Source organism: Ursus arctos, unplaced genomic scaffold (assembly GCF_023065955.2).
Source record: "Ursus arctos isolate Adak ecotype North America unplaced genomic scaffold, UrsArc2.0 scaffold_2, whole genome shotgun sequence".
In the NCBI taxonomy this organism is placed as follows: domain Eukaryota; kingdom Metazoa; phylum Chordata; class Mammalia; order Carnivora; family Ursidae; genus Ursus; species Ursus arctos.
Window position 1 is genome coordinate 29,963,557 of NW_026622874.1, and position 131,876 is coordinate 30,095,432.

At 47.8% G+C, this 131,876-nt stretch overlaps 2 protein-coding genes across 4 annotated transcripts; one reads left to right on the forward strand and one right to left on the reverse strand.

Annotated features, from left to right (window-relative positions):
- Window positions 1-42,442: 42,442 nt before the first annotated feature.
- On the forward strand, window positions 42,443-44,792 carry RD3 (RD3 regulator of GUCY2D). The gene is made up of 2 exons (XM_026509027.2): window positions 42,443-42,738; window positions 44,495-44,792. The coding sequence occupies exons 1-2, from the start codon at window positions 42,443-42,445 to the stop codon at window positions 44,790-44,792; spliced, it is 594 nt and encodes a 197-aa protein (XP_026364812.1).
- Window positions 44,793-77,282: 32,490 nt separating this feature from the next.
- TRAF5 (TNF receptor associated factor 5) lies at window positions 77,283-121,494 on the reverse strand. 3 transcript variants are annotated; one of them, XM_057315358.1, is made up of 12 exons: window positions 121,354-121,472; window positions 117,079-117,224; window positions 96,604-96,822; window positions 95,434-95,491; window positions 92,685-92,786; window positions 90,258-90,422; window positions 89,561-89,638; window positions 89,156-89,230; window positions 86,189-86,281; window positions 82,019-82,159; window positions 80,323-80,491; window positions 77,283-79,672 (listed from the first exon to the last, which is right to left on the reverse strand). In XM_057315358.1, the coding sequence occupies exons 3-12, from the start codon at window positions 96,819-96,821 to the stop codon at window positions 79,095-79,097; spliced, it is 1,677 nt and encodes a 558-aa protein (XP_057171341.1). In that variant the 5' UTR covers window position 96,822; window positions 117,079-117,224; window positions 121,354-121,472; the 3' UTR covers window positions 77,283-79,094. The 3 variants fall into 3 exon arrangements, with proteins under 3 accessions (XP_057171341.1, XP_026364879.1, XP_057171342.1); XM_026509094.4 differs by lacking the exon at window positions 117,079-117,224 and having other exon boundaries at window positions 121,354-121,494; XM_057315359.1 differs by lacking the exons at window positions 117,079-117,224; window positions 121,354-121,472 and adding an exon at window positions 121,098-121,200.
- Between the last annotated feature and the right edge of the window lie 10,382 nt (window positions 121,495-131,876).

A 131,876-nucleotide genomic window follows, 5' to 3' on the forward strand; every position in this document is an offset into this window, starting at 1 on the left:
CAGCCACGTGTAAGACCAAGGGGGGACGGGGCCGCTGCTGCAGTCCAGAGCCCCTGGCGCCCCAGCTCCAAGCCATTGGCAGCAGCAGCTGGTGGCCCCCAGTGGGGTGCGCTGGGGAGGCAGAAACCCTGGTGGGGGCATCTGGGGGTGGGGCCAGTCAATAAGGGGGGTGCTTGAAGAGTCGGCAGAGGTCTGAGGCCTTGTAAAAAGGAAGCAGGAGAAAGCTAGAAGCCGGAGACGTTGTGCTGCAGTCGGCGCGCACAGAGCGTGCAGGGACCGGGGGGGACGCAGGTGCACGCGGTAGGAGCAATTCAACATGATCCACGGTTTTCACTAGACTAACCTGTCCTGAGAGCGTGTGTGTCCTGCCAGACCCTGGGGTCACCAGCATGAACTCAACTCCGGCCTACCCGGCCCTGGGAATGCGTCCTCCGGGGAGTGGGATGAGCATCAATGCCGTCACCGAACCTTCTCGGGCTGCATCTGATAATGACGATAAAAGCAGCAGCGCGGTGAGGACCCGCAGTCCCACACGTCCCAGGCCCTGTCGGAGGCATTCTCCACATACTCGTGCAGGGGCTGAGGTGCGGGTGAGGCACGGGAGGCAGCCAGAGAGGAGCCCTTGCGGCGGCCCGGCGCCCAAGGGCAGAAGTTCATCGCCCTCACTCTTCACCTCAATCCTGAGGAGAGGCTTCTCCTGAGGAGAGAGCGGTATTTTCCGCAGGGTTCTAGCAGAGGTCAAGGAGGGCATCTGAACTCCCAGCAGCGGTCACTCCCACCGCCACCTGGGCCTGCGGCTCTCCCTCGTTTGGGGCTGGCTGCATCAGACTTGTCTAGACCAGAACACCCATTACCCGATCTCTCCAACTCATCTCTTCCACGGACACCCTCAGGGCCTCCTGGAGAAAGCAGACCTTGGGAGGACAGGGGAGGTCACAGGGAGAGAGGGCAATCGAGGTTGAGGGTAGGGATGGAGGGGCTGGGGGGTGGTGTCCAAGGCTGGGAGGCTGGAGGCTCCCCAGGTGGAGAGAGGCCCAGCCAGCCAGCTCCCTCTTGGCCCACTCAGAGCAGTCCTTCTGGGGAATGCAGGGCTGGCAACTCAGAGGTGGGTGGGGACAGCAGAGATAAGTGGGAGGCCCTGGTATTTACAGGGCTCCGCGTAGGAGAACAAATGTATTCCCAGACGGTGGCCCACCCACATTTTCTTCCCATTTCTGGTTCCATCCTGTATCTTGGGGGGGGAGGGGGCACCAGTGTCACCAGTGCCTGTGTAGACACTCCCTCCCGCACATGGACACATCCCCAAACAGCAATCCCTAGCCACTCCTTGTGCCCAGGGAAGGGTTGTAATGTTTGGGACACCCTTACCTAAAACATGATTCCTTGTGTATCTGAAATTCAAATGCAGCTAGGCTCCCTATATTTTATCAGGCAGTCCTAACCAGGGGTGTGCCCACCAGCCATAAGGCTGGCCCTCAGTAGGCCCACGGTAGAAACCCTCACAGCCCTGCAAGCTGGCTTAAGGCCCACTGGGCAGGGACTCTCAGGGTCCCAGTACTAGAGTGCAGTTGGGAGACATAGGCTCTGGGTGGGCGTTTCTTGGCCCTGTACACTTTCCTGGCCTCTGGATCAGGATCTGGATCTCCTAAACTCAGGAGCTAGAATAGGGGTCCCTTGCCTGCTTACTGGCTGTATGGGGTGAGCCCCAGCCCACCTTCAAGTGAGAGCTCACCTCAGGCAAGACGTGTCCCAGGACCTTTATTGGCCTCCTTGGAGCCTTTGCCTCTAGAGTTCCTCCACCATCCCGGGGAGGCAGTGGCCTCCGACGCTGGGAGACGTGGTGGAGCGGCTGAAAGCCAGGGCTGCGAGAGCAAATGTAGGATGCTAGTTACCTTGGAATGGCACGTGAGCAGCGTAATCATTTTTTACTATAAATACGTCCCATGCAATATTTGGGGCAGATTTATACTAAAAAATGATTTCTTGATTATCTGAAATTCAAATTTAACCCAGTGTTCTGGTGCTGATTTTGTTTTTGTTTGGTGCCGGTACATCGGACAGCCCTATCGACAGCTGGGACATGGGAGCCCTGCTGCTAGGTTCCGGCCCTGGCTTCCCCACTTGTCGTCATGTGAGGCTTCCAAAGTTCACTTTCCTTGTCTGCTCCCCCCACCCCGGGCTGGTGGAAGGATGGAATGATGAAGTGTCTGGCTGGGGTAAGTGACAACTGTTATTGTTGTCCCTGGCTGAGGTCCCACAGCTAGAGGCCCCGGGGCTGGGATTCACCCTCCAGCCTCTAGGCTCAGGCCCTCCGTCTTCTCCAGACACTCGCAGCCCAGTGCACACTCCTTGCACCTGAGACCACCCAGCCTGCAAGCATCCCGGGCAAGGGTGCCAAGGCCATAGAAAGGTTTGAGAAGGAAGCACGCTCTGGTCTGGATATCTTGAGTTCCCTGATGACTGGAGAGGAGTCCTGTGGGTTATAAGGGGGAAGGGAGGAGCTAACATGTATTCTGGGCCTAGTGTATGCCTGGCATTTTGTTTCCTAATTTAATCCTTGCAGGCTTGCTCGTTTCTCTTTTGCAACTAAAGATGCCTTCCTAACAACATGGGAGGAGGCCCCTGAGGCTACTCCGTATGGACCCTGGTTCCTCCGCCCAGGGCCCACCATCATGGCTCATTCTCACCTCCTGCAGGCCTGGGCTCCCCTCCCCCTTCCCAGTGGGCGTGTCCCTGACCACCCTGCTCACAAAGGGAGCCCTCCACACCGGCTTAGAAATTCCTTATTCCCCCTTTCTGCTGTCTTTTCTTTCCCCAAAGCACCCTCATCAAATATATTAAATAAGGTTCTTATTTGGTTTGTTGTCCCTCTCCCCTTCCAGAATGTAAGTTCCAAGACAGCAGGTTTCCCCAGTCCATTGTGTTTACCGACAGGCTCCCTGTGCCTGAAACAGCCTTGTACATACCGGTCGAATGAATCAAAGGTAATAATGACAGTAACAACCAACATTTATTTGGTACCTCCTTTGCCCCGGAACTAAGTACTTTACATGTGTTCATTTACATAGCCTCATCCTCCCAATACCTCTATGAGGCACAGAGAAGATAAGTAACTTGCCCAAGGTCACACAGCTAGTGGGCAGGATGCGGTCTGGTTGGCCTGAGTTCCTGGTTAGCAATCTCTTACGCACCCCACAGGTGTCCGTGACCCTGGCCTCTGACCCTCTTGTGTGCATCATGGCCCCTTGGTGGCACCCCTCCGGCTCCTCCAGCTTGCCAGATGACAAATGTTTCTGCTTGTTAACTGCTGACTTCGTCTCTTTGCGAGCAGGGACCAGTCTCCTTCATTTTTGCGCCCTCGGTGTTCTGAACAGTGGCCAGCCCCTCCCAGGGCCTCCTCTCTGTGTTCCTGGTTGGTTTGTACGACAACCCTGGGAGGTGGGAAGCACGAGGTAGGATCACTCCACCAGCCCCATTTTACCAGCGAAGAAACAGGCTCAGAGAAATGAAGTGATTTGTTGCAGCAGGAAGAGTAACCAGACCCCAGGCAGCGTGGCCACAGCCCCCGGGGTGGGGATCCACACTCTAGAGCCCCACGGGTTCTGGCTGCTGCCCAAGCTTTGGTGGGCACCTGTCTAACCACATGTCAGAACTGGGCAAAAGCGAAATATCGGTGTGGGGTGTGTGTGTGTGGGGGGTGCGGACCGGGGGGATCCAGCGAGCCTCTTCCATGGGGCCCCGTGGGGGCTGCTGCTTGGCGCTGGAGTGGGTGAACGGCGAAGTACGATTCCAAGGCTGTGATGCGTGTCTGCCAGGTGCGCGGTAGAGCAAACAGAATGCAAAGCGGGGTATATTTAGCCCGTGGCTGCTGCCGTGGCACTTGCCTGCTGCCCAGTCCCCCCTGCTGGGGAAAACCCTCTGGAAGCTGTTCTTCTGGGTGAGGAATGTGTTCTAGTGTTGGTGGCAGGAGCGTGTGTGTGCATGTGGGGCAGGGGGTGGGAATGTACGGAAAACCCAAAGACTCATGGCTCAACCAGGAAAAGGCAACAAGCCCCCAGGAAGAAATATACCTCAGGGGGAAGCAGACGGTCTTTCGTCTGTCCTTTCCCTCGGTGCCTGAGGGTGCGCTGCGGACAGATTCATGCTGGGACCAGGGAATGGTGGAGAGAGGCTACATTTATTCATTCGTTCACTCATTCATTCGTTCAGCAAGCGCTTATTGCACTTCCGTTATGCACCAAGCACTGAGCTAAGTGCTGAGAACGTACTAGGGAAAATAATGTGCCTGTTCTCATCGAACTTTCAATTTCAAAGGAAACGACCATTAAAGGAGTCTTGCTGGTACTTAGTCATTCTTAGCCATCAGCGCTCTGAAGGAAAATTACCAGATGCCTTGAGAGGTAAAATAAGGAATTTCAGTCCAGCAGTCAAGGAAGGCTTCCTGGAGGAAGTGGTGCTTAAGCTGAATCCTGGAGGGTACCTAAGAGTTCATTTGGCCACTTGCTGAGAGTTGAGGGGCAGAGAGGGGCAGAGCAGCAAGCCTTCCAGGCCCTGGCAGTGGCACATGCTAAGACCTTGAGGCGGAATGGAACGTTACCTCTGCAGGCCGCACATCAGGGACTCCATTGCGGCTGGCGTCGGGATCCGCACCTGATAGGGAGACACGGCCCCTGCCCACAGGCATCGCCTTGTCTGATGGGCAAACGAGGGAGTTCAACCACGAGAACAGCTTTCCACTGGTGCAGAGATGTGGAGGTCTGAAGCGGGCTTTTGCCACGAAGGAACGAGTCCGTTTGGGAAGCCTAGCTGAAGACGGCACGTCTCTGGTTTGGAAGGTGGGAAGTATCCTGATTTGGCAGAGGGTGTAGGAGGTTGAGGAGCTGTGTACAGGGCTGAGGCGTGGGAACAGGCGTACTTCAGGTGGGAGCAGGAGGTGGGTGAACGATTCGGTTTGGATGGGTGTGTTCTGTCTCTCCAGTTAACTGGAGTAGCTACTACGAATTTCCCGATCGTGCGTGTCAAAAAAGCGCGGATCTAGCTCGTTTGATCCATGCAAATAGCCCTTGGAGGCAGCTACCGCCATCCTGTTCTACAGGCGAGGAAAAAGAGGCTCAGAGGACTCAGTGGCCTGCCCACGGTGACCCAGGGGAGAGGCGATAGGACCAGGAATGAAACAGAATCTGTCTGCTCTGCGGATCACGAGCCTTTCATTGCACTTGCCTTCCTAACGACCTGACATCCTAGGGATTGTCCCTGCCTGCCCTGGGAGTCGTTTGTACCTTAAGAGTGGGCTGAAACCGTGGTTAGCATTTGCAAGCATTGACTGGTGACATGACTGTGGTCATCTGACCCGCCGGCACACATCCCATCCCCTCTGCAGCCCACAGAGGAGCCGCTTGGAGTTCTTTATTGCAAAAGGCAAAGCCCGGGAGGAGGTAAGGCCTGCCCCAGATCCCAGAGCAAGCTGGAAAGAATTCGAAAATGGTCTTTCCTCCATCCTATAATCCACAAGTCTTGACTGGTATCATGAGAACTGGGGTTGTGGTCTGTTTATCGCTATATCCCAGGGCCCCAGAAGAGAGGATGGCACCCAGTACGCATGCAAAAATTTTGTTGCAACCCATCTCTGGGGACGGTGCAGTGTTAAGGGGAATTTGACACATACAGTCCCTGCCCTCTGGCAGTTCGTCGTCTAACTGAACATAATGTAACAGACACACACGCGTGTGCACACACACACACACGCATGCACACACATGCACACACGCTCACAGGAAGCCAGTCTCTGACTTATTCTCTACCCGGCCATACACGATGAAATAGCTTTCATCCATAATAAGGCGGACGTAAGTTACACGCGAGCCAGCCAGCTGATTTTTCCCACCGGTGAAATTACTCAGAAACCAAAACCAAAGTCAACCAATACAATAGCATCTAATATTTTTGTCATCTTCTTTTGGAGGTTTTTTTCCGAGGGAGGTGGGTGGTGGATATAACTTACATGATAAAGTTTGCAAGTCTCGAGTGTCCAGCCAGATGGATTTTTACGTCTCCAATGTGCGTATACACTTGTGAAACCTCAACCTGGATAAACACAGAGCATTTCCAGCACCCTGGAGCTTTCTCACGCACTCTCCCAGAATCCACCCTTCCCCTGGGCAGACGCTTCTGCTATATTTTACTTTGCCTCTTCTTGACCTTCACCGAAATGGAATTATATGGTAAGGACTCTTTCGTGTCTGGCTGCTTTTGCTCAACAGAACGTCTGTGAGGTTCGTGCTTGATTCTGTGTGTAGTGGTTTCCTCTTTTTAATTGCTGTACAGCCTATGTAATGCTGTGTAGCAAATGTTATATATATATGTCATATATGTAACATAATACAAGTAATATAAAACAAATATATAAAATTATATATATTGACTATATATGTGCATAATCAATCCATTTATCCATTTTCCTTTTGATGGGTGTTTGGGTTATTTCCACTTTGGATCTATTGTGAATGGAATCACAATGAACACTTCTGCACGTGTCCTTTGATGAGCTGAAGCACTGAATTCAATTGCTAATATCCAAGAAGCAGTGTTGCTCCGTAGGCTTACGCTTACCTTTAGTAGATTTCTCAAAGCGCTTCCCAGGTTGTAACCATTTATACTTCCACCAGCAGTAGAAAGAGATGGGAGACTTTTTAAGGTCAGGAATGTGATCCCCCCTCTAAGTCTCCTGCCGTTCCCCACAAGACTGGACTAAAATATTGGGTAGAGTATTAGAACCAGGATCTCCATGTGCTCTCCCCAGACCTTAGGGGAGCAAGGATTCCTTGCGGCGCCAGGGAGTCTGGGGGTGGGAGGCTGGGGATGGCCGGTGGGCTGGGTGGGGATCTGCTGGGGAGGGTTTCTCCATAGTTGGCCCAGGAGACAGTCCAGGTGCTCCGAGAGCTGTTCTGTGATGTCCCAGTGGATTGTGCTGGTGTCGGGGTGACTTGGTCAGTGGGACATCTCCAATCTGCCCACAAATAAAAGGTAAGTGGTACTATTTATTCTGGAATGAATTTATGGCTGGAGTGCCACCTACCACAGGAGAATACAGTCTCGTTCCCTCTCCCCCCATTCTCCACGCAGCTCCCTACTTCCTCCCTCTGCCAGAATGAATAGTGGCATCGACATTGAGGAGATGGGTCAAGCACTCTGGTCCCAGGGAGATGGGAGAGTGGGCAAGATATTCACTGCTCTCTGTTGCCCCATCGAAGAGGCCGCAGGACTAAAACTCTCGGTTTCCTGTGAGAGGAAGAAGTACCTAGACAGGGAAGGATTGTGGAGAGGGCTGAACGGAAGAGGGGCTTGCCCCAATTAACTTGAAGAGGTGTCTTCCGGGGACACTTCCCCTATTGTTGCCGCTGATGGGACGCGATGTTACCCATAACGTGTCCACAGGCAAAAAAGGAAAAGCTCAGTGTAGTCCTCACTCGGTGGGCTCATTTCTGCCGCTGTGACCTGGGAGCACGTGGGAGAATGGCGTAAAAGGTCCTTAAGGAGTCAGTCAAACCTGCATTCCAGTCCTGGTTCTGTCCTTTACTAACTGCAAGGCTTTGAGCAAGGTATGGGAGCTTTCCAGGCCTTAGTTTCCTTGTCTGTAGTGTGGCTGGTCTACTGATTAAACGGGGCAGGCACAGACAACATCAGCAAAGGGCACAGGTGGGCGCTCACAGGCGCTCCTTCTCAGGGAGGGAGGAGAAGTTGGGCGTGGGGAGGAAGCCAGTTTCTCTGGGAGCCCCTGCCTGGGCTGATCCAGGAGGCGGCCAATGTGGGCCAGGGGAGACCATCTGCCTGATTTTATCAAGATGCCTTTCAGACTCAGCATTCTCTTTCCTGAAAACAGACAGATAAAGGGACTGGGAGGTCAGCCGAGAGGACCAGAGTTAGACATAAATTGGAGGGTGGGCGTCAAACCAAGCTGCAAGGTCTTTGCAAGAAAGAGAGAATTTCATTCCTGGCATTTGGGGATAGAGTTCTATTTGTTGCCACAGAAATGACATACTGAGGGGAGGGTCACTTAGAGGCCTTGGTCTCCCGGCCCTGGAGGCCAGGCCACGAAGAAGGTGTGGCTGGTGTGGAAGCCACAGGTCCAGCCATCTGTAAGTGCTGGATTCAGGGGCAGATCTGAACCTGCCCAAACCTCCAGGCCTGCCTTTCTTATTTATTCCACCCTCTAGAAGGCCTTGGCCTACCCTGGGGACCCACTTCAAGTGGCTTCCTTCCCTTGGCTACAAAGCCTTTGAAACTGGCTGAGGCATTTCCTGTCCCCAGCCGAGTCAGGCTAACAGGGGGCCAGGTTTCCTCCCCAGCCTGCTGCTGGGTCGGGCCTGGTTTGAGCCTGGGCCAAGCTTGGGAAGGCAGTAGGTGTGGGGGCCTTCCTTCCAGCTCAGGGAAGGGGCTGGGGAGGAGGCAGGCCCTGGCCGAGCATGTAGCACTGGGGTCAGGCTCAGATTGGGGATCAGAGGCACGCAGCCCGGTACTTTGAGAACAGGGCACAGAGCTCCATAGCTTTCCCCCTAAGGCAGCCCGAGATAGCTCCCTGCGGGCCCAGGAGCCACGGCGGCTTGGCAGCTCACTGAATGAAGCCGGGTAGGTAGCTTTAAGCAATCGCTTTACGTTTAACTCTCCAAAGGCTAAGTTCCAAATTTAGCTATCAGCTCAGGGCTGATAACCCACTCTGCTGCCACTTCCCGTCTTGCTTTGTTTTGTTTTTGACAAATAACAGTTGTAAATATTGAAGGTGTACAGTGTGATGTTTGGATAGGGTATGCATTGTGAAATGGGGTCACGAGCAGCCTCCACTCTGCTTCTTTATCCTGAGTCCCACTCTCCGGCCTCCGGGGGCTCCTGCCCTCAGGATAAAGTAGCGATGGCAGTAGTAATCATAGTAACAGGGGTTCGGCCAGGTGATCCCACCGGAAGCAGAGAACACCCTGCCCCTCCCTGTCTGGACGGTCTAAGCCACAGGGGTCTAAGGCAGGGGGTGGCTTCCCAGGTGAGGGGTCTCCTCTTTCCTGCCTCCCCGTGCCTGTTTCAAGGTCTGAACCCACAGAGAGGCCCCTCTTGAAGATGCTGCAGCCAAGGTCACCACCCAATGTCAGGAGTGCACCTGCGGGGCAGGGTGAGGATGCGGGAGGATGGGCTGAGGGCCGGGGGAGAGAAAACAGAAGAAAGGTTGCCGAGGCTGTGAGGTGGGGAGAAGAAGCCAGGCTCCCCCTTCATAGCCTAAAGGATCATGGGACGCTGGGGTGGGGGTGGCGGGACAGAGGATGACTCGGTGGAAGATGTGCTCATTTGCATGCTATTTTTGCACACCATTTGCATGCTTTTCATGGACTGTCTCGAGTACAGCCCAGGGAGGTGCCCCCCAGCCCCATTCTCTCCCCTCCGTCCCTCTCTGAGGTGCTGGGGTCTGCAAGCCCCAGAGGGGAAGCTGTGGACGGGCTCCCCCTGCACCACAGCCCTGTCTGCGCAGGGGCTGCAGGGGTGGGGAGCGTGTCATGAGCCCCGTGGTAGGGAAGCCAGGGCTAGGAGAGAGCCTGGGGCAGGGGGAGCACCCCTACTAGGAGGAGAGGGGTGCAGGGATGAAGGGGGTCTGAGGATGAGGAGCTTTCCAACTCCAGGCTTTTTCCTAGACAAGGGCCCCAGAGGAAGGAAGCCAGATCGGGCGTCTCCTCCTGAATTCTTGTGAAGTTTTGTTTCTCTCAGCAAAGCCGGCTTTGACATCAAACGCCTTTCTTTCCCAGGGGTCCTGCTTCAGCCTCAGCCCTAGACCATCTCTGTAGTCAAGCCTGGGGGGGGGGGGGTGGCAAGAAGGAGGGACCATCAGGGACAGGGCTCTGTGCCTTCACAGGAGCTGGCTGGGCCCATGATCAAACAGGAACATGGGTCCTGAGCTGGCTTTTGGGTGGACCTGGGGTACCTGAGCCCTGGCTGGCTTCTGACTGGTCAAGGGTGGCTAATCCCAGAGTGCCCTGGGGCAGGACTCTGGGTGACCTGGGAGGGATTCTTCCCCACCCCCGGCTGTGAGGATCCGACCTCTTTGCGCTTTTTCTTTCTGTCTCTCAGTTTTCTTTGCTCACTCTCGCCATCTATGTGATTTTTAAGTCATGAACATAGAATTATGACCCTGTAGCCCTGTTGGCCTTCCCAGGGCATTTCCCCACTGCTAATCCCAGCCTCTCCCAATGCTGCTGACAGGCTCACTCTGTTCGGGGTGGGGAGGGGGACATCTACTTTCTAGCTTACACTGTTGGAAGCATGGCTCCACTGTCTGAGGAGCCGACAGCAGGCGTCTGGGCAGCTGGAGGGCAGCAGGAGAAGGCACTTCGGTTGGGGAGGGCTTGACACACTGGTGAGGCCTCCACGGGCCCCAGAAAGCAGGGATGGCCCAGCCAAGCCTGGGAAGAGCATCTTAAAAGCTGTTGGTTCAACTCCCAGGGAACAGGTTGAGTTCATCTCTTCTGAGGGGAGAAGCACCTAGAAGAGGCAGGAGACGATTTATTCCACAAAACAAACAACCTAGCTGCCTGGCCCGCCCGCGGGTTTGGCAGACCCAGGAGCTGTTTGCACACGCACAGTCTGGAACGCTCACAGGCTAGGTGCACACTCACCGGCGCTGGAAGGCATGTGTGGGATCTGTGCGCACTCGCGGAGGCTCTGTGTGTGTCCAGTTCAGAAACACCCACAGACTCTAGCTAAGTTATGCTCCAGGGTCATTTGTCTTCAGGTGAGGTTCCATCTTGTCCTAATTCATGCAATTACGCGACCCCTATGCTCTAGCGCCCCGTGCAGTTCAGGTGGCCCACCCCTCTTCCATTTACAACTGAGAAAAGAGAGCAAGTGGGATCAAGTGATTTATCTAAGACCACACAGCTGATAAGCAAATTTGCTTTGGGGTTTTCAGAGTTTAGAGTCTGGAGGTGACAGAGATTTTGGGGGTGACTTAAATCCGGGGAGGCTTTTCTGAGCTCACGTCCAGATCGGCCTCTTTTTAAAAGTGTGTCCTTTGACAAGTTACTAAACCTCTCTGAGCTCCAGCTCCCTTTGCTTTAAAATAGGAGTCATCAAACCTACCCTGCAAGGTTGTCACCAGGCTTGCGAACCATATACATTTGAAACCTGGTGCATAGTAGGTACTCATAGAAGGGGTTCTGCAACTATTTGATAAGGTGGTAAAGCAATCGACCACAATGCGACTTCATGACATCGAGCATGGGCCGGGCTCTATGCTTGTTGCTGGGGAGGCTAGGGCAGCTGGGGGTGTCTGGGTAGGTAGCACGTGGGGTAAAGACGAGGAAAACTGGTGTGTCCTGTGACCAATGTCATAGGGAATGTGGAAGAGAGGCACTGACCGCAGATGGTGCATGTGGGGGTCCGGATGGGGCAATGAAGATTTCCTGGAAATGGAAGGATGAATAAAACTTACCCAGGCAAGAAGAAAGGGAAAGGAGATTCGATTCCATTGAGGAACCGTAAGGACAAAGACCCGGGGCCATGGTGAGTCAGACGGGTGGATATGGCTGAAGGGGCCCAGAGGGGCCCCAGGGAGAGGATTGGTGTGGACAAAGAAGTGTGGCTTTGGCCTGAAGGGCCAGGGAGTCTTTGAAAATAGACATAGGCCAACCCCAAAAGTTCTCAGCAGAAAAGCAAATTTAGAAAATAATGAACTTTGCTTCAGTTGACTCTTTTTTTCTCAAAGTGTTGCTTCATCAAATGCTAAAAAACCTTTTGCCTTTAATAAAGGTCACTGGCCAATGAAAGTTGGCACAGCGCTAGGCTCCTCGGAAGAAATTCAAGCACACCTGAGAAATGCAAGTACCTACCCATTTCCTGATGGCTTAATAAACTATTATCGCTTGGGGCCTTCGACCTGCGGGGCCCGCAAGCCCCCCCGCTGAGACTTACCCCCGTTGCGTCATCAGTGTATCGAACACACCGTGGTGGATGGTTGCCAAAGCCACGCTTGAGGATGGTGAGTGGGGAAGGGGGTTTTCAAAGTGTTTCACTCATTCCAATTGATTCAACAAATATTAGCCAGGCACCATTCCAGGAGTTTGGGGATGACTTTGGAAATAAGACAAGGCTCCTGTGCTCCTCAGGCCTAGTCGGATTACACTGGCACTTTGTGGCTGCTACCAAGTGCTCCGGTGACAATCACTCAACCATCCCGACGATGGCGGCGGAGCGCTGGGAGTCGGGCCTTTCCAAGTCAGACCACATCTGGGCTCAAATTCCTGCTAGTGGAACTCAGGCCAGTGAGTCATCAGGAGTAAAGTGGGAGACACAGACTGCTGTTTTCCAGGATGAAATGGGATAAAGAAAGTGCCGAGAGTTGGGTGGCAGACAGTTCCAGGAAGATACTATTCCACGGGGTTATTCTGGCCAAGAAAGGTCAACAGAACCTGGGACATCTTCAGGAACTGGGTCATTTGTGAAATTAGCAAACACGTGGAAACCCAGCAACACATTTCTGGAAAGAGTACAGAGAACAGAAAGTTCAGGAGAGACCAGTCTGGGGGCAGGGAAGGAGAGGAAAACTTTGGGGGAAGTGCCCTGGAGGGTCTTGTTCCACAGTTCATGCCTTTGACCTTAACCTTCATCAGAGAATCTGTCTCACTGCATACCAGCAGCTTACATAGAACACTCTTACATTCAAACAAGAATGAGGGGCCTGGGTTTCCCACTCAAGAAGAGGAATCTACGATGCTCAGGATGGTCTTGGATCTGACCAGGGAAGGGACAGCCAAGGTCACAGTGAGAACTTCCCAATGGCCAGTCTACCAGTCTAAGAGAGCCAGAAACACTCGCCAAATTGGGACACTTCTTTCCCTGGTTTTGTTTGGTGGCGGGGGTGGGGTGGGGTGGGGGGTGGGAGGGAGTGCGGGGAAGGATGATTCAGGGAGGTTTGGGCAATGCTTCATCCTCATAGGCTCACGGATTCAGAGACTCTTGTAGTTGGACGGAGCTTTGGTCTACCCCCAGTCGAATGCTGAGGACAGAGTCCCAGGGGCAGGCCGTGATTTGATCAGTGAAGCTGGGACCAGAACTCACACCAGCTGGTCGCTGGTCGTGGGTCAGTGCACACAAGTTGTAAATGACTCACACGTATTATCTCCGAACTCCTGACTAAGACATCCAGCTGCCTACCTGACATCTCTTCTTGAATGTCTTAAAGGGTCCTCCAACTCAGTGTGTCTAAGACTGAACACTTCATCTTCCCCTCATACTGGTTGCAGTCTCCGTGTGTGGACCTCCACCTACCCAGCCGAGCGAGCCAGCAAGAAACGCACACACACTCTTTCTCATACCCTCTGTACCCCATTGGTTCCTGAGTTCTGCTGATTTTATCTCTTAAATTCTTCTTTAGTCCCCCCCCCACCCCTTTCCTCCACTTCCTACATCATTACCCTGATGCAAGGTACCCTGACCTTTCACCTCGGACCTAGTGCAATCGCCATCTACCTGCTAGGGGCGCCTGAGCGCATTCTGGACCATTCCTCACAATGCAGTCACATGACCTTGACAGAGCCCAGACCTAGTCATTGTCACACGCACACACACCAGCTTGGGAAAACCTCAGTGTCTTCCCTTCATCTTTAGGATAAAGACAAAGCTTATTAACGTGACTTCCAAAGCCCTACATCACCTGGCTCCTACTTGGCTCGGCCACCTGCTCTCATATCATACGACACATGCTCTTCCTGTCCCCACACCAGCCACACTGACCAGACAGTCCCACACCGTAGCCGTTCAAGGTTATCCAGCTCTTCCTCCCTTCCTCCCTTGGCCTCGGTAACACCTTTTCATCCTTTCGATTCCAGCGCATACTCCATTTTCGCAGGAAACCCTTCCTGAGTGGGTCAAACCCTCCTGTGTTATGTTCTTGAAGCACCTGTCACGGCTCACGGTTTACATGGGTTTGGTGAGTGTTTGGCGAATGGCGCTTCCTCACGTCCTATAAGCTCCACGAGAGGAGAGACCAGGTCTGGTCATGCCCTAGGTGCATCGTTAAGTGCCTGGCGCTTGGGAGGCCCCGAAACATTTGCTCACTGAGCAAGTGAACTAACGAATGCTCCATTTCTCCTATTTTCTCCAAATATGACACAATGAAGAAAAATCACCACTTTTTGTCCACAGATGGCCTCCTGTGCCTCTTTCTGAAACAAGATGGGAGGTTAGATCGCGAGACGCATGTGAATTCGTTTGTACCACGAACCTTACATCCTAATAGTTTCCTTTCTACATTCCTGAGGAAGATCGCCATGTTCTGGTAAGCAGAAAGAAAAACAGACCGAAGTGATATGTACAGTATGACTCTACTGTCATTTTTAAACTCACTGAAAACGAAGAGCAGCAAATAGTGGGATATGAGTGACCTTCCTTCCTTTTTTCTTTTTTGGTAAATTCTCCATTATGTATTACTCGGTAGAGAAGTAAAAAGTATAAGAACTTTTCTGAACATATTCACACACACACACACACACACACACACACACACTGGTTTAAAAAATGGAAGGTCATGTGTTCACATACCCAAGAATGGAAACCATATTTCCCCTCAGCCTGGGGCCTTTCTGAAAGTAGAAACCACTTCACTTCCCCTCTGTATTTCTCTCCGCACCATCCTCTCCCCACTTCAGCCAGCACTCTTAGTTCCAAGTGCCAGAAAACCAACTCAGATTAATTTAGGCAAAAGGGAAAGGTAGATGCTTCCATAGCCAGACAGTTCCAGGCATGGTAGCTCTCAGAGCTCAAGGGATTGGTCTTTCTCTGTGTCTTGCCTTGGCTTTCCTCCCAACGGTGGCAAGAGGCCCACCAGCAGTCCCGGATTCCTATGTGCTACCAGCAGAGAGCACCCCTCACCCTGGCAAGTGTCTTGATGCTGATCCCTGCACCGGTAGCTGTGGCCAGGGTGCGGGTGGGGCCAAATCTCTTACTGGCCAGGCCTGGGCCAGGTGCTAACTTCTGGCCGTGGGACCTACAGGAATCTGACAGATTAGAGGTGAGTGGTTCGGAACTGGAATGCCTTTGCCAGAATGAGGGGCAAGGCGCTATGTGCAGGCAAAACAGAAGGTTACCAGCGCACACGGAGCACCCGGGCTCTGCCCGCAGCACTGCCTGGCTGGCCTCGTGCTGGAACCATCTGGGGAGGGAGGCAAGTGGAGAGTCGGGCAGCAGGACCTTTCCACATCAGCTGCTGAACCTCCATCTACTTCCATCTGTGCCAACAGTCTCAGCTGAACATTCAGAGGGAGGGATTCGGAGTCTATGCACGTCCCAGAAAGTGGGGAGGAGGAGGAGAGCGATGTTTGCCAAGTCGCATGGAAAATTGCCCTTGAGCTTCTCCAAACACCGTATGCCAGGAGGCCCAGCTTGATAACCGGTAGAACTGGGGCCCTGACTGGCTAAGCAGGCCACTCAGGATGGCTGGGAGGACCTGGTGGCCTGGCTTCCCTCCCAGGAGCTGGGCCCATGGGCTGGTGAGGGCTCCGTGAGTGCAGATCAGGCTCTGAGGGATAACCCTCTCAGGCAACCCTCTGCTGGTGAGGGTGTAAGATGAAGAGGAAACATGACTGATGGGTTCGGGAAGTTCCCAGCCCGACCAGAGAGAAGTAACAAGCCAAGATCGAGGCTGTACTTTGGGGCATTGGGCTTGATGCGCCGGTCCCTGGTCCCTGTCGGAGAGACAGCATGCCAGCCCCCTCTATGCGGGGGATTAAGTTTGTCCCACGCTGTCTTTACTTGTCTTGTCCACTCGATTATTTCTGCCCTTGGAGTCCCAGCCCATTCTGACCACAAAGCCTGCGGCACGACCCACTGCACCTAGGAGCCCCAGCACGGCGCCTGCCCCGACAAGAGAACCGTCCCTTCTCACTCTGGCCCAGCCCCTCATCTGCCTGGAAGGCCCCCCAGGCAAGGCTGGTACAGGCTCTCTTGGTGGAATCTCTGCTGGAGGGAAAGGTCCCAGGGAAGCCTGAGCCCAAAATGAGGAGTAAGGTTGGTTCCCGCAGGGGCCTCCTGGGGGGAATCTTCTGCAGGCGTCACCATTTCCAAATACTCATCACCAAGGCTGGGAAAAGGCCAGTGCAGGAGAAAGTGGCAGAGAGCCGGGGGTGAGGAAGTGAGAGCAGATGGAGGCAAGAATGGGAGAAGACAGCGCTGAGCAGCCCCGAGCCAGCCAGCCCAGCGGATGTGGGGACACCAAGCCACACCCTGCTGGACGGTCCCCTGGCAGCTTGCAGGAGAACCTCGGCCCAGCACTGTCTGAACCAGCAGCCCACCAGCGAGCTCCTGGGGCTTGATGAGGCCATCGGATGAGCCAGCCTCCTCCTCGCCCCTCTTCCTCTGTCCCCCACCTTGCAGTGCACTTCTCCCTGCTCCCTCCTGTGTCATGCCTCCGCCTCCTCCCCTGAGCTGGCCTCCTCTCACACAGCTTAATGGTGCCGAGCCTGTTTGCGCAATGAACTGCCAGTGCTTGGTGTTTAAGACCGGCAGGCACTCCCACAGGGGTCCTTCTTGATCTTTCTGCTGCTACTGAGAAGACGGATTGTCCTGGCAAGTTCTTAATAAACATTTAATGAATGAACGGATTAACGAATGAACACCTGCTATCTGATTTGAACCCCAGCAACCCTTTAAGGCAGCCCAGAGAGTTACCATTAGTGCCATCTACGGCTGGGGGAAACTGAGACCCAGAGAAATTATATGCTACACATAGGTAGGCAATGGCCAACTGGGGTCAGAATCCTGTTCTCCCAGTACCCGCGACTGCACTACCCTGGACCCACAGCCTATCCCTTTCACCCCCCTGCACCCTCTCAGCCACCCCTTGGGGTTCAGAGAGCCAGACTGGAGGAAAGCACATGGATCATGTGGGCCGATTTGCACCCCGCTGGCTCTGGGCTGGGGGGACAGGTGGTCTGGGTGGCTCTCTCTGCTTGCTGTGATGGCCTCCTCCCTGGGTCCCCAGCATTCCGCAGCTCCTCTCCCCTGGGGTCTGCCTGCCCAGCACAGTCACGTCAGAGCCTCCACTGCATTACGGTGAAACCTGGCTGCACATGGCAGTGACCTTTGACCTGCTGGCAGGAAGGGACCAGATTAAATGTTCAGTGACCTCCTTGACTTCGGGACTGTGGGGGAATAGGAGAAAGCAGGATTCCCAGGGAGTTGGAGGTGGGAGACACTAGCATACTTTCCAATCTCCACTGGTGGTCGTGTGGCCGCCACTGGAGGAGCTCTTCTGGCACCCAGAAGACTTTAACCTCAGGGGTGGACTTCACAGAGGACAGCCTCGAGGTGCTGGGGACACTCCTGCCCCTCCAAACCCCACTACCATTCCTGTGCACCAGTTTCTTTGCCATGAGGCCCCGAACCTGGTGGAGGACGGATAAAGGCCTTAATTACGTGCTTCTCATTGTCAACCAATTTATCTGATCTTTTCCAGGACAACTGCGGGAGGGGGGGAGTGTAGCTGATAAAGGAGTGATAGTCCGACTAAAGCTACTAGCCACAAGTGGCAATTTAAATTCAAATTCATAAAATGAAATAAAAAATTCCTCAGTTGCACATTTTGAACAGCCAGAGTGCTCAGTAGCTACTGGATTTGACAGCACAGATACAGGACGTTTCCATAACTGCAGAAAGTTCCATAGGACAGGGCTGGGCCAGAGACTGACCTTGGCTCCCTGATAACCTAGCAGACCCCTTTTGGAAACTGGGCATGTCCAGGGTGGGGGGTGGGGGGTTGGGTATTGGGGGATAGGGCTCCGCCGGCCCAGTCATCGCAGTGGGGAGGGTTCAGGCTTTGAGGGAAGGCACCACCTCCCACACTGCTCCGGGCCCGGGCCCGGGCCCCGCGGGCGCCCCCTGCCGGCTGGGAGCTGCTGGGCGCCGGAGGCGCGGCTCCGCGGGTGAGGGGACTCAGCAGAGGGTGCGGGCGGGGTGAGCGCGCGGAGCCGGGTCCCCGGGGAGGTCGGCGCCGCGGGGAGCTGGCTGAGGCCGAGCAAGAGCGACGGGACACCTGCGGAGAGCGGCCTGCGCCCCTCTTTCCCCCGGAGCAGGGAGCTCCCTGCTCTCTCCGCGCCCCAGCCGTCGCCGTTAACCTGGCGGTTAATTATTAATTTCTCTGCTCTGCTAGAAGCGAAAGTTCCGCCGGACTCAGACGGGGAGGGAGCCTCGGAAGCGCTCCCAGCCGCTCGTTTTGCCGCGGGAAGCAGAGGCCAGGGCAGGGCGAAGTCACCTGCACCGGGCTGCGGCCTTGGCAGGGGGGGGGGGCGAGGGGGGAAGGGGGGGGCGGTGGCAGGGGTGGGGGTTGGGGGGAATGGAATGGTAACGTTCTTTCCTCTCCTCGGCCCCTTCCTCCCCCGCCACCCCGCTTCGGGGACTCCACTCACTGGCCTCCTCTTACCGATTGTCCATCCCATGCCTGCTCCTTGTGCCAAACTCCGCAGGGCGCCTCAGCCTCGGTGGCTGATTCCGTCGTCCCCCTCTGCTGGATGAGCAATCTCAGAATGCTGCGGCGAGGCCCCCGACGTGGCACAACTCAGGGGCAGAGCGCAGAACCGAACCCAGGTCTGGCGGACACGGGCCCAGCGTCGCTTTCTGTCCCCACAGCTGCCCAGCCCCGGAGATGCCTGCACCCCAGTCTACCCAGTGAACAACTACAGGAGTAGAGGAAACAGGGGCGGCACTGCCCAGGCCTCCAGCCTCCCTTCCCCACTCGCTCACAAGCCCTTACTATTACTACAACCTTAATCAGTCCGAAAATCCTGCCAAGGATTCATGTCAGGCTACATTATAAAATGCTCCTTTGGGCTGAAAGCAATTGTTAAGTGAGACACTCCGTCCAAGAAGTCCCTTTCCTGACTGCAGCCACCCCATCTGTGGCCGAGACTTCAAGGTTTTGGTTCACAGGTGGCAAGGCCAGGGAAGGAACTCATTCAAAAAATGGGGATAAAAGTATTCTGAAATGAAGCTGGACGTCCCAGGAAGCAAGATTAGGTCTCCCAGGCCCTTGGGTACAATGAGGCACGCAGGCGGCCGCACACTCCGAGGCAAGGACTGGGCCTATTAGAATCTATCTGGGAGGTGCGGCCCTGACCCAGCATCCATCCTGGACCGGTGGGCACCGCGGGGGCTGAGTTTCGCAGGGAACCCAAGGTTCGTCCCCCTCCTCGCCACGAGATGTCGCTGCTGCTCACAGTTGGAGGGCACGGGGCGGGATCAACTCCCCAGCTGACTTCCGGCATTAGAAACTCTCCAGCCTTCTGTGTTTTTAACAGACCTTACAGGGGATTTTGATGCTCGCACAAGATTGAGAACCACTGATACAGGTCATCCTGTGGCCCCTGCAGTCTTGCTCCTCTGCAGGTAACTCAGCCTGTCACCCATCTGGAGTTCCCACCCTGCTCCCTAACATGAACCTACGTTCTCAGAGCTTCCATTTCCCCTATGGCAAAATGGGGGTGATAGTACCCACCAGACAGGGCTGTTATGAGGCCAAAATGAGACAGTGTCTGAAAATGGCTCTGCAGACCAGGGCACTGTGCTGTAAAGCTGTGTCATGGCACTTGCTGTTCTAGTTCCTTCATGACTAGCTCCCAACATTTGAAATGCCGCTTATTCTGAGGGTTCCATCGCCTCTCTTTTCTTCTCTCAACACCCCTATTTCTGTCCAGCGTACACCCCAATAAAAGCTCAATTCCACAGAGCACTCCCCATGTTCTAGACCCTGTTTTATGTATTTTATTTAATCCTTACACAGCCCTACGACGTCGGTACTATGAGGGACGATGATAAGGACACTAAGGTGCAGAGAGATTAAATAATTTCCCCCAGATCATGTAGTTAGCAAGTGGTGAGGCTGGATTTGAACTCAGGCAGCCCAACACAGTGCTTGTGTTTGCCAGGTCTACCCAAGGCTGCCCCTACAGCGTGGTTCCCGCGCCCTTGTATGGTGCGCAGCGGTGTGGAGTGGTGGAAAGAGCGCTGGGTTTGGATTCTTTCTAGCTCTGTGATTGCAGCTGAATCACTGAACCTCTTGGTACACCCCTCCTCAACACGGCTGGGCTCTTCATCACACCAGCACTGACTCAACATCGCCACCAGATCTGTAGACGACAGCAGTCTTCCATGGTTTCCTTGCTTTGTAATAGAGGAAGTTCCAGGTCTTATACGTTTCCTGCCCAGGTCTGCAATCAGCCTCTTCTCCAAGAAACCCTCATTAGTTTCAGAGATAAATGGCATTTCAAGGCCACAATCTAGGCCTTAGTATCCGTTTTTTAAAATTTAATTTGATCACGTATTGCGTGTATTTAAAAAATATGTAAGCAAATAATTTTATTAACCAGTGTATTGAATGCCTACTAGGCATCAGGCAGTTTCTGGTAGAAGGTGGATTATAAAGAAGCATAATTTATTATTACCACATTTCAGGACCCTAAGAGAAATGGAGGAGGCCATTCGAGGGCATTTGTGCAATGAGTCCCAGTAACTCCTTGGGGACAGAGCAGCAGTTCGTGGCATAAGTAGAATAACCTGGTCTCCCAGCTGGAGCCCAAAGCTTGAAGGTCTCAGCGCTGTTTGGCTGGTGAGGGAGAGATGTTTGAGTTCAGGATGAGGCCAGGTAATGAGGGCAGGTGACTCCTGTTGCCGTGTTTACCGGCTCGGGTGGCCCCGGGGACTGACTGAGGGCAGGCAGGAGGAGCACAGTGGAGCTTTCTGAGCAGTCTCTCTAAGGAGCCCCACAGGTGTGGTGCCTGATTCCCGCCTAAACAGGTAGAAGTCTCAGGGGCCAACAGAGAATTGTGAGCACTGTGACCCTGCTCCGCCCCCGTCCGTCAGACGAGGGAGCTGGGGGTGCTTGAGTTTGCCCCAGTGAACGAGGATTGAGGAAGAGGTATCGGATAGGAGATCGGGCACCCACAGGAGCCCTGGGGACTGCGCACTGGGCAGTGTTGTCTACCCTGGAGCTCTAGGTCAGGGTGCCTGGGAGTGAGGGGTGTGTGCCTAGGGTGAACTCCATTTCTCAAAAGCCATGGGAATAAGGCCCCAGCCACAGGGCCAGGCTCCATGAGAACCACGCTCCTTCCCTGTTCCATCAGCCTGAGGGGGCCTCTGACCCCGGGCAGCCATCACCAGCACCACAAGGGACAGCTCTGGCCTCTGGTGGGATGCAAAGGGCCTGGCCTTTCGGCTCTGAAACTTTCAACAATTACTGCCCGAGCCTCAGTTTTCTCATTATCAAAGGGAGACACTCAGAATACCATCATGGGGGCACCTGCGGGAGGGAGACGGGGTGATGTGACAGGGGCCTTGCAGAGGCCTGCCTATGGTAGACTGGGCCCTTTCTCCTGTCATGGCATTAGGGACACCGAGAACCTGTGCGACTGGCATGGGTGTCCATGCAGGGCCTAGAACCTCAAAGACCTCCAGGAGCCAGGCAAACACCCCACACTTGGAAGCAGCCACCGCGAGAAGACAAGGGAACCAAGTGGAGAGCGCGTGCCCAGCGGCATCCAAGGTATGGCTGCCAGTCCCCCCTGGTGTTGCCTTTACATTTGGACTTGCCCCAGCAAACAAGGACCAACGCGAGGGTCTCCCTGAGCTTCCAGAGAATGCTGAGGGTGAGTCTGAGCCTCCTCTGCCCCGAGTCTCACAGAGTGCCCCGCTTGGGCCCTGAAAACAGCCTCTCTCCAGCCAGGGAGCAAAGTCTGTCTCTGCATGCACTGGCAGGAGCCTCAGGGTTTGGTCTGGAGCTCGGTGAGAGGGGGTGATTCCTGGCAGGACAATGGGACCCTGGCTGGGCCACTCTCCACAGCCAGAAGCCTGCCCCGGGGACAGGTCTGGGTCTGCTCTGGAAGCACCTCCCTGTCCTGAGGGCTCCAGGAGAGTCTGGAATAAGGGGGACTGCGAGAGCCCCCTCACCACCCTCCTGCCTCTCACAGAGGTACGGTCTGCAGTATTGGGGTGTCTTTTGTTAGAGCCAAGGAGATGGGGGCCATGGGCTCTGCCCCTGAAAGTGCCAGTGCAATAACACAGAGAAACTGACTCTGGGGGTCCCCAAACCTGGAACTAGCTGCTGTTTATTGAGGGGGCTAACTCACTGGACATGTTACATCCATATCTCCTCTAATCCTTACAACTCTCCAAGGAAGGTATTCTGGCCCCCAATTATAGCTGAGGCTCAGAGAAGTTCCGACACAAAGCTGGGATCACACAGCAAACAAGTATTCAGTCTAGGTCTGAAACTAGAGAGATAGAGGCCTTTGAAGAGCCCCACTCCTCATCCATAAGGCCCCCTGCCTCTATGCCGAGCTCCCATGAGTTCAAGAATGGTTCTAGGAAACTTACCCCAGACACCGGAGAGCAAATGGTTTCTGAGACTTTCTGGACTCTGGGGATGGGCGCTGGCATTCTCCACAGCCCCAGCACCCAGAAATCTGTCCTGCCCTCCTCCTTGGGCTCTGGTGAAGGAGGACCCATGTGTGTTAATAAAATGAAACAAAGGAAGTGAACGTGTTTTGTACATGGTCAGGGGATATGCAAATACAAAATGGCCGCGCCTTACTTTCCCTCCTGGGCATGACTCGCCGGCGAATGAGGAGGCTGGGTTTCTGTGTGTAATCCTTCTTCAGTGAGGTCATATAGCAGATTCATCCAGCCCCGTGAGCACCGTCTGACACGACTCGTGTCCACACAGCACAGCGTGGACCAGTCAGATAGTTTGCGGTTACACATCCCCTAAGATGACCTTTTCCAACTCTAGATCCAAGCAGACGCTTTTGTTTTTACAGAGTGAGCTGTTACGTGCACATCGTTTTTAGCCTGTTCAGCAAACCCGGACGGGCAGGCGGCCTGAACTCGACTACCCTTGGAAGAAATGTGCAAGCTAAGAGAAGCTCTATGGTTCTCTCTGACCTTCACAGACACCCAGAAAATCAAGTGACCCTACTGCAAACAGAAAAGCTAGGACATAATGGCTAGGAAATAAATGAATAAACTTCCCTTCTCCTTCAAGAGTCCTTTTTTCAAGGGTGATGTAACCACAAGTCAAACACCTTGAAGAGAAGCCCAGCACACGTGCCATGCAGCCCTATTCTTCACTGAGGCTAATAAAGGAATTCCAGCACAACACCAGGGTTTTCTGGGGTGCGATTTACTTCTCCCCGCCTTTATCCACGTGTATACCCAGCACAGTGGGTCCTGCTCTTTCCACAGGATAGGAAGCTAGAAAGCGAATTTTGGCATAATTACTGTTGTGCGGCTGGATAAAGTCTGGGTTGTTGATGGGGCATAATTTGTAAGCAGCTGCTCCCTTGGCGGACAGCTAGACTGCTTCCAGCATGTGTCAGAACAGCTTTGGAATCTTGGTTTTTCAATTCCTGTTTCCAATTTCCTTCCCATGGGGTTTCTAGAGAGTCCAGGCAACTGGCAGCTCCCACCCAGAAGTGAAAGGGGCTTCTTGCCCCAGTGAGAAGCATGTTGGGGCCTCAACACGGCGCGTGGCCCTCTGCTTCTCTGTGGTCGATTAGACGGCTCTGCTCTTTTTCTTTCCTGACAGGTTGTTTAGCAGGAGGAGGTTAAAGTGCTTTTGTTTTATCTTCTGAGGAAAGAACCAAGGGCACAGGTCAAAGAAACCCTGGGGAGCCTGCTGCCACCTTCTGGCAATTTCCAGCAGCCAGTGGGGTCTTACACACGACAGGTGCTCAGCCTCAGCTGACATCCTGACTCTTTCACCAGCCCTTGATTTCAGATTCAATCCCTAATCCTCCTGTTCCTGGGTTCCCTCCTTAATCAGCCCACCAAGTATATCTATCTATTTGAAAGACTGCTGAAATACCTCCTTTTCCAAGCAGCCTTCCAGGATTATGAGAAGAGCAAGTAACATGGAATTCCGCCCAACACACACACACAGGCGCGCACACACACACACCACCTCCTTATCCCCTCCGGATAAGGCACTTGTAACACAGAGAAAACGAGAAAATGAGATGTATTTGGTGCTCATGACCAAAGCTTAGGGTGTACGTGCCCAGGGGCTTCTATCTGATTTGTGGATGCTAGTGAGACAGCAGGGCACAGGGGAGGTTTGGAAAAAAAGAGCGTAGGTTATTGTCCTGGCTTTGTTCCCCACCTGCTGTGCTGCGTGGGCAAGTTGCTTGCCCTTTCTGAGCTCATTATCTCAGCAGTGTGGGAGTAAAGGGCATCCAAGCCCCCTGCTTCTCCAGGATTCTCGGTTGAGCAACCCAGGGACGAGAGAGGGGTGTGTGTGTGGTACAGGAGAGAGAGTGGGAGCTGGGAAGCCAGGGGCTGCTGTCCAGGGGGGTCCCTGGATCTCTGCAGTGCCGTCAGCCCCCAGCACACAGCCTTGCTCCCCTTCTCTGGCCGGAAGCCCCTGAGGGCACAGACGAGGCTGGTGTCTCCACCTGCCCCTGCACACCAAGCCTGGGGGCCTGGGGCTGGCACAAAGTACGTGCTTAGTGAACCTCTGTAGGGGAGATGAATGGGGCCAGGACGTGCAGGGAGGCCGGATGTGGTGAATGAAAACAGGGCACTTGGAGTTCCCCAAGGGCTCGTGTAAGCTCTAGCCATTTACAAGTCTGTCATAAAGGACCCTGGGGGAAAGACTTCCAGAAAGGATTGTTCTTGGTCCTTCGCGTGCGACTGTAAAGCATCTGCTTGGACTAGTGGGGAAAGATTGCACTGGATCAGCCGGTCTGTTGCCCTGGTGTGCTCTCTGTAAAAAGCCACTGCGGGAAGAGGCACCCTGCCGACATGGGATCCCCAGAGACGACAGGGTCACTCAGACCTAAGGCCTCTCGCTGTGCCTTACCTTTCAGGGTCATTGAGCGAGTCTGGCCCTCAAGAAGGTGGCGGCGAGAGAGGCGGCCCGGCTACGTGGAGGACAGGTGTCCGGGAGCCAGCAGGGCAGAGGGCCCAGGAAGCAGACAGGGGTGCCTGGCGGTGGCTGAGAAGGGTAAGTGTCCAAAGGGTTTGCAGCGCAGGGTGTGATGAAAACCCCCTATTCACTTCCATAAACCCTTCAGTCAACTCTGGCTGAGGGAATGATTCTTTCTGGGGACCGAGGCTGAGCCCGGTGATAAGGGTCACACAGAGCAGGAAGCATCTGCTTGCTGGGGTGGCTGTCCCTGGGGTACTGGTCCTGGGGCAGTGTCCCCCCAACAACCTGTGCCACATCCCTGTTGCTAACGGTTCTTCCTGGACATCATGCTACTTGACCTCTTGGTGGCATTTAATGTCACAACCACCCCTACATTTGACTTTTCCCTTCTGACTTTTCCAAAAGCAAGAGCCCAGGACAAGGATGTGAATGCAGGTCCTGGGGCTTGGGAGGAGGCAGGAGTGAGGGCGCAGGAGAAGGAGGCAGGAAGGAGGGAAACCGGCCCAGGGTGTCGTGGCAAGGTCACCACTGAGGGCAGCAGGGTATGAGTCCCTGGGGGCGCCCTGGGAATTGTGACATCACGCCTTCCAAGAACTGTCAACCTGATGGACTGGAGTCTGGAGCATTTATCTGCCAGCTCCCATGCCCCAGAGGTTGAAGACTGTCCCCAGTGACACTAGCTGCCCCAGGCTTGGGGACTACACTCGCAGGTGGGCCCAGTGGGCTTCCTCAGCCTCAGACGGTTGTGAGCTTGAGCGGGGATGTTGTCAGTTAAAGGAACCTCTGACTTCTAACAGAACTGCTCTCCAGAGCTGTGCTCAGAGTGGACACGGGCCAAGGAGATGTGATGGGGACACCAGTGGTGTCATTGCTGCCGTCCCCGACCACCCTTCCTCCATCTCTCTGGGGATGCTTCTCCTGGCCCGTCGTCCATAAGTATCTGCTAACGCTGCTTGACCTCCACTCCCTTTTCTACATGCTCACGGACTATTTAAGAGAGCCCGGAGTTTTGCCAGGGCCCTGGGATGGGGTCGGAATGCCAGGGACACACATTACCAGGGGCTGCTCACTCGCTGCCCCTGTGTTCCTTTGTCCGCGCCTGCACCTCCCGGGCCTGGGGCGTCTGTCCCAGGCTCTCTTCTCTTGTGGTCCTCTGTGATCAGAGTCTGCTCACCTGCGCCCAGAGTTATACCTCTCCCCTGCCCCTGACAGCCCCCAGATCTGCATCTTTCTCCAAACCCTTTCTTCCATGGCGTGCAGCTGGTCACTGATCTCTCCCCTGGGAGTCATACAGTCCTCTCCACGTCCACACAGCCAGAGCCCAGCCTGGCTTCCCCAGGGCTGTCATGTCTCACCACCATCCAAGTCAGAGTGCGCAAACAATCCAGTCTCTCCTCCTTCTCCACGCCCAGTCCGAACGGCCCCTTGGTCGGCAGGCAGCGTACTCACCCCCCAGGTGCCCCTGTTGCTCTGGACTCACTGATGTTCTTCCTTGGGAACTGATTTTAGAATCTATTAAGATCCACATGCGATGTCCAGGTCCATGTAGGACAACCATCCTGCACAATCGCACCTTCTCCCCCACCGTTCTTCCCAGGCCCCAGGGCATCCCCTCCACAGCCTCACGCCAGTGCCCCCCCCCCAGAGGCCCCCATCAGCATGAGCCATTCTCTCTAATGCAATGCCATATGCCAGGCCCCCTCTTCCCATTGGTTTTCCATTACTTGGCTTCCTCCCAGAAGCATTTCCAGGTTGAGCAGAAGGGGCTCCCTGCTTTCTTAAGCCTACCCTGCCTGTGCTGGGGTGCAGCACGCCCAGGCCTCTGGGCCACCCTCCAACGGCCCCCGGCTTCCCCTGCCTCCCCTGCCATGAGCACCTTAGCAGCACACAGCCCATCCCTGCCCGGCTCGTGTCTGTTGCCCGCAGATCCTCGAGCTGTGACAGTTCACCTCCCAGGGAGCTTTCAGGTTCAGGAAGAGCCCAGGGGCAGGTCTGGGACAGTCGCTTAGCACAGACAGCAGGCTCAGGCTGCTCTCGCCGTCATCTTTCAATCCCATGCAGGACAAACATGTATGTCGTATGTGCTCGGGCTTGGGCTCCTTGCCCTGGAGGAGCTCTCACCCTGTGGGGGTGCTGAACCGCGTGCTCAGGAAACTGCGAGGCACAGCCGATTCTCATTAGTTGAGGTCATGTTCTGAAAGTCGACGCAAATGATGAATTAGCAAATACGAAGCAACTGCTCCTGGGGGAAATACAGGGTTAGTTCCCAAAAGCCTCCGGTCATGACATTTTTTGCCAACCGATCAATCCATTACCTTGTTTTGTGTGTATTTCTGGTTAAAGACACTTTACGTATATATATTGTTGATTCATGCACGGCCAACAGGGCTGTAACTCAGACTTGGACGAGGCTCGTGTATTTTCTCCGTGAGGCCCATCACAGCCTGCTCGTGCTTGGGAACACCACACGGCGCTCCAGCACCGTGCTTGGAGCCATCTCCAAAGGGAGGAATCACCAACAAGAAGCACCAAGTGGGAAAAGTGTGGCACTCAGCAGACCATGAAAAGGACCCTTGTTTACAGCGTGAGAGCTGAGACAAGAAGGCAGAGGGCTGCTTTGTTCGGCCTCAGCTGGGAATGTGCTTGCCAGGCGAGTCAAATTTTTCAGTGCTTTGTAAAGGTCCAGAATGACCACAAAAGTGCTGTGAGCATTGATTTGGGGATAACAAATTTTAGCGAGTAGGAAAATTGGCAAATATGGAATCCGTGAGTAATGAAGATCGACTGTATGTACAGAATTAAGAATGAAGCTTCAGGGAGTGGAGAGGAGGGAACTGCCGGGAAGACAGGAAAACTTACCAGGGTTTTGCCACTGGAGCTAAATTTCGAGGGATAAGTAAGACTTCCCCAGGCGGGAGGGCACTTGGGGCAGAGGGCGCGTTGTGCACAAAGGCATGAGACAATGTGGAGTGAGGTGATTAATTTCTTTGGTATGAAGATGGGAAATCTGGGAGGGAACATGTCAGGAAGAGCTCTGATTTCCAGGAACCAAGGGAAGGGCAGAAAGTTTCCACGTCCATGCATTCTCACAGGGCTTTCCACTAGTCAGGGGCAGGCCAACTGCTGGGGCAGAGAAACCCCAAATGGCTTGACCCAATGCATTTCTTGCACTATTAGAGTTCAGAATGGGTGACTGGCAGATGGCCTTCCACATAACTTAGACTTTGGCTCCTTTCAAATCGTGGCTCCACTGTGCTCCAGGACCTGAGTCCTCACTGCCCATCAGCAAATGGGAAAAGATGGAAGGTGAAAACTTAGATTGGAGACTTACGTAAGCCAGGCCTTACAGTGGCACACATTTCCCGCCCACCCCCCATCCCCCCACCATTCTGTCCTGTGAGGCTACCTAGATTCCAGGGAGGCTGGGTGATGAAATCTCTGTCTGGACAGCTGCTTCCCAGAACGTGCCCACACTCAGGAAGGGGGCATGAAGCTTTGGTGGACAGCTAGCTTTTTCTGCCGCAGGTTCTCACGGCAGAATCTTGAAGAAGTTAGTAGTGAGTGAATTCTATGGAAATGGGCCATCTGTCCAGCACAGAGTAGATAGTCAGTAAACACTCTGTGAATGACTGAATGAGAAATGCATTATGCCTCTCTCCTTAGTCCCCTTTAGTTTAATGTATTTGAGACTAGAGCAGGGGGCGGGGGGAGAAGGACAGAGAGAGGGAGCCAGGGCTTAAGCAAGTCAGCTGGGAGGAAGGTGAACATTCTCATTTTTCCTGCCGTCAGATACAATGCTGCCTTTACTTGGAGAAGGAAATGTGGCCACAGGAGTGGGGAGAGGGCTGCCCAGAGAGAAGAGGTATGGGTCAACGCAAGTCTGGTCTGTGTCTATTATGTCAGTTTTAATGCAATCTCATTCAGGATTTGGGCTACAGAGACCTTCTGCAGGACTCGGAAAGCCCAATGCATGACTGAGTGGTCAGAAGTGGTCTGGAACAGTCCCCACGACCTGGAAGGAAGCCAGGGAAAAGGAACAGGAGGAGCACCCCCATAAGGGCAGCCTGACATCTGGGGTCAGGGAGCTTCTCCAATCTCCCCTCGGTTTTTAATCTAGCCTTGCGCCCAACGGCTTCATAATTCCACATATCTAATTTCTTAATCAAGCGCCATCTGTGAGGCAATGTCATGGGCCCCACTGGTGTTTCTGCCTTTGAATGGCTGCTGAATATTTACGCTTCGGCAACTCCCATTGATGTCAAATGAGAGAAAAAACAACCACCACCTTCTCTCTCTAGTACAAATTCACACTCAGCATGGATAATCACAAAGCCTCCACAGGCTAACAAATCAAAATAAATTAGCAGTCAACACAAATGCCAAGGCCTCTTTGAGTTATGGTGTCAAGGCTGCAGGCAGGGGAGGGAAGGTGGGTGGGGATGACCCCCTCTGCTGGTCACAGGCATCATTGGAAAGTGCAGGAAAGGAGCCAGCTGTGTCAGGAAGGAAGATACAAAAAACTCGGTCATCTGTGTGCATGTTCCCCAGAGTCGCAGGTCAGGAGTTCAGAAGCTCACCCCTTGCTACAATGAAATCTTCCTTTTGGTGGCTGACGACATTGACCCGTATGATCTCATTTACATTAACTGTGTGTGTGTGTGTGTGTGTGTGTTTGAGGGTGAGGTATTAAGACTAATGCATGGCTCTAGAAAGGGGATAAAATTTTTCATTCAAACAGAATGGTCAATAGTAGACCCAAGGTTGTACAGTAGGAAGACAGAAGTCTTTAGCTCTGAACCCTAACACTGTCCATGCTCCCTACCCTCCTGCAAGATTTCCATCTCTTACTCATCTGACCCGCCTCACAGAGGCTTGGCTGGGACGCGTGGAGGAGGAGGGGAATGGGATCACCCATCCTCATCCAGCTCCTACCATTGTGCCTGCATAGCACAGTGCTTGGACCTACGTGTGGCATGAATTAATGTGTGACTTGGTCACTTCTCATCACTTCTAGTAACTTTCCCAAAAGGACGGCAGAGCCTTCTTGCCCTCTAGTCCATACCCCCCACCCCCAGCGTAGAAATGCCTTAGAATCTCTGCCCTTGAGGAAGTACCAGGACGGAAGTGGGACGTTCAGAGGTGGGAACTTCCGGTTACCTGTCTCAGGTTGCTCTGGCCTCAGCTGGCCCTGGGGTGGGGGCCACTTGGGAACTGTGGGTCAGAGGAAGTGAGCTTCAGCTCCCCAAAATGTGGCAGTCCTCCAGACCCAGCGGCTCTCCCAACCTTTGGAACAGTTGTGCCGTGAACTGGCCAAGAGAAGGAATGGCCCAGATCCTGACTTAAGACCCCTGCTTGAGAAGCTGGTTGAGGAAAGCAGATTCACCCAGCAGAAGCAAGAATACAGCAAGCACAGAGTGGCAGAGCTCCCAGGGGAAAATCGCAACATGCCAAGCCCGTTCATCAGAGTTACTCCTTGGCTAAGCGTTCTGTTTTATTGCACACGCAGTTAGGACTGGATGTGCCCAGCAGTCCGTCCATCATCTGGTGGCTGGCACAGCATCACAGTAGGCCTGATGCTGCTCACAGGGTGATAAGCATCTGTGTCAGCGCCCCCTAATGTCTGGTGGGCCACTAACTGAAATAGCCTGCAAGTGATAAAGCGTCCAGAGCGCGGGGAGTCCCACAGGCAAGTGTGGGATCCCGGAGAGCAGCAACAGAAGGCTCCCACCAGCCCTGCACATCACCTCAAATACCTCAGAATCAGTCACTGTGATCCACACCCCCCTTCCCCCTGGACTCTTTCCTCCGCCTCGTGCCCTCCTCCAGAAAGTCACCAGAGCTTCCCGCCCTTGAGCTTGCCTTGAGGGATAGAATTTCGATCAGCAAAGAGGAAAACAGGTACAGATGCAGGTGAAGGTGAAGACAAATCTTTTCAGGCCCAGCCCCCCACATCCCCCCCTTTCCTGGAGGAGGGAAGTAGGCGGGAGGAGGGCAGCCGCACCAAGATGGGATCACCTGCCCCCTGCAGCTCTGCCCCCCGTTGGTGCCACCCCACCCCAGCGCAGGGAGGAACGCCATCTGGACGCAGGCGCTCTGTCACCACCTGGGTCTTCCCAGGCCTCGGTGTCAGGTCAGACAGGCTCCCGTGACAGATAATACAGCTCCAGGTGAAAGAGGCTTAGGTGGGTCTCCATGGCAACCGCAGATCTGGGCTGGCCCGTTGCCTCTGAGGTTCAGGAGGAGCCGTGCTTCCAGCCACCTGGGGCACGCACACACGCGCACACACACTCCACAAACACCAGCCCAGACTGGATCTCTCCTCTGGTCAGGGTTGTTTTCTCTCCGCACAACTTCTGAGGGACAGAGAGGGAAGAGCGTGAGGCAGCAGCCAGCTGCAGAAGAGAAAGAAGAGGGAGAGGTTTCTAGTATAGGTTCCCTCCACCCCGCCCCTTCCCTGGATGATCTCTTCTCCCCGGCTGGGAAGCAGAAGGCAGGACCCCCGCTGGACCTTTCACCTCCCGAGAGACTGACCTCAGAAAGCCAGGTAAGAGGGTGATCTCCCCAGCAGACTGTGGCTTCCCCACCCGAACGCTGGAAGCAGCAACCCGACCTGAAACCTTCTAGATGTTGGAGCAGAGGCTGGGCCAAGCCTGGAGCAGGGAGGGGTGGCTCGGGGCTGTGGCAGGCTGGGGACAGCCTACTGGCAGTCTGAGCCCAGGACCCAGATGGCCTCAGCGAGGCCTCATCGGTCCTCATCTGTCCCACAAGGATCGGTGGACTCCGCAGGATCCTCGGGGCCTTGACCTGTCCTGTGGGAAGCCATAGGTCTGTCCACTCTGGAACCAGCAAGCCCCAGCATTTTCTCTTCTGCTTTGATGGGGAGGCCCCTGGCAGGGGGAAGAGAGGTGAACCTACCAGAGAGTCTCTCATTGATTTGAGAATTGTGACTTGAGCACCTACTAAGTGCAAGATGCAGAGTCAGGCTCTTGGGACACAGCCATGACCGAGACACACGGGTGATGTGTAGACCTCAGTCTGTGAGTCCTGATGACACACCCAGGGGAGCGGCCTGGATGGGGCCGTGTGGGGGTGCTCTAGGGAGAGCATCAGACTTGCGAAGAGACATCCAGGCTTTGACCCTCAGATCCGTGTAGAGTTTCTTGGGGATCAGCCGCCCTTCCCCACCCCCACCGTGACCGTGGTCATTTGGGCCTGAGCACTTGACCTCTCCTGGTTGCACCTCTGCCCCCGAACGAGGAGGACTGACTGCCATTCATTCATTCATTCATTCATACATTCAGGAACCATTTATGAAACGCCTACTGCATGCCAGAAAATTCAACAAACAGAGCTCTTGCCCTCTCAGAGCTCACAGCTGGCAGGGGAGAGAGAGAAACAACCAAAACAGTAAGAAGTGTATTTGTTACAGATGCCGTGATATGCTAGGCCCTCATGCCACCCACAGCAGACACCCAGTTCTACCTCAGTGGGGGTCAGTGAGGGGCAGGCAAGGGGGAGCCGACCCTTGAGGTGAGTCGTAAAAGATGAGCAGGTGTTTGTCAGGGGGATGGAGGCCCACAGGTCAGCAGGTCAGGCTGAGTCACACCTGGCTTGGTGGGTTACTGGTTATTTTTCTATGATGCCAAAAAGAAATAAGGTCAGTGTATAATCTGTGAAGTGGGCCTTGGACACTTGGTTTTTTGTTTTTTTTTTTTTTTTAAAGATTTTATTTATTTATTCGACAGAGATAGAGACAGCCAGCGAGAGAGGGAACACAGTCAGGGGGAGTGGGAGAGGAAGAAGCAGGCTCATAGCAGAGGAGCCTGATGTGGGGCTCGATCCCATAACGCCGGGATCACGCCCTGAGCCGAAGGCAGACGCTTAACCGCTGTGCCACCCAGGCGCCCCTGGACACTTGGTTTTAACAGGGCTGGAAGGAAGGTCAGAGAGAGGAGCCTTTACTCTCTGCACCTGTTTTGAGGCCTCTGCCCGGATGAGGGTCTGGCTTCAGCAGGGCCACCCTGCCTGCTCTATGAAGCAGGGGGTGATTTGGGACAGCCCAGCAAAGTTGTCACTCCATACCCATAGGCCGGGGGACACGGAAGGCAGCCCTCTCTCTGGCCAGCAGACACCCCAGTTCAGCTGTTAGAGCCTGGCTTCAGAGGTGGGGCCTGGGCGTGGCTCCCTTTGTACTGAGACAGCAGCTTCCTGACCAGGACTCCGCCGTCCCTCCCTGGCTGGCCACCGGGCTGGTGGCCTGGTGCTCACTGGAGGCAGGGGATCTCTCATGCCTTCTGTAGGGGTCTCAGAGCCTTGTTTCTCACTATGAGGGCACACCCCTGATTGTTCCCACCACTGAGACATCCCCTTTCTCCTCCGACTGCTAACTGCCTGGAACCAGGCTCCTCTTGCCCTTGAGCTTGGGGATGGTTTTTCTAGCGTATCTAACGAGCCACAGCTGGTGATAGGGTCTCCCAGGGAGCCATGGAAAAGGCATTATCCTCAGGGATGTTCAAAAATAGGCTGAAGGAAGAGCTCAGAGAGTCTAGTGGTGGAAGGGGTAATGACAGGGAAGGGAGGGAGGGGAAGGAAGAGCAGTGAATGAACAAGCACTTAGTGGAGTGAAGCCAAAAGGCTGAGAGAGCATCGGAGGGCTTTCCTGCTGGTGGGGGTAAACTGAGCCCCCCCCCCCAGAACTTTCCCTTCATCCAGGGGGCTCAGCTCTGGAGAAGCCAGGGTTAGGGCAAGGCCAGGAACAAGGCTGGAGTCTGGCTTGTGCCAAACCACAAAGTCCTTTATTTTTTATGCTGCAGACCCCTTTGGAAGTCTGTAGAGCCTTCGGATACATTCTTAGCAAAATGTTTCTAAATGCATAAAATTCAGTTCATAGGCTTAGGGAAGAAACCACCTGCACTGAAATGTAGCTACTTATATATTTTTAAAATATCAATTTAAGATCTAGTAATCTATGTGCCTCTCCATCAACCTGTAAAATAATGAAATCCAGTGGCAGGGCAAACCCCATGATTTCACAGTAGTGATGAACAGAAACCATATTTTAAGAATAACAGCTTTCAAGTGTTATGAAAATATCTGTGATCTCTGCTGGTGGTGATGTCACAGGTGCTCCCTATACTGCGGTGGCGGGTAGCCCGCATTCATAGCTGACAGAAATACTACATCCCAGTTAAAGTTCGTGAAAATAAAGAAGGGTGTTTTTTTTTTCCTACCTGAGTTCGTAAACCTCAATGTCTTGTTGATTTATGAAGCCCTTACGTGGACATCCTTTTCTGATCTTCACAGTACTGGGCAGTAGGTATCCTTATTACCCCAGCTTACAGACAGGTAGACTGAGGCTTGGAGCAGTGAAGGCGGCCTGGACACAGTCAGCATCTGGCGGGGACAGAAAGGCAGAGGAATTGAGCTTAGGTTTACTCTGCTAAAGCCCGTGCTCTGCCCCCAACCCCAACCCCCTCATTTGAGCTGGCGATGGGCCAAGGGCGGGGTGGGCACACGCCTCGTGGGGCTGTACTCCGGATTACAGCCGTGCCCGTGCTCCACAGGACCATCCTTGCTTGTCTCCGTGATGTCCTTCCCCTCCTGAACGTGTGCTCCCGGAGGGAGACCCAGCCCCCAGCACCCCAGCACGGCAGCCCCCAGCACCCCAGCACCCCAGCACGGCGGCCCCCAGCACAGTGGCCGGGAGCGCTGGGTCGGAAGGCAGGCCTGGGCCTCGGGCCGCAGACTGCAGGCCAGCCCAGCACACCCACGGCTCGCTCCCTCCACACCCACGCGCGTCCATGGAGAAATACCGCGGGCTTTGCACAAGCGTGGTGGAAACCGTGAGTGGAGGTGCTGAGGAACAAGTCAAGTCCACCGGGTAGAATGAGTTAGGAAGGCTTCCTGCAGAAAGTGAGTTTTGAGCTAGATTTCCCCCAACTTTTAAATTGTGAAGATGCTCCAAGATGCAGGGGAGTTGGCAGAGGAGTGCAGTACACACGCATAAAATCGCCCTGGAGAAAACCACTGTGAATACTTTGCCCTGGTTGCCCTATCGCTGTGTGTGTGCCTGTGTATGTGACATTTTTCTGAACCGAAAAAGAAGACATTGCTGACATCGTGTATTTCAGCCATGAACACTTCAACATGGCCTCCTACGTTGGGCTATTTGTCCCTACTCCCCTAGAACCATGACACCATTTTTATACCTAAGAAGATCAACACTCATCCCCCCAATGTCCTAATTGTTTTATTTTTTTTAAAAGATTGTATTTATTTATTTGTCAGAGAGAGAGAGAAGGAGAAAGCGCACAAGCAGGGGGAGAAGCAGGCTCCCCACTGAGCAAGGATCCTGGTGCGGTACTCGATCCCAGGATCCCGGGATCATGACCCAAGCCGAGGGTAGACGCTTCACTGATGGAGCCACTCAGGCGTCTCTGTCCTAATTGTTTTAAACAAGGATTCAATCAATGTTCGAGCATTGGAGGCAGACTATAGGTGCTGTTGGCTGAATGGGAAGCAGGCGTTCATCAAAGGAAGATTCCAGAGTCACCACGGTGCTGCCAAGGCACTGAGCAGGAGTTTGAGGGGACCTGAAGCTTACACGGAGGAGTCTGGCTTTGCCACAGAGGGAGGGGGTTAATCCAGATTTGGGGGGCGGGGAGGAGTCGAAGCCAAATTGTGCAAAGTGCCTAGAGAAGGCCACACTTGCTGTTCTGATTAGCCTTCTGGGTGTCTTTATCGGACTCCATGTGACCATCATGCTCTTCCCAAGACAGTCCCTACACAGACTCACATGGGTCTTGGCTGTGGGTCAGGTCCTGGGGATGGTGTGAGCTAAGCCAATGACCTCTGGTGGCTGTGTGGCCGGCCCGCCTCTGCCCTGCTCTCCCTCCCTTTATCCCTCTTTCCCTCCTTTGCCCTTTTAAGAACTTAAGCAGACCTGCTAAAGAGCCTCCCAGGACAACAGCTGGCACCAGAGAGAGAAATAGCTCCAGCAGAAACCTTGTCTCTGTCAAAGGCTCCAGTGAGGGCGGGGAGAGGGGAGTGGGGAGCAGGGAGAAAATTCAGAGCCTGCCCCCTGCCCTTAGGAGCCCCCACCGCCTGGGCCAGAGAGGCTGAGAGCCCACGGAACCCAGGACTCAGGTAAGGTCACTCCGCACAGCCCCTGCCATCTGCCGTGGGGTGAGCACCTGTCTCTAGGCCAGCTCGGGTCAGGAGCACAGCCTTGAACCCAGGGGAGATGAGCCAAGCCCCAGGTTGCACTTTAGACCATACTTTGGCTTTCTTCTGGCCTCACCTCCCTGGGGCAAGGAGTCTAGGGGTTAGGAAGATGTGCATACCCTGAGGTCACGTCCCCTCCAGATCAGGCCTTAGATTCTAAGACCAGAATCCCCCACCAGTCTCCCGCCCACTTCCAGAGCCTGAGCAAGCCTCCTCCATGGCCCAGTCTCCTCAGGGTGGGCGACATGGCCAACACCAACAATCCCAGGGCTGAGCGTGGCAAAGAAGTGGTGGTTGGTAGGTGTGCGGATGGGCCTTGGATGTGAACGCTGGGGTGTCCCCACATGTTTGCCAGGCCCCTCATGGTGTGAGAAGAGAAGGGGGACAGGCTGAGAGCCAGGTTCAACCCATGCCTCCATGTTCTAGCAAAGAACTCTCTCCTGAGAGTCCAAGAATTCTCAGTTTGAATCTGAGCCTCCAAGTTGTTATGAAGCTGCAGTGGACAAGGAAGGAAGCACAACGTATTTTATTTCATAGCTTGTTAACCTAATTTGTAACTTAAATGTTTAGACACATGGAATGTGAGGTTCTGTTTACGGCACTGCCCTAGTCCCCTAGCAAATGCGTGGTGCCCTGACGGGGCCTGGTGTGGCTTTGCTGCCAATATTCGGAGGCCGGTTTGTGTGCAGATAAAAGTTGTCTTCAGTGCCTCCCGTCTGTCCTTTGTTCTGTATTCCCCCGCCACAGGAGGACCCTCTAGCCTAGAATGGCCAAGCCATTCTCTTGCTGCCTCCTTCTGGCTCAAATGCAAATCCAGATTAAGAAGAAAAAAAGGCCTTTGAGGGGGCCATGCTTGACCCAGGGATGAGTCCCTCAAAATGGATCTTAGGAAGGGTGAGAAGTTTTGGATTGGGAAGGGACTCCCTAGAGAGAGTTCTAGCCAGCTGTACACACACACACACAACACACACACACACACACACACACAGGGACAGAGAATGAGGACTAAAGCACCACATGGCAACCGCATCCATCACTCTGGGATTAATCCAATATCACTCTATTTACTTATGGACCTCAGCTGCACTCTTGCCGTAGATCAGACCTTCTGCTGGGTGCTGGGTGCTGGGTAGGATGATGCCCAAGACCTGGTTTGTCACTGTGTCTGGAGAGGGAGATGGACACACGTGCAGTCGCGGTGTACTGGGGCTGTGCCTGGGTGGGGAAGCACAGAGCAGACTGGGAGCAGAGAGATGAGGCCACGGAACCTGGTCAGGGAGGGCATGGGAGCCTCCTAAAGGAAGCAGAGTATGAGCTAAGAGCTGAAGGAGGATTTATTCAGTACAGTGCTGAAAGTGCTCTATGCATAAAGAAAATGGGATATATATATATGTATATACTCACCTATAAGAAAGAGGGGAATCTTGCCTTTTGCAACAACACGGATGGGCCTTGAGGGCACTATGCTAAGTGAAATAAGGCAGACAGAGAAAGACAAATACCGTATGACCTCACTTATATGTGGAATCTAAAACAAAACAAAAACAAAAAACTGAGCTCATAGATAGAGAATAGACTGGTGGTTGCCAGAGGCAGCAGGTGGGAAGGGGGGTGACATGGGTGCAAGAGGGCCAAAAAGTACAAATTTCCAGGTGTAACTTACATGAGTCCTGGGGATGACTATAGTTAAAACCCTTGTATTGTATGTTTGAAAGTTGGTAAGAGACCTTAACAATTCTCATCACAGAGAAAGCAATTGTAACCATGTACAGGGGACAGATATTAACTAGACTTATGGGGTGATCATTTCACAATATATACGAATATCGAATCATTATGTTGTACATTTGAAACTACTGTAATGTTACATGTCAATTATACCTCAGTAAAAGAAAAGAAAAGAATGTTCTAGATATGTGCAAAGGCCTAAAAGCAAGAGAAAGCTGGGCACATTCTGAGAAAGAGTGTGTGTGTGTGTGTATGTGTGTATGTGTGTGGGACTGGGGGGAAAGGGGACTTTGATGAGACATGAAGCTGACGATATAAACAGGAGCCACATGATAAAGGGCCCTGAAGCCATATGAAGGGGTATAAGGACATTGGGAACAACTGAAAGCCTTTAAATACCCCCCTGGGCTTAAACACAGGGCAATTTAAAGCCCCTCACAGGCCACAGACACTTTGACTATTGGAGCACCTGCCCCATCACATCAAACATCATCATAAAATGAATCCACATTACGATTATTTTTAAATAAAAATTTGAAAGGGGGTTTATAACTTTAATTTGGAATTATTATTAATAATTTATTAATTTCAGTTTTTCAGACTTCTATTGATATTTCGAAGCCAGTGAAATTTGGAGGGGGACACATGGAGGTGACAGGCTCACAGCTCCCAGACCGCATGCTCCATCTATGTTATGGTATCTAATGAAAACAAAACAGGGACATGATCAGACTTATGAGTTAGAAGGATCACACTTTCAGGGCACCTGGGTGATTCAGTTGGTTGAGCATCTGACTCGTGATCTCAGCTCAGGATTTGATTTCAGGGTTGTGAGTTCAAGCCCCACTTTGAGCCTACTTAAAAAAAGAAAAGAAAAGAAAAAGATCATGCTTTCTAAGTCATTGAGTGGAAGCTGTTCAATGGGTATGGGACTTCAATTTTGCAAGATGAGAAAGTGCCAGAGATTTGTTGCGTAACAATGCACTTATAGTTAACACTACCGTCCGGTACATTTAAAAATCTTTCAGATGGTAAATTTTATGTTATTTGCTTTTTTTTAGAACCACAATAAAAGGAAAGTGGAGTGGAGATTAGATCAGAAGGATCAGCCCTGAGTTGCCAGCTAGGAGCAGCTGTAATATACCTGGGAGATGGTCTAGACCGAAACTAAAGGAGGGACAGAGAATAGACAGATTTAGAAGAATTATAATATTTAAATTTGGAAGAATCAACAGGAATTGGATGCAAGAATTGACAGATGGGGCAAAGTGATGAGATGAGGATGATGCATCAGTTTTGGCAACAAGGTTATGCCCACTGCCACGCTGGGGCCCTGGGAAAAGCAGCAGCCACAGGGAAGGGATGTGGGAGCTGTGGGTTAAGGTGTGAGTGGAACATGCTGTGTGTGGGGGGGGTGTCCAGGAAGCATCTGGACACCATGACCTGGAGTTTGAGAGACAACTGGCTTCTGGATTTTGATTCGGGAGCTATCAACATTGAGGAGATAATTGGAGATGTGTGAAAGGATGAGGCCTATTAACATAAGACAGCCTCAGACAGAGCCCCAAGGAACAGCGACAACCCAAGGAAGGCCAGGGGACGGGTGCCCATATGGGGTCTAAAAGCGAGTCCCAGGAGGCAGACCAAGGCACAAGGCAGACCAGGGCAGGACCTAGACCAAAGATTGTGGCCTAATGGAAGCCAAGGAAGGATTCTTTCCACTGGAAGGGATGGTCAGTGGAGTTGGGTTGGGAAGCCTCAGGTGAGTTGGGACATATGCAGTCAGTAGGGGTGTGGCAGGGAGTGGAGGATTTTTGGAGCGGGGACAGTGTCTGTGGCAGGTTACATTCATTCCAAGGCATCATACCCCTCCCCCTGAGCCTCACTGGTCTCTTCCTCATTCATTCATCTTCCGGCCTGGTGAAGCTCAAGGGACAGCTTCCCAGCATCGAGGGGCAGGTGATGGTGGGGGGATATTGGGGTGGAGGGGTTGAGGGAGGTTAACCAAAGATATCTTCCTGGGGAAGGAGGGCCTGGGCCAGGTTTGGAAGTATCATAGTGTGAGGCTCAGTGAGGCAGAGAGGCAGGAAGCATCCCGGCAGGGAGACCCCACATGTCCTCATGACCCCAGAGCTCAGCCAATATCTCATCCTCAGGAAGGGTCTCTGAGTGACAGGACAGTGTGGAGCCATGGGGGCCAGAGGAGATTGTCTTTCTCATGGCCACTGACAAATGCCCCCTCATTCAGGGGAGGTCAGATCTGTGGGGCTCATTCTTTCACCATCATTCATTCATTCATTCATTCATCATTCATCCCTTTGTTCGTGCGTTCACTCACTCATTCATTTGGCATTTATTAAGCACCACAGCAGTACTATCCAGCACCAGGGATGGAAGCATGAATAGGGCATGGTCCTCACCCACATATAACACACAGAGTCAGGGAGGTAGATGGTCTCGCTCCGTAAAGTGTTCCTGGTGCTATGAAGAATGTCTGTAGGAGTGCTATCAGGGGACAAAGTGGAGAGTGGTCACATCAGGAAAAGTGTCTCAGGGAAAGTGTCAGGAAAAGCTCCAGAGAGGAGCTGAGCCCAGTGCTAAGTCCCCAGGCAGGGGAGGGAGGGACACTGGACAGAGCATGGGGCTGTGAGTAGCCCAGCACCGTCAGCAGCCCCTGCGGGGACTGGTAACCCACCCAGACTTGGAGTGCCCTTCACGGGGTTGAATGAATACCTCAAATGACTACATTCACTCTTTTGCTGTTAAGCATCAACCTGACCCATGTACTTGTAAAAACACAAACACCTGCTACTGTAGGAAACATAGCACATTCAGTTACAAGGTGTCCCACCGCCTGATTCAACCAGAGCCCTTGGCCTTGGGCAGAGGCTCCCGGTGTTCACGGCTCTAAGGACAGAACACAGCCCACCTCCATCCCCCAGCACTTTCCCCACACTACTGCCCAGCCTTATGATTCTAAACACATGAAGCAGCTACGGACAGAGAAGAAAAGCTTCTAAATGTCCCAACCCCGAGAACAGGGTCTGATGGTCTGTGTCCTCCTCTCCCTACCCCCTGGGAAGGAGTCAAGGTGTAATCTGAGGCCCCACTGGTGATGGGCTTAGGCTTAGTGGAGGATGAAAGTTTTAAACTTCCTAAATATAATGGTTGCTAAGGGAATTGGTGGTTCATGGGTAAAGAGGAGTTTTCATTGGTGCCACCCCAGAAGTCTACTACTGCCCCATAAAACTTTTCCTATTTGTGTCTGATTCTCCAGCATTAACAGTTCATTTCTCTGCCAGGTGGTGGGAAGGCTGCCTAAAAATGTGTATGTCTCCATGCCCCCCAGCTATGTTGTGGAGACTGCGTTCATCCCATCACTTTTCTTGGCATCTGGAGGGTCTGGGCAGGGAAACCATTGGTGCATGGCATGGGGAGCTCTCAGGAGGGGGAGAGGCATAGACGGGGGGTTGGGGCATCTGGAAGCCCTCTGCAGATTTTGACCTGGGAATGGCCCTCACCTTCACTGTTGTCAGACGCACAAACCCACTTCGGACAGGCATCGGGGTATGCCTGAGATGGTAGTTCCTCTACCCATCCATCCATCCGTCCACCCACCCAGTCAGCCATTCACCAAACCTGTATTGTGCAAGACCTTGTGGAAAAATGACAAGTTAAGGTCCCTGCTCCTGCCGCCGATACTCCTTGCACATGCCTCTCTTCGTACCTTGGCTGGGTCCTCGGGATGCCTTCTCCATCAGTCTGTGTGTATGAAGCCAGCATTCCCTCTTCAGCCTGCTCTTATCCACAAGCCTTCTACTATCCTCTTCATCCTCTGGAGTCCTTCCCTTCCCCTTAAGTACCGACACGATGCTTCACTGATCCCGTTTACCTCTTTCCATGACATCTCCTGGGCAGCAGGGTCCCTGACATGTTTCCGTTTGTGTTCCTCCACAGATGGGTACACAGTGCTTGATTAATGCCCCTGAATGAATGAATGAATGAATGGTAGGTAAGTTGTGTCCTTTGCAGGATGAGGTCAACCCCACACCATTCCAAGCTTCCTTCAGCAGCAGGCTGGGGTATTAAGAAACTCAGGGTGTTTTCCTGTTAGGTTGACAGAAGATGTAGTGATGTACTTTTTCCCCCTTAAACTGTAGGGATAAGATTGTGCTCAGCCACACACAGTGTATTTCCTTCTTTGTTTGGAATTAGTGGGGATTTGGGAGGTGGTTCCTTGGGGCTCAGCCATCGGGATGCATTAGGGATCGTCATAACCATGAGACTATCGTACTTTAATGTGGAGCTGAGAGTGCCCCAAGTTGATTCACAACTGCTTCTCATGACAGCCCAATCTTGTCTTACAGAATTAGAAATGAAGGCTCAGAAAGGTTAAGCAACTTACTCTGGGCCACCCAGCCGTGAGGGCGGAGCAGGTCTTCTGTCTCGGGTCCCAGCTCTCCTCCTTCCCCTTCCTCTCCCTGCCCTGACTGACAGACGGGCCCAAGAAAGACACACTCTTGCCCTGTCTCGGCAGGGTCCGGCGGGGCCATGTCCCTCATCCCCTGGCTTCGGTGGACTGAAGCGCCCCCACGGCTGTCGTCCCGGAGGCCGGCTGAGATGGTGCTGGAGACGCTCATGATGGAGCTGGCGGGGCAGATGCGAGAGGCTGAGAGGCAGCAGTGGGAGCGCAGCAACGCGGTCAGGAAGGTCTGCACCGGGGTAGACTACAGCTGGCTGGCCAGCGCACCCCGGCCCACCTATGACCTCAGCCCTGGCGAGCGGCTGCAACTAGAGGACGTCTGTGCCAAGATCCACCCCTCCTACTGTGGGCCTGCCATCCTCAGGTAACCCCTGGCCGGGCATGGGGCCCCGGCTGGTGCACTGCAGGCTCCCGGGGTGCAGCTGCGGGGGGGGAGGCTGAGGCCATCAGGACTGGATCCAGGGCACCTGCATGCCCCAGGGATCTGTTCAAAGGAGCAGGGCAGAAGGAGGAATCTGCAAGAGCCCAGAGAACACCAGGCCAGAGCTAGGGGTCCAGAAGGAGGCAGGAGGCAGCTCCTGGAGGCACATAACTTTTGATGCGCGAGAACCCCAGGCCTCTGAGCTTCCTGTTCTCCCTGGATTATCATTACCCTGGATTTTAACACAGCTGGCTCTTCCTCCTTCATCGGTTCGTCTTCTATATCACCGTCTTAGAAAGGTTTTCAGATAATCTTTCCAAAATTCAGTTTTTAATTATCCTATTTCATACTAGTATAATAGTTTGCCTCAGGGGACTGTGCATGTGTGTGTGTGTCTGTGTGTGTGCGCGAGTGCGCGCATGTGTGTGTGCGTGTGTGCATGTGAAGTGATCAGAGGCCTGGGGCATTGAAGATGCAGAAATTCAGAGCTTGGGTACCACAATGTTCCTGAATATAAATGTAACCTTAATAGACCTCTGACCCACATGGCCCAGGCTTGGTTGGGTTCATGTTAAAGTCGAAGAAATATAGTCCAACAACCAACAATAATTTCAAAAGTTCCTCAAGTTCCTCACCTGCACTTCTGAAACATCCCCCAAATCTTCAGTCACATCTCTTTAACCATTGTAAGCATCTGTTGTACCCCTTTTTTCTTAGAAATTCTCCTTAAAACTCCTTCTTAAACTCCTTCTCTTTCTCCAGTCTTACCCACACTCCACTGGATTTTGTAGTCTTTTTCACCCCCTGCCCCCTTTCTTCCTTCAGGCTGAGAATCTTACCCTCTCCAGGTTCTCTTGTTCCGTACTATGGAATCCCCCCAAAATATACCTACTTCCAGAAGCACCTGGGGTTGGGGCGGTAGGGGGAGTGAGTCATGGGGGTGGTGCTGATGAGAGAATCCAGGCTGGTAAACCAAACCTGATAAACGAGGGGGAGACTGGGGACACACATAGGATCATGATTGTTCCCTCATAATTCCTGTCTCACTGCTGAAAAGTTTGGTAAGTCCAGACTCGAAATATGGTGGAGGAAACCATTAAGTGGACTTGCTAATAACTATCCTTCATTTTGAGTGCTAAGCAAAGACATTTTAGGCAGAGGAAAACCTCACCCAGCAGGTACCAGGAGCTATGGAAGGAATATCACAGGGCAGTGACACCATCAGATAGACATTTCAAAGAGATCGCTCTGGCCACCGGGGAGAGAAGGGTGGGAGAGCTGAGCCAGAAAGCCTCATGTAGGTAAAGCCAGGCCATGGTAGCAGTGGGTTCCCCTTACTACTCTGGCATCGATAACCTGAGGTCAATGTCAGGATCTTTACATATACACATACACACGCACATGCACACATACACATATACATATGCATATGCATACAGACTGGTAGCTATGACCCCAGTTTACAGATGAGAAAGCTGAGGCCCATAGAGGCCGGAAGTAGCAGAGTGGGAATTTGAACTCAGTACTGGCTGGAGCAATATAGGGAGGTGCAGTGGTTTCTGATTGACGTCAGAAGGGAGGAAGTGGCAGAAAGGGGACCTGCCCACTGGGAGTGCACAGGGAAGCCCCGGCGGTTAGACACCTGCTCTGTGCCACTCCGGCTGACTCACCCGCAGCCCCTCTCCTGCTCTGAGCTCAGGTTCCGGCAGCTGCTGGCCGAGCAGGAGCCCGAGGTGCAGGAGGTGTCCCAGCTCTTCCGCTCGGTGCTGCAGGAGGTCTTGGAGAGAATGAAGCAGGAGGAGGAGGCCCACAAGCTGACGCGACAGTGGAGCCTGCGGCCTCGCGGCAACCTGGCACTGGCCACCTTCAAGACCCGCGCACGCATCTCCCCCTTCACCAGTGACATCCGGACTATCTCGGAGGACGTGGAGCGGGACACGCCGCCGCCGCTCCGGACCTGGAGCATGCCCGAGTTCCGGGCGCCCAAGGAGGACTGACCGGTGCTCTCCCCTGCCCAGGAGCTGAGCCACCTGCGGGAGGGCATGATAGGCCGGTGACTGGTCCCGAGTCCTGGAACCTCCCCACCTGCCCTTGACAAGGGGCCCAAGAGGTGGCCCCATCCCAAGACATTGCTGTAAGATGGAGCAAGCCCTCCGGCCCACCCTCCCCCATCAGCCACGAGGCTTGGGGTTAGGGCTTGGAGCTTGGAGCGGCAGCGATCCCTCCCCCGCCAACCTGCACAAGTCAGCTGGAACATCCCCTCCCCTGCCTTGCAGAGATTCGGGGCCTTGGCAGACAGACCCCAGCCCATCCGCATCTTCTGCTTCTGTCTGGAAAGGGAAGAGTTGCCCTGACTTTTTGCCAAGACCTGAGTTCTCACCCCAATTCAGGGATGTCCTAGTCACCCCCTCACTCTGAGTAAGGAGGGACTTGTTGGTAGTGTGGATTCTCTGCGGGTGACTGCTGGTGGCTGGTCTCACCACTGCAGGTAGGTCACCGCCTGGTGGACAGGCAGAGCTGAAGGGGACCACAGAAGCCAATAGGTCCACTCTCCTCAGCTAGTGAAATGAATAAACTGAGGCTCACAGACAGCCAGATTCTTATACCTTAAATTGCAGCCAGATCCCCATGGGCCGCAAATTGTTCCTGCAGGCATAGTCTCTGCCCCTGAGTCCTTGAGTCCTGGGCTATGATGGGGACAGGTCCAAGGGCTATGTCTCCACCTGCCTGTGGCCTGACACATCTCTGACCTAGGAATTGACATGAGGTCTAAGGCAGCTAGGATCAGAGGTAGGATGCCCTTACCCCACCCCCAAGAGTATAGTCATGTGGGATGTGGCCAATACCTGGCAGCTCCTTCCAGAGGTGAAGTTTCAAGGCCTTCCTCCTCACTGCTCTGGAGAGCCCAGGTGTCTGATTCCAGGGTCTGTTCTCTAACTGGTCACCCCAAGGAAAGTGACACCAAAACCCCTAACTGGCCTCAAAGAACCAAGTGAAATGTTCTAGAAGAGCCTCCCTACAGCCTTCACTGTCCTTCCATTTCTAATTCAGTTAGACCTTGATAATGTGCATGTGGTGCTCCAATGTCTGGAAAGTCAGGTGGCTTCCCCACATACCCTGGGCTGAAGTGGAGTGTGGGGAGATGGGTGGGGAAAGGGTCTGTCCCCAACTATCAGTGCGTGCTCAGTAAATGCAAGTGGATCTTAACAATTAGTCTAAATAAAATGCCAGGAGATAAGTCAATGGGGGAAAATCCATATATTGCCTGACCAAGCTCAGTAGAAAAAAATAATTTTTTTAATGATCTGGTTTTGGATTATTTTCATTCAAGTCTGGACAAAAAAATCATATGATGGAAAACCTCTTATCCAATACAGTCAAGATGAAGGAGTTGTCTCATTACATAACTGGTGGTAGTTGAAAAGCACTTAAATGAAAATATACACCTAAGCTTCTTACATATTTTCTGTTAAGACATAAAAAAAAGTTCATTCAATTGCCAAGCTGTGTTCGTTCTTTTGCGACATGTGTGGATTGTCTGATGAGAATTCCACAATTGAGTGTTATTGGCTTGTGTGCCCTTGAATCACACCAATAAGAACAACTGGCCTAAACAAGTTTGGGACAAGCAGAAGTGACCCTCGGTAAGCAGACAGGTCACTTGGTAGGGGCAAAAGTGTTGGGGAAAGTTAGAATAGGGTGTACTAGCTGTGAGCTTTCTGGGTACCATGGATGGGGGTCAGGGTGTTTTTTCCGAGGGAATGGACTGTCAGGGTCAACCCGGTTGCAGGGTGCGGGCGGTTCAGGGGAGGTCACTTAAGAGAATATCTACTATTTTCCTCCTTCCCCACCACCCTACATGAACCTACCCTCCCCAAAGAAAAGGAAGATGTGAGACTCTCAACAGCATGTTCTTTTTTAAGTTGAAGTAACTGGCCATCCGTGGAAGCCTTCCCTGCCCACTGCAGTCAAGACAGACAGAACCCACCAGCCCCAGACACAGCTTGTCCTACTGCCGTGAATTCCAACTGGTGACCCTCAAACCTGTGAGAAGTTGCTCCTCTGGCTGGATTCAAGTCACTAAAGGAAGTTATGATGTCAGCCTCAATTTCTATCTATAAAACTCCAGTAAGAACAAATAAAAGAATGAAACAGTTGGAGAGCCTGCCTGCGAATGTGTGGCAGCCGCCGGCTGGCGCCAGTTGGAGGACTGAGCAGGGCTGTCCATCTCCCCTCAGCCCAACACCGCCAGCCACTAGAGGGAGCCACGGGGGGTGGGAACGCTCGGTGGTTGGTGGTTACATTTTATTTTACTGCGTGGAATTTTTCTTTAAATCTTGTTTTATGAAATTTAAAAATTTTTAAAAATTCATAATAAAATTTAAATTTGAAAACAGAGGAGTATTGCAAAAAGTGTAAGAGCCCGCCATATGCCTCTCACCAAGGCTTAGTAGTTATTAGCATTTTGCCGTATTTCCTTTAATATATTTTTTGGTGAAGTATTTTAACATAACTCCCAGTCAGCATGACATCTCAGCCCTGAACCCTTCAGTATGCACTGCAAAGGCAGAAGGAAAGTTTCCTGTGTAACTCCAGTGCAATACTATGACTTCCAACAAAATTAACAGTAATTCCTTAATATCGTCTAATATCCAGTCCATATTCAAATTTCCCTAGCTACTCCCAACAATAGATTTTTGCAGTTTTATTTCTTTGACTGAGGACCTAGTCAAGTCCCACACATTGACACAAAATTTGTAATTTGTTTTATACATGGTCATATAGCATTTATTTAATTTCACAATGAAGAATTGCTTAAATAGAAAGTGTTTATGGAACATTAGTGTTAATATGCAATAAGTTAATGACAGCACATAAACGAGGATAATTCTGCAAATTAGCCTAAGAATGCTCTTTATTTCGCTCCTTGTTATTTTCATTTGATTAAAATTCTTCCACAGCAACCAAGATTCTCTAATACCTTGAAAAGTGATGTTAAAAATCGATAATGGCAATATATCTAATTTGACTTTTCATTTGATGAAAGTGCTCTCCGTGTCCGTGGGCTTAATTATCTGAGACACGCTTGCAAATAGCAACCTAAAGCCTCCTCTTTTCTCGCCCTTTAGAAACAAAACACTAAAATGTATCAAAATAACTCAGGGGAAATCTCAAGAATTCTAGTAGTAGGTAATGAAAATAGTTTATGTCTATGTTTGATGCCATTATTCAACATGTAGTGAAATCTCAGTCTGTCTTAATATTCCTGTGGCTCCCCAGCACAATATGTTATTTCAAAATTTATTCATCGACAAATCATTTTTAGGCAGTTATTTTAAATCAATTTAACACCCTGCATCATTTGTTAAATGGGGGAAATTGGCGTCTGTTTCCTTTTATCAATGTTATTACATAGAGTATTAAATTAGCATTATATATTTAGTCAGGTGCTAATCTAAAAATAAAAACATGGACTAAAAAGCATGACTTTATCGTACTCAAGGCAAAAATAACAGAATGATTTTTAAAAGTTTCTAAAAATTTCCAAGAGTTGTTACAGTCTTGAGAAAGGCATTCACGAGCCAACAGGAGTTGGAGTGTTTTCTAGCACATTTGATTGTACTGCATTCCAGTTACAATTCCCTTGCTGGAACAAATGCAACATTCCCGAAGCCCTGCAGGCAAACTTGGAAGTTCTCCAGCCCTGTCTCCCCTCCCAGCTAGGTTTAGTGTGCAGAGAATTCCATTCCAGGAACAAGCTATTTCTCTCTGTGTAGCTGAGTCCTGAGGTTCACAGCTGAAAATCGACTTCTGGCCCCTGCTCAGGGCTGTGGGCCTCTGCTAGGCTCTCCCTCAGTGTCCAGGCTCCAGGGCACCGGGCAGAGGAGATCTAGCTGAGGTTCACCTGTCCTTAGTAGAAAAGAAATCAAGGTGCTGGGCAAAGAAACTGCTCTGAAGTGTGAAAGGGACTGGAGAAATACGTCTCTTATCCACATAAGCCAGTCCAACAATATTGCTAAGGACAGAAATGGCACTGTCTTCAAGAAAATGCCTTTATTGGGACACCTGGAAGGCCCAGTTACTTAAACGCCTGCCTTCAGCTCCAAGTCATGATCCCAGGGTCCTGGGATCGGGATCGAGTCCCACATTGGGCTTCTTGCTCAGCAGGGAGTCTGCTTCTCCCTATCCTCTGCCTGCCGCTCCCCCTGCTTGTGCGCATGCACGCTCTCTCTGACAAGTAAAATCTTAAAAAAAAAAGAAAAGAGGGGCGCCTGGATGGCGCAGTCGTCTGCCTCCGGCTTAGGGCGTGATCCCGGCGTTCTGGAATAGAGCCCCACATCAGGCTCCTCCACTAGGAGCCTGCTTCTTCCTCTCTCACTCCCCCTGCTTGTGTTCCCTCTCTCCCTGGCTGTCTTTCTCTGTCAAATAAATAAATAAAATCTTTAAAAATAAAAAATTTTTTTTTAAAAAGAAAAGAAAAAAGAAAATTCCTTTATTAACATTTGAATGGCCCTTTGCACTTGACCCACTTGATCTGCATGTGATCTTGACCATCAGGCAAGTGCATTCTGTTTTTGATACGCCAGGGGCCAGCCTAGACCTGGAAGGCAGGGCTCCTTTCCCTTGTCTCACTGCTCCTCAGTGTTCGAGATCCTCGTTCCCTCTCAGAACCACCCGGCAGAGCCTCACCACTGAACCTCTCACACAGGGATGTAAACTTAGGTGTGTCTCTGCTCACTCCTTCCCCGGGCCATTCAGCTGCCTCCAGTAGCCTGCGAAATCCTCAGGGCAGGAACCAGGTCTTTCACCTCTGAGTCTCTACCTTCTGGGCATGGAGTAGGCACTTTACAAACGTGCTTAGTGGATGGTGCATGTGGACACCAACTGCGAGCTGAAGGCACCACAAATGAATGAGCACTGAGGCATTTATGATGTATCCACATCATTGGTTGGATTCAGTTCTACAAGGCCAGGGTCCATGTCTGATTTGAGTGTGTATCTCCCAAAATATGCCTGGCACATTGTAAGTGGTCTTTTTAAGAATTCATTCATTTATTCATAAAGTATTCGCTGAGTGCCTCTATGTGTTGTAGCCGTACAGGAGATGGGGCAGGGGTGCAGTTACCTGTAAGGGTTCTAGCTGGATAAAACAAAACCGAGCTTTTGGCTCTTCTCTGAATTACTCTGGAAGGCTTCCTGGAGGAGGTAGGATTTCCCAAGGGCATGTTTGGTCAAAATGACCCCAGTGTGCGTGGTCTAGAAACAGACCCAGATGCCTATCATCCTTTCTTTTGCCCGTGTCTTTCCTTGTTCAGTGTAGGCCTGAGGGAGACACTTCTACTTAGCATTTTGACTTTACTAGAAACAGGTTCTCTGTGAAGACAGAGACGTGGAAGGACTCTTCTAGAAAGACTGTACTTTCCCATGGTGCTCAGGCCTAGACCAGATAAACGCTTACATTAATTCTTTCTGGGATTCAGAAGATGATACAGAAACCAACAAGGGGGAAGCTTTCCCTAGGGGAAACCACGGAGCGCCACATAGCTCCAAGTCTGTCAGGGTCCAGGGACAGGAATACATGGAGGACTCACCCTCTTTCTTCTGTGAAACCTTCTTCCTTTTGTCTGGAGGTGAGGCTGGGTGCTATGCAGAGGGGTTGGAGGCTTCTGCTGCTCGGAGCAGGCATTTATCGTGGAACTGAGAGCAGGGGCTTAGGGGAGAGCATGCACGCACCTCACTTGAAGCAAATTCGATTTCAGAGAATGTGCACTTTTGAAAGGAACAGTTCTTGGCCCGACAAAATAATTCCCCATGAGGTTCCTTAAGGGGTAAGTACTGAAGGTAGGATTTGGTTTACAAAGAACGAAAGTATACTATGAAATTTTGGGGGACTTCTCTCTTGTCAAAAGACATGTACATCTCTAGGCCGATTCACAGAATCCTACAACCACAACAAACCTCCAGAGCTCAGCCCGGTCCTGATTCCTGCCTCTGAGAAAAACTGCCCTAATCAATCCTTACTGACATCCCCTGTATACAGAGCTCCATGCCAGGACTCGTAAACACACTGCAGATTTATTATAATTTCCAAAAGCCGAGGGTTTACAACCTCTGGGGGACAGAGTCTAGGGCAATGCTATTGTATTCATCAGGAGTTTTAGTTGCTGGTGAGAGAAACACAGATGAAATTGGCAGAAAGACCAAAGGGCATTTGTGACTCCCCCGGGATCAGTCCATGGGCATGTGACCTATAAAGTCACACAGGGCCCCATGCCCAGAAAGGCCTATCCTTGGTTTAATGCTTTGCTATCGCTGCCTTGAAACTCTTTTTTTTTTTTTTTAGATTTTATTTATTTGAGAGAGAAAGACAGAGATAGCAAGAAAGATCATGAGTGGGGAGGAAAGGGAGAAGCAGACTCTCCGCTTAGCTGGGAGCCCGATGTGGGGCTCCATCCCAGGACCCTGGGATCATGACCTGAGCCAAAGGCAGACGCTTAACCGACTAAGCCACCCAGGTACCCCTGTCTTGAAACTCTTCATAACTTTTTAATAAGGGGCTCCAAATTTACTTTGGCATGTACATGGCTGGTCCTGACGGCAGCCACAGTTGGGAGTCCAGGGTCGTTACTGCCCAAAGATACTCATACCATGGAATGTGGGAATGTGCTCTCTCCTCCCCTCCCCCATCCCCTCCTCCTCACACGGCCCCCTCCTTTCTTCTTTCCCTTTCTTTGCTCTCTCTCTTCCCTTCCCTCTCTCTCTCTCTCCAGCTCCTGGCTCTGCCTCCCTCTGTGTGCTGATTTATTTGTCCTCTAGAGTGTCCTCTAGATGGCCACTGGTGCTGCAGGCTGGCATGACCCCAGGTTGGCCCTCCTGACATCCGTATACCAATCCCAGAGAAAGGCTTTTTGGCAGAGCTTGACTGGCCAGTCACCAAACCTGCTTCTTCCTTCTCCTGGGATCACAACTAGATGGCATTCCAGCCTCCCCTGCCTCTGGAGTGGCCACGTGAATGAGTTTGGCCAATGGAATGTGAGCAGATGTGAAAGTCTCCTCTTCCAGCCTGGCCCATAGAAACCTCCCAAAAGTGATTTTCTTCTTCTCTTTCTCCCTTTGCTGGCTGAATAGAGCAGACTCTGAGGCCCAGAAAGAGAATGGAGCCACAAGATGAAAGGAGCTTGGGTCCCTGAATGACTCCATGGAGGGCCACATTGGACTTAGAGTGAATTACAAATGCACTTCTATTTGGTAAACCACCAAGATCTGTGGGTTCTCTTTGCAGATGCTAGAGTTTCTAATCTGTACCTAACACATACTGTGATTGCCCCTGCGTGGGACGTAAGCCAGCCTTGGACCAATTACTACTGCTGGGTGATCATGAGCCCATCTAAGGGCCTGGGGCATCAGACTACAGCCCCACTAGGACTACATGCAGCGGGGGAGGAAAGTGGATGGAAAATACACACATGGCCCCACAAAAAAACAGCTTCCAAAGTTTACTCTAGCACTGAATAAGAGAGCAACCCAAAATCTCAAAGTTTCCAAAGATGTATTCTTTGAAAATTTAGATAGCTTACTATTAAAATGGTTCTCCCTATTACTGACTATTGTAATATCATCATAGTTCTTTCAAAGAACTTAATATTGCCTTCATTCCCATATCGAGGTAATTAACAGAGGCTCACCCCCTTTATTCTTGCTTCAAGGGCCACATATAAGACTCTAGCTGAAGGTCTCGTGGATGAGAAAGCTAGAAAGTTCCCTTGACAGTCTAACCTTCTGTTGCCATTTCAATCTTTAGCCTAGATGTAGCTATATAGAGGAAAAAATAACGCAGCAACTGCTTCTCATAGTCCCTGAAATAAAGCCATGCCCGCCATTGTCTGCTGAGGAACTTTTCATTTTGGTTGGTTTTCTCTCTGCCACTCCATCTGCTCTTAAAAGGTTTCCTATCTTTGACTGGTGAACAGATTTCGCTCTGCCTTGGGGGGTGGGGGAGAGCTTACCAATGTGGATAGAATCGTTGGGACTTTGGGGCTGCTGGAAATTCTGGGTTATAGTGTTCACAAAATGGTTCCCCCATTTCCAACTTTGCAAATCACTCACCTATCTGAGGCTCCTGTTCCTCATCTATCAGATAAGCATGGCTACGCTGTCTACCTCCCTGGCTGTGGTGAGGTTAAAATAAGATCAAATGCCTTGCAAACTAGAAAGGAACTTTCAAATTTAAGATCTGACAGTTGCTCGTGACAGACTTCCTTTCAGTTAGTATGGATAATGGAAAGTCAATGGGACACACTGAAGATCATTTGTCACCTTCCTTCCTCTGGGATATCCAGATCCAGTTCTTTAATCATCACTCTTGAACCTGATTGCCCTAATCTCTTAGATCTGTGGTTCTCAGGTGTGGCTGCACAGATCATCGGGGGAGCTTTTATTCCGGTGCTCAGCTGCACCCCAGACTCAATAAATCAGAAACTCAGGACGGGTCTTAGGCATAGGTTTTCTAAAACACTCCAGGTGATGCCATTGTGCGGCCAAGGCTGAGAACCACTGTTTTAAGTTACTCTTTTGGTGGGGGGGGGGGGGACTTAGGAAATTCTCTCTTGTCATATCTGAATCTATCTGAATCTAATACGTGCCTAAATAATTTCATTTCAATAGGAGATGAATGCACTTTGGAGCTATTACATTGGCCTTATGTTATGTTAGAGACAGTTGATTGCCCAGATTGTCACATAGATGTTTTTCATTTTGCTTAGCAGTGTTCAGGAGATGCTTGGAGATGAGATGTATCTTTTACAGAATGCTGAAAATGCTGTTTTATAACAACTGGAAAGATGGAGAGAATGATGGACTCTGAGCTGTTTTGTATAAACCTGGAAGAATACCATTTGGTAGGATGACAATTATCTGGTGTCTGTTGTAGAAACTATTCATGAGGCTGTGTGTGTGTGTGTGTGTGTGTGTGTGTGTGTGTGTGTGTGTCTAAGACAGAGACAGAGAGTTGGAATCCAGTAGGTGGAGGGGCTGGCAAGACCACGAGGCAGCTGGCTAGAGTGGGAGGGTGGAGGTGCCATCACTGGTGACACTCTGATCCACTGGGCGCTAAAGCAGCCCTCAGACCAAAGCCACTCCAGAGAACCAAGCCGGGTCTCCTTTGCAGAAGGTCCCGTGAGCGTCCCCTGGTGGTCACGGGAGGCTCAGCTGGAGAGTCCATCCTGTGGGCTGTAGATCCCCAGGGAAGAGCAGCATGCTGGTCTTCCCCAGCCACAGCCAGCCCACTTCTCCCCTCCAGCCACAGGTCTGCCCTGCTGCTGCAACATCACATCCTCTCCTTTTGTGTGACCTGGGCCCAGGTATTTAATCTTGCTGAGCTTCAGTTTTCTCATTTAGTAATATTTACTTGACACCAGTGTTGTGGGGATCCACGGAGATTGAGGCCATATGGAGCTCTGGGAACCAGAAGGGGAGTCCGCTGAGCCCCTCTCTCCGTGCTCAGAGGCACCTTGCTTTCCACCTGCTCGCCTGCCCTCTGTGTCCTCAATGGCTGTCCCCATGGTGTAGGCTGTTTCCCCAGGATCCATTCTGGGCAGCTCCCTCCCATCTAAGAGCACATCACATTCTGTCCTGCAATCCTTTTTTTTTTCCCCATTGACCTCCACACTTACCCTGGGAAGTAGATGAGGCAGCATCACCATTTCCAGTGTGCCCAACATCAAAGCGCAAATCACTGGCAAGCACCTCAAGGAAAGGACCTGCCATCTTAAAACTTACTATGTGTGCCAGGCTCATGCCAAGCATGCTGCACACAGTACCTCATTTTAGCCGCACAAACAACACGGCGAAGCAGGTATTTTTGTCCCCACTCTACAGATAAAGAGGCGGGGGGTTAGGTAGTTGGTGACTTTTCTAAGGTCATAAAGAGAGTAACTGGTATACCAGAACTTTAACCCCTTTCTCATCAGTTACAAAGGCCTCCCCACCTCTCCGGCAGTGACTTATACCTAGGTCTCTGGATTCTTGGAAAATTGTTTCTCTTCCAATAAAATCCTATCCTCTAGGAACAGCCTAGCACACTCATAGCTGCCAGTAGCACTGTGCTGGGCATTTCAGTAAAGCCTTCTCTTCACTTGGAGACATTTCTGCTTAGGATAACTAATTGCCTAATGCAGAATAAACCAGAATATGTACTCTCATGACTCAGTCCTTCCAGGGCCAGAATCAGGTAATCCCCAGATAAGTATCAACCCTGGCTATTCTCACAAGAGTGCTTCAAGGGGGAAGAAATGTAGATTCACTCTTCTTTCCCTTTCCTGTTCACTTAGGTGGAAACAGTACTTAGCCCTGAAAATCTGTGTTTTTAAATGTTTTTCAAGCGGTTCTATGATAAGCCAGGACTTTTATGCTTCAGGTCCTGACCTATTGACAAACAGATGGTATTATGGACCTGACTCATAAAATCAATGTATTGGATTATGACTAGGAATTTTTTTCTATTTTTAGGGATTTATTCATTTTAGAGTGAGAGAGCATGAGCGGGGGTGGGGGGACAGAGGGAGAGAGAGAGAGAATCCTCGAGCAGGCTCCCCACTGAGCACAGAGCCCAATGCAGGGCTCGATCCCAGGATCCTGAGACCATGACCTGAGCCAAAAATAAGAGTCAGGCACTTAACCGACTGAGCCACCCAGGCACCCCGGATTATGACTAGGAATTTTTAAAAGAAAAGCAATACAGTAGAAAATAACAGTGTATATGGCACATAAGAATAAATATAAATATTACTTCAGGAAACTTTTGCCTTGGTTCCATATCCATGAATATGTGTATGTGTGTATGTATACGTATACTAGGTCACAATGTAAAATGTATTTCTTTTGAGTCACAGAAAGCACTTGGAAAATGCCAACTGTTTGTTGTTTATAATCTGTTTGCCATTAGGATTTATTATATTAACAGTTTTCATAGTTTTGGTCTCAGACACTGTACTCTTAAAATTTATTAAGGTACCCAATGAACTATTTTTTTTTTTAAAGATTTTATTTATTTAGTCAACAGAGATAGAGACAGCCAGAGAGAGAGGGAACACAAGCAGGGGGAGTGGGAGAGGAAGAAGCAGGCTCATAGCGGAGGAGCCTGATGTGGGGCCCGATCCCATAACACCGGGATCACGCCCTGAGCCGAAGGCAGACGCTTAACCGCTGTGCCACCCAGGCGCCCCGCAATGAACTATTTTTTATAAGCATTACAACTATCAATATTTACTATATTAGAAACTAAAATTGGAAAATTCAATCTTTACTAATTCATTTAAAATAACAACTAGAAACTCATTACACATTAACATGAAGGACATTTTTAAATAATATATATATAATAGTGAGAAGAGTGACATTGTTTTTTTTTTTTAAAGATTTTATTTATTTACTTGACAGAGATAGAGACAGCCAGCGAGAGAGGGAACATAAGCAGGGGGAGTGGGAGAGGAAGAAGCAGGCTCATAGTGGAGGAGCCTGATGTGGGGCTCGATCCCATAACGCCGGGATCACACCCTGAGCCGAAGGCAGACGCTTAACCGCTGTGCCACCCAGGCGCCCCAAGAGTGACATTGTTTTACATTTTTGCACATCCATAATGTCTGGAGTGGACACACCCTAAGATGACCTCAGTGAGTCTAGGGAGCGAGGGAGAACCTATGACTTGCTTCTCGCCAAAAGAATTTGCAAAGGTGATGATATAGTCACTCTTGGGATTACGTTATGTTATATAAAATGCCATCAAGGAGACTGGAGTGGGATTTTGCTGCTGGCTTTGGAGAAGTAAGCTACAATGTGGTGGGAAGCAAGGACCGATGTTGTCCTATGGCAGGGACCCGCGGTTGCTGAGAGCAGCCCCTGGCCAACAGCTAGCCAGAAAACAGGGACGTTGGTGCTACGACTTCACAGCACTGAAATCTGCCAACAAGCAGTGCCCTTGGACAAGGACCCCTGAGCCTCAGGTGAAATTGCACCCCTGGCCAACATCTTAATTTTAGCCTGTGAGACCTTGTGCAGAGACCCTGAGGATCCCATCTGAGCCCAGACTCCTGACCCATAGAAACTGATATAAATGGGGGTTGTGTTAAGCTGCGATGGTTGTGGTTGTTATACAGTAACGGGAAACCAATACATATGGCCACTTGTATCTGCTTCTGCATTCAATCTGTTGTGATAAGTTGTTTTAACTGAAGTATCTGAAGAAAATCCAGCTGCACACAGATATGCACTTAGAAAAGGGAAAAGAATTTTAATTGTTTTTTTAGATCCTGCTGGGAGAGGAAAATGGGAATTATTGTTTAATAGATACAGAAATTCAGTTGGGGATGATGAAAAGTTCTGGAGATGTAATGGGTGATGCTTGCCCAACAATATGAATACACCTAATGCCACTCAACTGCATACTTTAAAAAATCGTTAAAATGGTAAATTTCATATTATGTACATTTTACCACCATTAAAAAAAATAAATTCCTGACAATTCAGAGATCAAAACAGAGTTAGCTGCAATGTGGAATCCGAAATCATGTCAATGATTTTCATACTCTGTTACATTAAAATCCATTGGTCAACCTTGCACTTTAAATGGCTTTTACCTATTCATGATTTTGTAACATCATGCATTGATTATCTGAAAAATATTGGTCTCACTTAATTATACAATATAAAAAATTCATATTCATTAACATCACTACTAATCACATCAGAAAAGTCATTAATTAAGTTTGGGGAAGCTGTTTAATTCATGATGTAAGAAAAAGAAGGAAAATGAGGAGTGGATTTAAATTTACCAAAATTTTGATTTTTCCTTGAGAGCTTGACTTTTATCACTGGCAACAAATACAGTACTACTGACTATATACTAGAGATTTAGAAAACAAAGCAGGAAAGAGGGCATGGGAAGCAGAAGGTCAGGAAGTTGACATCTTTTGGTTGTATTTTCCAAAGATGGTCACAGCCGTATCACCCTTTACAATGTGTTCTTGTCACACCCCATCAAGAAATGGAGTCTAATCCCATCCCCTTGAAAGCAGGCTGACTAGAGTGACTTGCTTCATCAACAGAACAAAGCAAAACTGACATTCTGGAACTTCCAAAGGTAGGTCACAGCAAGCCTTCCAGCTTCTGCCTGGAATGCTTGCTCTTGGAACACCCCTGTCGGAACTCGGCCACCAACCTTGAAAACACAAGTCTCCTGGTGAGGACACCTGTTGCTTGACAGCCCCAGAAGAGCTCCCAGCAGCCGGTCAGCTTCCACTAGCAGTCACAGTGGGGAGCCCTCTTGGTTGTCCAGCCCTAGAGTGCCTTCAGATGACTACAGCCCCATGAAAGACCCCAGGTTAAAACTGCCCACCTGGGGCACCTGGGTGGCTTAGTGAGTTAAGCGGCTGCCTTTGGCTCAGGTCATGATCCCAGGGACCTGGGATAGAGCCCCACATTAGGTTCCCTGCTCAGCGGGCAGCCTGCTTCTCCCTCTTCCTTTGCCCCTCCCCCTGGCTCATTTTCTGTCTCTCTCTCTCTCTCTCAAATAAAATATATAAAATCTTTTTTAAAAAGACAGTAGGGAGAAAAGATGGAGGAAAGTGTAGGGGTATTTATAGAAAAAAAGAGTAAAATAACTGACTATAGTTGATGCAACAAAAAGTAAAATTGCAAGCATGTTAGTGATGCCAAATTAGCAAAAAGAAAAACGAATTATAACACAGGTAACGAACTGACAGGATAAAGTAGGTGAGACAAAAGAACAATTAAAAGTGAACTAATCAATAGATATTGTCTAGACTTGAATGCGAACAACAGTTGTTTTATTTTGACTATTTTGACTGCCCTGTATCTGATTCTTCTATGTTTGGTGACTATTCCTCTGCGTGCCTCCTGCCATCAATGCCGAAAAGGTCAATGCTTGCTTTCCCAGTTTCCTAAGCAGGCAGGACATGGGCATGTGATCGAGGCTCAGTCAACCACTGCTAGGAGCCAGTGACACAAAAAAGCAGAGATGGCGAAGAATCCATTCTGCAGGGAGGCAGAAAAGCCCAGCGTCTAGTGGCAGCAGTGGCAGTGAATGCAGAGGGTGGCAGTGACCACGGCAACGTGAACTGAGGCGGTCGGGCTCGGCAGAGGCGGTGGTGGTGGTGTGCCCTTACCAGACTGGGCTCTGTGGCATGCATTTGCCTATAGTTCTAGCTGCCAAGTTTTACTTCGTTCCTAACTATACTCAGAGATTCATTCTCAGGGTTTCTTGGCATTTCTGTGAGTTACTCAATATCCTTTCAGTATATCCCTTTCCTATTTACATAAGCCAGAGTCTGTTTCCTTTGCTTAGAGCTAGGAACTCTGATTAGTCCACTGATAAATCAAGAAATAGAAGTGTACGGGGGCGCCTGGGTGGCACAGCGGTTAAGCGTCTGCCTTCGGCTCAGGGCGTGATCCCGGCGTTACGGGATCGAGCCCCACGTCAGGCTCCTCCACTATGGGCCTGCTTCTTCCTCTCCCACTCCCCCTGCTTGTGTTCCCTCTCTCGCTGGCTGTCTCTATCTCTGTCAAATAAATAAATAAAATCTTTAAAAAAAAAAAAAAGAAATAGAAGTGTAAGCATATTACCTGAGAAAGAATCAGAAACCCAAATGTTAACAGTGGTTAGCACATGCAATTCCTTTAGCTTTAACGAATCTTCCTGAATTGCACTTTCCTGGCTTTGTCTGGAAAATGCCTCATCATCCTCCAGATTTCAATTTAGATATCATTTTCCTCTCCAAAGCCTTTCCTTGTCCTCTAACACATTCGTACCAAGTCATAGCATTCATTTGCATTGTAGTGGACTATTTCTTTGTCTTTATTGCCAATATAATAAAAGTTCCTTGGCTGAGGGGACTATATCATGGTTACCATTATGCCTGGTACATACTGCATATTCTCAATGAAATTTGTTAATAAACAAGTTATAGGGGAGTTTTAATGAATTTTTTTCTAAATTATCTAATTTATAAATGGAAATACCTTAACAAGGTACTAAACATACCTTCTTCACTACTTGAATCCATAGGGCTTCCTTAATAACGATGAAGAAGTAAACACACGGTCATCTGAAGAATAAAATATTGATCAGCTGTGTTAGCGTCAGTGGTGTCTTGGGTTTTTCTTTCCCTTTTTCTTTTGTTTGTGTTGATCTTGATTGATAATAAATGTAACACAATTATCCTCTCAAATATTAACAACAAGTGAAAGAGAAACAAAGTAATTTTCAAAACATACATGAAAATACTCAGAAGGTCTTAAACCAAGTAAAATTCCTACCTCTGTTTCTGGCGGTCCAGGCATCTTTGGCACTTGTGTGGACATTTTTTTTTTAAGATTTTATTTATTTATTTGAGAGAGAGAGCAAGAGCAGGGGGAGAGGGAGAAGCAGACTCCCCACTGAGCAGGGAGCTGGGCACTAGGCTGGATCCCAGGACCCCGGGATTAGGACCCAAGCCCCAAGGCAGGTGCTTAACTCACTGAGCCACCCAGGCGCCCCCTTGTGTGGGTTTCTTATCCATATCTATACAACCTGCCTTCGTTGCCTGTAAAACCAAAATGTTGACAAATTATTAGAGAATTTAAAAAACAAAATGAAGTTTTTGGGGACAAAAGATATGAAAACTATGTTTTAAATTCTGAATAGAAAGAGGGACAGATATTAGTGACTCACAAATGGTTTTATTTTCCTATTAAATGGTAACTTCCATAAACCTAATGTGAATATCTGTCCTCACAACAAAAATCAAATATGTATTTCTTTTTTTTTTTAAGATTTTATTTATTTATTTGACAGAGAGAGAGAGAGAGACAGCCAGCAAGAGAGGGAACACAAGCAGGGGGAGTGGGAGAGGAAGAAGCAGGCTCCCAGCAGGGCAGGGAGCCTGATGCGGGGCTCGATCCCAAGACTCTGGGATCACGCCCTGAGCCGAAGGCAGATGCTTAACGACTGAGCCACCCAGGCGCCCCTCAAATATGTATTTCTATAACCTTGCTAAAAATCTCATGCAGATTCAATCAAACTAAGCACCCCGTTTCAGTTGAATTTTGCTTTGTAGTCTAAAAACAAGAATTCAGTAGTGATGTGGTGATACTCTTGGACCACATTACATCAGACTGGTTTTCTTCATTGATAAAGGGAAATACCAGTTGCTACAGACTGAATTGTATCCCTCCAAAATTCATTTATTGAGACTCTAACCCTCAGTGTAACTGTATTTAGAGATAGTATCTTTAGGAGGTAATTAAGGTTCAACGAAGTCATTGGGTAGAGCCCTAATCTGATAGGACTGGTGGCCTTACAAGAAGAAAGAGAGATCTCTTTCTCCTCCCCATGCACCCGGAAGAAAAGGCCATGTGCAGGTGTGAGGGTGCAGCAAGAAGTTAGCCATCTGAAGCCAGGAAAAGAGTTCTCGCTGGAAACCAAACACTGCTGAAACCCTGCTCTTGGACTTTCTGGTCTCCAGAAGTGTGGGAAAAGAAATTCCTGTTGTTTAAGCCACGTGGTCTATGGTATTTTGTTATGGCGGCCCAAGCATAGCAATGGACCAGTCAAGGAGAGCTGCGATTTGGCTCCCTTCATAGCTGAGATCATCTCCTTGGTACCTGCCACATACCATTCCTTATCTCAATCTGGGGCTTCACTTTTTTCCTCCACACTTAAAGATAGTCCATCTTAGGGCTCAATCCTGAATCTTTTTGATTGTTCCTCTCTATAGCTTATTGATTCCTAACCTTTAGTACACATAAGAAACACCAAGGAGCTTGTTAAAAAACTAAATCCTATGCTCCACACACAGAAATCTTCATTTAGAGGATCTGGATTCAAGAAGACTTGAGACCAAACTCTGCAAAACACTGCTTTTTTAGAAATCTTATGTAGTCCTATAATTTCAATGAATATATTACACCTCCAACCTTTTATTTGTCCAGAACTCCAATATTTCATCTCTGTTTAATAAGCACTTGCCCTGAATCATCAATTACCAATTTGCATTTTAAAGTAAAACCAAGCTCTTCTGGAGACTTAGTCATTTCGGTACGTAAAACCACATTTCTCCTAGTTCATACTGTCATACAGCAAATTTACTTAAGTCTCTGATCCAGTGCTGAAAATGTAGTCCTGAACAAAACAGACAATGTTTCTACATTCACAGAGCTTACATTCTAGTTTTGGGAGAAGAAGAAAAAACACAAAACAATTTCTAATGGTAAGTGTTATGAAGAAAATAAACAAGTGATGTAATTGATAATGCCCTGGTGGATAGGAAGTGTCTGCCTCTGAGGAGGTGACACTTGACCTGATAATTTGAAAGATGCGAATCAAGGGCACCTGGGTGGCTCAATCGGTTAAGCTGTTAAGCATCTGCCTTTGGCTCAGGTCATGATCTCAGGGTTCTGGGATTGAGCTCCCTGCTCAGTGGGGAGCCTGCTTCTCCTTCTCCCTCTGCTCCTCCTCTGTTCTCTCTCTCTCTCATAAATAAATAAAATCTTAAAAAAAAAAAAAAGGATGCAAATCAGCCAACCATGTGGAAACTTGTAGGAAAAAACTTTTAGGCAGATGGAACACACAAGTTCAATGGTCCTGAGACAGGAAGAAGTTCAGCATTTTTGATGTTCAGAAAGATGGTTGGTAAATCTCAAACACAGTAGTCAAGGGGGAGTGGTATGAAATGAGGTAACAAGTAAGCAAGGACCAGACAATGTAAAACTATAAAACCAGCTTCAGGTTTAAGGACTTGGAATTTCATCCTAAGTACAGTGGGAAGCAAATGGAGAGTTTTAAGCAGGGACTGTCAAAATCTGAATAAAATCTGATTTGTGTTTTTAAAAAGATCATATGGCTGTGTTTTGTGGGAAGAGATTGTATAAGGGTAAAAGCAGAAGCAGGAAACCCAGTTAGATGCGTTTTACAGTATTTTGAATAGGAGATTTTGGTGGTTTGGCTTAGGGCAGAGTTTCTCCACCCTGTTCCTATTGTCATTTGGAGCTGCATTATTCTTTGTTGTGAAGGGCTTTCATATGCAAGTAGGATATTTAACTACAGCTCTGGCCTCTACCAGTTAATTTCAAGTTGCTTTTTTTTTTTTTTTTTTTTTGGAAAAATGAGAGGAAAAAAAGAATTACAGAGAATAAATCTAAGAGGCCTATAAGTATAATAAGAATGCCAGAAAGAAGAGACAATGGAGGAAATGAAATAAAAGAGTGGAAAATGTGTCAGGGCTGAACAAAAAAGAACTCTTCAAATTGACAGAACCCACTAACTACTAAAGAAGATAAAAGAAAAAAAAGAATCTCTATGCCTATATTCATCATGTTGAAAGTTTCAAGAGATTACCAAATGCTTCCAAAAGGAAAGTGATCACAAAGAAAGATTTAGACTAGCATCAGTCTTTTTATCAACACTGAATGCTAGGACATATTGAAAAAGACCTTTAGGGGCGCCTGGGTGGCTCAGTCAGTTAAGCATCTGCCTTCTGCTCAGGTCATAATCCCAGGGTCCTGGGATCTGGCCCCGTGTTGAGCTCCCTGCTCAGTGGGGAGCCTGCTTCTCCCTCTCCCACTGCCCCTGCTTATGCTCTCTCTCTCTGTCAAACGAATAAATAAAAATCTTTAAAAGAAAAGAAAAGAAAAGAAAAAGATCTTTGGAGATCTCAGGGCAAACAATTTTAAGCCTAGAATTCTATATTCAGCTAAGTTATCAGGAAATAGGCAGGCAAAATCAAGTCATGCAAAGATGTGGAAGGTTTATTTCCCACGTACCTTTTCTGAGAAGTTCCTTGAGTATTTGCTTCAGCAAAATTAGGGTGAAAAGAAAGGAAGCAGAAGGTGAAGGATACAAAATTGTGGAAAACCCTAGGAGTTCAAAGGAAAAAGTAAGATCTCAGGAAAAAAGCTGTGCAAAGGACTAAAAAGGAATTGGTCCAATTTAGAACAAAATATCAGTGGGTTCCAATAAAAATGTTATTGAGAATTAATTAATACTAGCAACATTCTCCTAGAAACATGACCCCAGAACTTAAGGAAAATATAAGCCAAGCACATAACCAGGACTTGTAGTGAGCCATATTTACAAAATTACAATGATATAAATGTTCTTTTTATCAGTTTTCAACTTTTAAATTCAACTTCTAGAAGAAAATATGGATGTTTTAATCAAGGCTATAGAATAAAAAGTAATTTATCCAATTACAATGCCATATCTATAAAGTCACAACTTACAGAACATGAAAGATAAAAGGGGAGAAAAGGTAGAGGGAAAGATAGGAGTGCTGATATCATCCTACAAAATCAAGAAATACTGCTGAGATTTGCTGGAATGAGAAATATGTGATTAAATATATTGTTTAAGATTATAATCGTGAATAAACAATAGAGGAAATAAAAACAGTCTTAAAACTATCAAATCTGGGGAGAAAAGTGGTTGGCACAAGTGAAAGGTGGTAGAAGCAAGATGAGTGCTCATCTATCATAGCAGAAAGTCAGAGCATAACATATAAATCCGATTGAGAAAGAACAGTATAAACATATTATTTAGAGATGTAGCTGTAAGCACCAAAGAAACTAAACATTCAGGGGCACTTGGGTGGCTCAGACGGTTAAGAGTCTGCCTTCAGCTCAGGTCATGATCTCCAGGTCCTGGGATCAAGACCCATGTTGGGTTCCCAGCTCTGCTGGGAGTCTGCTTCTCCCTCCTACTCTCCCTCTCTCCCTGCTTGTGCTCTCTCTGTCTCTCTCTCAAATAAATACAATCTTTAAAAAAAGTAAAAGAAACTAAACATACAAAAGATTTAAGGTGTTTGTCTGTGGGGAGCTGGATCTAAAATTAGAAGAAAGCAAGTGGGCTAGAGACTGTTACTTTTCATTATAAACCTTCTACACTCCTTGATCTTTTAATCATGTGCATGCATTATGTTGCTGAATGTTTTAAGATATTTTTTAAAAGAATGAGTGGTAATCAAGGAAACAGAGCCAAGAAACATAATCTATATTTTATGAAATACAGTTCTTTGAAAGCAGAAAAGTGGCACAGTGGTTGGAGGGACTATTGAGGTCAAGGGTAGGATTTTAAAAGAGATTTTACACCAACTAGAGTGCTTTTTTTTTAACTTAAAAATACTTTTAAATTTCCATACAGTAAAAACTTATTTGTGTGTGTGTACACAGCACTTTGAGTTTTAACACATGCATAAATTCTTTTAACAGTATACAGAATAGTATAACAGTATACAGAACATTAACAGGATACAGAACAGTATACAGAACAGAACAATTCCAATATCTCAAAAACTCCTTCATGCTACCCCTCTGCAGTCAGACCCTCTCCCTACCTATAACCCCTACCACTCACTGGTATGTTCTCTGTCCCTTCAGTTTTGCCTTTTCCAGAATATCATATAAATGGAATCCTACATATGAACCATTTGAGATTAGCTTCCTTTGCTTATTAAATACATTTGAGTCATTGCATATATCAATAATTTGTTCCTTTTTCCTTTTTTTTTTTTTCTAAGAGAGAGAGAGAATGAATTTGGGGCAGGGAGGAGGGGCAGAGGAAGAAGGAGAGAGAATCTTAAGAAAGCTCCATGCCTAGTGTGGAGCCCGACATGGGGCTTGATCTCACAACCCTAAGATCATGACCTGAGTCAAAATCACAAGTCTGATGCTTAGTGGACACCCTTTTTATTTCTGAATACTATTCCATTATATGGATGAACCACGGTGTGTTTATCCATTCACTCACTGAAGGGCATTTAGTTCATGTAGATTTTCTTGTTTAGTCTGCTAATATAGTGAATTACACTGATTGATTTTCAAATGTTGAATCAACTTTGCTTTGGGACATTTGAGATAATTAATAATGCTGCTATAAACATTGATATACACATTGTTGTGTTAATGTTTGCTTTCATTTCTCTGAGATAAACATATAAAAGTGGAATTTCTGTATTATATGGTAAATGTATGTTTAACTTTATTATAAGAAACTGAACAGCTGTTCTCCAGAGAGCCTGTACTATTTTGCATCTCCATAGCAATGTATGAATGTTCCAGTTTCTCCACATCTTTGCTGGTACTCGGTGGGTTTTTTTTTTTTATTCATTCTAATAGGTATGCAATATTTTTTGTGGTTTTAATTTTCATTTCCCTAATGATTAATTATGTTGAATATCTTTCATGTGCTTATTTGCCATCTGTGTCTCTCTTTAGTGAAATGTCTGTTCAAACTTTCCCCATTTTTTTGAGTTGTTTTCTAGTTAGGTTTTGAAAAAGTCTTTAAATATTCCAGATATAAGTCTTTTGTTGTGTATATGCCTTGTCTTTCATTCTCTTTGTAATATCCTTCATGTAGCAAAATATTTTAATTTTGATAAAGTCCAATTTATCAATTTTTCCTTTTATGAAGTGCTTTTGGTGTTGTAACTAAGAACTCTTTGCCTAATCCAAGGTTTCAAAAATTTTTCTCCTATGTTTTCCTCAAGTTTCATATTTTTTGCTCTTTTAGGTCTATGATTCGCTTTGAGTTAATTTTTATATGTGGTATGGGATGTAGGCCAAGATTTATTTTCCACATGTGGATATCCAGTTTTTCCAGCACCATGTATTGACTGAAAGGGCTGTCCTTTCTTCATTGAGTTGCATTTGCCCCTCTCTCAAAAATCAGTTGGCCAAATTTTGTGGGTCTATTTCTGGACTCTGTTCTATTCCATTGGTCTATGTGTCTATCCTTTCACCAGTACCACATTGTCTTGATTACTACAGCTTCATAGGATGTCTTAAAAGCAGACTGTGTGGATTCTTCAAATTTGCTCTTCATTTGCAAAATTGTATTGCTATTCTAGTTCCTTTATTTTCCTTATAACTTTAGAATCAACTAATCTGTATGTACAAAAATCCTGCTGGGATTTTTATTGCAATTGTATTAAGTGCATAAATCAATTTGGGGAGAACTGACATCTTAACTATACTGAATCTTTTAATCCATGAACATAGTATGGGTGTTGATTTTTTTTATCAGCATTTTGTACTTCTCAGCATAAAGATCCTGCACATACTTTGTTAGATTTACACCTAAGTATTTCATTTGTAGACGAGAGGAGTGGGTCACCTTCCAATTGTTCATTTCTAGTGTAGATATATGATTAGTGTATGTTAACCTTTTATCCTGCATAAATTCACTTCTTAGTATTAAGACCTTCTTGTAGATTTCTTGAGATCTACTACATAGACAATTATGGATTTGACTCTTTTTTGGGCTCAAAATGTTTATTTTTCCTCAACTTGGTTGAACCAAATTTTACTTTTTTTTAAGAACACAGATGAAACATCTTGGGTTTGTGATGATGAGTTTTAAAAAATCACAGATGTTGAATCTTGTTAAGTGCTTTTTTTTTGCATCTATTCATAGGATCATGTAGTTTTTCTTGTTTAGTTTGTTAATGTGGTAGATTATACTAACTGATTTTCAAATGTTAAACCAGCCTTGAATTCCTGGGGTAAATGTCACATGATAACAAAGTATTTTTCTTCTTACATGCTGCTGGATTCAATCTGCCAATTTTGTTGAGGATTCTTGCATCTTTGTTCATTAGAGATAATGATGTGGTTTTCTGTTCTATATTGTTTTTATCTGGTTTTGGTATCAGGTAATTTTGGCTTCATAAAATGAGTTGGGAGCCTTCCTTCTTTTATCTTCTAGAAGAGCTTGTGCAGAACTATCATTTTATCTTTAAATGTTTGGTGACATTCACCAGCAAAGTTATCGGGGCCTGGACTTCACCCTTTTATAGATTTTATTTTTTTAAGTAGGCTCCACACCCAGCATGGAGGCTGACACGGGGCTTGAACTCATGACCCTGAGATCAAGACCTGAACCGAGATCAAGAGTTGGATGTTTAACTGATTGAGCCACCCAGGTGCTCCTATATTTTTAAATACAAATTCAATTTTTTAATAGTTACAGTACTATTCAGCTTATCTGTTTCTTCTTAGGTACATTTTGGTAGCTGTGATAGTGGTCTCATTCATCTGAGTGGTTGAATTTATAAGTATATAATTGTATCTCTTTTAATATCCATTGGGTCAGTAGTGACATCTCCTCTTAGAGCATGTATACTATAGGAATGACCTAGTGCAATAAAAAACTGAAGACAAAGTAGAAAAGGTATATAATTGCAGCTGTACAGACCTCAAACCTTGTTATCACTGACTCCTTCCTGTCTTTCAATTCTATATCCATCCTTTTCATTTGTCCTTGCCAATATTTCTTGCAGTTTCCCCCCATTCTCTATACTGCTTGGCATAGCCCTGTAGTATCTCCTCCACTATCTACCTAAATTATTCCACTGGCTGCCTAACCGGTTTCACTGCCATTGCCCACTGCCATTGCCCATTCACCCTTCGCACTCCTGCCAGATTTTACTACTTAACTTCCAATGGCTCCACTCTGCCTGCAAGATAAGGACCCTCCATATCTGGTTTAGTCTTGCCTTTTGAGTTGCGGTTCATTTTATTTTCCTAAATCAAGGGTCTTTAACATGCAGGCTTTGGAAGGGAGGGGTGGGTCATGAATCTCCTAAAATTTGAGTATAAAATGTTATATGAATAGGAACTTTATTTCTAGAGGAAAGCTACAACCAGTATCAGATATTCAAAGTGAAAAAAAGTGTGCTAAGAAGAGCCTTCAACCTAATCTTTGTTTCTATAATGTATCAAGAATACACTATACATATTAAAAAATTCACTATATAGCCTCGCCAGCAGTTCCCACATCAGTAGTCATCACTCCTTTCTCTGAACTTAAGATTCACATAACTTCAATGATCTAGCGTAAACTTAACATTTTACAGATGAGGACACAATCTAGCACTTAAATTTGTCTAAAGTGGCTCCAGTAGAACTTTTCTGTGCAACTGAGTGCTGATGTGCTATTTGGTTGGTCTTTTTATGAATAAATTCCATATTTCTCCTTGTAGTCAGGAACTAAACCTCAAGAGTTCTTTGAAACTCCAATTATCTTTACTGTCTTAAATAAACTAGCTGCTCAAATGTTTGCTGAGAACAGTGATGATGATAAGACAGTCATACTGGGGCAAAGGAAAAGGGCTGGTTAGTGAATACTGGGTTAGAAGCACATTTTTAAGGAAGCATAAGCACATTTGGGGAATGCAACATATTAAGACCAGAGCTTAGATAACTTATAAAATGTAACTCTCAGGGGTTTGCAATAAGGAGAGCTTTGAGGGTTCCTAGACAGCATCCAGAAAAAAATTCCTCAGAAGCAAATAAAAGGGGGATGCCCAGGTATTTGGTAAAGAGAAAGGATAATAGCACCTGCTTTGGAGTGACCTACACCATGGATTCAAATGTCAACACCACATCCAAGCTATTCACTGTTGCAGTTACAGGGTTCTTGTCTCACAGAGTAGAAGAATGAATCTCAAGGAAAAAAGGGTGAAGTGAAGTAAAAGTTTGTTAAGTGAAGGTGAGAACAGAAAGAAAAGTGCTCTCTAAAGTGAGAGGGGTTCCGAATGCGTTGTCACTGAGGGGTTTTATGGCCGGTCTTTTATAGAAAACTGACCAGGGAACTTGGTAAATATCTCATCTATAACATTTAGGACAAACAAGGTAGATTTGTAAATGTTATAAAAGTATCTCGACTATATTTAGAAAAAACAAGGTGGATTTGTTATGTTCCCTTCTCTCTGGTTAATATCTTGTCTATAACATTACTCTACATCTGGAATTTCTGTGAGGCTGGTTATGTAGCCCCCTACCCAGCCTCACCTGTCCCTTACTCATCACCTGAGCAAATTATTAACATTTCTGTGCTTCCGTTTTGTCATTTGTTTCTACCTAAGGATCGTAGCAATGTTTAAAATAATGCCTGTGGAGTGCTTACGTTCGTGTCTTATTCTTAAGGCATTCCTTCGTTAATTGCTGCTATTATTTAATGACAAGAGGGGGTTTGGGAAGGGAGGAGGTGCTGCGCTGAGGGATGATCCTTGGTAGAGATTTTCGTCGGAAGATGGGAGATTCTGTAGCAGACAGATGAGGTATATTCGAAGAAGCTGGGGGTAGGGGTCACATTTCCCCGGTGCGTACCTGCAGGACCCATCCCAGTGGCAGCGAGAGGAAGAGCTGGCAGTGTCGGACCAAGAACACACCCTCCACAGTACATACACGAGAGGCCCGCGACCGGATAAGATGAATGAAGCTTACGAGAAAGGCCTCACCTGCTGGGGAAACCTGGAGCGCTGGAAACGGCCTCATTTGGGGAGAGGGGGAGGACGGCCTAGGGGGTGACCGGGAGGTCGGAAGACATGATAACGGTGCTTGAGGGAAGGGGAAGGTGGGAAGAAAGGGGCAACGCCGGCCCCTTCCAGCCACAGCTCCCACTGCGACCATCACTTACTGGAAACTACAGGGGAAACGACCATTTGGGGCGAGGTCCACAGCCCCAGCCCGCGGCGGCTCAGGAACCCGCCGCGGAGCAGGACGTGGGACCGCTCCCCGGCGCGCGGCAGGAGGGCGCGGGGGAGTCACCGGCGGGAAACGCCCCGCCCACGACGCAGGGAGGGCGGGGCCACGGGCCTCTTCCGGCCGCGCTGTCTTCGGCCCGGGCTGCGGGCGCGGGGCCGTGAGGGCGCATCTGCGCGGGCTGTCACGCTCTTCGCCGGGCGTTTCCCCTGGCGACGTCGGGAACCTGGAGCTCTAGGGCAGAGTTCTGTAACAGATGGTCGCCAAATGGCAGCGGTTTTCCGGCATTTGTTTGGGATTCCATTTCAAATTCTATAATGGGTTGTCGCCAAATGGCAAAGGTTTCCTGGGCTTTGGTTTCCCGTAGATTCGTTTGCCCAGATTTGGTATCAGTACAATTTTGAGAGTTCCTGTCCAGCACTGAGGATATTTCTCCGTTTATCCGAGTCTTCCCTCGTTGTTCAGCTGAAGTCTTGCAATCTTCTTGGCGGTTTGCACATTTCTTTTTACGTTTTTTTTCCTGGCAGTTTTTATTGCTATTTTGGTTTGTTTGTTCTTCCTAGTGGACTTTTATTGTACGCTAGGATAATGTGGGTTTTGGTGTGGATCTGTGACTTGACTGAACCTTTGTTTTCTAATAATTTTCTTGGATTTTGTAGGTAAGAATTCATCTGTAAATAACAATTTCGGCTTTTCCCAAGAATCCAACACAACACTTCACTAGCCTCAGGACTTTCTCCCTTCTTTCCAGAAGTTACTTGGATTGCATTTTACCTTAGCCTTCATGATGTTTTCTGAAGGTTTCTGGCAGTTCCTTTTTTAAAAACATTAACTGCACTTTGTTCTTTTTCTAGTTTATCAATTCGTTTTTATTTTCTTAAAATCAGAAATGGGTATTTATTATCAAATACTGTATCAGTCTCACAGATGATCATACAGCTTTTCTCCATTACCCTGTAATAATAGGACTACAATAATAGATTTTCTAAAGTTGAGCCATCCTTACAGTCCTGGTATGTATTCTTCCAGTACATTGCTGGATGAAAATTGCTGTGTATTTCATACAGGATTTTTGTGTCCAAGTGAATAAGGAAAGGGTTAAGGTATAGACAAGGAGAGATAGGGGGCCCCTGGCTAGGCTCCTAGACTCTTCCTGGCAGGCGTTAAGACAGTAAACAAAAGATAAGGAAACAGACCACCCGGCCTTGGATGGTCCCGAGTATTTTTCTTTGGCGGCTACGGTGTATCACAGAAAATGACCAGACCTCAAAGAATTACGTCACTGAGGGTTTTCTCAATGGTCCTTACTCAAACCAAGATGGCAAAGAATCTCAAGGCCACAAGCTTCCCAGTCAGTTTTTAATAAAAGACTGCCACTAGAAGCTCTCGGTGGCAACCAATTCGGGACCCCCTCACTTCAAAGAGCTGCTTCTTTCTTCTTTCCTTTCCTTTCCTTTCTTCCCTTCACTTAATAAACTTTCAATTCACTTCACCCTTTTGTGTCCACGACTGTTCATTCTTCGACTCTGAGACAAGAACCCTGGATCCTGTAACATATGTTCATAAGTGAAATTGGCTTATGCTTTTCTTTAGTTGTCCTTGTCCAGTTTTGATATTAGTTTATGGAAGGTCAAAATGACTCAGATTAATTTCTTTTTATGTGACCTGGAATAGAACTACCGTATGAATGATCTATGCCTTAGGTTTGAAAAACTCATCTTTAAAGCCATCTGGGTGTGGTGAGTTTTTAAGAGATAAATATATTTTCTTCCTAGAAAAGTATTAATTTCATTTACATTTTCAAATTTTTGGGTATTAAATTGTCTCTGTGTCATGAGCACGCTGTCAGGGTATACGCAGGAGTTGTGTCTTTCCACTATGTCAGCTTTAGTCTGTCATAAATCAAGGTTAATGTAATTATAAAGCAGGTTCAGGATTCCAAACTCAATGACATTTCACCAGTGATTAACTTGGCTTTTTCCATGACACACAAAACAGAACACAAGTCACCCAGAAAACAAGATAACACAGGGGGTAGGAAGTTAAAAAACCAAACGCAAAGTCATTCTGTGGGCGCGCAGTTGAGATAAGGCCTTGGTCAGGTCCAAGTCAGCTCTTGGCACTTGCATCTTACTATGTTTAGGCAGTGAAGGGTCTCAGTTCTGTTCAGAGATCAATGGGGAGAGCCTTCAGCGTAAGCTGCCTTTTTTAAGTGGTCAGACGTAGAGAGGTCAGTGTCTGGAGAGTCTGACAGTTTCCTGCAAAAATCCTCCCCTTTTTAAATGGGTTGAATCGGTTTGAGGTCCTGCAGACCTCCTCTGCCTCTGCTTGTGATCAGTTCTGGGGTGTTGTCAGCTGGTGCTGGTCTCTGCGATATCTCATGGCTGCAATGCCCTTAACTGCTGGTGTCATTGCTTGACATAGGCCCCTGCTGGACATCAGAGACTCCATCTTGCTCTCTACACTCTGGTATTAACTTTTTTTTTTTAATCTCATATTGTTCTTATTCATATATATTCTGTTGGAGTCCATTTTCTTGATCAGTTTTGTTGAACCACCTTTTGATTTTTGATTAATTTTGATTGATTTTGTTATTGATAACATTTATCTAGAAGTTTTTTCTCTTTCGTTAATGTATGCCTTCATTAATTTCTTCCTTATTTTGTTTAAAGATTTTATTTATTTATCTGACACAGCACAGGCGGGGATAGTGGCAGAGGGAGAGGAAGAAGCAGGCTCCCTGCCAAGCAGGGAGCCTGATGCGGGACTCAATCCCAGGACCCCAGGATCATGACCTGAGCCGAAGGCAGACGCTTAACTGACTGAGCCACTCAGGAGCCCCGCTATTTTGTTTTAAATATGTGTTTAAATAGCATATACATGTGCCCCCACATTGGAGATATTTCCTCCTTTAATAGTAAAATTTAACCCTTTCATATGTATGTGCTTGGATTTAATTCTGACTTGTTTTTTTCTATATATTGTGCTTCCTGTTGTTTTCTTCTCTTTTCTGTCTTTGGTTTGATAAAGTTTCATTTTCCAGATTTTTTTTTTCTTTAGTAGTTTGGAAGTTATATATTCAATTTTTATCTAGTGGTTACTCATTATATTTTAGCTCATTTAAATTTCTTTTTTTATATAAACATACGGAGCTTATCAGCATTTTTATGAGGCAGTCTTATCTAGTGGTTAAGAGTAGAGACTCTGAAGACAGATTGCCTGGATAGAGCTTATTATATAACCTCTCTGTGCCTCAGTTGCCGTATCTGTAAAATGGGGATAAAATAGCATATACCTGATAAGATTATTGTGAGGATTAGTGTGTTAGTGTATAATTAGTATGTAAAATTCTTAGGATACTGCCTAGCACACAGCACATAGATCTCTCTAACCACGTTTTTTCATCTATGAAAGGGACATAATACCTGCCTAGCAGATTTGTTATAAAGATAATGCATTATTGTATCTATACTATTCAGTTTAATAAAATAAACACCTTCTACGCACTTGAATTAGCATGGGTTTTGGCTTCAAGGATTCATGATTTAGTAAGGACCCAGGCACAGAAACACAATTGCAGTATGACACAACTTTAATACTGTTCCCATCTCCTCTCTTGTCACCTTCTTACCCATGTTCCACACAGAGCAGTTTCAGAACACATTAATCAGATCACGTGTTCTCCTGCCAAAATGATTTCCACTTCCATTACACTTTACATAAACTACAGTCTCCTGACTATGACTTTAACACTACACTCTGGGCCCTGCCTCCCCTCTACTCTCATCAAGTGCCAGTCTCCCCTCTTCTGGTGACTCTAACCACACAGGCTACCCTTGGTTCCTTAAACCAACTCTCTCATTCCTTGGTGCCCTCTGCCTAGAATTTTCATCCCACCTGCGCTGACTCATCATGGCTGACTCATCTTTCAGGTCTCATCTTGACTCAGTCAGGTTCTTAGTTACAGACAACAGAAAGCACTCCGGCTGAGAAAGGGACTTTATCAACATTGCATAGCCCACAGAGTCTCCAGGAAGACCAGAAGCCACATGTAGGTGCCGCAACGCCCAAACATGCCAGCGGCTCCAGTGAGAACCCACTGCTCCTGCCGACGCTTGACACCAACACAACTTCCACAAACACACGCTTCAAAACTCAGGGCTCTCCCTCTGGGACGCTCGGCTCCCTCCCCACTGGGTAGGCAGAGTTTGGCACGTTTTCTTCTTTGTCTTACAAATCGTTCTTGCAACAAATGAGTTGAATCTCTCCAACTTCATCTTTCAAGTTGAAGTGGTGTGTGACCATGCCTAGGTCACCCCTGCCTGTGCTGCAAAAGGGGTCCAGGGGGCAGGTCTTCTCACAGGAAACTCCTCAGGTATTGGAGGGGTGTTCAAAAGTGCTGCACATTCAGAGAACCTGTCATGTGAACACTAAATATCATGTCACCTCAGCAAAAGGCCTTCCCTGACAGCCCTAAGTATACACATACTCTCCCCAGCCCAGCCCCGTATTCTTTGACCGGGCTCCGTCATCTTCTTCAAGGCATTTGCCACAACTTCTATTGTTGTCCATTGGCTCAAATGCCTTATAAATCCTGGCACCAGAGTCTAGTCTCCAAGTGGAGGTGCATTCAAATAAGTGTCACTCAAGCAGCCAAAAATAATTTTAAAATGTATTTCAGCCTTTAACATGGGTCTCTTGGAAGAAAAAATTATTACAGGGGCTCCAGTCAGAATTTCCATCTGTTCTCACTGGTTCGCGTTCCCTTTTCTCTCTTTGTTCATTCCCCTCAATCCTCCTGTGCATTGATTTAGCATTTCTTCATAAATTTTGCCCCTAGGGCTCTCTCTTCAAGTGTTTCCTGCCTGTTCCCTTATCCTGCATCACAGACATTCAGAACTGGTCTGAGACATCCATCTTTCTCACAGAACAGGGGGAAGAAGTTGAGAGACCGAGGAGGCTGAGAACATTTACACATTGAGGCTCACTGGCTCACCACGTGTGTCTGACCTCCAGATTATAAATTTTACAAAGACAGGGACAATATCTGTTCTATTTGTGCCTAACGGAAAAATCTGACAAACACATAGCCAATTAACATCTGTTTTCTGGAAAAAAAGAAGAGTCCAGCAACTGAAGTACAGAGAAGGAAGTACACAGTACAGAGCAGGAGCGCTTGGCTTAGTGAAGGGCCGGCAGCGGGGAGGAGGGAGGAGACGTGAGTAAGGAGTTTGGGAAGGCATCCTGGAGAAGAGGAGGCCAGGGCAGAATCTTAAACAGAAAGAATTCACCCTGGAAAGAAAGAGGTAAGGATGGAGAAGAGCATTCTAGTTAGAAGTGCAGCACCAGCACAGAGAAATGCCAGTCAGCTTGCAGGGACACCGCTAAAGGTGACGTAGGGGGACCGGCAGGAGGCAGGCATGGCGGGCCTTATATGCCATGCCAAGGAAGCTGAGCTTTGTCCTATGGGTGATGCAGCCACAGTGGGTGGAGTGAGGAATTGTTCTCAGATTTTCATTTTAAAGAGATTACTGGGTGGCAGTGTGAGGTTAGATGTGACAGCAGCGAAAGAGAAAAATAAAACAAGCTGTGTAGCAAAAAATGTAGGCCTTCAAACAGGGCAGTAGTGGGGAGTAGGGAGAGTTTGCAGGGATCAAGAAATTACTTGGAGGTCAAATTGGCAGTACCGGGTGGGTGACTGGATGGCGAAAGGGAGGGAGGAATCTAGAATAGTCTCCAGACTTCTGGCTTGGAGGATGAGGTCATCAGCTGGGGTAGAATAAATGGGAAGAGCCACGGATTGGCAGTGGTGGGGAGAGCCAGAAGATGGCCAGTTCTGAGGTGGACTTTAAAGTACCTTCGGGACTTCGAAGACGAGACGTGCAGCAGGTACTTGGATATTTGAGGCTGCAGCTTACGGCAGGTCAGGGGCAGAGACGCAGAGATGCTCCTGAGGAGGGAGCAGCACGGACGGAGGGGACCCTGAGTTTAAGAGTTGGCTGTGGGGTGCACTGGGAGGAACTGCTGTTTTCAGGGGGGCATCTGGCCCTCCTGACATTCATTTGCCTTCCCACCTCTCTTGGTACGTCTTTTCCCTCCGACCATTCCTTCTCCAAATGCTTTGCTGGCTCCTCTTCCTCCTTTCCTAAAATGTGGTGTTCCCAGGTGATTTCCCCACCTGGGCTCCCTCCTGTGCGTCCATCAAAGCTTTATCTCCGGTCCAGAATTCTTACGTAGAGTTAAGACCCATGTCTCCCACCACTTTCTAAGAGAAAAGAGGTAGTTAGACTGAGTGTCCAAGGAACCACACAAAGGGCGTGTGGCTCTCCGTTCTGTTTGCTTGCATACAAGACTGTCACTGTGACCTGGAAACTGGCTTTAACTATCTCCTGTCTCTCTGAAAAACCAAACTTGGACATCAGGGGTCAGAATTCAGATCTGTTCATATGCATTGATATGTACCCCACCTTTCCACCCTACTTTAATCCTGTACATACCTTTCTCGAGGTTTTTAACTTCCTTTTATGCCTAGTGTATTGTTTTCATTAGGAATTTAAATCAGACCAAGATAGAGATAAAAATTTAAATATTTCTGATATAGGGGTGCCTGGCTGGCTTAGTCGTAGAGCATGTGACTCTTGATCTTGGGGTTGTGAGTTCGAGCCCCATGTTGGGTGGAGAGATTACTTAAAAAATAAAATCTTTATATATTTCTGATATAGAATAAAAATACCTACTCTGATCATAAAAGAGGAAAAATAGTCTACATGGATCCACTTCTTTAAAACAAAAATCACAACTCTTATTTTGGAGAAAGGAGTGCTTTTTCCTCTGGAATACCTTGTTCCATGATCACTGTTTTAATGATGAAGGGACTCTGAGCTCGTAAGCAAACCATGCCACGACTGAAGCTTTTTATGTAGAGAAGCTGGTTAGAACACAAAACCAAACCAGTATTTTGATAAATTCACTTTAAAATGTTTTCCATACAAGCTCCTTCAAACTAGTGACAACAATATGAACTTCGACTCCCAAGGAGTTGGACCGGATTAAAAACACTGAAAACAAACACGCAGAACCAGGCGGTCTGGCTGTGTGATCTGCATTGGTGTGAGCTCAGTCTGTCGACCATCGGTTGTACCCGCGTTCACCAGGGGCTACGGTGTGGTTCTTTAGTATGTGTCCACTGTGAACTTACTTCTTTGACTTTAAGCCTTTGGCATGATTTCTGCACTATGAGTCTTCAGCATCTTGAAAATTTTCACCGAAGAGATTAAGGAAGTTCCCATTATTCCAGAAGCCACTGGTATGAAAATCATGTCTCTTCTATCAGATTCAACTGTTCAGATTTGTAAGGTTAATGGTCGTCACCTGAGGGAGCTGCACTAAGTGGCTCTCAGCCCATGGCACTTTGCCCTTACACACTCAAGGCAGCCAGCTTGAGTGTGAGTGAACACTCAGTTGCATAACAAGGAAGGACGGCTTGGAAAACTGGGTACTTTTTTTGATCAGCTCAGGCTTAACAACAATCAGAAGGACTCATTTCGACTTATATAAACACCCTTGTATAGAGACCCACACAGATAGATGCATAAGAATAGGATCATCTCTGTTTTCACAAAGTACTTACAACTTTGATAAGAAAAGTCACAAGTTTATATAAATGCCCATTTTCATAACAATTTGTGAATTCAAAAGTTCTCTCAAAAAGAATAGGAGATACTGCTTTTCATAATCAGTTTGGGATGGGACTACTTTTGATACCATAGGACTAAAAATGGTGTTCTCCCTAGGTTTTAAATTTCTCTTATCCATGAATGACATTTTCTCCGTCACGTGCTAAATTCTGCCCATCCTCCCATTAACTTACTATTATTACCAAAATACCTTAAAGCTAGATGTATACATATACAGGTACACATATATTTACTAAATTGACTCATGAAATTGTTACTATTTGACCTTCCCTGATGTATGAAAATAGTTTTCTTCACAGGGGTTGAACCTAATAAAATACAAACTTTAGTTGGATGGCTATATCCCCTTATACATACATATATATATGTATATACTTTATCTCTCTACACACACACACACACACACACACACACACACCCCACAATATTTCCTGTTTACTTCAACGGGAAGAATGAAAATCTTTCTCAATACACCAGTTCTAATGTGCTTGCTGACCACTAGTGATTTTTAATGAAAATATTTAGAGATATAGTAATTTCTACAAATTTAGCATTTGACCAAAAAAAGTCTGGTCCAAACTGGGCATATTGTCTTTGAAATCACAGTACCCTGCTATGTAATTGGGACAGCCTATCTTGAAAGATGGCTTTTGCAGGCTTACGGTTAGGTCTAGAATCAGCAGGCCAAATACTAAAATGCTGAAGCGTTTTCAATTCTTCCTGTGTGTCCTCAATAACATTTCACACAGTGCCTACCCTGAGACACTATGCCAAGCACCAGTAAAAGAGATAGGCCCCAGACCTTGCTTTCAAGAAACTTAACATCTTTTAAGAGATATAAAAATATAAATAATGAGAGGATAGTCTAAGTGTTTTAAGTTTCAAACTGGGACAGAGTAAGATGTAAAAAGAAGATAGCACTTGAGAAGTTTTACACTGACTTCAAACATCAGGGGCAAAAAGCCAGCTACAAATGTGTACTGAGCTCAAAGTCAGTCCATATGCTAATCACAGGTGTCCTCCTCCATGGTTCTGGACCCAACAAGCCCTTCATCACCCCAGACACAGGGACTAGAGGTCCTCTAGGTCAGTTAAATCCACAGCCACTTTCAGGAACACGGTGTCATCTTTAATGTAGGTGTTCTTGGCATTCTCCAAAGTGGAGTGGGCCACGAAGCGGGGGCAGCCAGACGCAATGTTCATCTCCCCATCAGGTCTTTTAAAGCTACTGCTGCTGGGGTCAGCCTTGAAGGTCTCCATGATGTGGTTCTTTTTACCACTCTGGTCCAAAAGCATCAGGGTCACCCTCTGCCTGAACGGCCACTGCAACAGGGAGTCGAACTCCCCTCGCATCACCACGAAGTACAGCGACAGGTGGGTCCCCTTCCCGGACCCATCCCCGTTCAGGTACGCTCTAGCACAGAGCCGGTAGCCGCACCGGCTGGTATAGAAAGGCTGGCTGAAGATGGACAGCGTGTGCCCGTCCAGCGCCTCCCTCTTCTTCATCTTATAGTCTGTCACCTTCCAGATGAGCTTTCCGTTATAGCAGGCCCCTTCCAGCAGCTTAAATCGCTCTTCGTTTTTATTCAGTTGGGCTTTATGGATATTAATGTGGGCATCGTGTTTGTTAGTCTCCCCTTCCAGAACAACTGCAAAGAAAAAAAAAAAAAAGATTCCATAGGCCTTAGAGCTGTCTTTAGAATTTGCCCAAAGTGGAATTTTGATATCGGAACAGAACCAATAAAATTCTGACATCCTAAAAATGAACTGAATTCAATGTCCACCAATGGACCATTTGTATTAATAATTACTGACTCTCGTGTCTTGGCAAGAGTAGCACCAAGGAAACCCGAATGCGAACTCTTGAACTGAAACTGATCAAAGTGCAGGGAAGACACACGCATTGAACTAGTGTGCATTAGCAAGGTGAGCCCCATTATTTAATAACTGGAATGCTTTTAAAGAGCCAAACCTTTTATATTTTTCTGTACTTAAACAATGTTTATGCCACTTCTCTCTCTTCGCTTTCTCATTATCTTCCACTCTCCTTAAAATCCACCACTCCCTGTTTTCTGGAATTTCCTGGCCCATTTCCACCCCTTGCCTGTTCCAGCCCCTGCTCATCGCCCTCCATCACTTCTCCCCCCGAGTGGCCAGAATCTCACGCTGTTCTGTTTCACAAATACCAGATTCGACCATTGTTTATCCTGGACAGCTGCTACTCTCCATTTGGCCAGACAACAGAATCATCAAAAGAGACAAGAGAATCATCAAAAGAGAAGTAAAATATGAGACATACCCAGTCTTTGATCATTGGTTTCTAACAGGGTAATTTTCTGTTTCACTGTATCAATCGCTTCCACCAAAGGCCTCAGGTCGAATTTATTTTGCTGCTGGTTGGCCGTTTGTAACAACTGGCGCACTTGAGTTTCTAGCCAAGCAGATTTGTCAATGTGACTGGCGAGAACCTTTCAGTACAACATGGATCATGACATCAAAAAAAATATATTGTTACTATCTTAGTAATTCACTGAGATTGAATTTTTTCGACTCAAACATTTCACATTTAATTAAACAATTAATGAGATGGAAAAGGGACAGTCCAGAAGAGAAAATTCGGTAAGGATCACAGAGAGATGACCCATCTAATAATATCTTCCTCCTCCTCCTCCCGATCCCAGCTCCTGTTCCAAGTCTTTGAACTTCTCTTCATCTGACTTTTACTCCTCCCTCAATTTCTCTCCATTTGGTTCTCTAACCTATCTTTATATTTCTGTTCTCCTGTTGTCTCTCCTCTTCCCTTACAACTTCCTTCTCAGGGGCTACTCTCCGGATCCACTCCTGCTCTGGTAGAAGACCGAGAATGAGCTGGGAGTTGGCCCACCGCTCTGGCCTGAGCACTAAGATGGTACAGAAGTGCCCTGAGGTAAGGCCTGAACTTTTGATTGCTCGCCTTAGATGGAAGAGATTAAATAAACCTAGGCCTATATTACTCCTCACCTTTACCCCTCAGTACCTTACCTCTGACAGGTTTCTGTTAGAAAAAGGTCAAAACTGAGATAGTAACATATGATGGATTTCCTTTTTTTCTTTCTCTTTCTTTCTTTCTTTCTTTCTTTCTTTCTTTCTTTCTTTCTTTCTTTCTCTCTCTCTCTCTCTCTCTCTCTTTCTTTCTTTCTTTCTTTCTTTCTCTTCCTTCCTTCCTTCCTTCCTTCCTTCCTTCCTTCCTTCCTTTCCTTTTTTTTATGTCCTTTTTTTCTACACACACACACACACACACACACACACACACACACAGTATGCTGACCAAGTATGGAAATTTTACGGCCTGCATTTTTCTGGGAGAGTCTACATTTCAAAAATACTACCCGTGCCACAGGTCTTAAAATCTTTTTCACTATAAATTTTGTAACTACAATAAAGACATAATTCATTAGAAATGTGTTTATGGTTATTTAACATTCATGATTTGCAAAGTAATTTTTGCTATAGTTTAGTGTTGTTTAAAGCATTTTCTTTCCAAGGGAATTAATAGTTTCACTTTGTTGACTGCAAAATGCAGAACTATAGATACTCTCAATGAAGCAGACATCAAGGGACTAATATTGGCCCAACATGAATTACAACCCCAATTGCCATATATGTATAAAAGTATTGTATCAATATTAAATTTACTGACATTGTTAAATGTTGGGGTTATGTAAAAGAAGATTTTTATTCTTATGAAATACATACTGAAGTTTGTAGGGGTAAAGGGGCCTAATATATACAGCTTACTCTCAAATGGTTCGGAAAGAACACACACCCACACATACAGCACCAGTGAGATGGAGAGAGAGATGGGACAAAATACTGACAATGGGTGAATCTGGGTGAATACACAGGTATTTTTAAGCCCTATCTTATTCTTGGAGCTTTTCTTTACATTTGAAATTCTCTCCACTGAAGAAATTATAAGGAAAACCTTGGCTATGAGTAGAGAGGCCATTTCTCACCTGGATGTTTGAGAGGAAGCTTCCATTTTTGCCAAACAGCTGTGCAAACTGCTTGAACTCCTTTTCGAATTTCTTTACAGTTTCTGCTAGCTGCTGGATTTTACTTTCTTTCTGCTCTAGGCTCTTATATAAATCAGAAATCTAGTAACAGGAAGGTGAATGAGATCATTTAAATGCATGTATACAAGTTAAAATAATGTAAATATAGCCCTAGGAAAATATTGTAAGTAAGAAAACATTTCTAGAAAAATATATACATATATATGTACATTTCTAGGAAAATATTTACCAGTAGGTTCCTATATAATATTTGCAGATACTTCAAAAAAACCAGATCCACAGATTTCTTGTCAGCCTTTTCTATACTTAACCTGCTACGAGGGTCCATCTAACCATTGTGATATCACTTGACTAAATTTACTGAACTGGTTCTCTTCATTCATTCAGCACGCACTGAGTAACAACCGCAGAGTACTGATCACCATACCATCATAGATACTATCTGCACCGTATCAGCAGTAACAGCTGAAATTTGCTGAACGTCTGTCATACCCTCATATTCATTAGCTCTTTTAATCCTCAAAGAACCCCATGAGTTGGGTGTGATTATCAGTCCCATTTCACAGACAAAGAAACAGAGGCAGAAAGCTTAAGTCACCTGCCCAGAACACAGCTAGCTTAGCAAGTGGTAGGCAAAACACGTTATGCTCTTCGAATCCGTAATGTATTTGAGGGAAGTAACCAAAAGCCTTCGTGTGAGCCTGGATCGCTCTTCTCTTATCCCCTCATCTGTTCAATCATCCATACTCAGCAACTTTAACTCCTGACACACAACAAAACAAACACGACTCTTACATCCACTTCTCATTTCATCTCATTTCATCTCAACACCTGTTTTAGCCTTCATTATTTCTCACTCGGGCTGGACCCACAGCTTCCCAACTGGTCCTACACCGTGCCTCGCACTCCCGCCAGAAGGGAAGCTCTTTGGGAACTGGGACGCGGGTCCCACAATCCACAGTAACCCCAGAACTGGCCTGGTGTCTGGCATGTGTGATAAATACTTGTTGAGTGACTGTATGAATGAATGATGCTCTCCCTTTCTTTAGTCTTGTTTTCCTCTAATTTATCCTCCATGCTGTAACCAGAGTAACATGAAGAGAGAAATCTGGTCTTGTCACCTCCCGCCTTCCTTAACCATCCTCAGTGGCCTTCTTTTACAGACCCTACAGGGCCCTGTGTGATCTGCCCCTGGCTACCTTCTCAGCCTCCTGCCCATCCACATCCCACGTGTGCCCAGCAAGACTACACTCTTCTATTGTCCCTTGGGTCCTGCTCTCTCAGATGCTTCCTTCTCCATCCAGAAACCAACAATTTTTCAGCTTCCACTCAAGGGCACTTTCTCTCAGAAATATCTCCTTACCAGTACCAACAACGTAGGTCCTCTCTCAAGTTCCAAGACCCCGACCTCGCTCTAGCATTTCACTTGCCCTCATTACTCTTACTGCTTCCTGGGGTTGTTTTGGTCTTTTTCCTCCACTCCATTGTTGAGGCTACATTTCACTCATTTCTCCAGCCCCAAAGCCTGGCACCCAGGGGACATTTGATACATGTTTTATAAATGTGCTCTCCGGCCCCAGAATCTTCCATTTAGACCCTGAGAGCTGACTTCCACCTACACGACAGACCTATCTCCCTGATCAAAAGCAAACCTCGGTGTCTCCTCTCCCCACCCTCTCCTCTGCTCTCCTCTGCTCCTGCTCCTGTTCCTTAGTGCCCATCTCAGGCAGTAACTGTCCTCTGCCTTCTCGACTTACAGCTTGCAGTCCCGACCTCTCTCAGTGCCCTCTCCATCCCCACAGACACAGCCTCGGCTGGCCTTCTCCAGCACCGCCGGCACCGCAGGCTCCAGTATCTTGCCTTCCCCTAATACTGAGCGGCTTGTCATGCTGGCGCTCTGCTAAGAGTTTAAACCGATTCCCTCATTTAAGCCTCACCACAACCCCATTTATGAATGAGGAAATGGGGAAAAGAGAGGTGAAGTAGCTTGTCCAAACCCATACATGGCAAGTGTGGAGCCAGGTCTTGAAACCAGGCGTTCCGGCTCCGGAGCCCTCAGCCATCCGTGGCCAGGCTCTCCGGCTACATCGTCTAGGTTAGCGCAACATCCTTCTGCCTTGTTCCCCCCCCCCCCCCCCCCCGTCTCTCACGCTCTCCTCTCCGTCTATCTGTCTTCTATGCTTCCACCAGCTGTCTTTTTTTTTTTAAGATTTTAAATTTTGTTTATTTATTTGAGAGAGAGAGAGAGCACGAGCAGGGTGAGGGGAAGGGGCAGAGGAAGAGGGAGAAGCAGACTCCCCACCGTGCTGGGAGCCCAATGTGGGGCTCGATCCCAGGACCTGGGATCATGACCTGAGCCGAAGGCAGACGCTGAACCGACTGAGTCACCCAGGTGCCCTGCGGTTGTCTTACTTTTTAAAGCCAAACAAACCATTAGCTGACCACGTACTGGTCTCCACCTGCCCCCAGTATCCCGAAGTTCACCTAATGCCACTTTGCTTTTATGAAAGACCTATGTTAGTACCTGTTTTCACTAACCAAAAGAAGTCAAAGAGGATTTTCGCTTTTATGAAATGGTGACTGCTTCTTTGCTTTACGCCCCTTCAGCTTATGAAAGGTTTCATAGGATCGTTCTACTTTCCCATAGTGGGGGAAACCTGTATTTTCCTATTTCAAAAACCTCCATTATTAGCTCCCTATTACTGACAAACATTAGTTCTATCTTTGGCCTTTAAATCCTTTCTGAAACAAGGCAGAATATGAATGAATAAAAAAAAATAATTGAATGTACAGTATCCACAACTTTTTAGCTTACATGGAAGGCGGTGGCAGTGTGGATCCAGCATACCATTCATCAGCTCTCCCCTGTCTCGCACTCAGCAGCCTCACCACCCCAAAACCCCTGTTCCTTGAACCGTCAGCCTCCCTCATGCCTCCCTGTCCTGGCAGGAGCTCTCCTCTTCTGAAACGTCCTCTTGCTACAACATTCAGGCTGACAAATCTCTTCCTTCAAAGCGAAGCTCACATGTGCTACCTTGAAGAGCCTTCCCCAACCCCCGCCGAGGAAGCTGCTGCAGCCTCTGTACCCCAGACTGAGCCCCAGCATGTCCCAGGGCACAGCAACGTCTCTCTTTGCATTTTCATACGTTCTTCAAGGGCAGAAGCCGTGTCCTCCTTCACTCAGAGCCCCTAGCAACTAACCTCCAACCTGACATATGGCAGGTGTTTGTTGAACGAATGAATGGCTGGGTGGATGAGGCGAGTGGTACAGAAAGAGCTTGGGAATGGTTACCAGGCAGTGTGCCCTCTACCAAAGTTACAGGTTAACTGGTCTTTCCAATTTTCTCCAGGATCTCACCTTGAAACTCATATACCTCCTTTAATATGGAACCAGACATCATACAATGGGTTTGAGAAGTCTGATCCTCTGAGATGTTCTAACAGAATAATTAACTTTTATAATAACTACTCAACAGAATCAGCACTTATTGAGGTCCATGACGAATATTCTGGGGATTGTGGCAGGCATTTGCACACACAATTTCACTTGATAATCCCAACTCAGTGAAATAAAGAGGTATGTAGGCATGTATCAGGCAGCAAAGCTTCTCCGACTTCTAAGACTTACTGCAAAATATATAAAACCCATAATGCCTAGAACAGATAATCAACTGTCGTTTCAGAGTAACACTGGTCTAATTCAAAAACATCAAACGCCTACTTATCACCTACCAGGTGCCAAATATTAACCAGAAGGCGTGTGGTTAGGCTGCAGAGAGGCAGTATGGTATTTCGTGCCGAGCCCTGGACTGAGAATCAGGGGACATGGGTTTGAGGTTCCATTCTGCCACTTACAACTTACAAACACACCAGAATTTCTTTGAGCTTAGTCACTTCATCGGATGAATGAGAGGGTTGGACCCAAAGATCTCAAAGGCACCTTCCAGTTCTAATATTCTATAATCCTATGAGTCTGCCCGGCCGCTTAGTAGAAAAACACCTACCTCCAGTCGACTTGTACTGAAACAGAGGAGAATGTAAAAATACCAACAGTTACCAATCCCAGCAAGGGTGCTGCCTCCCTTTACACGTGAACCCTTGAATATTTACCTGTTCTTCTAACTGAAAGTTCTTTTCTAAAACCAGAAGCATGTGGTCCCGTAAGGCAGAATGCTCATGCTCCTGCAGGTTCCCCCGTTTATCCTTCAAAGGGAAGAGGAAAGGAAGTCAGGTTGTTGAAAGGCTTAAAAAATGAAGGTGGTGGTGGGGTATTCCGCTAACGCAGAGCTGTAACAACTTTGCTTACTGGTCTAAAGGTGGGTTGTAGGGAAAAAGAGCCCCTCCTGGTCCCTTTTCCAGTTCCAGGATTTTAAGGTGCCCATGCGACCATTTTATTTTATTTTTTTCATTCTGAATTTCTTTTTTTTAAATGTTTTTTTATTATATTATGTTAGTCACCATACAGTATGCGACCATTTTAAGTCTGTCAAAATTCTCAAAGCGGATTTCCTTCTGTGCGCTGGGAATCTAGGATTGTGGGGTTAAGTGTAGTTATCGTTTCTCAACTAGTCCCACATAAAACCTATCTCCTTGGTGGGTTAGCTTCAGATCAGGGTCAAGCCTAGTTGAGTTCTCTCTCCTACCAAGCACCCAATTCCATGCTGCCTTCTATCAAAGGCCAAAGGCACACAACCTGATGGTAATTCCATCCCACGCAAATTTGTTGCCCTCAAAATCAAATAATATGTTTGCAAGAATAAAGGGTCACTTCTTCCCTAATCATTAAAATACTGAATCACAAACTGCCTATATTACCAGTAAAAGCAAATGTTAGGTGTTCTGGGTGATCTGTGGACCTAAGCATACATTTATCATCAATTTCCCTTCAGTTTTGGATTGGTTCCTCTTCCAGAGAACAAATCTCATCCTCCGCTTTGGTACTGAGGAGAGTTCTAGTGGACGGCCCGACTGTGAAGATTTCTCTCAGAGCTGGAAAGCAATTCTGTATTTCATGCACTAAAATGGTAAACCCTATCTGTTTTACAGCCAAGATAATCACTGGCTTGGTATGTGAAAATGTATGGACTCTTCACTGATTTTTTTTAAAAGGCTTCTCACAATATACATTTTTTTTCAGATAGGTTTTTAAAATAAGAGAAATGTATGCTTATGTCAAACAAAACAGCAAGAAACAGAATGAAAAGCAAAAGTCCCCTTCCCTCCATCTCCACCCCCAATTCCCCAATCTCTCACTCACCAGACTCATCAAAGATATATACACATTTTTAACTCAATGAGATCATAACCATATTCAATTTTTAAAAATATGTACCTTATTCTTTTTATCAGATGCATGGTATTCCCAAATACAAATATATACATTTATATAGTCAGCACTTTAGTGATGGGCTTACAGGTTTTTAGCTTTTTGTTTCATTTTGCTATATAAACATCTTTGTGTGAGTGTGTTTGTATATGTGTGTAATCATTGCATACTTATAAAAGGGTGAGAAACTCCTAACAATAGAGTTATAAGGTCAATGAGTGGATTCACTTTTTTTTTTTAATGAAGACATTTTTATTTTATTTATTTATTTATTTAAGTAACCTGTATGCCCAGCATGGATGGGGCTTGAACTTACAACCCTGAGATCAAGAGTCATATGCTCCATTGACTGAGCCAGCCAAACACCCCTCATTTTTCATAAATATAACCAAACTGCCCTCAAAAAATTTGGGTATTATAAACTGTATTAATCTTCGTCAGTTTGATGGTGAAAGTTTTATTTCTTGTTATAATTTACATTTATTTAGGAGTGAGATGGAATGTCTTTTTTTTTTTTTTACATCTATTAGTCAATTGAATTTTTTTCTGGAACTACTCATATATTCCATTGCCTCTTTTTCTATTAAGTTGGATAAACTATTTACATGTAACAGTTTTTATATATTAAGGAAAATACCCTTTTTGCCTTGTCATATACTGCAGATATTTACTTCCAGTTTGTGGTTTGCCATGTGACTTTATTTATGGTATTTTAAAAAATCATATAAAAGTTTCAAATAATTGTGGTTAAACATCAAAGTTATAGCTTCTGGTTTTGTGTTAGTCATCTAAGACCTTTATTTCAGGAATAAAAAAAAATTCACTCAACTTTTCTTCTAGTATTTTTATGATCTTTTTAAAATAAACTTTTTATTTGGAGTAATTTTAGATGTACAGAAAGTGTGAAATAATACAGCACATGATATATCTTAATGCGTAAAACTTTGATTCATTGAAATGTATTAAACTGAGGTAGGACTCAAACTTTCTTTTCTTCTCTTTTTAATTTATTTTATACAATTTATTGACTAATATTTTTAAGGTTTTTAATAGGTAATAAAATACACTTTAAAATATGATTTCAAATCAATTCTGTTTCAAACTACTTCGTGATAGACCAGGGGTACCAGAAAACCAAGATTTATAATCATCAGAGGAATCACTCCAGAAAGTCTCAGAATCTGGTAGAGGCAGTGGAGTCCAAATTAGAGAAATTACCATGATGGTTAATTTTATGTCTCAGCTTAGCTGGGCTACGGTGCCCAGTTGTTCGGTCAACACTAATCTAGATGTTGCCATGAAGGTATTTTGTAGATATGATAAACGTTTACGATCAGTTGACTTTAAGTAAAGCAGATTACCCCACATCGTTTGGTAGGGCTTCATTCGACCAGCTGAAGGCCTAGTGAGCAAAAAATAAGGTTTCCTGAAGAAGAAGCACTTCTCCTCAAGACTATCACACAGAAACTCCAGCCTGCTGGTCTACCCTGCAAATAATCCAATTCGCCAGCCCTCTCAATCACATAAGCTAATTTCTTAAAATAAATTTCCATCTATGTATCTACATGTAGATATGTATCTCCTATTGATTCTGCTTCTCTGGAGAACCCTGACTAATAACATTGCCAGCCTTAAAGTTCTTCCAAAGTGAATGTCCTTCTGCATCCTGAATGGGATCAAAGAGTAAAATAAACCTGCTATATAAATTACACAGTGGAATGTAGAGGCAGAAACAAAAAGGCATCCCATACCTTTACAGCACAGCCATAGTGCTTAAAAGGACAGTCTTGTTCACCTTCAGGACACACAGCAAGGTGTTCATCCACCTATGAAACAGACGGCCTCATGCTACCGAAATTCATCACCAGTCTCCAGCTCCCTGAGAGAAGTGTAGCACGCAGGGAACCCCAGGGTGGCTTGGGAAGGAGGGAGGGAACAGAATGGGAAAAGCCATGCTGAGGCCTGGTGGAGAGAGAGCTACGGTAAAAACGGAGAAAAACTCTCAGGGAAAAGGGAAGGGGACACAGAGACGTGGTTATCGTGGGTGTTCTTTAAACCCTGGGCCTCAGCTGGTGGGATGTGATCAAACACACACCACATTGGTTACTAAACCTTTATCTTACATAAAATCTACTCAGAGAATCATTTACAGTTACCTCAGTTCTTGGAATAATCTGCAAACACTTGTTAGGACAAGATACTGGGTACTCGGGACACAAGTTTTCCTCATGATTCTGAAACAGAGAAAGGGTGATGAAACAGAGCCAATCTTTGCTTCCCAGGGTTCCTTTCTATGGCCTCAGAGTGCTGATGCATGTCTCTGGGGGTCTGTGTTGTGTGGCTTACCCTCTACAGGAAGGTACAGCCTAGTTCCAAAAAGGACTAAAGATGGCCACTTCCTTCCCATGAATACAATTCAATTTTCCAACTATTCCAAAAGAAGGTCAGAGGGCACAGGACTCACAGAGGGCAGATTCTGGGAGACGGCAGTATGGCTCCTCCGGTACATGTAAAAGGTACCCCATGCTCTCTTTCTCTCCTATGACCTGCCACTCCAATTAGATAATAGCACCCTGAGGGCACAGTATCGTCACCTCTTTGTGACCCAGCACCCAGCATTGCTCCTTGCACACTCACACTCAGTAGGTGCTCAAACAATGCTTCTGCCAATGATAAATAAGTAGAGTCCTACCAACAAGAAGGTTTTTAGCTTTTTACAGAACTTTCAGATAATTCTTTGGACCTATTTCTGTACAAAAATAAATTCAGGAATGTCCTGATTCAGTGTGACGGCTCACGTAGAATTTAGTCCCATAAAGACTATTCGTTGTTTGTTTGTTTGAGTTTTTTTACCTGTAGATTGATTACTACCACATCTTTTTTGCAATAAAGGCATTTTTCCTCTCGAAAATGGCAATGTGCACTCAAATGTTCTTTCAGATCTTTCCGAAGGACTAGCTCCTGACAGTTCTCATTAGAACACTGCACAGCTTGAAACAGGCACTGTTGGAGGTGGTCCTGCAACAGAAAAAACAGGCCAGTGGGCCCCACTAACCAGGGCAGTGGGAGGGGGAGCCAGCTGGAAGCCTGGAGAGGGAGAGAGGACACGGGGGGCGGGGTCAGCAGGGCAGACCGAGGCCGCGCCACGCAGCCTTGTTTGATAGGAGTTAGGAGGACAGGGGCGATGGCTGGAGAAGGAAGCACGTTGAGTCTGTTTCAGATTATCTATTAGCTCAGATTCTCAGGTTAGTTTCTGAACATTTTCCTTAGGCTTGCGAATGATTTATCTGTTCTTCAAAGACATTTTTAATTTCTTTTTGCACCCCTGGCACCAAGTACTAATCTCTGCACAGCAGATGGCAAAAGCTAGGACGGAGGGGAAAGAGAGAAGAAAAGCAGGGCATGTCCTAAGTGCAGGAAGGAAGGGAAAGGATTGAAGAGAAGAAGAGGGGGGAGGGAGTGGGAGCTGTTCCAGAGTGGTCAAGAAAAGCAGACGGAAGAAATACAGGATCCCAGGCCCAAGAGAAGCTGGGAATGGTCAGGCTGTGGTCAAAAAATGGGCTTCACCAGAATATGTGACAATGATGACATGGACAGTGCTCGTTCCAGTATCTTCCAGGTATAGACTTTTAAAAGCAGGAGGCATACATTAATAAAACCTCTGATCACTGCAAGTTATTGCGATGCTAACAAGTCATCAAAACCCTAGTGAGTCCATCCCCTGCGCGATCCCCTAAAACACAGCTGGCCTGTTACTTGTTTTCGTAAATAAGTTTTTTCTGGAGAACAGCCACCCATCTACTTGTTTACATACCGTGGGGGGTCGGGGTGCTGGTTTCCCTCTGAAAGGGAAGGGCTGAGTTGAGCAGTGGATAAAGAGACTGTATGGCCCGCAAAGCCTAAACATTTTACTAATTGGCTCTTGACAGAACAGTTTGCTGAGCCCTTTCCTACAGGAAAGAAAAAGCAACCAGTTTTTCTGCAGGAGATAAATAAATATTATAGCTACTCTCCTTTGCCTCTATTTATAAGAAACAAAGAGTGACCACTGAAATCCATATCTTCTCCAGAATTCGCTAATGCCACCCCTCCACTCTCACCAAAACAGTCAACACTCAACATGATTCCGCTACCAGGGGGAACCTACACCTCACCATGCAAGCCAGGGTGCGGGTGGGGGGCAGGAACGAGGGGAAACACGGAAGAAACAGGTGAAAAGAAACCAGCCACTGTTCTCTGGAAGCTGATGATCTGGTCACAAAAGCTGATGGCTGGTCCATTTGAGCCTCATTTCCTGCTCAGGCTTCGTGACAACAAAGTTGGAAAAGAGGCTCTGCTCTAGGGCCTGGCTATAAAAACATAAGAAAGTTCTAGAAGGTTTGGTGAACCTCCAGAAAAGTCCTGGGGTTAACAGGGAAAGCGTTTACACGTTTAAAAGCTCAGTGCCTGGGGGGTTTGGAGGCAAGGGGGAGAAAAGGCTGAATCACCTGAAATGTGTTCCAAAATGTGTGGGTGGGAGAGGAAAATTTCAGCAGCCTCCAAGCCATTCTCTGGAAGCTAGAGACGCCTGCTTCTTATTCCTGCACAGTGTGATCTACCTGATATGGGCCTGCCATGGCAGAGCCCCACTGCCCTATTTCCAGTTTGGCATTTACCAAGCTTCCTGCTTCCCCAGCTGGATGGAAGAACCAGGTAGGGCAGTTTCATGTGAAAGTAACTCCCCTTCGCTCCCCCTACACCTCATGAGTTTGCAGCTCATACCAGTGCTTCACCTTTAAACCACATCCTAGCTCTGATCTGGTCTGCATTCTATGCTTCAGATCATAAACTAACAGGCCACAGCCCATAGCTTCTGGAACCACCCACCCACCACCTGCCAATACTTTCGGGCAGGGATCCTTGCAATCACGTCTTCCTGCAGACTGCCATGGCTCCCACCGTGGCTACCCCAAATCCTTCACAGTTCCCCACAAATGACATGTCCTTTTGCCCCACATGTCCCACATCTTCTCTTTTGGATCAATGACCCCTAACCCACAATTTAGGTCTAGCACAGATAGTACGCCCTCCATGTGTTCCAAACGAAATGGACCTCTTCGCTCGCACCTTAGCCTTTGGGGTGCTGTATGGTAGCCAACTATATTGCTAGACAGGAATTCTCTGAGAGCAACCCAATGAACCCCATACCACGCTTAGCCCAGGAACTGTCACATAAAGGTGTTCAGTACATGTCACTGGAAAAAATGACAAAGGCAAATATTGGTCATGAGTAATACCGACCTGGAATCGTCCCAGAATAATCTTGGCATTACATCCAGGAGCATTTTTGCAATACACATATAAATTGAGGACTTCCCTTTTGCAGCAGTTGTCTTTGAACACCTAAGAGAAAAGACATAATAGGTCTCATACACTTCAAAGCTTCAGAGCAATGTGAGTGAAACTATTATTAATTTGGTCTTCAAATACATCTCAAAAGTCAGGTGGAAACTTCCAGACAATGGTTGGAATGGAAATATCAGATTCAGCACCATAAAAGAAGAGGCTTTCTCAGATACATTTTTCCGACAGGCTACCCTAAACATTCAAGTCAGGAAATTCAATGCTCAATGCAGTAGGCTGCAGGAGGATCTCACGGTGACTTGACCTCGTATGCTCAAAGGTCAGAAGTGGGCTGTGGAGGAGGGTGATGCTTTCAGCTTCCTGTCATAGTGTAAAAGTTTGTATTAGTCATCAGGTCATGTCACTGAGGCTGTGCTGACTTGCTATTTCAGTGCACACCAGGGGTTGGCAAACTTTCTCCATAAAGGGTCAGATAGTATTTTCAGCTTTGCAGGCCACGATGCAACCTTTTCTTTTGCAACTATTCAGCTCTGCTGTACACAATAGTTAAATTGACATATACGGCTGTGTTCCAATAAGGCATTATTAATGGACACTGAAATGTAAATTTTGTGTAATTTTCATGTGTTACAAAACATTATTCTTCTTCTGATTTTTAAAATAAGTTTTTGTTTTGAAATCGCTCAAAGACTCAAGAGAAGTTGCAAAAATAGTACAGAACTCCCGTGTACCCTTCTTTGGATTTTTTTCAATGATATACAGGAAAACCATTCTTAGCTCACAGGCCATACGAAAACAGGTGGCAGGCTGGATTTGTCCCAACAAATCTCATGTTGTAGTATGCCAACCCCTGATCGAGTGGGTGAGGCCCAGACAAACACAGCACTGTCCTCTGCTAGGCATTTGCAAAACACAACGTAAGAGCGTAGAGAAGGAGGGGTGCCTGGGTGGCTTCGTTGGTTATGCGTCTGCCTTCAGCTCAGGTCATGATCCCAGGGTCCTGGCATATGGAGTCCCATGGCTCTGCTCATCAGGGAGCCTGCTTCTCCCTCTCCCCGCCCCCCCACTCATGCTCTCTCTCTCTCTCTCTCTGACAAATAAATAAATAAAAAGTCTTGGAAAAAAAAAAGAGCATAGAGTAGGAGCTTATACATCAGACTAGGTGCTCAGGGAGATTCCTGGAGGGGGTGACGCTTAGACGCCCTGTAACAGAATTGTAAAGGAAGAAAACTGAGCTTAAAAGGAAGTTTTAAGGGTGGGGTGCCTGGGTGGCTCTGTTGGTTAAGCATCCAATTCTCGATTTCAGCTCAGGTCATAATCTCAGGGTTGTGAGATCGAGCTCCAGGTCAGGCTCTGCACTGAGTGTGGAGCCTGCCTAAGATTCTCTCTCTCCCTCCGCCCCTCTCCCCCACCAAAAGGAAGTTTTAAGGGAGAAAATCTTCAGATTAGGTAACAGTTTCTTAGATGCAACACTAAAGGAACAAGCAACCAAAATGAACAGAAGACACGTAAGACCTCATCAAAATGAAAAGCTTTCATGCTTCAAAGGACACCACCAAGAGAGTGAAGAGACAACCCACAGAATGGGAGAGAAATATTTGCAAATCATATATCTGATAAGAGCCTTGTATCTAGAATATATTAAAGAGCTCTCAGAACTCATCAATAAAAGACAATTAATCCACTTAAAAATGGGCAAAGAAATTAAATAGGCATTTCTACCCGAAGATATACAAATGGACAAATACATGAAGAGATGCTCCATATCATTAGTCATCAGAGAAATGCAAATCAAAACAGGTACCCTCTGGAAAGACAATAATCAGGACAGTAGGGGCGCCTGGGTGGCTCAGTTGGTTAAAAGTCTGCCTTTGGCTCGGGTCATGATCCCAGGGTCCTGGGATTGAGCCCTGCATCGGGGCTCCCTGCTCAGTGGGGAGTCTGCTTCTCTCTCTCCCTCTCTCCCTCTGCCCCTGCTATGCTCTCTCTCTCTCTATCTCGCTTACTCTCTCTCAAATAAATAAATAAAATCTTTAAAAAATAATAATAATAATAAAGACGGACAGTAACAACTTTTGGCAAGGATCTAGAGACATTAGAACTCTCACACCCTGCTGGATAGAATGTAAAATGGTGCAGCTCCTTTGGAAAATAGTCTGACAGTTCCTCAGAATGTTACACGTACAGTGACCATTATGACCCTAAACAGAATTACCACATGACCCAGGAATCCCACTCCTGAGTGTATACCCAAGAAACACATACACTTTGAAGGCAAATTTAGTGGCAGATGAATTATATCTCAATAAAGCTATTGTTAGACATAATCATAATAGAAGGAAGTTTTAGCAATTGACGCGAAGAGAAAGTGAATTCCAAGAACCAGGATGTTTCATTTCTCCAAGCAACTCAGTACACCCGGAGCTGGTGTAGGAAGGGGGTACAGAGAGAGCAGAGGAGAAACTGGGCGGGGGGGGGGGGAGGGGGCGTCAATAAAGCCCCAAACAAGCCTCTGAAACAACGATAGGAGTGGGGTTTGACCTGACCCCACAGCAGAAGAATGTGGACTCTGAGAAAGGGCCCCCTGTCCCACTCTACTGCTCCAAGCCCTCTGTCCAATTCAACCCAGAACACTGGCTTCTCCATCACCCAGCAAACTACTAAACCAAAGTGGGGATTTTCTTACCTCCTGAGATCTGATAACCTCCTTATCTACAGGACAGAGTGGAACTGCATTTAATTCTCTGGAGAGAAAAATAAAAATAGAGCAGAATTAAGAGTTGACCTCAACAGCTCTTCCGAGAGCATCCCCAGCACTCCCGCCATGCTTGATCCCTTCGAGCTCCCCCTGAACAGGCCAGGCCCTGTCTTCCCTCCTGCGCTCCCTCCCCCAAGAAGGGTTGTATCTCTCCCCCGTGCCCCTATTGCAGCTTCAGCACCTCCCCAGTCTGCTGAAAAACTCCTGTTCATTCCCCAGGATGCAGGTCAAATAGTAAGTTCCCCAGACAGAGTTCGATGTCCTCTGCCAGGGCTTATCACCCTGTACCACAATCTGTCTCCTTCACTAGACTGGAGCATTCTAGAGGGCAGAGACTGGGTCCTGTTCCACACTGGACCTCCAGCTCTTCCTCTCCGTGCCCTAGAGCTTAGTTTAATAAGATGCCTGGAACACACAGGTGCTGAATGGACAAACCCATGAATGAATGAATGAGAATGTGCTGTAATAACCCCATTTTCAAGCTTGGTAGGAGACAGCTTGCTTACTGCCCTAAATAAGCCCCCAAAGCCTGCTTCCACATCTCTCCTGGTCTCCCCTTCTAAAGGGCAGGACCCAGGTTTTACAGTGCGCCCACTGAGGTGAGGATGTGACACCACCTCTGTCTTAAGGCAGGGAAAAGTCAGAGCAACTATTACGAAGATCCTGTGAAAGTCGGGTCCTTCCCAACACAGACGGGGCGTCAAGGTTGGCGCTCCCGTGCAAAGCAGGCGTGGTCTGCATTTTAAGAAAAGGTGATGTCGTGAGCCCCAAGTCATGTATAGAATTCTTGAATCATTACATTGCACACCTGAAACTAACAGAACACTGTATGTTCATTACACTTGATTTAAAAAAAAAAAAAAGTGGGGGGGGAGGTGACTATCAATCAGTGAGTGGCAAAAAAAAAAAAAAAAAAAAAGAACATGATTCCTCAGGCTCTCAGAGAAGGGCTTCCAGAGAGCCCCTCCTCGTGTCCGTGGTTCTGTGGCCAACCACAGCAATTCCAAAGCTACCAAGCTGAGTGGCCGCTCTGGACACTTGGGTCCCAGGAACACCCCTGTCTGCTTGTGAGCAGAGCTGCGGGCCCTGCGCGCTCACCTCAGGGACAGGATGCAGTGCTGGCAGAAGCGGTGCCCGCAGCCCGTCTGGTGGGGGTTGTGCAGCACGGAGTGGCAGAAGGCACACTTGTAGCGCTCTTCTAATGGCTCCACAAACCGGTACTCTGTGTCGGGCTCAAAGTCCAAGGAGATGGAGTTGCCGGAATTCTGGCGGATGAAACCACACGGGACACCTCCTTGCTCCTCAGAATAAGCCATTCTGCGGGGGCGGGGGGAGGGGAGTCAGGAGAAGAGAAGGAAAATTGAGTGTGCAGAGACCAAAACCACTGTTTCCTAATTAGTGCACATCACCCCCGTGGTCATTTCATGAGGACTTGGTAACAAACAGTAACAACCTCCGGCCACTGGAGGGCTCCTGCACAGGGGAGATGTCTTTGGGGTGCTCAGGCAGGAGGCTGGACCAGAACACTTCTTTTTTTTTTAAAAGATTTTGTTTATTTATTCGACAGAGATAGAGACAGCCAGCGAGAGAGGGAACACAAGCAGGGGGAGTGGGAGAGGAAGAAGCAGGCTCCCAGCGGAGGAGCCTGATGTGGGGCTCGATCCCAGAACGCTGGGATCACGCCCTGAGCCGAAGGCAGACGCTTAACTGCTGTGCCACCCAGGCGCCCCTGGACCAGAACACTTCTAGCAAGATTTTATGAGACTTCGGACTTTTGCCCATCGGCCTCTTACAGGATGCTAAATTATCCTGTCAGTGTGGCCAGGTGTTAACTACATTCTAAGCAGACTCTTGTATGCAATTTTCTTCCACTGAGTTGAGAGAATGGAAACAAACGTTTTGTTAACATTTTTTGGAAGCACCTTGTATACCAATACACTTCTTGCAATATATATAGATACATCACCACCATCAAACCCCATCATTTCTCACCTGAACTAAATAAGCACGTTAACTGCTTTCCCCTCCAATCCATTCTCCATGGTATAGCCAGGGCAACATTTTCAAAATGCAAGTGTGATTGAAGGTTACCTCCTCTCATTGTTCAGTGGCTTCCCAGGTTCTTAGGGGAAAGTCCACAATGCTAAGAGAGTGATGAGACTGTATCCTCTCCACCCAGCAGCACCCCAGAGCTCTCCTCCCTTCGCTTTCTGCACTCGAGCCATACAGGCTTTCTTTTCATTCTTCTAATACATCAAGCTGTCTCCTGCCACAGGGCCTTTGCATAAGCTATTGCCTCTACATAGAATGCTTCCCCTAGCCTCTTCCAGTCTTCTTCACTTCACATTCATGATTCAGATTTCAAATGTCATATCCTCAGGTAAGCTTTCTCTTCCCCACTCCCCTTCCTCCACCCCATTGAACAGCAGAACACCCACTCATGCCTATGAAGCATGCATGGCCTCTAGGGAGTGGCTGAGGGATAATGGTAGGTGGGTGGCAGGGGTGGGGGTTGGGGGGATGGAGTGGTGTTTCACTCTATAATCCTTTTGAATTTTTGAACATGAATATAGTACCCGTTCAAAAATAAACAAGTACACAAAAACAAAAACTAAACATCCACTGTTATATCTATCATAGAACCAGATTCGGAACTCTGATTTTAAATTAGACATGCGTTTGTGTATTTGATCTATAACTGTGTGCTTCAGTGACACACAAATCCCATCTGGTCTTACTCATTGTTGCTTCTCTAGCCCTCAGCTCCGAGCCAAGCATGGAGAACAAATCAACTATTTGTTGAATTAATCTGATTGAATGGACTCTGACAAATCTGCAACAGGACGGCTCTAACTAGTGTTGCCTGTTAACACAGTGATTCTTTACTTTCTTATAAGGAAGGACTTTCCCCATCTTTGAAATCTGATGAAAAGTCTAGACCTTCTCCGCATAAAACAGCACAGACACCTGATCTCTGGACCTCCCCAGACCCTCTGAAGTTTCCCCAGGTTAACAACAGCCCTGCCTCCCCAGTAGGAATGCTGTTGCTTTGGGCACACGGCCAGGAGTGGTGTTTTCAGGGTGTCTGGCAAGTGGCTAAAGGATGGGAGGCAATCGAGTGTGGTCCCTGGCAGTGACATCCTTCCACGTGGTTAGGGAACAGGAAGCCTTGGCCTTCAGGCTTGCTTGCTTTGGCTTGTGCTTGGGATCCCTCAAGAATCTCCTGCAGCTGATGAGGTCAGCTGGGCCTGAGAGCAGCTGCGTGGCCTGACAGTGCAGGCCGGAGATGGGCGCCATCCAGCCCCCAGCCCCGCTCGTGTCAGCTGCCGACCTCCCCCAGTGCTGGAGAGGGCTGACTCTGGGGTGCGGCTGCAAACTGGAGCAGAGAAAGCAACTGGCCTCTTTCAGCAAAGAAAGCTTTCTCTCTGGAGGAGACCCGCGGAACAGGGGATTTTTTTTTTTAATCCCAGGGTTTGAGACTGAAGCCCCCCCGTTTCCTCTCTGCATATGTTTCCTGAAGAACATCAAGGTGGGTAGGTGAATAGTACAAGATGTGATTGCTCCCCTTCCAACCTGGTTTACTCTTGAGAGTGAACGAGTCTTAACTGTGAAGACGAAGAGGCACCGCACTTGACTCACACGCCAATCCTAATGTCCAAGACTCACCTTTCTCTCGGAGAAACGGAAACACCAACTCCAAACCTCCTTCATCGGCCCTGGGTTCTCTGGTCCCAAGGGATGACAACGATTCATGTCGACGCCCCTCTAGGATTCTCTCTGAGACCAGGCTCATGTCTCTGTCACACAGCATCTAAATTTGGACTCTCAGAGATATGTCCTAATGGAACAGGCTTGCTCAGCTCCTAAAACAGGGCAGTAAAATGTTCCCTTCTGCTACATTCGATCCTCTTTCCTAACAAAAGAATTTAATACATTCATCTGTGTATCCATCTTTCTCTACAACAGCAGTTGTCAAACTTTTTGGTCTCAGGACACCCCCGTCCCTTTACCTCTTAAAAAAAAAAGAGGACCCAGAGACCCAGAATAGCCAACACGAAATTGAAGGAGTAGAACAAAATTGGAGGATTGACACAACCCTACTTCAAGTCTTACTACGAAGCTATAATAACCAAGATAGTGTAGTAGTGGTGAAAGAACAGACAGATGACTGGAACAGAATAGAGAACCCCAAAGTAGACCCGCATCAATATAGTTGACTGATCTTTGACAAAGAAGCAAAGGCAATACAATGGAGCAAGGATAGGTTTTCCACCAGTGGTGCTGGAACAACTGGACATCCATGCAAAAAAAAAAGATGACTCTAGACCTAGACTTTCCACCCTTAAAAACCTAACTCGAAATGGATCATAGCCCTAAATGTAAAATGCAAAGCCATTAAACTCCCAGAAGACCACATGGGAGAAACTCTAGATGACCTGGGGTATGGCAACGACTTTTTAGAGACAGCACCAAAGGCACAGCACGAACCATGAAAGAAAGAATTCGTAAACTGGACTTCATGAAAATTAAAACATTCTGCTCTGCAAAAAGACACTGTCAAGAGACAGACTGGGAGGAAATATTTTCAAAAGACACATCTGATAAAGGACAGTTGCCCAAAATACACCCCATCAGAGAAGTTAGGCAGAGGGCAAATAAGCATATGAAAAGCTGCTCCCCATCCTATGTTGTCAGGAAGATACAAATAAAAATGAGATACCACTATTTACCTACTTGAATGGCCCAAATCCCCAACACTGATGATCCCAAATATCAGAGGATGTGGAGGGACAGGAACCCTCACTCACTGTGGGTGGGAATGCAACACTTGGGAAGACAGCCTGGCAGTTTCTTACTAAACATTTCTTACCATCCAGGAATCCCTCCTTGGTATTTACCCATGGGAGTTGCAAACCTATGTCCACATAAAACCCTGCACACAGATGTTTATAGGAGCTTCATTCATAACAGCCAAAACTTAGAAGCAATCGAGATGTCCAACAGCAGGTGAATGGATAAACTGTACAACCTGACAACGGGACAGTCTTCAGCACTAATAAAAAATGAGCTATCAAGCCATGAAAAGGTGTAGAGGAATCTTAAATGCATATTACTTAGTGAAAGAAGCCAATCTGAAGAGCCCTACATACTGTACAGGTCCAACTGTAGGACATTCTGAAAAAGGCAAAATGATGGAGGCAGTAAAAAGATCAGTGGTTGCCAGAAATTAGGATGGAGGTAGGGAGAGATGAATGGGTGGCGCATGGAGGATTTTTAGGACAGTGAAAATACTCGGTATGATACTATAACGGTAGACACATGTCATTATACATTTGTCCTAAGCAACACCTTATCTGCCTAAAGACAGATCCTCCAAATGGAACTCAATAATTATAAACCACCTCTCCAGGAGTCTCATCAACCAGGAAAGAGTGGCCAGAAGAAACTAGAAGGTGACACCCCGACAAACTTGGTCACAAACTATCACATCTCCCACCTAATCTTCTAAGGGCTCATTTATCTCTCCTAAAAATCATTCCCTCTTCCCTAAGAGGCCTACTTCCCTCTCCCCTCCCCCTCTTAGGATGGTATTCAAGCCTGAATCCCAAGCCACCTCAGAGAGCTACTCATTTTCCCCTGGGTATCTCCCACGCATACATGAATTATAGATGTTAATAAACTTGTTTGTTTTTCTCTTGCTAATCTGTCTTTTATCACAGAGGTCTCAGCTAAGAACCCTTCCCCAAAATGGAATCAATTCAATGTATTCACAGATATGACAGAGTCCCAATAATACGACCATAAAGCTTGCTGTTTCTTTGTCTAACAAACATATTTCTTTAATTAATTGAACATTTCCAGCTAGTACTCTGTCATTCCTAGGCAGCTATTTAGTGGAAATAAATAAGAGTTCCATTTTATTAAAATCTTTCCCCTTTGGGTATAATAGCTTATGTAACAGGAAGAGTAAAAAGAGTTCAGTTCTTGCAAATAAGAAAAGAAAGTCATTGAAATTATTATCAGAGCCCGTATATCTGCCTTATTCCTGCCACTGATGGCACTCACAGTGCGGTCCTCCTGCTGAAAAGTTACTGACTCAAACCTGAAAAGACAAGAGACCTACAATATGCTCCCCAAGGGTTCTTATTGAGTTTCTTATAAACGTCATTTTTTAGCTTCATAAATTGCTGCCTCTTTTCGTTGAGAATTTTCTAAGAATTCCAAAGGAAAGCTGTGGATGTCAAGATTTAAGTTCTTTACTTACAAATTTCTTCTGATTCACTTTTGGGGAACACATAATGAACACTCTGACATCTGAAGCAACAAGAGCTTAGGCTTTAGTTACTATAAAAAAGGCACATGTCTAGCAGAATTCAGTCTCAGGTTTAAAAAAAAAAAGGTAGATCCTTGTCTGTCCATCTGTCCGTACTCCTTCCATAGGATCCCAAACACCTTGTTTAGATTAATGAAGGTTTGGAAAACTTGGGAATGTTTTTATAAATCATTTTATACTTTGTGGGGAGTTTTTTTTTTTTTTGAAAGATTTATTTATTTTGAGAGAGAGAGCTTGAGTGTGGGATTGGGGGGGAAGGGGCAGAAGGAGAGAGAGAATCTCAAGCAGACTCCCTGCAGAGCATGGAGCACCCCCACAAACCTGAGATCACACCCTGAGATCCCGACCCGAGCCAAAAACCAAGAGTCAGAAGCTCAACTGACTGAGCCACCCAGGCGCCCCAATCATTTTATACTTTGTAAGACATAAGCCCAGAAATTATGCCTCCAGAGCTTTCAAGATCTGATTCTTGGGAGTTACTTGTTACTACAGATGAAGTTCCAGAGTGAAAATGGCACAGGGCCAGAGACCTGGGCTCCATCCCTGCTCTGCTGCTCACCACCCAGGCAACCTTGAACAAGACACCCCCCACAGCTCCCTCATTTGTCCAGCCCTCATGGACTCAGCATGCATGTGTCCTGGATTGGGTCCCAAGAGTGCAGAGATCTGTTATATTACATCTGCCGTGGAGGGTCTCCAGGGCAAGTAGAGGCAATTAGACACAAGAATGATGCATTATAATTCCCTGGAGGCAGGTACCACAAAAAAAACCTGTCTGAGCCCAGGTGAGGGGTAGCTAACACTTTCTGAGGTGTCTGTGTGGATTGTACAGAGAAGAGAACGTCTCGCTGGTTATGAAGAAAGTACCCCTTCTCCTTTCCCAATGAAGGAGATACAAGAATTTCCCATAGGATATCATAAAAGTTCTGGAATAATTAATAATTAAATATAGATCAAGGGGAATGAAGGGAACATGCCAGTCATTTGCCTGTTTGCTCTCAGACTCCCTGCTCTCCTGCCCTGGCCTGCATCACGAGGTGGGGTGAGGGTTGACCCCCACAAACTCTGTTTTCTGGGCTCCCTGGCTTTTGGCTAGGTTCAGCCAATAAGAGACACTGTTAAGAGACTGAAGGGTGGCAGGAAGGGAGAAGCCAGAATATTTCTCTCCCATCCCTTGGTGCTGGGTAGCATCTCCACAGTGACTGGGTCTCCTCTATGGCTTTGGTCGCCAACAGATGGCCCCTGGCTCTGTGGACTAGCTCCCGCCAGGTGGGCCAAGGGTGGTCCACAGCTCCTAGGCTCTAGAGGGTTGGGCAGCCTCCCGCCAGGACTCATCTCTGAGTTGCTTCATCCTGAGTCCTATGTTTAGCTTCCCAGCTTTGCCATCACCTGTGTAAGCTGATACCTGTGTAACTAAAAACCTGTCAGAAACCACTGAAAAGGTCTCCGTGAGATATACGTGTGGAGAGAGAGGGGAGGAGCATCACATGAAGAGCCCTGAGTGAATGCCACAGCCAGGAATTCCAAATTTTACCTCATGTTTTCGATGATTTTAGGGATGCTAAACATACGGGACAGGCCCAGGCACGGAGTTTAGGAAAGAGGCTAATACAACAGACCAAAGGAGGATGACAATGGCCTGATCTAAGGCAGAGGCAGAGAGAAGCCATGTTTGTGAGGCATTTCGGAGGTAAAAATGCAGGAATTTAGAAATGGGTTCAGTGGAAGGGCTGAAGGAGAGGACAGTGGAGGATGAATCCCAGGTTCGCTTGGAAGACTGAGTAATTGATGACACCAATGGGAGAGGATGAAGGAGAGAAGGAAAGAAGCAAGGGTGTGGGTAGGGAACATATCGAGGTTGGGGTCCCTTAGGGACAGTCTTAAGGGAGTGGGGGTGAGCCAGACGAGCTGACATCTAACATCTCTTCCAGAATAAATGATATGATTTCTAGGAATGGCCACATTTCTTTTTTTATCAATAACCTTTTTAAAATTACCCAAGGCATTAAAAAATTGTTTGACTTTACAAATAATTCGGTTGTCATTTTAGTGACGGCATTTGACATAATAGATTTAGATCTATGCCAGGAATGTAAGATCTGGAGACAGAAGACACCCCAGAGAGACAGCAATGGAAAAATTCCTTGAAGCCAGTACTGAAGTCTGCCCTTCCCACTCACGCCTGTGGCTACAGAGCAGCCCTTGTTTACTCCCTACTTGGGATTTAACTGGTGCCGCTTCCCCCAAAGTAACTGCCATTCAGCCTTGTGTGACATTCTACCCCTTTCTAGGTCCAAGATCCCTCCTACTAATGACTTCTAGGGTCCAGGGGCTGTTGGTAGGTGTACAGAGGTGCCTGGGAAGGGTTTGAGAGGCTTACAGTGTTCCCCCAAGTCTCCTTTGTAAGGGAAGGTCCTGACAGCTGCAGTCAAGAGAGGCTGCTTTCTCTGACAGGTGGGACTGACAGGGTCAGGTGACAAGGAGGAGGCACAAAGGCTGGCCAGGAGCCCCAGGACAGTCCTTGAGCTGTGGGCAATGGAGGGGCAACCCCGCACTGGCCAATGAAAGCTACCAATCCCAGGATGGGCTGCTAGAAGGCAAACTGCCCTTTTCTCAGCTCCATTCAGGCCTCACCAGAAGCATAAGGAGCCAACCCCTGATTGATGCTCGCATTTGGCAACGGGAGGGGGAGGTGCAAGAATGCTTTTCCCCAGACCCACCTGAGAGCCAACAAAGGGTCCTGGGCTGAAATTTAAGGAGGAGAGATGTACTGAGTGATGAGGAAAAGTTAAAATGTCAAATCCCAAGAGGCAGTGACCCAAGGAGACTCTGGAATCTGTGCCCTGGCTCCGACAGCCCGGTGCCCATCTGCTAGAAGGACAGGCAGTTCCTGCTCTCAGTCACCTGGCCCTTGAATTCTGAGATTCCGCTCTTCCAGGAAGAACAGTTACTACCAGGAAAGTGAAAAGAAGAAGAAGAAGGGGAGGAGGAGGAGGAGGGGGAGACAGCAGAAGAGGAAGAAGACACTTTATTTAGTACGTTATCCGCATGGCATGAGGGAGAAGTGAGATACATTTAAAGTGGTTACCAAAACCTCAGTCTTCAATGGCCCAGAAAGATCTTTCCTTGGAAGACGAAACCCCTTAAGACAACTCCTAGGCCTCTGGTCCAACCCTTGACCTTCTCTTCCTCTCTACCGTTTCCATAGCTTTTAACACAACAACAATATGACTACTATGTGACCTCTGGGAGAAACTGGTTTTATTTTCACTAACCTTTAGCCATGTAGGTTAGACAAAGAGGAAGGGCCTTGGAGAAACGCAGAAGTAATGAGGCCATTTTCCATCAGGCGTAATGTGGGAGGGAGACCATGCGGCCCGACAGTATGTGACGACAGCTTACGGATGACCCACTGCCTATCCACGGGATGGCTGGCTTTGGTGTTGCTGAGGCAGAGGTAAGGGTGTATTTTCTTCTTCTTTTCTTTTCCTTATACTTGCCCAGGAAAGGGTTTTCTTGGATACAGGATGAATGATGTGGGTAAGATTGTAATTCCTTTAAAGAGAAGTGTGATTTCTTTCCAAGCTGTCAGGAAACCCCTGGTTCCCCATTTTCCTGGGAGTGCAGCAAAGCACTGCTGGTGAGAAGAGGGTTCCAGGGCTGAAGGGCATCCCTGCACCCCTCGTGGTGTGCCACCCCCATTGCCCTCAACAGCTATCTCACCTACGGGGAAACCTCAGAGCCCATCTTGAGCCCACCTGGCTCCAAGTGATGCTGGATCAGACCTTTTAGATTGGCTCTCAGAACTTAAGAACAAGAGAAAAAAAAAGAGAGAGAGAGAGAGAGAGAGAGAGAGAGAGAGAGAATACTGCTGATCTTCCCGCACAAAAGCTTCCTCTTTGGGAAGCTTCGACTCCAGTCTTTCGGCCGCCAGCCTCAGCTGTCCCAGTCCTCCCTGCTGTCCGGGGTCAGCTCCTTGGCGAGCTCCTCAGGGAGGGGCTGTCCTCATTGGTCTCCAGATCCTCAGAGCCAGCCTCAGGCCCGGCCCACAGCACTCAGTCAGCGTTCGCTAAATAGGGGAACTCTAGGATTAATGTGAGGCCTTCCTGAAAAGGGGCTGTTGGAAGGAGGGCCACGAAGACAACCTAGGGCAAATATGAATGAGGCAGACAGACGGCAAGGGGACGATATGAAAAGATGTGAAGGGAACTAAGGGCTGGAATTGGATGTGGGTCAGGATTACATTCAGTGAGGCTATGTCTAGGCTCAGAGCCAGCTAATTTACGTGCACAGTCTTGTTTTAATCCTGATGGCAACCCGATGACGGATACATCATTAGTATCCCCAGTTTGCTGAAGGAGGAAACTTGGAGATTTCCCATGGCCAGGAAGCAGTGGAGGCCCTCAGGGGAGAAAGAGGTGCTGGGGTTCCTCTCTGCTTCTCCAAAGCCTGCCAAGAGGAAGTGCGGGATGTTGGCCACCGCCATGGACTCCGGAGTTGACCTGCCTTGGCACAAATCCTGATTCTATCCCTGAATAGCTGTATGATCTCAGGCAAGTTGCTCAGTCTCTATGCTTCTCAGTTTCTTCATCTATAAAATAGTGATAATGATAATAGTAGTTACCTCAGAGAATCTTTGAAGATTATATAATATGATACATCAAGGGTCAGCCAACCCACCACTTGTTTTTGTAAATAAAGTTTTATCAGAACACAGTCACGTTCATTTGTTTACATATCATCTATGGTTGTTTTGTATTGTTTTGTTTTGTTTTTTGCTACCACAGCTGAGTTGAGCAGTTGTGCCACAGGCCATATGGCCCAGAGCCTAAAATATTTACTTTCTGGTTCTTTACAGAAAAAGTTTGCTGACCCCCCCCCCCCCCCATGCATGAAGAGCTTATAATGGTGGTACACAGGAACTGCTAGGAGGGCTATGATGATGATGATGATGATGATGATGATGAAGCATTTGCCTCAGAGCCCCTCCATCAATGTCCCCCACTCCGAGGATAACCCTGTGGGGCACTGTATCAGGCTCAGGGGGCCAGGGAAGAACAAGAGAGAGAGGGTCCAAGCCTGCTCCTGCGGGGCTTACAACCTAATGGAGGAGACAAGGGAGTAACAACAAAGGAGGCAGTTACAAACTGTGATAAGTTCTCTGAAGGAAATAAACAGGATGTTGAGATAAAGAAACGGAAGCAGCCACTGTTGACAGGAAGGCCTCATGGAGGAGGTGATACTTGAACGGCAAGGGGAGGATGAGAAGGAGCAAGTGTGAGGAGTAGCAGGACGGACGCTGCAGGTGGAGGGACAGCAAGGGTAACAGTCGGGTCTGGGAAAGGCCTTGCCATATTTGAGAAACACCGAGGAGGCCTGCGTTGCCTAATGTCAGGGACAAGAGAAAGAACAGCAGGAGACAGGCCAGGAGCCAGATCACATGGGCCTGGTCGCCCACAGGAAAGAGTCCGGGTTTGTTCTAAGAACAAAGCAACGGGAAGCAGCATGAGTATTTTAGGGAACTAATGGCAGTGTCTGCTTTGGAGCCTAAAAAGGCCACTCCAGATGCTGCACGAACGGACTGTGAAGGCAGCGGGAGAGCAGTCAGGAGGCTGATGGAGTGGAGACACTGCGGCAGTCGGGGGGAGAGCACAGACCTGGACTGTGGTGGTGGCAGGGAAATGGAGCAGTCCAGTGACTGAATATGAGGCTTGGAGGCAGGGAGGACTGGAGGCTGATGCCAGGATTGGGCCTCAACACCTCGGTGGAGGTGGTGCTGTTCTCTGAGATGGGGAAGAACGAAGGCAAAGGGGGGGAAGTCGGGAGTCATTTGGGACCATAGGGAGAGAGCCTAGTCCCTTTTCCTGAAGACACCCCTTCAGGTAGGAGATAATGACCTCAGCCCCCCACCCCCACCCCAGGGCAACTTGCCTAAATATTCCCCTTTCCTCCCTATGTTCTTTTCATGCTTGTATATGTTCCCTCACTCACTGGTGTGCTATGCATGCACTTTGCTTTTTCTGCATCCCTATATTCCTACCCCCACTCCCCTGTCCGGGCCCAGAAGCGATAGCGATGAGTGGGAGTTCTGATCAGAGTTGCGTCCTGAGAACCCGCCCACTGTCCCCTCCGCTACAGTCAGCAGCCCCATCAAGGCTCGAGTCACACCATTCCCTTGTGGGTGGGCACAGCACCTCGCTGACTCATCTTCACTCAGATGCATAAATTGTACCTACTCCCATGATTTCCCCAGATACCAGCCCCTCCCCAACACAAAGTGCTGCTCCCCGTCATCAGGGACCTGCCTTTCTCATTTCTCTATCTCCTCCTCCAAACACATTCTCCTTCTCCCTTCACCCAATGCATTATTCTGAATTCATGGTTACACTGGACTATCTCCCACTGAAGTTCATTCATTCAATCACTTCTTGTAAATCATTCCTCTGCTGAGGACCTATCACACGCAGACACTGATGGGGAAACAGGAATGCAGCGCTGTGGGCCTGGATTCCTCACACCCCCACCCCCACCCCGCACGGGCTGTGGGCAGTGGGCTTCGGCCCAGCAGCACCCGCACCGGGCGCTTCGCCCCCTCCCCTGCCCTTTCATTGCTGGCTCCAGAGCAGTGCCTGTAGACCTGTGTCCCTCCGAGGAACCCATGGGCACCTCCCTGCAGCCTGGCCTGCTCTCCCAGTTCTCTGTACCCTACCCTTGAACAAGCTGGGGGGCCTGAATCATCTCGTGTTGGGTGGGCGAGGGGAGTGCCCTAGGTAGTTTGGAAAAGCATATTATATTAGTTTGATGACCTAAACTGAATCACACAATCAGACTCACCAATTAGTCTGCCCTTTATGTGGCATTTGGTACTTCCTCCTTGAAACCCCCTGATCCCTGGGTCCTGGGGACACTGTGCTGTGTGGCCTTCTCCCACCCCTGACCACACTTCTGTGGGGCTCCCTGCGGGACTCCCCTGAGATTGGGTCAGCCTCTGTCCCTCATTCTTGCCAAACTCCCACCTCTCCCCATGGGAAAGGCTGCCTCATCCCAACCGGATTTCTTTCCAAATGTGGGGGAGGATCCCTACTTCATCACATCCTGGGGCGTCATCTGAGCCTTACGGTTTTCTCACCTTCTCCCTTCCCAACCACCCTACCTTCTCACATACATGGGGAGATGAAGACTCCAGGGGCCCGGCCAGCAGAGCCAGTGGCAGTTTGGAGACACAGCCAATAGACAACGGTTGAGAGGCTGAGACTGGGCTTGGAATTCAGAAGCTTTTGCCCAGCCCCACCGTCCATGGCCTACGGGGGGTCTGCGGAAAGGGGAGAGACCTGAGACCTCCCTAGACCGGATGCACAACAGACAAGCCAAGGTGGATTCAGAAGCCTTGGCCTGACCTTCCGGCAACATCGTTCTAGCCGCGCCTCATCTCTCACATGAGCTCGTGCACAGCTGTCTCTGGGCCAAGTCACATCTCCAAAGCTGACCACAGACGTGTGACACACTGGCCAGTGCCTCAGAGCTGGGAGAGACTGTGGCTGGGGCAGGAGTTGATGTTCTGTAAGGAGCAATCCCCTCCTGACCAGCGGCGAGGCCAGCTCTGGCCCGGGCCCAGGGAGAAAGCGGATGGGACTAGAGGTGGTCCTCTCATCCCGGCTCTATACTGTGGCAGTATAGCCTAGAAGCTTCCTGAGGTCTGCTACTCCAGGTGTACCCCAGATGCCCAGTGCACACATGGGTAGGCATCCTTGAGTTGTCACAGAACTCTCTAGCCCCTCACACAACCCTGGACGTCGGGTTCTTGGGATCAGGACGGCAGAAGAGGGACAGAAGGAAGGGAGCCCGGGGGGGTGGCGCAAGAGAAAGAGAAAGAATTTGAAAGAATGGCTTTCCCTGCAACAACTGAGCCAGTCAGTTATACAAGGGCTTAAGAGATCAGCAAGCCAAGGGTGTCACAGCTTTTAAAGAACAGCGACACTCATTAAACCAAATCTCACGCAGAGACATCGGTAAATAAAAAAGTGTATGGAGGAACTATTTTGGTGGAAACAAGGCCTGTTTGGGTTTCCTACGACCTATACCCCCTCTGGCAACTTCTCTGGGTAGTTTTAAGGGGTTCCACAGCTTGATTTTTCAAGATAATAATACTAACACTACCACTCACACACTTAGCAGTTTGTTCACACACATCTCACCCAGTCCTCACACTAACCCTGTGGCAATATTATCGTCACCTTTCTGATGGCGTCTGTACTTGGGGCCCGAGCTGTCAAGCCACTTGCCCCAAATCACACAGCTAGCACATGGCGGAGCAGGAATTCAATCTAGGCTTCCCAACTCCAAGTCCAGTGCTCTTTGCTCTGTGTCATGGCTAAAGGGAAATGTACCACATTCCACCTGACACCAAGACCGAGGTCTGGGTGAGAGGCAGTGCAGCCTAGAGACCAGCTCTGGAATCAGACCTTGGGGTTCAATTCCTTCTGCCATCCACTTACCTGGGTCATCTCTTCCTCATCGAGAAAATGGGACAATAATAGTTAGGATTAAATATGTTAATTCATGTAAATCACTAGCACACAGGGCCTGATGCATAAATAAGCACCATCCTTCACTCCTAGTCAGCATTTATTCAGTGCCTGTTGTATGCAGAGGCCCATGCCTCATTCTACTGTGGGAGGGGGAGGGAGGAGGAGCGAGGGAGGACCCCAAGTTACCAGACAGTTCCCATCTCCCAGACGGTTCCAGCCCTACATGCAAAGTACAACCACCGTATGCCCTAAGAGCGTGCCCTAGAGCATGGTACAGATGCTGGCTTGGACAGCTTACCCCAGGGAAACAGACCTCCGTTTGGGGAGCCTCCCTGTCGCAACATTTTAGCCTACCCTATAATGTATTTCAGAATTGGGATCTCTCAGTAGTAGCTAGAAGTCTGCTTGTTAAGCAAGTTTCTGGGCTAGATTCTGTAGCAGGTTACCATGTGAGCCGCACAGAGCTGGACCCTTGGGCCAGCTCCTAGACCATTCCTCCTCCTCCCCACTGGCTGCTCCTCATTTCCCCATTGCTCAGAGGACCCAGGCTGGTGCTGGACCTCTTTCTCTTCTCTCTACGCTCATTTTCCTGGTGAGCTCATCTTGGCTCCCGCCTTAGATGGCATCCGAGGCTGACAAGTGCCCCGACTTCTATCTGCAGTCTGGACCTCTCCTCATTCCAGCTGCCTGGTCCACACCTCCACGTTCGTTCACCAGACACCTCAACAGTAACACAGCCGAGCCCACCCGACCTGCTCCTGCATGGCCTTCGTCCACCTCAGGAAAATGGTGCCACCGAACACCCTACTGCTTGGATCAAAACTTTGGAGTCGCCCTTGGCTCTTCTTACTCTGCACCCCACCACACAGATCCTCCCAGCTCTTCTTCCAAACACCTCAAACTGCCGCTCCTCACTTTCGGCACAACCACTCTGCTCTAAGCCGGCATCGTCTCCCCACTGGAAACAGCATTAATCTCTTAGCTGGCCTCCTGCCTCTGCCCTTCCCTGTACAGCCCAGTCACACCCCAGCAGCCAGAGCCACCTGTCTAAAAACAGAAGTCGGATATGCCACTCCTCTGCTCTCAGGGTGAAAGCCAGTGTTCTTCGAGTCCTGCATGACCTGGCCTGCTACTCAGTTTCTAGCACTCTCCTCCTGTTCACACACTCGAGCCACACTGACCTCGCTTCTTCTTAACCAGTGCAAGAGGCTTTATTTGCTGTCTGCCCCCCCGGCGCCCGAATGGCTTGTCCCCACACTTCAGGTATCTGCTCAAATGCTACCTCTCGAGTGAGGCCTTCATCGACGGCCCGCTTGGAGACCCCATCTCCCTGACTACACACCCCCTCCCTTGAGGCATTTTTCTCCAAAGCGCTTACAACCAGAGGCATGTTACAGGTTTACTTCCTTACCGCTGAGCCTTCCCAGCCAGGATGCAAGCTCCGTGGGGGCAGAGGGGTTTCTTCTGTTTGCTGAGGCCCTGACGCTCGGAACAGTGCACGTGATAGGTACACCACAGACCCTGACGGAAAGACCACACGGCTCCCTCACGGTGCTCTGCAGGGAGCGGGAGAGCTTCAGCTCCCACCTACCCTGCTTCCCAAGGCCTAAATCTTCTCATCTCCGCTGTTTGTAAGTCTTGAAATCCCACCCGTTCCAGCTAGACGGGGCAAAGCTGGCTAATAATGCTGGTCAACCTGGAGAGGGGCACTCAGGGTCAGGAGGGGAGGGTCCAGCCAGACGGGCTGGAAAAGCCGAGTTTGAGCCTTGCTCCTGACTCCTACTAACGTGAACCAGCCCCTGGTGAGGGGTCACAGCGGGAGCCAGGTACCGGGGAAGGAGGGGAAGATGCCAAGAAGGATTTTTAAAGGTTGACAGGCCAATATTTCAATCAATAAACATGGATGGGGCCCTCACCCAGGTGTCTCGCAAGGTGCTAGAGAGCTGACATCACATTTGCCAGGGTCCTTTTCTGGAGGCTTCATCATGCGGACAGGTAACAGGGTTTGAGGCCAGGTTTTCCTTTTCAACTTATTCTCTTGTTTTCAGTATCTATTTCAAACCTTTCTCTTCTCCACAGACCTTGACCACGCCCCCCTACGCCTGCCCCCTCCCCCTCTCACCCAGAAACTTCACTTCCTACTGCACAGAAAAAAATAGAAATCTTCAGACCAGAACGACCTCCACTTCCTGCCACCAGACCTGCGTGTCTCCCTGCACAGGGGCCCCCTTGCTCTGCCCTCTCCCTCCCAGGGGGTGTGTTAGAGGTGACCTCTGAATTAGGCCAACCTCTCCACCTATCCTGAACTCCTGCCTTCTCTGGGGGACTTGACTTGACATCCATTGTCTCCCACCCCACCTTCTTCATTGCCAACTTCTCCCTGTCAGTTGGCTCCTTCCATCAGCTCTCACACAGGTCTCTCCAGAGATCAAAGCAACACTAAAAATCCTCACTCTCATATTTCTTGAAAGTTCTAACTCTCTCCTTCCTCTCATAGCCCAACTTCTTCATTTACCCTCACCCAGTGGAGTGACCGTCTCCACTGGCCTTTCTTCACTCCAGTCCTCAGCCCACTCTGGCCTGGCTCACATCCTCACCAAGCCACCCAAAGCAGCGATGGCTGGGTCACTAATGCCAATGGTCCATTTTCAGTTTTCATCTTCCTGGCTTCTCAGCAATGTCTGACATTGTTGTCCCCCAATCCCTCCTCCAAACACACATTCTCCCTTCAGCTTCCCTGAAACCACACTGTCCAACACCAGAGACAATGTACGAACTAACAGCGGCCAGGCGTCTCTCTCTCCCCACCCTGGACCTCCACTGCATCTAGACTCACATTCCGGCTGCCTACCCAGCGCCTCCTTCTGACTGTCATGCAGGCACTCCAAAGCCAACACATCCCCTCTCTGAAGTTGCTCTGTCTCCAGAGCTCCCTCGTAGTGAAGACCCACTCTTTCTTTATCTTCCTGCTGTCACCAGACAACTGGCATCATCCGGGCAATGCCTTCCCTCTCCCCCACCCCCATCCTATCAGTCACGGAGGCCCCCCGAGTGTACCTGATGGGTCCATTCCACCTTCTTCTCTCTACCACCCTCACGACCAACGCCCTGATTCAAGCTGCCATCCCTGTCAGCTGGGCCCCCGCACAGCCTCCGACAACTCGTCTCCTTCACCCACTCGCTCCTGCGAGCATTTTTCACACAGAGCCGAGCTGAGCTTCTGAAAACACCAAGCTGCGTCACTCACACAATCTTTTTTGCGGCCTCCCAATCCTCTTAATGTCCTCAAGCCCTAGCACATGCTGCAGCGGTCCTGCCCCCATCCCCAGTGTCATCTGGGAGCCCCCTCCTTCCCCACCCCTTGCTCTCCATCCTCCCCAGCCCCCTCGCCGCTCCCCCTACACGCGGCAGACCCGCCCCGTGCAGCCCGCACCCCGCAGGCTCTCTCCCTCTGCTCCAGCTGCGGTCTCTGCTGGGGACAGCCTGTCCTCCCTCTCGCTGAGCGAACCCCCTCCCGAGGCCCAGCTGAAGCGCCTCATACCCAGCTAGGGCGTCACGAGCCTCCTCGGCCAGGTTAGGTCCCCTCTTCCTCCGGGCGTGCTAGTCACCACCCTGTGCCTCGCCTCACCCTTCACAGCACTGCCGGTGACCGCGGGCCGTTTATTATGTAATTACCGGTTCGGTATTAAGCTGCACCAGCAAACAGAAAGCAGGGCCTCGGCCGGGCCTTTGTCAAGGTGCTGGCACAGAGCAAGCGCTCGGTATCTGAGTGAATGAACAGCTGCCCCTTCGGGTGCCTGCAATGTGCTAGAAGCTTTACATGGGTCGTTCCCACTTGGCACAGCAACCCAATGAGGTACGAGCGCTAGTCTTAGTAGTCGTGCTCCCGTTCTACCGATTAGGATTATAGAAACGTGTCCAAGGTGACACGGGTGGTAAGTGCTGGCTAAACCCCAGGCTGGTCTCCCCTCAAAGCCACTACACCACGCTTCCCTCTGAGCTCCCACGGGCTCACTCAGCACCGGACACACGGGAGGAGCTCGACCAAGAGGGACAGATGGAGTCACCCACTATGTCATCTCTTTGGTCCTCACAGTCACCCTTGAGGCCTACAAAGAAGAATTATAATTCCCCTTTTCCAAATGAGGAAAGAAAACGGAGTCTAGGGGTTCAGACGGTCACCAGAGGTAGGTGGCCATGCTGGGCTGGTCCTAGGTCTCCTGGCTTCTCTCTGGAGTGATTTTCTCCACAGCATAACCATAGCTAGGCACGGATGGGTGGAAGTATGCAGGGAAGCCATGCAGAAAAGAGGTAACATAGCAGGCTTGAGACTGCCATCCTTAGAAAGTTCTGCTTCTAAGGATGGCCCTTGGTTAACATCTTGGAGGGTGGATTTGTGGCAGGTGCCTCTGACTGGTTCGGGTGGTGCACTGGGCCCAAACTGTTTTTGCAAGCAATGCGGTTGTTGCTGAGCACTTGTTTTTCTTCTGGAAGTCTGGAATTTTGGTATAAGTTAGGCAGGGGATGCCTACATAACCCATCCTCAATAAATACCCTGGGCACTGAGTCTCTAATGAGGTTCCCCGATAGACAACATTTCACACGTTGTCACAATTCAGTGCCGGAGGAATTACGTGATCCTATGTGACGTTGTTGGTGGGGAGGACTCTTGGAGCCTGCGCCTGGCTTCCTCTGGACTTCTCCCCGTGTGCCTTTTTCATTTACTGATTTTACTTTACATCCTTCCACTGTAACGAATCATAGCTGTGTGACTATATGCTGAGTCCTGTGAGTCCTCAGAGAATATCATGGAACCTGGGTATGGTTTTGGGGAGGCATTCCTAACAAGAGATGAATTTGAGTTTTCTTTGAAAAGGGGCATGAATTTGTCTATTAAAACAGGAGGAATTCTATGCAGAAGAAATGATGTGAAGAAAGTTAGGAACAGGTAAGTCAGATGGAGAAGACCCTACAGCCGTACGACACAGCCAAGCAGAGTTGACATTGAGAGAATCGAGCATTACGGCTGTGGGGTGGAAGAGACGGGCACTAGAGAAGTCCCACTTGTTCTAACGACCCAGCATCAGTGAAGGGAACCACTTGAAATCACACAGACGGAATTACTGTCAAGGAAGGACTGAAAGAATTTAGTGTCTGGCTGTCCACAGCTAATATCCACGGAATTGGACATTTCTCAGAAAGGTCTCCAGAAGTACCACTGAGCAGTTGAAGCAACAGCCTAAATTATTGGCTTTTCAAATAAACCACCTCAATATGAGGAAGTCAGTCTGCACCAGAATAATCTACTTCCCATCCATGAAGGGCAACTATTCACTCCTTCCTTGTCCCTTCGAAACGCCTTTGCCCACAGTCCAATATCCCCTCCCATTCCTCCTGTCCACTTCTCACTCTTCAGGAGGGCTTCCTGGAATAACCCCACTCAACTGTCGAATCGCTTCTTTTATTCTGCAACTCCGTAGCACTGAAGCCTTCACTTTATGTTAACTCGTTTGCCTTTAACCCAGGGCAGCATGGTAAGTTTTCCTAGGTTGGATCATAGGTATCTGCCCAGCCTCTTCCTCAGAATCTTCATGTCATGATGGCAGAAGAGGGACTTTCACGACTGTTTGGCTTCACCCCACCCACTTGCCTCCATCCTCTAGCATCAAGGGCCCCTCTAACGGAAGGCTCTGTATACAGCCTGGCTGTTCCAAGCCACCCCCCTTGTAGGGGAGCATGGAAAGGGCTCTGGCTGGTAGCTTTGTACCCAGTCACCTTCACTCCATGCTCTGCTCTGACGCGCAGCTGGCTCCCACTAAAGGAACGGCTCTGCTCCTGTAATCAAGCCAGTGCCTGTATTTTGCTTTCCAAATCCATTCTGTTTCTTCTGCTGGGTCCCTGGTTCACCTCCCTACCCAGCACTGTTTTCCCTCCAAGATGGCAGCTGCTCTGCCCACAGATTATTCTAAAGACTGGAATCCTGTCCCTGAAACCTACTCCCTGGGGCCGGGCCCCCATTATCTGCTGCTGTCTGCCCTCCTCTCTGGCGTCTGCCTGCCAAGGGCTTGTCCCAGCTTCTCCCCACCATGCCCTCCCCCGTCCCAGCTCACCTGTCCCCCGGAGACTGAGGTCTGCCTGGTCTAGAGATTGCAAAGTGACAGCACCAGGCTAGTTTAAAGGATGGTCCACCCTGGCACTTGGCAGTTCTTTCGTATGTCTGTTTTTAATTTAAATTTGAATGCCTTTAGGCTAGACACACATTTTGCACCTCCCCAGAGACCCCACAACTCCCTACTGCTATGACACACATGGAACAAGAAAACCAGCTTTACTGAGTACCCACCAGATGCCAGGCTCTGTGTACATATTGGCTCATTGAATCCTTCCACCAGCCTCAAGCGAGCGACATTACTATCTCTCTGTGGAAACACTGAGGCTCCTGGAAGTTGGGCAACTTGCCCAGATCATACAACTACAACCAGCAAGCCATAAATTCAGATTAGAACCCAGATCTCCCAGCTTCTGCAAGTCCACACGATTTCCACTATGCATTACGCCCCCTCTGCTGCGGGCGTAAGAGGATACAGGAGGAGGGCAGGGCAGCGAGTAAATGCACGATTGAGGTAGTACAGGAAAGAGGTCGAGTGGATGTGAACTCAGGTAGCAGCCCTGGTGCCCAGAACCGGCTGGAGGAGACAGGCCAGACATTACCGTGGGAGAACAGTGGTGTCTGCACGGGTTAGGGAGACCTCAGAACTTCTTTCTCTTCAGACGGCTTGGGACAGGTGTCTAAGCGGCTCCTGAAACATCATGGTGAAGATTTTGTGTGTCACAAATCAAACTGGCCAGGAAGAGAGCTGGGGGAGAGACAGAAACCTTTCCTCAAGGGTGCTGGTTTAAACCTTGGGAGGTCAGGAGGGCTCGAGGGAGAGGAGCGCAGGGGATAGAGGGCGAGCCTGAGGACACAGCCTGGGCCTCATACCAGCACTTGCAGGGCAGAGGGAGGATGAGAAGCTTGAGGTCAAGGAAGGGAGTGTCAGTGGGGCCAGGGGGGCACCCTCCAAGGAGATGGGCAACAGCTGCACAGCAGGCTGGCGACTGAGGATTACCAGGCCCCAGAAACCCTCAGGCAATCTGAGCAGCAGGCCAGGTGCATGGCGCTGAGTGAGGAACACAGCCTAAGTACAAGTGTTGGCTGCTCTTTCCAGAAGCTTCTCAGTGAAAGGGAGAGAAGAGGGGGTGCAGAAACATGGGTTTTTCCTGTTTAACAGAGGCTGAGTTAGTGGAGCAGGGGAAGGAGTCAGTGGTCAGGAAACAATGGAGGGAACCTGTCAGAGGGAGCAGAAGGCTGAATCTGGGGTGTAGGTGGAGAAGGTGTTCTCCCGTGGGTCAGGAGAGTACCTTTTCCCTGAGAGAAAACAGGCCACGGGGGAAATCCCAGGGATGTTCTAAACTGGTGAGCAGAGAAGCCGGTGAAGCGTGTGTCCAGCCATGAGGCACGGGGAGCTGCTGAGAGACAGATGGGTCCCCCTTCCCTGCTCACACCCCCCGGGGAAGGGCGCTCCCCGGGCTCCATGATTCAATGCGGGGCCACAGACCCTGCAGGTGCATGCGAACGTCCCCTGCTCTTGCTGCCACCCGATCTGAGCGCGCACCACCACCTGCCTCCTGATAACAACAAGCAGATTCATCCCCGTCGCTGCAAATGGATTTTGAATTTTTCTGTCAGGACGGATGAGTATTTTCACTTTTATTTCCTCTCGGGTCCTCCAGCCCACTTCCTCACAAGACAGGGCCTGCCGGGGGCCATGCGGATCCACTGCTGTCCGACCCTCCAAATAAAGCTCTCCTCTGGGCAAAGCAACAAACTCAGTGGGGCCTAACGCTGGCCTCAGCCGTGGCGGGAACCTCCAACCCTGGGGATCACTTCTGCCCCTGGGACATGTTCTCCTTTCCCCCAACACACACACAGACACCCGCATAGCTCTGCTGAGGGGAGGACTCCTGCCCCAAAGGAGCCTCAGAAAAAGCCACCACCCGGGCAGAAAAAGCTCTTCAGAGACTGGGTCTGCCAGTGCTTCCGCTTCCCTGGGTCTATTAGCTCTGAAAGACCCCGGATCAGTGACGGAGGTGTCAGGCAGCCTTTGACGAATGCCTTTCTGGTTCCCTTCTGCTCCTCCCACCCAGAATCCTGACTTCCTCTAGCTGAAATAACCCAAGAGCACAGGACTTGGAGGCCAAAGACTTGGGCTGGGGTCCTGGCTGGTCCCTACATCCCGTGAGAGCTTCCCAGTCACTTCCGAGCCCCAGCTTTGCAACCAGCTAAGTGGAAGGAACAGCACCTGCCTCTCCCTTCTCTCAGGGAGGCAGGGAGAGGTTAACCAGGTGAGAAAGGCTATTTTCAAACTGCCCAGGGCTCAGCCTGTCTAGAGCCCCACCCAGCACAGGTTCCCCAGCCATCAGCCCCTAGCAGCTCAGAGCCCGAGGGAGACACATCCCCAATGAATCCAGTGCAGACATTTGCTTAGGCCTACTCTATGCCAGATTCCTGGACGTAAACAAGAATAGACACAGGTCTTGCCCCCCAGTTCACTCGGCTGGGCAGAGCTAACGGGGCGGGCATCTGTTCATGCAGTGGCCAAGGCAGAGTCACCAGAACCTGGTCCGTGTCGCTGGGAATAGACCAGACACGCATCATCAGAGTCCAGGCTGAGGAGGAGGTGGGCAGACTTAGCTCTCTGAGAAACCAGGGTGGGGGCCTGGAACCAGATACCTGACCCAGCACGGGAGCCTAAATAAAGGGTTACTACACTAGTGCTTCGCCCTCACCGTCTGGGAGATGTGGACAATAATCCTGCGTTGGCCTCACTCACTAGGATATCATGGAGGACAACATGAGAATGGCAATGAGAAAATGCTTTAAAAAGGAAAGAGCTTTATAAAGATGGAATTATTTTTCTTCAGGGTCCTCCGCAGTGAAGCTGAGATAATCCCAGAGGGTCTGTTTGTGTAAACGCTGGTGAGCCTTTCCCATGGCTAGTCTAACAGGCCTGACTCAGAGGCATCCAGCTCCCTCGCTCTGCAAATCATCCCCTACTGAAATATCCCTCTCACTGCACTTGGTACTTTCAGCGGATGGGGCCTCCTCTCCTTTCCCTATTCTTCCCACTGCCCTGCCACCCAGGGCCAATGGGTACCAGGTGATGGCTGGCTGACAGATGGAAACACTGCCCAGCCTCCTCCCACTGCCACAGACCTCAGCCCAAAGCCCAGAGGACCTGAGAAAATAACCTCCTCCATCACCGCCTGTCCAGCAGGACATCCAGAGGCTGGCTCAGATAGGAGACTTTCTTCTGCTTCTGTCTAGGGCTGGGGGAGGGAGAGTCCAGGATCTGAGTGCCTACCCATTCCTCAGGGTTCAAAACAAAACAATAACAAACACAACAAAGAGTTGACAGGGGCTCGGTATTTTATGCTTCCGTCTCATATCCATCTTTCCTGCAGCAATGCCTGTCCTGTGCAAACAGCAGAACTGGGGGGAGGAGTGTTCAGAAGCTAGGTTTTCACCCAGACGATCCAGTGCTAACGCCGTCTCGCTGGCCAGGTGAGGAGGGCAGAGCAGCCAGAGGCACTGTGGATTTGAGAGGTCGCACCCGGCCCTTCCGGCCTCAAGCTCTCACGCCCTGAACAGGTTCTATTCCCAGAAGTACTTCAGTGTCTTTGCATTTTGTCTTCCAGAGCGCTTTTAAAATGCAAACGCCCCTGGAGGGAGAAACCGTATTCCGCTGGCCCCAGCCACACAGCACCTGGGCCCGATAAATATTTACTGAATTAGATTGGTTACGCGGGGCCTGTCCTCACAGGACGCGGGTCGGAGCGCAGGGCTGAGAAGGGTGGGGCTGCAGGGACAGCCTGGGCAGGGAGCCACGCCTCCTTCCGCGAGCTCGAGCAGCCCCGCCAGCCACAGCGAGATAACGTGAGTTAGGAGAAAGTAAATCTGAAACAGCCAAATATGGAAACTCTGCAGGAGGGGGCAGAACCAGCCGAGAAAGTCGGCAGCGGCGGAGCGGCGCAGCGGAGTGAACCACAGGAGCGCGGCCCCAGCGCTCACTGACAATTCTCAGAACTGCCAAAACCCTGCAGGGCAGGAACAAGGGGGAGGCAATCTGGTCTGGAAAACCCAGATTCCACCAATTCTCTGGGTGTCCCTGGGCAACTCACTTCAACTCCCCGAACCTTGGTTTCCTCCAAGACCCCTCTGAGCTCAGCTTAGGGTGTGTGTGCGCAGTGTTGTGTTTTGTCTCGTGTTGTGTTTCTAAATGAGCACGCTCCATCGAACAGTTTGTGGAGGTTTCCATTCATTCTAATATTCCAGTTTCATTCCGGAGGGCTCTGGTTGGAGAAGTTCTGCAGAAGTGGAGGGGGTGCTTAAGGGTACGGAGGGAGAGCCTAGGGTTTGCAGTGCGTGTGTACCGGGCTCGCCTGAACCCCCAGCCCCCACAACCCGCTACGTCCCCCAACCTGAACCTGGTCCATCCAATCCACAGCCGCGCTCTGGAGCAGCTCCCCAGCTCGGGACCCCCAGTTGCGTCCACACCACACCCTTCCTCTGCTAAGAAAACCCGCTCCGAGCTGCGGAGCCCAGCTGTCTCCCGAACCCCCTACAGCACCTCCTCGCCCGCAGCAGCGGCCACCTGCCCCGCGGGCTGGCCCGGCCGCGTCGCACTCACCCCCCGCGCCCTCCCGGCGCTGGTCGGAGCCCCGGTCGGGGGACTCGCTGACGCGAGCAGGGCGGAGGCCCGGGGCCCCAGCGGCCGGGCGCGGGGCGCGGGGAGGAGGCTGCGGGTCTCTTGCCGCTGCGGCGCTTTCGGTTTCAAAGCAAACGGGACAGGCCAAAAAGCGCTCCTCGGTCCCCTCACTCAAGCCCTGCAGCCGGGTGGCTGATCGCCGCTGCCACCGCCGGGGCGGCGACCTGCCGGGACTCACATGTGGCTCCGCGCGGGGGGTCCGTCGGCGCGGGTCCGCAGGCGCGCGGCTACTCCAGGAAGGGGCCGGCGGCGAGGCGGGGGCGAGGCTCTCAGCCCCCGAGCCCGGCCTGCTGAGCCCCGCCGGGGAAGGAAGGAGGGCGGGCCCGGGACCGGGAGGGGAGGGGCCTGGGGCGGGGCCCGCGAGCGGTCAGGGCGAGGGGCGCAGGCCGGAGGGTGGGGTGGGGGGAAGGGCGGACGCGCGGTAAAGTGCTGGGTAGAACGCTGAGCGACAGTTACTGAGCAGTTAGAAATCTAACCCACCCTCACTAGAATCACAAGTACTTACAAACAAAAAGCATCTCAGATTTTCCTCAAATGCCTCTGAACTGCACACATCTTACCCCTCAACCTGGGACAACCAAGCTCAGCCAACCCTTTTTCATGCTTTGACCCCATTAGCTCAAGGTCTCAGGTCTGGTTCCAATCAGTCCTTTCCTTCCTCATCTTCCTTAGCAGGAGCGCAGATTTGCCAGCCCTCCTCCTTGCTGCTGGTCTAGCAATCCCTTAGAGATGTCGAGGTCGCCCTTGGACCAAGGGCTTTCCAAACATCTCTTTGGATCTTCAAAACAACCTTGCGAAGTAGGCCTGGTCCTCCTCATTTCACCTATGAGCTATTTGAGGTCCAGAGAAGTGACCTGAAGTGATGTGCCGGAAGCTGGACCCTCAGCAAGTGCTGTAGCTACAATTTGATCCTGGTTCTCCCGAGTCTGAAACACAGGACTCCCTTACAATACCCCTCTCCATGAGCATGTGTTCTGAATGATATTTGTCGTCTAATAAATCTCCTCTGCGGGGCAACTGGGGGGCTCAGTTGGTTAAGCATCTGCCTTCGGGTCAGGTCATGATCCCAGGGTGCTGGGATCAGGTCCCCCATTCAGCTCCTTGCTTAGCGGGAAGCCTGCTTTTCCCTCTGCTTGCTGCTCCCCCTGCTTGTGCTCTCTCTGACAAAGAAATAAAATCTTAAATATATATGTGTGTATATATATATATATATATATACACACACACACACACACACACACACACACACACATATATGTGTATATATAAATCTCCTCTGTGAAGGTTGATGGGGCATGAAGAGCATGGACTTTGGAATGAAATAGACCAGAACTCCAATCCTAGCTTCCTCACTTTCCGTTAGGCAAACTCGGGCAAGTTATTTGACTGCCTTGAGCTTTAATTACTCATCAGTAAAAGGGGAGAATTAGTGAAATGCACAACCCAGATATGCAGAGGAGCCAGGCAGGAATCAGACATGCTCTGGGCTCCTGGTACTGTCATTGACTGTGATTCAATGGCCTCTCCCCCCCTCCTCTCCATCAACTGAATAAAGCAACCAATTTGTCCCTAGAATCATTTCAGAGTTTTAAGGATAATGAAATCAGATTCTGGGACAGATAGTGGATCTTTAATCGTGGGCTGCATGACTTCAGGGCTAGGAATCTAAGTCAGGAGGTAGAGGAATTTTCGACAGGTATTAGTTGAAATTAAAGGACATTTCTCAGCTCCTCATGTTGATTGCAGAATCCTGGGCAAGGTGTCTGGAAGAATGGAGAAGACAGACCCTGGGAATAAACAGGTCTGATGGAAGAGACATGATCCCTTTCCTCGAGCATCTTTAAGATGGATAGGAAGGACAGGATGTAAATGTACATATGAAATCAATATTAAATACTTGCAGAGGATAGCTAACATTTATTGTCTTATTATACACCAGGTACTGTGCTCAGTGCTTTATTCCTATTAACCCATTTAATCATCAGCCCTGTTTTATAGATGAGAAAACTTGTCTCTTGAACAATTTTCCCCAAACTGCGAAATCCTTAGTTTGGAAAGATGGGATTTCAACCTGAGAAGTCTGGCGCTATTAGCCATCACACCACCGTGACCCTCAAAGAAATGGTTGGTGTAAATTCAAACAAAACAACTTTAAGAAGGTGACAAATTTTAGCAATTTTAGTGTTCTGAAAATATTTGCAATGTTATGAACAGAATGGTCTTCAAACTAAATTCATCTATAAAAATTAGGGCAAGATTAGACTATACATTAAATTTTTACACAACAGAAAAGGCCTCAACTTTTTATCTGTCTCCTATAAACACCCTAAGTTTACCCTCAAACTTCAAAGAGACGTGGCTTTCAGCTGTTTCATTTGCTGAATAAATTAATAGGGGAAGAGACTGCAGCCCAGGCTGTCAAAGGAAGATTGTGCAGATGGAGCGGGGAGGGCGCCACCTACTGGAAAAGCAGATGGATGTATCACCTTCCTCGTGCTGCCCTTCTGTGACAGGACCAATTAATACAGGCAGTTAGGAGCGCAGTAAAATGTCACATCTTCCATCACCTAGATGTCAGTGAGATCAGACAAAAAGCAAAAATCTTCTTGGGGCTTAGCGTGCACCTTTAACTTCCATTGTAAGTCACAATGGAAAGTCTTTGCCTGTAATGGAACCACATATGGAAAGTATGATAGAGCAGCAAAACCTACCAGTGCTGAGGACATAGAATGCTCACTTGCTAAGTATGTTCTGCACTGAGACGATAAATGAATGAATACCTGTGGGTTTTCCGTATTTAAATTCTTGACCCAGTGATATGTGGTCCCTTTGCTTTCATCAAATAATCTTTAACCCAGCTCCGCCTGTGAGTAGGCTGACCACCACAAGAAAAGAGGCAAACGGTGCTGGAGGCAAGGAGCTTCTCCCAGGACAGGTGCAATTAAAAAAAAAAAAAAGACTCGTTTTCCAAAGACTCTTTTTTCCAACGGTATATCCATTGTATGGGTGTACCACAGTTTATTTATCCATTCACCTAATGAAGGGCATCTTGGTTTTTTCCAATTATGAACTGGAGTTAATTGGAAATTATGAATAAGGCTGCTATTAATTTGTATGCTGGTTTTGGTGGAAAATACATCTCCATATAGTCTGTATTTGTTCCAGAAGATCCCTCACTCATTATACACGTTCCGCCTTCCCCTTCTCTGTTCATAGTTTGTGTGATCATCAGCCTTTTTGTTGGAGAAATTAGATTTTTATTGTTTTAAATGTAGGCCTGCTGTCCTCACTGTATGTTTGGCTAAATGTGGATTTTGTCCATTTTGATAGTTCCTTTAATAAGATTCACACATGCAATTCCCATCAGTGCTTGGAAAAAAACATTTTAACATGTTAACTCTGCATAGTCAATGTAGGGCATTAAAAACTATATTTTAAGGTTATTATTTAGCTTTAGGAACCATGAAGTAAGATCATGGGTTTGATTGGCACAATCTGGTTTTGTTAGACTTTGTAATTGGTCAGTAACAAGGAAACCATTTATTCAGTATTTCTTTCTTTCCTCTCTTTCTTTCTCTTCCTTCTTTCCTTCCTTCCTTCCTTCCTTCCTTCCTTCCTTCCTTCCTTCCTTCCTTCCTTCCTCTCTCTCTCTTTCTTTTTGAGAATGTTGCCTACTCTATATGGAGAGATTGTATTTATTTTGTTAAAGATTTATTTATTTCTTTTAGAAAGAGAGAGAGCGAGAGCGGGGGGTGGGGCAGAGGGAGAGAAACTCAAGCAGACCCAGCACTGAGTGAGGAGCCCGATCTCAGGACCCTGAGATCAGGACCCTGAGATCACAACGTGAGCTGAAACCAAGAGCTGGGTTCTTGACAGACTGAGCCACCCAGGCGCCCCAATACGGAGAGATTTTAAACAACGCTCTTAGCTCTTATAACCTTGGTTAGCCACATCCTCTGTTGCACAGAAAACAGGACAGAAGCATTAAGAAGGAAAGGCATAAGCTCAGGAAAGGGCTTATCCTGGGAAAAGCTGACTAAGTTCAAATGTCCTTGACTCCCACACGTAGTCTATGACCTTGCTCCTTTATCCTGAGAAACACGCACAAGTCTCAGCAGGCACAACGAGGGCCTGTCATTATGATACACCGTCCTGAGGCTGCTGCATCCATTGCACACACTTTAGTTACGTATTTTTTCCCTCTTTTAAACATGTTTACTGTTATACCCTCAATACCACAAAATCCACCCAATCAATGAATTTTAGTAAATGCAGACAGTTATGCAACCTTAACCAAAATAAAACTTTAGAACAAACCCATCACCCTGTGTGTCCTTTTACAGTCCATCCCTACACCGAGTCCTGGACTCGGGCAAGAGCAGATCTGCTGTTTCTATAGTTGTGCATTTTCTGAAATATTTATATGAATAACTACATACTATTTTGTGTCAGTTGACATAATGTTTTTGTGGGTCATTCAGTTTGTTGCATATATCAATAGTTTCTCCCTTTTTATTGCTGATTGGTACACCATTGTATGGATACTCCGCATTTTTTTACCTGTTCACCAGCTTATAGACATTGGGATTATTTCCAGTATTGGGTTATTATGAATAATGCTGCCATGAACATTAAAATACAAATTTTTGTATGGACATACATTTTCACTTCTCTTTAGGTAGATACCTAGGAGAAAAATTACTGGGTCGTGTTGTATATGAACATTTAATCGGTTGGAAATTGCCAGTTTTCCAAAGTGGCTGTATCACTGCATATTACATTTCTACCAGCCATATGAGAAGTTCCCAGTTTCTCCATAACCCTGGCAACAGTTGGTATTGCCAGTCTTTTTAATAGTAGCCGTTCTAGTTGGTGTTATAGGTGCCTCATTGTGGCTTTACTTTGCGTTTTCCTTATGACTAATGATGTGACATTTTCCTTATACTCCTTTGTCATTTGTCCTTTGCATGACTTCTCTATCCAAATGTCTGTCCAAATTTTCTGCCCATTCTAATTGTTTTTTGTTGTTTTTGTCCTCTTATTATTGACTTGTTAAGAGATCTTATTACTAGATTCTTAAGAGTTCATTATATGTCTGGATACAAATCTTTTTTTTTATGACTTTATTTTTATTTATTTGACAGAGAGAGACAGCCAGCAAGAGAGGGAACACAAACAGGGGGAGTGGGAGAGGAAGAAGCAGGCTTCCAGTGGAGAAGCCTGATGTGGGGCTCGATCCCAGAACACTGGGATCACGCCCTGAGCCGAAGGCAGACGCTTAACGACTGAGCCACCCAGGTGCCCCTGGATACAAATCTTTAATCAGATATATATCTGTAAATGTTTCCCCCTTGTCAATAACTTGCCTTATTTTCTTAGTTGCATCTTTTGAAAAGATGTTTTTAAACTTTGAAGAAATCCAAATTATCAATTTTTTCCTGTTATTTATCATTCTTTTGATGATGTATTTTATTCCAGGAATTCATAGTTTCAGTTCTGACCTCCAGGCCTATGATCCATTTCAATCTGATTTTTGTGGACAGTGTGAGGTAAGGATCAAGGTTTTTTTGTTTTGGGGGTTCTTTTTGGCATGCAGATATCCTATCCTTTCTGCCATTGAACTCCCGTTGCACATTCATTGAAAGTCAATTAACCATGTAGTGTGAGTGTACTTCTGGAGTCTATTCTGTTCCACTGTCTATATGTCCATCTTTACACCCTTTATAACAAGTAATCAGTTAGTGCAAGTCCCCAGTTTTGTTTTGTTTTTTAAAGATTGTATTTATTTGAGAGAGAGAGCATGAGTGAGGCGAAGGGCAGAGGGAGGGGGAGAGAGAGAGAGAGAGGGAGAGAGAGAGAGATATCTCCAGCAGACACTCCCCTGGGCAGGGAGCCCGATGCAGGGCTCCATCCCAAGACCCCGGGATCATGACCTGAGCAGAAAGCAGAGGCTTACCACACTGAGCCATCCAGGCACCCCTGGTTTTGTTTCCAAAATTGTTTTAGTTAGTCTAAGTTTCAGGTTGGCATTTGTTTTTTGTAAATGAAGTTTTATTGACATATAGCCATGTCTGTTGATTTATATATTTTCTAAAGCTATTTTGTACTACGTGGGTAGAGATGAGTAGTTGCAACAGGTGTGGACTGTAAAGCCTAAAATATTCTGTCTGGCCATTTATAGAAAAGTTTGCTGACCCCTGGTCTAGGTCTTCAGCATTGCTACATAAATTTTGGAAATAGCCTGTCAATTTGTGCAAAACAATCCTGCTAAGATTTTGATAGAGATTGGGTTGAATCTATAAATTAATTTGAGGAGAATTACCATCTTAACAATATTAAGGCTTCCAATCCATAAACATGGTATATCCCTCCATTTGTTTAGGTCTTCTTTAATTTACCTCAGCAGTATTTTATAGATTTTAGTGAACTGGTCTTTCACATTTTTATTAAATTTATTCCTAAATATTTTATTCTTTTTGATACTATTGTGAATAAAATTGTTTTCTCAATTCCATTTTCAGATAATTCATTCCTACTATATATTCAGTCGATTCTAGATTGATCTTGTATCCCATGACCTTCTTAAACTCACTTATTATTCTAGTAGGTTTTTGGAGGTTTATTAGTATTTTTTACATGCAAGATCATGTCATCCACAAATAAAGACAATTTTTGTTCTTTCCCATCTGTATGCCTTTATTTTTCTCACCTTTTTGCTTTGCTAGAATGCCCAGTTAAATGTTGAAGTTGTGAAAACAGACACCCTTCCCTTGGTTTCAATCCTTGGGAAAAGCATTCAGTTAAGTATGGCATTATTTATGGGCTTCCTGTAGATGCCCTTTATCAGGTTGAAGAAATTATCTTATATTTCTGTTTTCTGAGAGTTTTTATCATGAATGGGTGTAGATTTTGTCAAATGTCTTTTCTGTGTCTACTGACATGACTGTCTTTTCCTTTTATTTTATTAATGTGATATACTGCAACGATTCTCATCAGAGGGTGATTTTGCTCCCTGGGGAACATTTGCTAATGGCTGGAGACATTTATGATTGTCAGTCTGGGGCTGGGGGAGAGGAGGGTACTGGCATCACATGCAGAGGCTGAGGATTCTGCTATACATCGTACAATGCATAACAAAGAATTATCTAGCCCAAAATGTCAATAGTGCTGAGGTTGAGAAACCCCACACTATTGACAGAAAGAAATCAACCTTAGCTGATTTCTGTTAAACCAAACTTGCATTCCTGGGATAAACACCACTGGGTTACGCTGTGGAATTCTTTCTGGATGCTGCTATCTTCCTAAGGACTTTTACATCTCTGTTCACTAGAGATATTAATCTGAAGTTTTCTTATCTTCATTTCGCTTTGAATCAGAGTATTAATGCTCTCATGGAATGAGTAGGAAAGTGTTCTTTCCTCCTGTATTTTCCAAGTTTGTGTAGGTTTGGTATTATTTATTTAAGGATTTAATAGAATTCACCAGTAAAGCTATCTGGGACAAGACTTCTGTGTGTGTGAAGATTTTAAGTTACAAATTCAGTTTCTTTACTTGATTCAGATTTTCTATTTCTTTTTGAGACAGTTTTGGTAAGAATTTGTCCATTTCATAAACATCACCCAATTTGTTGGCATAAAGTAGTCATAATATTCCTTTACAAATTATTTTAATTTTTGCAGGTTACACAATGATGACCCCTCTTCCAGTCTAGATTTTGGTAATTTATCTGCTTTTTATTCTTGATCTAAAAAATTTTCTAATAGATTTTCAATTGTTGATCTTTTTGAGAAGCTACTACTGGTTTCAGATTTTTCTCTATTGTTTTCTAATCTATTTCATTTATTTTTCAACTATGATCTTTATTTCTTCTCTTCTGCTTGAGTTTACTTTCTTCCCCCTAGCTTTTAAAGCGGAAAGCTTAGATCATTTAAATCTTTCTTCCTAATATATTTAAAGCTAGAAATTTCCTTCTAGGCACCACTTTGCAGCATCCAGATTTTTATATACTGTGTTTTTACTTATTTTCAGTTCAAGATAGTTTCTAATTTCTCTTGTAATTTATTTTCTGACCCATAGTTTAGAAATGTGTTTAATTTTAATATTTGGGAATGACAGATTACTGTAGCTGATTCCTAATTCCATTGTATTCAGAGGACGTAACTCCAGAAGATTTGAATGCTTCTCCACATATTAAAACTTGTTCCTGGCACAGAATATGGTCTATCTTGGAAACATTTCACGTGTATTCTGTTGTTGGGTGGAATGATCTTTGAATTTCAATTAGAGGTAAAGGTGATTGATAGTGTTGTTCAAGTCTTCTATATTCTTACTCACTTTTGGTTTTCATGTTCTATCAATTTTTGAGACATGGGTATTGAAATTATGGACTTTAATGGTTGGATTTGCCTACTTCTTGCATTTCTCAGGGATCCTCTTGATGATGTGGAACCTTTATCATTATTAAATGACCACCTGTGTCTTTGATAACAATCTTTGCTTTGAAATCCTTGACATGTTATTATCTAGTCACTCCAATTTTCTTTTGTTAAGATGGTATATATTCATCTATTGTATTGGTTTTCTACTGCTGCATAACGAGTACTACTCCTAAATTCAGCAGTTCAAAGCAACACTCATTAATTCAGGTCCTGTAGTAAGAAATCAGGGGCACAGCTGGGCTGAGTTCTCTGCTTCACGGTCTCTCAAAGAAAGGCTGGAGTGTAACCAGAGAATGCAATAGTCTACTAACAACAGAAATCACAATCTTTTAATCTAACCACAGAAGTGACATCATCACCTTTGCCATATCCTATTGGTCAGAAGCAAGTCACTACATTCAGCCCACATGTAAGGGCATGAATACCAGGAAGCAGGAATTTTGGGGGGCCTGCCCCCATCTCTGTCTCTAATCTGAGGTTATTATGGGACATTTCTGAGGATGTTTTCCTGTGCTTTTGCTTTCATGGAGTTGAGAGGTTCTTCAGTCGTTAGGTTTTGTCATAAATCTGTTTCCATCTGCTGGTGGCACCTCCCCTGGCCTTCCCACACCGTTAAGGGCTATTTTATTTTTTGTTGTCATTTCAGTAAGATTTTGGAAGGGAAGAAAAATAAACTGGGGCTCATGATGTGAAGTAACTTGTTGAATGGGGTTGGAAAAGTCACCATAGTACAAGGAGGACTCTTGTATATACAAGCCAAGTGACAAGCCCCTCAATGGCTGTTTTCAAACTCTGTTTTGGAAAAGCAACAACATATGAACAAAAATGGTGTTAGGAATAAAGGCTTCTTGAAGCCAAACCCTACCAATCATGAAAGCTGTTCTGGGCTGTAAGCTAGATAGCTCAAGAGATAAAACTTTTGGGGGCGTCTGGGTGGCACAGTGGTTAAGCATCTGCCTTCGGCTCAGGGCATGATCCCGGTGTTCTGGGATCGAGCCCCACATCAGGCTCCTCCACTAAGAGCCTGCTTCTTCCTCTCCCACTCCCCCTGCTTATGCTCCCTCTCTCGCTGGCTGTCTCTGTCAAATAAATTAAAAAAAAAAAATCTTAAAAAAAAAAAAGAGATAAAACTTTTGTTGTGATATTATTCAAGACCTCCTTAGCTACGGTAACTATACCCTGTATGTTTAAATAAGATTAAATAATACAGAATAAAAATTTAACCTTTCTTAAAATAATCCAGAGAAAAAAGACATTATATAAAGCATTCTGGGAGGTTAACCTTTATGCCATTTACATTGTGAAGACTGCTCCTAGATCTCTCTAGTTCTCATTCCTAGCCTCTTCTCAAGAGACTCTGCTCACCCAAATTCTAGTTTTAGGATTCTAAAGTTTAAGTTACCATATTGTAAATACCTATTCCCTTATCAATAAGCAACAGTCTAGCCACATGGCCTTTCAGATACAAACTCACACATCCAGGAGCATTCCTTTTAATATTTTACTCCCAAACTCCACTGCTACTGAAATTTATTGCTACAGAACATTCCTTCATTAAGGTAAAATTATGATACAGACTTACATTGGGAGGGGTCATTTGTGACCTACTTTGTCCTAAGAGAAGGTAGGTTACATACCCCCATTAATGCTGTCAGAACATGTCATTTCTTAGAGACATTTCATACCACATGGTTTCTCAAGCTTGATTATTGGATTCTTTCTGTATTCACTTACTCTGTTATCTTCCTATGAATATCTATAATGAATGCCTAGGTTAAAAAACTAAAACAAACATGTTAATTTTTCTTGTGTTTTCTTATAGTTACAATGTATTCATCATTTATTGTGGGGAACCACAAAGAGAAAGACAGATCCTCCTTTGAGGTCTAAGTCAGATTAATAGTTGTTTTGAGGAGACCTTCATACCCTAGTGTTAAGTGATCAGCCATAATTAATGTGTCTGAGTAAATCTTTTGATAGCAGGAAGAAATATTAAAATAGTACAACACATTTACTAACTAAACTCAGTACTTTCACCAAAAAACTTGGCAATATTAATATTTTTAAAAATCATGACTGACACTTTTTTTGCTTATTCCCTATATCTATTCCTAAAAAGAACGCTGGCCTATATTAAGACAGAATTTTACATTCTTTCATCTTTATTCTACATTGTATTTTACTCAATTGTAGGATTATTGATTAAGGAAAAGTTCTGATCAAAACTTACCTTTACCTCCATCCATATTACACTGGAATTAAA

What these genes read in the sequence shown, in the direction of transcription:
- RD3 (XM_026509027.2), top strand. Translation starts at nt 42,443, where the DNA reads ATGTCCCTCATCCCCTGGCTTCGGTGGACTGAAGCGCCCCCACGGCTG. An exon ending in TGTGGGCCTGCCATCCTCAG is followed by an intron (nt 42,739 to 44,494) that starts GTAACCCCTGGC and finishes CTCTGAGCTCAG; the next exon opens with GTTCCGGCAGCTGCTGGCCG.
- TRAF5 (XM_026509094.4), bottom strand. Translation starts at nt 96,821, where the DNA reads ATGGCTTATTCTGAGGAGCAAGGAGGTGTCCCGTGTGGTTTCATCCGC. An exon ending in TTATTCTGGGACGATTCCAG is followed by an intron (nt 90,423 to 92,684) that starts GTCGGTATTACT and finishes TTTCTGTTGCAG; the next exon opens with GACCACCTCCAACAGTGCCT. An exon ending in ACTTTCAGTTAGAAGAACAG is followed by an intron (nt 82,160 to 86,188) that starts GTAAATATTCAA and finishes TCCTGTTACTAG; the next exon opens with ATTTCTGATTTATATAAGAG.